The sequence below is a fragment of the Schistocerca americana genome, chromosome 5, assembly GCF_021461395.2.
Source record: "Schistocerca americana isolate TAMUIC-IGC-003095 chromosome 5, iqSchAmer2.1, whole genome shotgun sequence".
In the NCBI taxonomy this organism is placed as follows: Eukaryota; Metazoa; Arthropoda; class Insecta; order Orthoptera; family Acrididae; genus Schistocerca; species Schistocerca americana.
The window spans coordinates 428,806,440-428,950,618 of NC_060123.1; the positions used below are offsets into that span (position 1 = coordinate 428,806,440).

At 42.0% G+C, this 144,179-nt stretch overlaps 1 protein-coding gene across 1 annotated transcript; it reads right to left on the reverse strand.

Moving 5' to 3' along the window:
• Positions 1–20,918: 20,918 nt before the first annotated feature.
• LOC124615946 (ejaculatory bulb-specific protein 3-like) lies at positions 20,919–69,951 on the reverse strand. The gene is made up of 2 exons (XM_047144146.1): positions 69,747–69,951; positions 20,919–21,748 (listed from the first exon to the last, which is right to left on the reverse strand). Exons 1-2 carry the CDS (start codon positions 69,937–69,939, stop codon positions 21,528–21,530), a joined length of 414 nt encoding a protein of 137 aa, XP_047000102.1. The 5' UTR covers positions 69,940–69,951; the 3' UTR covers positions 20,919–21,527.
• Positions 69,952–144,179: the final 74,228 nt, after the last annotated feature.

The window sequence follows — 144,179 nt, forward strand, 5'->3', positions numbered from 1 at the left end:
TAGTGTGTAAACTTAGGGACTGATGACCTTAGCAGTTAAGTCCCGTAAGATTTCATACACATTTGAACAATTGTTTCGTGACAACACAAATTATCTAAAGTATGTTAATGACTCAAACTGCTGCTACGTTGCACAGTACAGCTGCTAAAACTACACTGTCTCTGGCAAACCTCAAAGTTTTTATTTCTTCTCTCTAAACTATAATTTCCTTTCCAAATTTCCACTTGGTTTCTTTTATTGCTAGTCAAATGTATAGATCGAATGACATCGGGGATGGGCTACAACCCTGTCTCACTCTTTTCTCGACCATTGCTTCCTTTTCTTATCCTTCGATTCTTATAACTGCACTCTGGTTTTTCTACTATTTGTAAATAATCTGTGATCCCCTATATTTTACCCCCGCCACCTCCAGAATTTCAAAGAGGGTATTCTAGTCAACACTGTCAAAAGCTTTCTCTATATCTACAAATGCTATATACGCAGTTTTACCCTTACTTAGTTTGTCTTCTAAGATAAATCGTAGGTTCAGTATGATCTCACATGTTCCTTCACGTTTGCGGAACCCACACCGATCTTTCCCAGTGTCAACCTCTACCAGTTTTTCCATTCGTCGGAAATAATTCGTATCAGTATTTTTCAGACATAACCTTTTATACTGATGGTTCGATAGCATTCACATCTATAAGCACCTTACTTCATTTGAACTTGAATTGTTACATTTTTCTTGAAGTCTAAGGGTATTTTGCCTGTTTCAATATCATTCATTGAATATTTCGTCGGCACTTGGAGATACACAAAGCAGTGCTTGCTTTACAAAATTTTTGGTGCTGGAACGCACCTCTTCAACCATACAATCCCACCCCCCTCCCCTCCTCAGCCATAAAAATCATGAGTTTCGATTCCTCCAAACTTGTGATAAAACTTACAATGAGAAATCATTTTTTAGAAGATACTGCTCTCTAAAAAGGGTTCAAATTGTAAGAGGTCCATGATTAAAAAATTTGTTGCTAGCGCACTCGAGCAGATGTAATTTCGATGGATTGCTCACGCGCTGCTTGCGATATGTAAGATATAAGAGAATCTGAGACCAAAGAGCAGTGTTGTATGCAGTAGGAACTGTGTGTTAGTAGCAGTAAGTTGTTGCTAGCGAGCAGTCCAGTCTGGTGTATGGTGTTGGCTGGGCCGGTCGCGGTGTGCGATGGCGGAGCCTGAGCGTTATAGTGTGAGGTAAAAGCAGCCTCGCGCATATGTAGTATTGTTATATCAAGTCCCATGTAAATGTTTTAAAAATCTCTTAATAATAATCTTTCTCATAAAAAATAACTTTTGACAATCATTCATTTCAATTTAAAGAATTTACTAATTTCTCCAATCCATGATCATCCCGGTTATTGCAAAGAAAAATCAGTTCTTCCTTTTTTATACATGACAAATCTATAGGCCAGCATTGCACTCGGCTGTGCCAGAATAATTTCTTATAGGAGCAGATATATATGCGTTATCCGGCGACTAGACTGAGGTGAGAATTTTCAATTTATTCAGTATGATCTTTCAGGGCCATGACGCAGCACTGCTGACGTCCAAAATTTACCAGGTTAAATTGACAGTCAATTATTGAAAGGTTATAAGTGAGCGGCAATTTAATTGAGAGGTTAGTCTCATTGTATTATTACCAGGCTCCGGAAATTATTTTGTTGGAACGTTACACTGAATGTGAACGACGTAATTATATTTTTTATTTTTTTGTGGGGAGGTTACACTTGGCGACAACCGGCCAGGATCGTATTTTTGTGAATTTCTGAGAAGTAGTCAGTTATATATATGCTCTTATTTACTTAATTTTAGCTATAGTTTGCATCTGGCGCAACGCATTTACTAACTTGTTACTCTTTCTTTCACAGATCATCGGCAATTTATTGCTCTTTGTTGTAATTGTATTTTTTCCAATTTTGCTTTGTCTTTGTTTGATTTTGTGCTTAACTTTGGCTTGTGAAAATGCCGCGAAAAACCGCTAACAGTACATCGCGATGTACAATGAGTGAAAAAGCTGACTCGAATAATTTGACCGATCATACTAGCGACAGTCTGTGTAATAATGATAATCCTCCATTTACAGACAATCAGTGCGTACCGACCACTAGTAATGATTTTAATGTTAATGATGTCCTCTGTTAATTTAACGACAATTGATGACGCGGCACGTTCCGTTACAATGAACGCTGCCAGTTTAACACACTTGATTTGCAAAATTTACACAGTGAACAGATAAATGATTCTAACGAAGGTGAACAATATTCACAAAATACGTCAAATTTATTTGATTCCGATTTAGTGACCAATAGTGCACATCCGATTAGCAAACCTTTCAAGAATCAGAGGATGACCTAATGGTTACACAAAACGTGACAAATGCACATACACCATCACACAGCACAGAAAATACAGCAGCTAATTTTGGCATGGATCGAGTTATGACATTATTGATACAACTTAATGAAAATCTCAAACAACAACTTAATGAAAAACTAGACAACAATTCCAAACAGTCGAATGAAAAACAAGACAACAACTTCAAACAACTTCATGAAAATCTTAAAAACAGTTGAATGAAAAACACGACAACCTAAATGAACAGAACAAACAACTTAATGAAAAACAAGACAACAATTTCAAACAGCTTAGTGAACAGATTACAGCCGTTGCCATGCAATGTCACGATACTAAAGAACAATTACGTGAGGAAATTAAGGCTTGTGCTAGGAACAGTAGTGAAGAAGTTAGATCTGTTGCACAAGAATTAAGTAATACACATGCAGCCACAACGAAATTACTTAAGAGATGAAATTAGTGCAGTCGCTAAATAATGCTCCGAAAACGCAACACAGTTACGCGACGAGTTTAAATTAATGTCATCAGAACTTTCACGCACACTGGATGCGAAAGTAGATACGAAATTTGAACAACAAAACAGCCAAATTGACGAACGTTTTAATCACCACCTACAAAACAGTGAAACGCGTTACCGTAAATTTATACAGGAACAGAATAAAGTAAAGAAACAAGTCATGGAAACAATTGCTGCACAGAGACAGGAAGATAAGCGTAAATTGTTTACGAAAGCAAATACATACGTAGACAACAATATTGCTACAGTATCAGACGAAATCAAACAGTTGAACACCGAATTGCAGGATCTTAAAACAAAAACAGACACACACACAGTAGCCTTTCAGACAGTGACCAACAGACTTGAACAATTAGAATTAATACAGCACCCCAATGCCATCAAAGCAGACGTTAAGAAATTAAACAAAACCACACGTAAAATCAAAAAACCAATTAATGCTTGTGGCACTAAAAATGATGATCAGGTAAAAGCACTGACTGAAAATATGATGAATTGGCCAGTCGTAATGACGTTATCGAAAATAACAATGACACCAAACCAGACGATACGTCACCAATTTCGTTCAATCAAACACCCGAATTCCAAAACTTACAGCAGACAATCAGTGAGATAGGTTCATCCAATAATACATTACATAGAAAATTGTCAACTTTACAGCAAGAAGTGACATACATGAAAAATGTTTCAGCCTCTAACACGGCACAGCATACGCCACATTCCGATCATTTCTCACACTCACACAGCCAGTATAATTTAAGTAATTTGCAGAGGGTACGTGACTTAGATTCCGAACAGTCACAGACAAACAGATTATCATTCAATCCTGAACCTGTTCAGACATTTAGAGACGAAAATTTTGATTACAAGCACTTTCTATCCGTTAGGAAATTTAAGGTACTTAATAATGACAGAACACAGATTCACACTTTGGACTGGATACAACAATTTGTTTTTGAATTTTCACCGGCGTTGCCTGTAACACAGAAACTAAAATTTGTTTGCAGCGCGTAAGAGACCTCAGGGGATTCATTACACTTCGAGGAATATGTGCCGTAGCGTGCACAGGGCCCCGAGCCGTAGTAGTGCTATTTCATCTTTAGTTTTCTGCACTGCTGCCTTCTCTTTTACTATCCTTTATATCTATCAAAACAGCTCTTCAACTATCGATCTATCTAGAATTAGGAATGAGTAAAGAAAACCTGATATGACAAATTTTACCGAAAGTGACAGTTTTCTTTACACACTCCCGAAGCGACAAGAACTACCAGCATAATTTTAATAACAGACAAAATTTTAATCATCAGTATGTACAAAATTTTCAGCAACAGCAAACGTATTTTGGTAACAGTAGAGGCTTCTCCCCACAACAGCAACAAAACCAGCCGGTTAGCATACCTAACCAACAATGTAGTATGCAAGGTCAACCAAGCTTTAATGTTTCGCCGCCTACACGTATAGCGTCGGCTCCACCAAATAGTAACGGATAGCAACAAGGAAATCACTACGTACAGAAAACACACCATTTCAACTCATATCACAATGCGCCGTATAGCAACGATTATTATGACAGGCGTAAAAGTAATGAGCACAATTTTCAGCGTACATTTAATAACAGTAGGTCTTATCAGCAGCAGAATCATCCACAACGACAGATTATCATGAATGAACCAGACAGTAGATATCATCCCGAACCTAACACGTCAGGAAGAAATAACAGAACAGTACAAATAGTCGAAATGCCACAGCATCCTCCCGCAAATAACAGCACGTCAGAAAGAATTTGACTAGATACAGTACAGGTTGCATCTTCCAGCAACGCAAGCAATACTTTCGACACTTGTTCATGAAAATGTTATTACTTTTGACGACATCCGAGACACTCTTTTGCAGGAAAAACCAGTTATTCAAAAAACCATTTCCCACCCTGTCATTGAAGTAAAGATTGGATCATCCAAATTTTCAGCAATAATCGATTCTGGATCACCTATGTCAGTTATAAATGAAGAAACCTTCAACGAATGTAACAAAGAGAATATTTATCGTACGTTACCATTAGGCAAAACTAAAATAAAAGGAGCAGTATTTGGTAAAGGAGTAGATGTAAAATTACAGACACACTTATCATTTTGTATTGCAGGTCATACGTTTCACTCAAATTTTTGGATTGTTCCCTTATTGACAACAGACGTTATTTTAGGTACGAATTTTCTGGTACAACACGACGCAATTATTGACTTTCAAAATTCCTATTTAATGTTAAAGGATGAAAATGTACAACTGGCATTAGAATTTCAGCACTCTTTATCTGCAGAAGAACAAACAATTAATCGGACAGAGGTCATTTCTGCATCACGTAACATAAACTGTCATTCCACATTATTCACAGATACGTATGTTAACAATTATAATACACCAAACGAAGCCGACTATGACGTTATGCAAATGATTTCTGATAAAGTAAAACAAAGCAGTGCAAATACAGACGACGAACGTACTCAACTACGCAATATTCTTTTACAGCAAGCTCCAGTTTTTGACAACTTCCCTGGTACTATGTCCGGTTTTATGTATGAATTTCAAGTTACACAGCACGATACATTTAAAGCCAAACATTATCCCATTCCGTATATTCACAGAGAACAAGTTAAGAAAGAATTGCAAGCTATGCTTGATCAAGGAATTATTGAACCGGCAGTTAGTCCGTACATAAACCCGCTCCATATTGTTAAGAAAAAGGATGGTTCACTTCGACTCGTACTTGGTTCGCGTCATGTCAACGACATTATTATTAATGAAACAGATAGCCCACAGACACTAGAAGAACTTCTACAGAAATTTCATGGTACTGCTATTTATTCCACATTAGATTTGAAATCGGGATTTTGGCAAATCCAGCTCCATCCGAACTGCAGAAAGTACACAGCTTTTCCCTGTTCGAATCCTGCTTCGGGCATGGGTGTGTGTGCTGTCCTTAGGTTAGTTACGTTTAGGTAGTTATAAGTTCTAGGGGACTGATGACCTCAGCAGTTAAGTCCCGTGGTGCTCAGAGCCATTTGAACCATTTTTTTTCTCTGTTTTGGTGACTGTTACCAGTTTTGCAAATTACCGTTCGCTTTAACAATTTCTTCAGCAGCATTTATTCGCGGTTTAAATACTATACTTCCGACAGAACTTAAAGACAGAATCACAACATATGTAGACGACATCCTTATCGCAGAAGCTAACTGGTCTGAACACAATCTGATTCTTGAACAACTGTTGCAAACTTTTCGTACACAAGGACTCACAGTTAATCTTAGCAAATCACACTTTGGCAAAACTTCCATAAAATTTCTTGGACATGTAATTTCTGCAGAAGGTATTGCGCCTGACCCGGAAAAACTTCAAGCTTTACGTGACATTACTGTACCTACGACGAAGAAACAACTACGCAGCTTTTTGGGTTTAATTAACTTTTTCCGTAAATTTATTCATTACTCTGCTTTAGACACCCCTAGATTATGCCAATTGACGGGTAAAAACGCTATTTGGTCCTGGGATAGCCAAGCACAGTCTGAATTTGTCAATCTGAAACAAGCTTTGTTGAACGCACCTCTTTTATCACACCCAGATCTTACTAGAAATTTTTCCATTGCCACCGACAGTTCTGCCGGCCGGAGTGGCCGAGCGGTTCTAGGCACTACAGTCTGGAACCGCGCGACCGCTACGGTCGCAGGTTCGAATCCTGCCTCGGGCATGGATGTGTGTGATGTCCTTAGGTTAGTTAGGTTTAACTAGTTCTAAGTTCTAGGGGACTGATGACCTCAGAAGTTAAGTCCCATAGTGCTCAGAGCCATTTGAACCATTTGAACCGACAGTTCTAACACAGCTTTAGGCGTACATATTTTTCAGGAAATTGAAGAAGACGGTACTACAGTAATTAAAAACATCGCCTTTGCAAGTCGCATTCTGTCACCTGCTGAACGCAATTATTCTGTCACAGAACTTGAAACATTATGTGTTGTATGGGCATTTACCAGATTTAGGCATTTTATTTATGGAAGACATACCACCATTTACACAGATCATAGAGCTATACAGTTTTTTTACTTTCCGCAAAATTTACACGCGACAGGTTAAGCAGATGGAAACTTTATTTACAGGAATTTAATTTTACAATTGTTCACATTCCCGGTACACAAAATGTTGTAGCAGACGCACTATCCCGTTCTCTCAGCAACAATCAGCAAGACATCGCAACCAACTTCTGCCAAGCAAATTTTAGTGTCATGTATATTCAACAAGTTGCATTCGAAAATTTCATTTCATCGTCATTACGAGACATAGCACAAGAGCAGAGCAAAGACAACTTGTGGAAAGAAATTAAACACCTTTGGCAAGATAGGAATAATGTTACCATCAGAAACCATTACACTGTACACAATAAAATTCTTTTTCGCCGCTCGCACCCTGACAGCAACAATTGGTTATTATGCATTCCTGACGAGCTTGTTAACAAATTAATTTGGTATACTCATTTAAGTTACGCACATTATGGGGCAAGAAAATGTTTTCTTATACTGAGACAGACAGGTTACCTTATCAACAAGGTTGAGGTTACGGATATGAAAGTAGCTAGGATGATTGCAGGTACTAGTAGATGGGAACAATGGCAGGAGGGTGTCCACAATGAGGAAATCAAAGAAAAACTGGGAATGAACTCTATAGACGTAGCAGACAGGGCGAACAGGCTTAGATGGTGGGGTCATGTTACACGCATGGGAGAAGCAAGGTTACCCAAGAGACTCATGCGTTCAGCAGTAGAGGGTAGGAGGAGTCGGGGCAGACCAAGGAAAAGGTACCTGGATTCGGTTAAGAATGATTTTGAAGTAATAGGTTTAACATCAGAAGAGGCACCAATGTTAGCACTGAATAGGGGATCATGGAGGAATTTTATAAGGGGAGCTATGCTCCAGACTGAACGCTGAAAGGCACAATCAGTCTTAAATGATGATGATGATGATGATGATGAGACAGAACTGTTATTTTGCCAACATGGAGAAACGTATTCGACGAGTTTTAGCGTCATGTAAAATCTGCCAGAAAGCTAAATGAGACACGACTTCACATATTCCTCCGTTACATCCCATTGTACCCGTTAAATTGAGACACATGGCCGCTGTAGACATTTTTGGACTGATTCCCAGAACTAATAGAGGTTTTTGCTACATATTTGTCGCTGTTGAACTCACTTCGAAATTTGTAACCTTCACTCCGTTACGCAAAGCTACTGCTAAATCTATTTCGAATGCATTTGTAAAACATTTTTTATTCCAAGTAGGGCATGTATTGAAAGTAATTTCCGACAATGGACCACAGTTTCGATCTGCGTTATGGACACGTATATTACGAGCTAGAAACATTTCTCCGATCTATATATCCAGGTACCACGCTTCTTCGAATTCTTGTGAACGACTAATGAAAGAAATTGGTAAACTATTTAGAATATACTGCCATAAAAAATATATTGATTGGGATACAAACATACTCTCATTCCAGGATGTAATTAACTCCATACCAAATGAATCTACTATGCTATCTCCGACTATTATACTGAAAAATGTTGAACCAACAAACAAAATTAAAGAACTAGTATCTTTTCCTACATCTCGTCGACTACGCCACCATGAAATAATTGACATTGCGCTGAACAACATCAAACGTGCCGCAGAGCGCCGGATAAGACAGCAAAAACAGGTTTGTACACGCTGTGACTTTCACATAGGACAGAAGATATTAGTACACACACATTATTTATCCAACAGAGGAAAAAGTAGATGCAGTAAATTTGAGCTTCTATACGCAGGTCGATACAGAATTCGCAGCAATCCTCACCCCAATGTAGTACACGTCGAAACTTTGAGAACCAGAAAAAGCAAGGGAAATCACCATATTTCCAGTATTAAACCCTTTATTGAATGAACATACTTTACGATTTATCACACTGTAATGCCATTTGCTGATATTTATATGACCACTTATGCAATTATATTTATGTGACTACTTGTTGATAATGATCGTATTTTTCCTTGGCAAGTGCCCGGCAAGGTAAGGTTAGCAGGTCGCTTTTCTTGTATACATCTACATCTACATGACTACTCCGCAATTCACATTTAAGTGCTTGGCAGAGGGTTCATCGAACCACAATCATACTATCTCTCTACCATTCCACTCCCGAACAGCGCGCGGGAAAAACGAACACCTAAACCTTTCTGTTCGAGTTCTGATTTCTCTTATTTTATTTAGATGATAATTCCTACCTATGTAGGTTGGGCTCAATAAAATATTTTCGCATTCGGAAGAGAAAGTTGGTGACTGAAATTTCGTAAATAGATCTCGCCGCGACGAAAAACGTCTTTGCTGTAATGACTTCCATCCCAATTCGCGTATCATATCTGCCACACTCTCTCCCCTACTACGTGATAATACAAAACGAGCTGTTACACATCAGACCGTGCACATTTTTCCAGATAAACTTACATATTTTATGACCACTTATGCAATTGTATCTATCTGACTACTTACTGATGATTATCATATTTTTCCTGGCAAGTGCCCGGCAAGGTAAGGTTAGCAGGTCGCTTTTCTTGTCGTTATATATCAGACCGTGCACATTTTCCATTTTTTATGTATGTATGATTGTTTTCCTATCGAAAGCAGAATTTTTGTCTGTATGCACTATGTAATCTTTAAGATATGACAAACACCAGTTGACTTTGACATTTTGCCTTATGATATCTCAACATCGTGACTATTTTACATTTTTTTGGCTACTGCATTATGAGACTGTGTGTACATTTTTGCACATGAACACTCTCTATGTTTTGACATAATACGTTTCCGGTCATGCTATGCTGTATGCTTAGTTGTATCACTAGAAACAAGTTTTTATCTAATGGGTATATGATTTAAATGCAAGATATTAATCCTTATTCATCATTTTCAGAAAGCAATAACGTGTACAAGAAATAAATTAAACAAACCACAGTGGTTTACTCTGAAATGGAAATTTTACCATCGGAATGAACGAAAGAAAATACAATACCTTGTCATGAAGAGTAAATGGATCCGAATTAACAAGCATTAACCAGAATATACTATACACATCGTATGATACCAGTCTTGACTAATTATTTTTCTTTCAGAATACGAGGTGATTGAGCAAGCTGTCAGACAGAACTACACATCTTAGTTTTAGTGATGAAATATGCTAGAAATAAGAAACTCTATACTATGAATAGTTGTATGAAGTAAATGGTAATATGAATAATGAAGTGTCTATTTTTTTTTTTGCAGATGATAATAAATGATGATGAACAGTTATATGAAGAATACGCTAATATGAATAATGAAATTTTTCTTTGAAGATGATGATAATGATGAAGTTATTGTAATATGAATAATGAAGTTTTTCCTTGCAGCTGAGAATAATGATGAAGTTTATATATTTACTGTTAGTTAAGAGATGCTAGGTAGTTATTTAAGTATTTGTTGCAGTTCGCTTTGACAGTGTGTCTTATGTCGCATGGTATAATGACTGAATGTTTTGGAAAAGACAGCTAGAGTGCATACATATTAAGTACACGTTTCATTACTTGTTAATTCGAAGTTAACTACTTTTGAGTATAATATGCATTTCTTCTTTCGGCTCAATAATCCACTTTGTATTTTTTCCAGGAGAAGCTATTCATGAAATTAATGTGCTATAAGCAGTTAGTTATTAAACCTGTTCTAGTACTTGCATTTTTTTTACCCATCTGTGTGTATCATTCATGAATGTGATCACATATACTCTACTTGTTTCATAACCTTGCTACAGCTGACTCATGACGAATGACGTTATTAATCCTTATTTCCAGCAATAAGTCAAAGCAAATATTTTCATGCCCCAGCAATTAATTATCGATCCCAACGCAATGTATTGCTAGCCCCAACTATTACCAGTATACAGCCAAATAATGCTACCAGTTTAAGATATATTTCTAGTTCTAAACATAATACAAATTTCCTTGTTGTATTGAATCCATTATATCTATGTATTATTGGACTACAGACCTTGAGTAATAGTTACAGTGTGTTACATTTTAAATATGTCCTATGTCACTTGAATGATGAGTTCTGAGTAATACTGAATGATGACTTATGCATTAATGCTATTCCAATAATTAACTCTTGTTTTGAATGATGACTTCTGAATAATACTGAATAATGTTTTGTAAAACTATATGAATACTTTGTAACTGGCCAATGAGTGCCAATAATTACCGCAATCAGATGAGTTATGAATAGTGTTTTGTAATATTCAATACTTGCTACATGTTTAGTAACTGGCCAATGAATGCCAATGATATAATTAGATGAATTATGTATAAATGCTATGCCAATAATTAACTCATTTTGAATTATGACTTCTGAATAATGCATAAAACAATGCTTTGTAACTGGCCAATGAGTGCCAATAATTACTATATTGAGATGACTTATGAATAAAGTTCTGTAATACTCCATACATACTACTTAAATGCTGTCTAAATAGCCAATGAATGCCAATAATTATTCAAATCGGTTGATACACTAGTGTAATTCTATGATGACTAGCACAAGACGTAATGTCCTTCACCTTCTGACCTAATTATCAGAAATTACTGCAATATCCGTTTGTCCTGTCCATCCTCATGATCATGGACCACTATATTTGGGTTTTGCACTAATTCCCTGTTGATGTGAGAGTATGGATTCTACAAGAATGTGGTGACATATCAAGCTGTCCACCACCTTGAACGATGGAGATGTTATTATGGTCCTACTGTTTGGCGTACCTAATGTACTACCAAAATGATAACATTGAATATTAATACAACATTTCAGTGTCTTGGCTACACTGATTAATACTTCAGGGAAGAGAACTTCAAATTGTCTCACTTGGTGTTGTGCTTCTGTAGAAAGATATGGACTTTCAGTGCAGCTACGTGCAACCTACTGTGCTACAACCATGATGCAATCCTTCCCATTCCTTTCCTAGTTCTTGTAAAATGGTAAAGACATATACAGTGCGTTTAAATTCTTGTAAAATGATAAAGACATATACAGTGCGTGTGCACTTTATTTCATTTGTTAATATGATCAGTTGTCCTAAATATGCTAAAGACTTTTACAGTGCGTGTGCACTTTCTTTCATTTGTTAATATGATCAGTTGTCCTAAATATTCTAGAGACTTTTACAGTGTGTGTGCACTTTATTTCATTTGTTAATATGATCAGTTGTCCTAAGTATGCTAAAGACATATACAGTGCATGTGCACTTTATGTCATTTGTTAATATGTTTTGTACTCATTGCGTATACATTTTGTCATTTCTTGATATGTTCTGTACTCAGTGCATGTGCACTCTATTTCATTTCATGTTCTGCACTTATATATATGTTTATACTCTGTGACTGTAGACTTAGTTAATTAATTAGATTATAGAAAAATTTGTTGCTCATGGCAAGTCCAATTGACTCACCATCGCTGCCAAATTTTTGCCCCCCCAGTGGAGGGTTATGTAAGAGGCCCATGATTAAAGAATTTGTTGCTAGCGCACTCGAGCAGATGTAATTTCGATGGATTGCTCACGTGCTGCCTGCGATATGTAAGATATAAGAGAATCTGAGACCAAAGAGCAGTGTTGTATGCAGTAAGTTGTTGCTAGCGAGCAGTCCAGTCTGGTGTATCGTGTTGGCTGGGCCGGTCGTGGGGAGCGATGGCGGAGCCTGAGCGTTATAGTGTGAGGTAAAAGCAGCCTCGCGCATATGTAGTATTGTTATATCAAGTCCCATGTAAATGTTTTAAAAATCTCTTAATAATAATCTTTCTCATAAAAAGTAACTTTTAACAACCATTCATTTCAATTTAAAGAATTTACTAATTTCTCCAATCCATGATCATCCCGATTATTGTAAAGAAAAATCAGTTGTTTCCTTTTATATAAGACAAATCTATCGGCCAGCACTGTATTGAGCTGCGGCAGAAAATTTTCTTATAGGAGCAGATATATACCCGTTTCCAGCGACCTAATTGAGGTAAGATTTTTCAATTTATTCAGAATGAAGTTTCAGGGGCATAACGCAGCACTGCTGACGTTCTAAATTTACCAGTTTAAATTCACAGTCCATTATTGAAAGGTTATAAGTGAGCGACGATAATTTAATTGAGATGTTACTCACATTGTATTATTACCAGGTTACTGAATTTATTTTTTGGGAGAATACACTAAACGAGGATATTACTCATAATAATATTATTTTATTTTGTGGGGAGGTTACAAAATGACTCTGAGCACTATGCAACTTAGCTTCTGAGGTGATCAGTCGCCTAGAACTTAGAACTAATTAAACCTAACTAACTTAAGGACATCACAGACATCCATGCCCGAGGCAGGATTCGAACCTGCAACCGTAGCGTACTGTTCTGAAATTCAGGTTTTTAAGACAAAATTTCTTATGATTTGAACAAATAAAACCATAAGATTAATTACGAGTATTAACAATTGGTGCTACCTCCATTACTTTGCTCCCAAGCTCTGCTCAATATATACAGCCCAAGTCATGTGTTCAACTGCAAGAGCCACAAAATTCAAACAGTTGCACTGTACCTTCTCTGTGAACGTGTGTCCAGTATTAATTAATAAAGCATTTAGTGATGAATGACGATGAAGACATTCCTGGCCCAGGGGGGTTACCATAAAATTCCTACTTCCCGAAGAGTTAAGGAAAACAAAGACGCGGTGTGACATGAGACACGGAGTTAGATGTTTAGTAAATGCTTTAAATGACATTTGTCTGCTACCCACTGAGTTTTTAAAATTGGATTGATTTAAGCAACAAATAAGAAACACATCTGAAAAGGAACATTTCTAATAAGTCTTCACTAAATGTTAATTCCACGTGCCATTCGCAGCTGACTGGTGCGTGACGCCTATTTCAAATCATCGGCGCCAACTCGTTCCAGTGAACTTAAAGAATCCCTGTGAGGTGCCAGAACGCCGTTCCGACCGAAATCAGGTCCTTACATAGATATATTAAAATATTAAATGCCCTTATTGATGTTCCACAATAATATACCACCAGACAATTAAACAACATTTTCCAAGATATAAATTTATACCGCAGTAATGTTGAGTTTACGATGGAGTTGGGAGGGGAGTTAGTCAACTTCTTGGAGCAAGCAGAAGTATTTCTTTAAGATATACAGGTAAGCAACTTCTACAGACACGGCAATGCCTGCCAATTCCCTGCATCCCATTACGCACAAACGTGCAAATTCCCAGTTCATGACGCACCACCAATTACCTGTTCTACATCCAAATTAGATTTAAAAATAAATATAAAAATAGCACACAGTAACGGTTATAGTCCTATCGGAACTGATAACATACTTTGTAGAAAGAAGAGACTGAGGATAGCAGCAAATCTGTCTAATTACCAATAGGCACTAAATCACACTGATAACAAATGCCTCCTCCCAAGTACTTGCCAGCAAAACAACCTCGAGGAAATATAAACTAGCGTTTTATACCAGAAATGCTTTTGCGCAAATTATGTTCGACAGTAAAGACAGGATTCCGCCTTCAGAAAAGAGTGGAGTTCATAGGATTTACTGCAATTAGCGTGGCAAATTTTGGGTGGGTCAATCAGGTAGGCCTATGTCTACTAGACTGACTGACCATGAAAGGACTTGGAGACTGAAAAAGAAAGATTTCACTTTTGCTGAACTTTTGCTCTGAAAGAATATCATTGTTACATTATTAAACGTGATATTTCCATGGAGGAACTGAAGGCAGAAAAGTAATTTTGCTCGAAATTCTGGCTATCAATAAAAAAAAAAACGAATCCAGACTTAGTCCTTAATAGTCCAAAACTTCCATTATTCACCCTAACTAAAGCTGCAGCAGCCAGTCAATATTTTTCTCGTCGTAAGATAATACACCTGTTCAACTAGTATAATTGTTCCTCACATTCAGTTGACTCCTCCTCCTCCTCCTCCTCCCCTCTGCTCCTCTTTTCTGACACGTTCATCACATTCACCGGTTATTCGTCCATATATCACAGTAGTTGTGCCAGTATTCACTTTTGCGCTGTCTTTAGCCTCTACATAATCTTTGGGTATAAAGTAAAAACTGAATAAGAATTATTTATTCATAGCTTTTTTGTGAAGTTTATTATGTTGTGTTTTTGTATAGATATACATTTATAAAAGGTCGTATACTATTTTTGGAGAGACAATCTTTGTACCGCTGTAAACAGATATTCACTACTGGCCATTAAAATTGCTACACCAAGAAGAAATGTAGATGATTAACGGGTATTCATTGGATAAATATATTGTACTAGAACTGACATGTGATTACACTTTCACGCAATTTATGTGCATATAACCTGAGAAATCAGTACCCAGAACAACCACCTCTGGCCGTAATAACGGCCTTCATACGCCCAGGCATTGAGTCAAACAGGGCTTGGATGACGTGTACAGGTACAGCTGCCCATGCAGCTTCAACACAATACCACGGTTCATCAAGAGTAGTGACAGGCGTATTGTGACAAGCCAGTTGCTCGGCCACCATTGACCAAGCGTTTTCAGTTGGAGAGAGATCTGGAGAATGTGCTGGCCAGGGGAGCAGTCCGACATTTTCTGTATCCAGAAAGGCCCGTACAGGACCTGCAACATGCGGTCGTGCATTATCCTGCCGAAATGTACAGTTTCACAGGGAACGAATGAAAGGTAGAGCCATGGGTCGTAACACATCTGAAATGTAACGTCCACTGTTCGAAGTGCCGTCAATGTGAACAAGAGGTGACCGAGACGTGTAACCAATGGCACCCCATACCATCACGCCGGGTGATACGCCAGTATGGCGATGACGAATACACGCTTCCAATGTCCGTTCACCGCGATGTAACCAAACACGGATGCGACCATCATGATGCTGTAAACAGAACCTGTATTCATCCAAAAAAGTGACGTTTTGCCATTCGTGCACCCAGGTTCGTCGTTGAGTACGCCATCGCAGGCGCTCCTGTCTGTAATGCAGCGTCAAGGGTAACCGCAGCCATGGTCTCCGAGCTGATAGTCCATGCTTCTGCAAACGTCGTCGACCTGTTCGTGCAGATGTTTGTTGTCTTGCAAACGTCCCCCTCTGTTGACTCATGGATCGAGACGTGGCTGCACGATCCGAACAGCCACGCGTATAAGATGCCTGTCATCTCGACTGCTAGTGATACGAGGGCGTTGGGATCCTGCACGGCGTTCCGTATTACCCTCCAAAACCCACCGATTCCATATTCTGCTAATAGTCATTGGATTTCGACCAACGCGAGCAGCAATGTCACGATACGATAAACCGCAATCGCGGTAGGCTGCAATCCGGCCTTTATCAAAGTCGGAAACGTGATGGTATGCATTTCTCCTCCTTACACGAGGCATCACAACAACGTTTCACCAGGCAACGCCGGTCAACTGCTGTTTGTGTATGAGAAATCGGTTGGAAACTTTCCTCATGTTAGCACGTTGTAGGTGCCGCCACCAGCGCCAACCTTTTGTGAATACTCTGAAAAGCTAATCATTTGCATATCACAGCATCTTCATCCTGTCGGTTAAATTTCACGTCTGTAGCACGTCATCCTCGTGGTGTAGCAACTTTAATGGCCAGTAGGGTATTAGGATGGCCTAGAAAGCCGAAAGACGATTCATAACGAACTACAAAATGAATATTATTGTGCATCATCAGTATTGTGTATTAGATTTTTAACATTTATTTTGCACTCCAGATGGATTATTTTTCATGACTGGCTTCATCAACGAATCCCGCAACTCTTATGCAATGCCATTACTCCAGGGATCTTCTGTAGACTTATGAGTAGATCTTTCAGTGCTCTGTCAAATTCTTCTTGCATTATCACACCGCTCATCTTCATCCACTACCTCTTCCCTCTCTATAGTGTAGTATAGTGTAAGTTGCAGCATTAGAAAATTGTAGCGAAATGCAGGAAGATCTGCAGCGGATAGGCACTTGGTGCGGGGAGTGGCAACTGACCCTTAACATAGACAAATGTAATGTATTGCGAATACATAGAAAGAAAGATCCTTTATTGTATGATTATATGATAGCGGAACAAACACTAGTAGCAGTTACGCCTGTAAAATATCTGGGAGTATGCGTGCGGAACGATTTGAGGTGGAATGATCATATAAAATTAATTGTTGGTAAGGCGAGTACCAGGCTGAGATTCATTGGGAGTGTCCTTAGAAAATGTAGTTCAACAAAGGAGGTGGCTTACAAAACACTCGTTCGACCTATACTTGAGAATTGCTCATCAGTGTGGGATCCGTACCAGATCGGGTTGACGGAGGAGATAGAGAAGATCCAAAGAAGAGCGGCGCGTTTCGTCACAGGGTTATTTGGAAAGCGTGATAGGTTACGGAGATGTTTAGCAAACTCAAGTGGCAGACTCTGCAAGAGAGGCGCTCTGCAACGCGGTGTAACTTGCTGTCCAGGTTTCGAGAGGGTGCGTTTCTGAATGAGGTATCGAATATATTGCTTCCCCTACTTATACCTCCCGAGGAGATCACGAATGTAAAATTAGAGAGATTCGAGCGCGCACGGAGGCTTTCCGGCAGTTGTTCTTCCCGCGAACCATACGCGACTGGAACAGAAAACGGAGGTAATGACAGTGGCACGTAAAGTGCCCTCCGCCACACCACGTTGGGTGGCTTGCGGAGTATAAATGTAGATGTAGATGATAGTATTACCTCCATTTCCCTTGTAAAACTCTTCTATACACTCCTTCCACCTTTCAGCGTTCCCTTATTTGCTTAGTATTGGTTTGCGATCTGAGATCTTGATATTCGTAAATCAGCGTTTCTTTTCACGAAAGGTCTATCTAATTTTCCTGTAGGCGGCATCTATCTTTCCATTCAGATTCAATATCTCATGCGTTAGCAAAGGATTTCTACTGGACTTCGCCTTTTCCCTATTTGATCCTCTGCCCCCTTCACGTTTTATCTCTTTAGGCTACACTTTTGTGTTCTGTTCTTTGCCTTAACCCTGTTTCAGTCAATCGAGGCCTAATGCTTCCTTTCAAACTGTTAATCATGTTTCTTTTAACTTATCTATATCTCATATCCTACACTTCTGGAATTCCTTCATTTTTAATCTGCAGTTCCCAGCCTATAAATTAGAGTTCACATCTGTCCCTGAAAAAGAAAACCTTGCAGTAGAAAATTAGGTTTCTAAATCTCCGTCTTACATTAAGCAGACTCTATTTGAAACATTTTTGTGTCTCCAGGTCACTTCCACGTATGCAGCTTTCTTCCACAAGTTTTAAACCGAACGCTAGCGATGATTCAGTTATTTTCTGTGCAAAATTCTGCCAAGCATCTTCCCCTCTCATTCCTTTCCGCTCAGTTCATTCTCCTTTTCTTCCTTTTCCTGCTATCGAATTCCAGTCACCTACCACATTTAAATATTCTAACTTAAAAATCTGAATAATTTCTTTTATCTCATCAAACATTCTTTCAGGCTCTTGATCACCTGCGGAGCTAGTTGGTGTCTAACGTGTGTCTTGGATACGATAACGCATTCACTGCGCTGTCCATGGTAGACTACATGCATACATATTTTTTTATTCATTATTAGGCCTACCGTTGCAATATTCCTATTTTATGTTTATAAACCTCCACTCACCTGAACTGTTCTCTCTGTCACCATATTAATTCCCATTATATCTAACCTCAACTTACCTATTTGCCTTAAAAATTACCTAACCTACCCAACCAACTAAGGGATCTAACATTCCGCGCTCCGACCCGCAGAATGCCACTTTTGTTTTTCCTGATAACGACATCGTCTTGAATACCCCCACCCTCCTGTTCCCGAGATACGAATGAGGAGCTATGGAACTATTGTACATACGGAATATTACACCGAGGAGGATGCCATCATAGTTTAACCATCCAGTAGAGCTGCATGCCCACAGGAAAAATGACGGCTGTAGTTTTCCCTTGTTCTCAACCTGTCGCAATGCCAGCACAGCAAAGCCATGATGGCTAATGTTAGGACAGATCAGACGTCGAAATTAGGTCGCGTAACTTCCAAAGTGAAACAGACCAATTTAGATTCTTTCTTTATTTCTTTTACTTGTGCCTTCGTCCCGCAATGACGCAGGGTCGGCATAGTTAATCGTATTTGGCAAGGTTAATTTAAGGGGTGGCCGGATGCCCTTCCTGCCACCACCCCGTACCCCCGGGACGGAAATAGTGCACCCCAACTGTCTGTGTCTAGTGGAATCCAAGGAATAGCGTGAATGTGTTCAGATGTCTGCGAGCCGTGTAACTGAGGCGGGACGTGGGGACCAGCCCGGTATTCACCTAGTGGGATGTGGAAAACCGCCTAAAAACCACATCCAGGTTGGCCGGCACACCGGCCTCCGTCGTTAAGCCGCCGGGCGGAAACAGATCAATTTAGATACACGTTCATACTGTAAGGTAGCAGATTTTGCACCTTACATGATCCTAAATCAGTGCTAATACACCGAATAATAATTGATAATTGGCCCACCGATAAGAGAGAATGGACACAGAAAAGGAAGTTGTGTGTGTCATGTCAAACTAACGGGATGGCCGCGGCCGCACCCCTTTGTCGGCTGACACTTCAGACCACCAAAGACGTTCGGAGCGGCTGGGCCATCACAACAAGAAGCGAGAAGGAGCTATATGCGAAAGAGAGAAAGATGATTTCGCGCCACATTGGAAAATTTGCGGAAGACTGTGACGGGATTGGCGCAGAGCGCGTAGAGATACATGTTAAAAGTTTGGCGGCAACAGTAACCGCGGGAGAATTCTGTGTCGTGGTTGGGTACAAACGCGCACGGATACATGGTAGTCAGTGTCGTGATTGGCTACCAACGCGCACGGATCCATGCGACGAAGAACGGCCAGGTTTGCAAAAACTCTGAAGGAACTCAGGGGTCGGTAGTGGACTAGAGCAGTCGCGGTGTCTGGCTGCCCTGCTTGGAGAGCGTGGAGAGAAGTAGGTTGGAGAAGTTACCGGCATTGAGTCCAGTGGTTACTCTCCAAGTCTGAATAGTGTAGAGCATACGACTCCACACACGTAGCATTATCTGTTCCTCTGAGGAGAGAAACAGATTTGTACTAACTTGTGGTGTTCATATGCAATCTGAAGTGTACCTTTACTGCCGCGCACTTTAGTCGACCAACTACTCTTGGCATATGTACAAGTAGCTTGAGTATTGACTAGTGACGGACTCCGCAACTGGACACTTACGTACAGGAGTTTACGGGCGCAATCCACGTCCACGTTGGAGATTAAAGCCAAGCTCGCTCACGGGAAAGACGGCATTACGACGTTGGGTGGGCCAACCGTCGTAATCATCACGGAGAATTATGGTGATATTAGCAATCATCAGCCAAAGTAGGGCACTGTAGTTCTAAATGAGTTCGTATTCCGCTAGGTCTTTCACTGGCAGCTCTCTGAGTCTGTGTCCGTTCAGGCAGAACTGCAATAGAGTCACTTGCGGGTTCAGTGTTGACTTAAGTAGTTAGGAAAAGAGGATACATTGTGCCAATGATAGGCTAGTTAGGTTAGCGAGTGTATTGTATTGTCATGATATGCTAGAAATATTGCTCATCCCGTTCTGAATAAATCTTAATTTGGTATCATATGCTAATCACCGCATTATTGATATCGTAACTAGCAATCACCTTATTTTTGTTTAATAATTAGAGTGTAATGATAATTTAGATGCAAATGATACTGGGGGCATAACCGCGCGTTTAAACGGAGCCAGCTTAAGTCAGATAGCAACTCATGGTCGATTAAGACTACCAATAGATATTTTTCAGTATATTGATAATTGTGCAATAAACCCCCGTACGTTGCAATAAATAAGATGGTAAAAAGATAAAAAGGAAATGTGCTGGGCAGTTTTTATAATTTACATGTATTTAAAACAAATTTACAAAAGACAGAAAAATTTACATAACATTGTATTGAAAATATAAATTTAGTAAAGAAGAATGTCAATCAGTGTCTCGAAACTTGCCGTTGTTTTATTTGCAGTGGTACGCGTAGTCACTCTGACAGCCGATGGATGCTCATGTTATTAATATACTAAATAAGCGATCTCACTGACAACCGTTTGATGAACGGAAATCGGCGAGTCCAGGTAGGTACAGCACAAGTTAACAATCGCTTCTTGCATGTGGAGTTCTAAAGGCTGACACTGGCGAACACAATCGCGTCCAGGCTAGCCAGCCCGTATATTTGTCCAGTAGCTGTACTGAACACGTCGGGTAGGCTGGCTAAGGCAGCACCCACTTGACATGTAAGTGGTGTGATGTGGAAGGAAGTACACTCCAATATAGTATGTAAACAGCGTCCGACGATTCGATGTGTTGGTCGCGCGGCACTGAAACTTCTTTTCGCTGGTGGAATTTGTGTCACGCACCGGGTCCACACTATGCCGTCTGCACGTGGGTCGTCCAGAACATGCGAGGGCTGCGGACTCCAGCAGGTGTCTGCTCACTGCCGCTGCTGCTGCTGGCGCTGCTGCTGCAGCTGCTGCTCCCTCAGCTTGGCCTCGATGCGCTTCTGGTGCAGCCCCTCCGGGTCGTACTTACGCGACAGGCGCGCCCAGTCGGCCGCCCGCTGCTTCATCATGAAGTCCACCACCTTGCGCACGTTCTCCTTCTGCTTCGCGGAGCACTTGGAGCAGTCCGACTTCAGCGCGTCCGGGAGCATCTCTGCGGGCAAGAGTGAGAACACAGTCAGCAAAGAGAGCAAACAAATTCCTGACACCGCATTAGTCATCTACCATAGCACCCACTGAGAGCGGGCTCTCAATTCTGGGAAAAAGCTGAAAAAAATCGTCAAATATTTTGTGAAATTAAAAGAAATAAAATACAAGGGTGGTATGGTAAGTCCGGTACATTTATATGGAAGAATGGAACATTTTTGTTGCGTCTTCATGGTTGGTAAGCTTCATTAACCAAGCAGACCAGACCTCATCGACGGTGTCAGTGTTGAGACAGGGATTAGTGATCATGATGTTGTCATTTCGATTATGGTTACGAAAGTTAAAAAGTCGGTCAAGAAGGCTAGGAGAGTATTCTTACTAGAAAGAGCAGATAAGCAGTTGTTAGCATCCAACTTAGTAAGTGAATCGGCTTCATTTACTTCCGGTACGATGGACGTGGAAGAATTATGGACAAATTTTAAACACATTGTAAATCACGCATTGGACAAGTATGTGCCGAAAAAGTGGGTTACGGACGGAAAAGACCCACCGTGGTTTAACAGCGCAATTCGGAGAATGCTCAGGAAGCAAAGGCAGTTGCACTCGCGGTACAAGAAAGATCGGGAGAATGAGGACAGGCAAAAGTTAGTAGAGATTCGTGCTGCTGTAAAAAGAGCGATGGGCGAAGCATTCAATCACTACCACCATCACACCTTAGCAAAAGATCTTGCTGAAAACCCAAGGTCTTACGTAAAATAGGTAAGCGGGTCGAAGGCTTCCATCCAGCCACTCACTGATCAGTCTGGCCTGGCAACGGAAGGCAGCAAAACGAAAGCTGAAATTTTAAATTTAGCATTTGAGAAATCTCTCACGCAGGAGGATCGTACAAACATACCGCCGTTTGAGTCTCGTACAGATTCCCGTATGTAGGACATAGTGATAGACATCCCTGGGGTTGCGAAGCAGCTGAATTGGTTGAAAATAAATAAATCGCCAGGTCCTGATGGGATTCCAACTCGGTTTTACAGAGAGTACTCTACTGCATTGGCTCTTTACTTAGCTTGCATTTATCGCGAATCTCTTGCCCAACGTAAAGTCCCGAGCGACTGGAAAAAAGCGCAGGTGACGCCTGTATATAAGAAGGGTAGAAGGACGGATCCTCAAAATTACAGACCAATATCCTTAACATCGGTTTGTTGCAGGATTCTCGAACATATTCTCAGTTCGCATATAATGAATTTCCTTGAGACAGAGAAGTTGCTGTCCATGCATCAGCACGGCTTTAGAAAGCATCGCTCCTGCGAAACGCAACTCGCCCTTTTTTCACATTATATCTTGCGAACCATGGATGAAGGGTATCAGATGGATGCCATATTCCTTGACTTCCGGAAAGCGTTTGACTCGGTGCCCCACTGCAGACTCCCAACTAAGGTACGAGCATACGGGATTGGTTCCCAAGTATGTGAGTGGCTCGAAGACTTCTTAAGTAACGGAACCCAGTACGTTGTCCTCGATGGTGAGTGTTCATCGGAGTTGAGGGTATTATCTGGAGTGCCCCAGGGAAGTGTGGTAGGTCCGCTGTTGTTTTCTATCTACATGAATGATCTTTTGGATAGGGTGATGTGCGGCTGTTTGCTGATGATGCTGTGGTGTACGGGAAGGTGTCGTCGTTGAGTGACTGTAGGAGGATACAAGATGACTTGGACAGGATTTGTGATTGGTGTAAAGAATGGCAGCTAAATCTAAATATAGATAAATGTAAATTAATGCAGATGAATAGGAAAAAGAATCCTGTAATGTTTGAATACTCCTTTAGTAGTGTAGCGCTTGACACAGTCACGTCGATTAAATATTTGGGCGTAACATTGCAGAGCGATATGAAGTAGGACAAGCATGTAATGGCAGTTGTGGGGAAGGCGGATAGTCGTCTTCGGTTCATTGGTACAATTTTGGGAAGATGTGGTTTATCTGTAAAGGAGACCGCTTATAAAACACTAATACGACCTATTCTTGAGTGCTGCTCGAGCGTTTGGGATCCCTATCAGATCGGATTGAGGGAGGACATAGAAGCAATTCAGAGGCGAGCTGCTAGATTTGTTACTAGTAGGTTTGATCGTCACGCGAGTGTTACGGAAATGCTTCAGGAACTCGGGTGGGAGTCTCTAGAGGAAAGGAGACGTTCTTTTCGTGAATCGCTACTGACGAAATTGAGAGAACCAGCGTTTGAGGCTGACTGCAGTACAATTTTATTGCCGCCAACTTACATTTCGTGGAAAGACCACAAAGATAAGATTAGGGCTCGTACAGAGGCATATAGGCAGTCGTTTTTCCCTCGTTCTGTTTGGGAGTGGAACAGGGAGAGAAGATGTTAGTTGTGGTACGAGGTACCCTCCGCCAAGTACCGTATGGTGGATTGAGGAGTATGTATGTAGATGTAGATGTCTACCATAGCGCCGACTAAGAGCGAGCTCCCTATTCTGGAAAAAAAACCTGCAAAAATGATCAAATATTTTGTGAAATTTAAAGAAATAAAATACGAGGTTGGTTTGGCAAGTCCGGTAGATTTCATGAAAGAATGGAACATTTTTGTTGCATCCTCATGGTAGGTAAGCTTCATTAACCAAGTATCCTATAAAGAATTTCAACAATGTACAGTGTGCAGTTCATTGTTGACAGTCGTCTGAAATGATCAGTGTGTCGACTGCGATTGAAAATGGAGAAAACCGAGTTCCGTGTTGTTATTAAATGCCGGTCGGTTATGATTGAACTTTCCCTATTTAACACGTTATAATACAGAAACTAATTACCGTACGAGTACCAAACTTGGTAGCATTAAAGCCAAGGACATGGGGTAGAGAAATAATGCAGAATCAATTCAACTGAAACACTTTTAATGTGCCGCTACGGCACATCATACCATTTCTGCCACAAAAAGGGCTCAATATGTCCATCAGCGTCCAGAAGTATCTGAAAGCGCAGGTTTGCATTCTGCGCAGCAGAACGAAGCATTTCTGTAGGTACGCTGGCTGCCTCTCTTGATCATAATACGTGTGAATGATCTGGTAAACCGTCCGCCCCCGGTAGCTGAGTGGTCAGCTTGACAGAATGTCAATCCTAAGGGCCCGGGTTCGATTCCTGGCTGGGTCGGAGATTTTCTCCGCTCAGGGACTGGGTGTTGTGTTGTCCTAATCATCATCATTTCATCCCCATCGACACGCAGGTCGCCGAAGTGGCGTCAACTCGAAAGACCTGCACCAGGCGAACGGTCTACCCGACGGGAGGCCCTAGCCACACGACACTTCACTTCTTCTGGTAAACCATATTTTCAGGTACCCCCTTAACCAGATATCACAGGGAGTGAGATCAGGTGATCGTGTCGGCCAAGAATTTGGAAACAATCGGCTGATAATTCGATCGTTTCCAAATGTGTTTCAGAGAACTTCACAAGCGATGTGCGGTGCGACCCTACCTTACACTAAAGCTGCGAAGCATATCACAGTAACGCTGGCCAGTCACATTGCGCGTCTTTGGTCCTTGAGCGCCAACCCTGTCAGAAAAGAATGGGCCTATGGTGAACGTAATCGTGAAGCCACACCATACGATGACACGTTCAGCATGCAGAGAAACTTCATGTAAAGTGACTCCACACTCGGCAATTCTGTGTGTTCACCTCATGCGTCAGAGAAAAATGAGTTTCGTCTGTTCATAGGATGGTACAGGGCCAGCCTTCGTCATCGTCAATCCATGCGAGAAAGTGGAGAGCAAGGTCAACACGTCGCTGAGTGTCCTGTGATACAAGCTGCTGTACGATTTTGATCTTGTACGGATACCATTTGAGAATGGTTCGAATCACCTTTCATACAGTGGACCATGGGACGTTCAACTGTAGTGACACAGTAAGCACATTGCCTGACGATCGAGAATTGCACGCAGCGTTGTCTACTATAACAACAGCGATTTCATCAACCACCTGTGGTGCAACCGGTCATCGGCCTCTTTCCGGATCGACTCCCAGTTTTTCAAAAAAAAATGGCTCTGAGTACTATGCGACTTAAATTCTGAGGTCATCAGTCCCCTAGAACTTAGAACTAATTAAACCTAAGGACATCACACACATCCATGCCCGAGGAAGGATTCGAACCTGCGACCGTAGCGGTCGCTCGGCTCCAGACTGTAGCGCCTAGAACCGCACGGCCACTCCGGCCGGCCCCCAGTTTTTCAGTTGATTCGAACTACTTCATCATGGTCCGCACGGCAGGTGGAGAAATCCTTTCAGCCGCGATATTCTCGAAGTGCAGCTGCAGTATTACGGTTGTTTTGATAGTAGAGCTTCACCATAATGCCCCACTTCTTTTGTCCAAGCTCATGCTGACACTTCAGCAAGTGCACTGCGACTGGTCAGGTGTGTGAGGCTATGAATCTCAATGACTGACCACGGTACCTGGTGGCCTTAGCTGGAACTGGAAGGTGGAGCTATGACGCATGGAAAACATGCACCCCATACTCTGGACAATAACGCTACCAAGTTTGGTACTCGTACAGTAATTAGTTTCCGTGTTATAATGTTTTAAATAGGGAAAGTTGAATTATAACACCTGGTATTTTCACTTGAAGGGTTGGATGAAGTTCACGCGCGGACTCCACCTTCACCGAAGACCATTTATTTTGGAATAATTAATTTAAAAGTGGTCGGACCAGCATCCAACTGAAGTCACCACAAAGGAATCCATTGACAAAATGCAAGACCGACAAACGAAAATTCGTGGCTTTCCCGAGACTGTAGGCATCTCAACAGTTCGAGTGCGTAACATCCTCCACGGAGAACTGGCCATGAAGAAACCACAGCAGACCAAAAGCGCATCCTGCACAACGTTTCAGTTGAGTGTTTGGCGATGTTTAATCACAATGTGCAAGACTTTATGCGTCGATTTGTGACTGTTGACGAAACCTGGATCCATCATTACACACCAGAGTCAAAATGATCGTCAACACAATGGACGAAGGTTGGTTAAAGTGCACCAAAGAAGGATAATGCACGATCCCACACATCAGCGATAACAGTGGAGAAAGCGCATGAACTGGGTTTTCAATAAGTTCCTCGTCTGGTAAGCTGATGGCCACTGTTTTTTGGGATTCCCGAGGAATAATACTCATAGATTACTTGGAAAAAAGGCAGAACCATAACTGGATCGTATTACTGAATCGTTTGAAACTTGTGTCGGCAGAAAAAAGACCAAGGTGGCACACAGAAAAGTGCTCTTTCACAAGGATAATGCAAGATCCCACACATCGGCGATAATAGTGGAGAAAGTGCATGAACTGGGGTTTCAATAGGTTCCTCGTCCGCCCTATTCAGCAGAGTTTGTCCCAAGTAACTTCTTCCTGTTCTCTAACATGCTTGCTGGGAAGTCCATTTCATGACAGAAGGAAATAGTAGTTGTAGCCAGAGACTATTTTGCTGAGTTTGACGAAACCCTTTTCTCCGACGGCATGAAAAAGCAGGAGGATCGCAAGGAGACTATGTAGAGAAGTAAGATGAATTGTTTACTAAATAAACATTTTTTCTTGATTTTTTTTACAAAACTTACCACACCACCCTCGCAGATTACAACAACATTTGATGCGGCTTTGATTGATGCTCGAAATCACATACAGCAGTTGAGATGCATATACGTTAGACACTGAAGAAGACCATTAAGTGAAACTGCATCATAAAAATATATTCTAGTACTCTTCGAGTTTTAAACTCCCAGTCACCACCTCATTTGCTGTACATGAGTTCCAGCATCACCCAAAGGCGGGTCAATGTTCCTGTAATATCTTTTATAAGGGTAGTCTGAAAAATTTCCGACCTCAACATGAAGATAAAAACACTTGTCAACAAAAGTTGGGGAATTTGTCTGCGCATTTGTATTACGAAACAAAAATGTCAACCAATTCTCGTTTCAGTGAGTCGATGCGAGTGTTTTTGTGAAAATGGACAAAATCGACAGTCGAGCTGTCATTAGATATTTGTTTTGGAAAGTCAATACGCCTACGCAAATCAAACGCATGTTGCCTGCTGTGTGCGGGGATTCTGCAGTATCATTTACCACAGTGAAATTTTGGGCAGCTGAGTTTAAACATGACCGTACCTGCCTGAGTGACGATGAACGTTCGGGACGGCCTAAAACTGCAACCACTGACCACAACATTGCTCAAGCTCACCAAATGGTGAGTTAATTGACTAGATGAACGTGGAAATCGAGAAAGAACGGTCACGTTTGCAGAAGAAAAACAACTTTTGTTTCACAAGGACAAAGTGCCGTCTTTCCTCAGCGTTTGCCATGGCGAAAATCCATGAATTGTGGTTTCAGCTACTTGACCACCGTCCTTACTCGTCAGCTCTAGCCCCAAGCGACTTTTTCTTTTATTTCCTCGGCTAAAAGTAGAGTTTGATGGATAGATATTTTTATCGAATTAAGAGGCCAACACCTTAGTAAAAAAACTATTTTGCAGAGACACTGACTATTACTTAGACACGTTAAGGAGACGGAAGCATCGCTGAGAGAAGCGCACAGACTTACTAAGAGATGATGTTGAAAAATGAAAATGAGTTTGAAGAAAATATGTCTTATTTCTCTGTTAGGTCAGAAACTTTTCAGATGACCATCGTATTTCTTACTTTTAGATAAATAATTTCATATGATGTTTGACTGTCAGTTTTCATTTTTTCTATTTTCAAATGTTGTTTAAAAATGTTTCTAGATCAAGAGAAACTAGCGAAATTTAAATTTATGCTGTTATTTGATATCTTTTGCTAGCAGCAGCTGTTCGTGAAATACTTCAATTTTCCCTCAGATTAGTAATTAAGTTCGTCTTAATTTCCCTGTCTATTTTCAGCTAATTAATTTCTTTTTTTGCAAAAGTATATCTCATTCAAGTCGATTTGCTACCTCATTTGTTCATTTTGAACTCTTCGTTTGGCTATCAGAAATTCCCCTCAATTCTTAGTTGCCTCAATTGGTTTAAGCAATTAAACATTTTCTTTTTAGTAAAACTATATCTCACGCTTGTCAATTTGATATCCCATTTGTCCATTTCTCGCTCTACATTTGGCTACGAAAATTCGGAGAAAAAAATATGCTGTATAATTTCCAGGGAATCTTTCATTCGGCTCAAACATTTGACCAAAATAAAGATTTACATTTTATTGAAGTGGAACACGAGGCCAACGAGGAAATTTCCCAGCCTGGCAGTCGAATACTTTTTTCAAAAGTTCATTCTCTATGGAGGTAGCCTCCCGTAAGACACTGTATCGTTGCTAATGCTTTACCAGAGAGCAGATTCCACAAGGAAGTGCTGTTCTAGAATGTCCGCAGAAAAGTCGTCTACAATAGCAATAACCTCTTAACTCGAGTCTTCCCAGCTACAAATTTCTATAAATGTGAGAACACTAAGATTTCAAAGAGCTCAAGATCTATGATTTAGGGTGAAGTTTCTACATTTCATACATAAAAAAGTCATTGCTAATAAAGTAATTGTTTGTTGTGATTTGATCTTCATGTGTCATAAAAATATGAACATTCTGTAACTCAACATTCATAATGCGGCGTCAAATAGAGTAAAAGCCATCATGCATCACGCCACCGATAGTAAAATGCATTACACAGTCAAGTCATACACCGATACAGAATTTCAATTCTGCTACAATATTGTTATCACGGCCTGTGCCGTGCACTCTACATACAGTGTATGCGTACACAAAACGCTTCGTCTAAATAACGCTATGGTACCTGAAGTTGATGAGACGATCAAAGCTGCAGCAAATAAAGAAATATTTCATCACCAACTCTTATATGACTTTTCAGCGTTTGGGCATCACCTGCACAAAATACGTACTTCACTATCACATGTTTTCTCAAAAAGTAAATCGGGAAGGCGCACATGGAATTCGCCAGCTGTTGTTTTACCCTTTGTAAAATAATCAATTAGAAGATCCCTTTAGCATTCCAGGAACACTAGAGGTAACCTTTTTGGCAGATGGAATTGATTTGGCTATTTTTTGGGGGGTATTTGAGTCAGCCTCTGCTTTGGTGACTGTTCCATTACTGACACTAAGTGGAGTACACAAGCGTCATTCCCAGCACTATTTCGGCACACATACTTAGTTGAATTCTCTTTAAAACGATGGAAATATTGCTGTAAAGATGGGTGAATGGCTTTGGGGAATACTCTATAAATGCAGGGTACGCAAATGCGTTTTTTATAAATTTCTCGTAGCAAATTTGCCTGTAAAATGCATCGTGCTCTTCCTTTTAGAGAGTTTATATCGGAAAACTTTAATCATATTGTCATCCGATACCTTATTGTGCGTTTTCGCTGTGATACAATCTGTGGTTGCACAGTCGTGGCATCCTACATGTCGATCATTTTCGAGATAAGTATGGTGATGTTGGAACTCCTCCGTATTTAATGTCCACATTTAAGTTACATTATCGATTTATCAGCCACATAACTCCATCCTCAGATGCCACGAAATGTCCAAATATCGCAAAAAAGGATTTTAAACTCGTCTCACTGCTTGAATTACATACACATGTACACAACATATGTAGTCCTAAAACCAAAATTCTAATAAAACCAAGACGAGGACGGCGTGAAGGAGAAAGTTTCAGGTATCCTGGAAGATGAGTGATTTGTGGACTAGGTGCACCTGTATGGGTACTGCTTTCATATCTAATAATATGAAGAAGCCTGGTTACACTGCTACAACTTATAGATCCGATGATACGATGAAGTATGGACATTATGCATTAGATTGTCAAATAGAGGCACTGTCTTCAGAAATATGGCCGGCCAGTGTGGCCGAGCGGTTCTAGGCGCTACAGTCTGGAACCGCGTTACCGCTACGTTCGCAGGTTCTAATCCTGCGTCGGGCATGGATGTGTGTGATGTCCTTAGGTTAGTTAGGTTTAAGTAGTTCTAAGTTCTAGGGGACTGATGACCTCAGAAGTTAAGTCCCGCAGTGTTCAGAGCCATTTGAACCATTTTTTCAAAAATATGGAACAAAACCACCCACGGCCAAACCCTTTTTTTTTTACCCGTAGGTACTCATGATTCTTCCTTGGTGCACTACAGTGATTGTGCGGTGGTAGCTGTTGTCGTTGTAGAGATATCTGAGTATCGAAGTGGTCAACATGACACCATGGTGGTCATCAGGACGGCTTCTGTCTCTTTCCCACAAATGTATTTTTCAAAGGAAAATGATAAAAATAATTTTCTCGAACCTTTGCGAATCTTCTCAAAGGCTAGCAGAACAATCGTCGTGTTAACCGATGAACTGTGCAGAGAAGTAAAACAAAAAAAGAAAAAGAACCTCATCATCGAAAGAGCGTATCCACATTCACAGAGGAACTACGTAAACGAAAAATGCTTGTGTTAGACAACAATTTAGGAAACAAAAATGATGTTGTTCACTAAAGAAACCAGCGAATACAGAATATGATACCAAGGAAACTAAAATTATTTCAATCCATTGATACAGGGAGATGAAACATAGCTGCCGGTACGCTTTCGCAAAAAACCTCTAAACAACATCACAGAAGCGGAAATATTAAATCGAAAAGAAACAGGCAAGTCAGTATTAGTACCATTAATTCCATGCATTTCAACCAGCTTACCATTCAACTTTAAAAGACTCCAATTTCCAATGAAATTAGCGTATCAGTAAACCACAGGGCAGACGTTCCAGTGTTGTGCAGTAAATTTAGAAAAATCGTGTTTCTCTTACAGGCAACCACACATAGCCTGTTCACGTGTTTGGATAAGCATTAAACGTAGCTTTTAAGAATATACTTAGAGTAAGTTTAATGCTATACAACTGAGATGATTAATTGTACATTTTTTTCCAATTCAGAAAACAAATGTATGAAAAAGAGCGGACATAGCGGACGCTTTTTAGTTAATAAGGTGTAAAAAAGGTAGCTGCATAGAAATCAAGGGTAATGGAAGAATAAATAAAAGCACATTCAAGACAAGAATGGAATACAACAATATAAGGCACTTTGAAATACGAAGGGTATGTCAAACTGGCTTAAGAGTAATGGTGGTAGGGAAAAGAAACCTCAAAGGAAACGATCGTCAGAAGAACAGATTCAGCATGCAGAAAGGTAAAATAACTTTCAGAATAGAGGGTACTCCACTGTTAAAAGGAATGGAGGTAGTGAATAGTAAGAATACGCTGGGTGTCTACGACGGCGGAGGAAATGTGTGTCAACGTGATAGAAACAATGGATGTCGATTTGGATTGTTAAGAATTTAACAGAGGTATTTATGGAGCTTACTTCCTGACAATTGTAAAGTACTCACGTCTCTTTTTTTTCATTTCGTACTATAACATATTTGGAAGCGTAGTGAGTCTCCAGTATGTTGTTGGTTGTTATATTGATCTATTATCACTTCAAAAGGATATACATTGTATTGAGTTCGCGCGTAAGTTCGTAGCGGTTTTCAATAAGTTTAATAAACACAACACATCCACATAACTTCAGTCTCTGATAATCTACGGGGTGTTCAAAAAGTCTCTCCGCAGTGCCGTACGATTGTTAGCCGTGCGTACCGTATGCTTCAGTGAATATACCGAAGTGAAACTCACTGCAGTATCGTAGTGCGTTTGTTGTTTCGTCGAAAAATATGGGACCCAAGAAATTGCAGTTCAAACTCCTATTTTCACAGAATGAAGTGGTTCCTCATGAATACAAAATGGATTTGCTGTTCTCCACATACGAGAATTTTACAAGTTCATGTACCTGGATAAATGAAACCACGCCTCATCAGTGAAAAACGTTTCGTTAACAGTAGCCCTTCCATTTTGTTGAACGAAATTTTTGAACCATTGACAATAATGCAGTTTCTTTCCATGATCAGTATTTCTCAGTTCTTGCACGACTGTCACTTTGTATGGGAAAAGTTCTAATTCTTTCCTTACAGCTGTGTGGGCCGTTCAGACACTAACATCGATTTGCTGGGCGAGTTTTCTTACTGACTTGTTCGGACTCATGAACATTTTATCGGAAATATCGAGTAGCTCAGATTCTCAGGCAAAACGCTTCTCGGTGCATCTGTCACTGAACCCGTACGTCGAAATTTGTTAATCAAATATCGCACAGTATCGCGATTTGGGAGTGTTGTCTCCGTGAAAACTGAATTAAATGTTTGACGAGCTGAAACTGTGTATTTACCGCCAGCTTCGAACACTTGTTCGACTAAAGACACACGTTCTTCAATGTTTGGCATTTTAACACTGACAAAAATGAAACAAATGAACAAAGGAACTAAAACGTTCACATCAACACGTAACGACACACACCAACGATACTACTGCGCTGGCTGAGATAACGAAACAGTGGAATGTTGGGAGAGCCCACTTGAAGGAAAGTAACCCAGGCAGGCGAACAATCATACGGCACACGGGGCTAACAATGACACGACACTGCGGAGAGTTTTTTTGAACACCCCGTATTCTCCTTCGTTTACTGATACTGTCTGCCAACGCTGGGGTAGTTTTTCGATTCCGCGACTGTAGAAATCACGTGGTTTTGAGGAGACGAACTTGTCGAGCCTTGTTCGGAACACATTTTCATCCCGAAAGGAAGTTACTTGAAGGTTGTTGGATATAAAACGGAAAAGGTAAAATTCTGAGAACGCAAAATCAGGTGAATAAAGTGGGTGCGGAATGACTACCCAACCTGACTCGCTTGTAGTGTTTCTGTCAGTTTAGCACAGTACGGGCGTGCGTTGTCATGGAGTAGTATTACATCACGCAGTTTTCCTGGTCGTTGTTCTTGAACTGTGTATGCAAGACGTCTCGGTTGTTGACAATAAATTTTAACTCGGAGAAGAAATGCGTAATACACCAGATGCATAACGTTATCTTTTGTGGATGCGCCTAGGGCTTTGTACAGGGAGTTGCTGCTTTGTTTGGGCTGTCACACCTTTCTTTTCCTTAGTTTAGCGTAAGGAGAACAGGTTTCGTCACCAATAACTATACAGCAAGCAGAGATGGGCATACGGCCACCAACTGGTTTTTGTGATTCTGACTTAGAGCTACGGTACATATAGGCCCGAATCAAATGGCCCCAAGCACTATGGGACTTAACATGTGAGTTCATCAGTACCCTAGACTTAGAACTACTTAAACCTAACTAACCTAAGGACATCAAACACATCCATGCCCGAGTCAGGATTCGAACCTGCGACCATAGCAGCAGCGCGGATCCGGACTGAAGCACTTAGAAGTGCTCGGCCACAGCGGCCGGCCATACGCCTGATTTTTTGAATCTTCCCCATTTGCATGCAAATGTCGCACGATGGTGGAATAATCATAGTTCATCACATTTGCAAGTTCTGGAGTACAATGATGTGGATCATTGTGGATTAATGCTTTTAAACTATCTACATCAAACCTCTTCTGAAAGTGGAGAGTAACTAACGCCAAAACGATGCCCCTTAAAACGGAAAAACATTTTTCTGCTGTACTCTGTGCAATGTCATTAACCCTAGACACTGCCCAAATGTTTCTGGCTGCCTCCGTTGTTGTCAGCGCTCTAATGAACTCAAACGGAAGAATGTGTGGAAAATCTTCCGATATCTTCACTTGGCACTCAATATTCTAGCATCCACAGCTCCGATCACTATCTCCGAATAACAAAATGACAGTGTGTGAACTCAAACAGCAACAGTGAACCAAAAAAAAAAATGACAATCGATAAATAACTGAGGACGTCGGGCGCAAGTGCTGCTCTGAGATGAAGAAGTCGTGCAGAGAGGCCCCTCAAACTAGTCAGAAAAAAATCGTACGAATCTAGATGTGAAGTCGAGAAAGCACACTATTGTTGGGAGCGAGCCATGGAGAATGCAGTAGAATATGACAGCGATAAATTTCTGCCCACTATTTACAACAAGCAAAGTACACTACTGGCCATTAAAATTGCTACACCAAGAAGAACGTAGATGGCCGTAATAACGGCCTTGATACGCCTGGGCATTGAGTCAAACAGAGCTTGGATGGCGTGTATAGGTACAGCTGCCCATGCAGCTTCAACACGATACCACAGTTCATCAAGAGTAGTGACTAGCGTATTGTGACAAGCCAGTTGCTCGGCCACTATTGACCAAACGTTTTCAATTGGTGAGAGATGTGGAGAATGTGCTGGCCAGGGCAGCAGTCGAACATTTTCTGTATCCAGAAAGGCCCGTACAGGACCTGCAACATGCGGTCGTGCATTATCCTGCTGAAATGCAGGGTTTCGCAGGGATCGAATGAAGGGTAGAGCCATGGGTCGTAACACATCTGGAATGTAACTTCCACTGTTCAAAGTGCCGAGAATGCGAACAAGAGGTGACCGAGACGTGTAACCAATGGCACCCCATACCATCACGCCGGGTGATACGCCAGTATGGCGATGACGAATACGCGCTTCCAATGTGCGTTCACCGCGATGTCGTCAAACACGGATGCGACCATCATGATGCTGTAAACAGAACCTTGATTCATCCGAAAAAATGACGTTTTGCCATTCGTGCACCCAGGTTCGTCGTTGAGTACACCATCGCAGGCGCTCCTGTCTGTGACGCAGCGTCAAGGGTAACCACAGCCACGGTCTCCGAGCTGATAGTCCATGCTGCTGCAAACGTCGTCGAACTGTTCGTGCAGATGTTTGTTGTCCTGCAAACTTCCCCATCTGTTTACTCAGGGATCGAGACGTGACTGCACGATCCGTTACAGCCATGCGGATAAGATGCCTGTCATCTCGACTGCTAGTGAAACAAGGCCGTTGGGATCCAGCACGGCGCTCCATATTATCCTCCTGAACCCACCGATTCCATACTCTGCTAACAGTCATTGGATCTCTACCAACGCGAGCAGCAATGTCGCGATACGATAAACCGCAATCGCGGTAGTCTTCAATCCGACCTTTATCAAAGTCGGAAACGTGATGGTACGCATTTCTCCTCCTTACACGAGGCATCACGACGACGTTTCACCAGGCAACGTCGGTCAACTGCTGTTTGTGTACGAGAAATCGGTTGGAAACTTTCCTCATGTCAACACGTTGTAGGTGTCGCCACCGGCGCCAACCTTGTGTGAAAGCTCTGAAAAGCTAATCATTTGCATATCACAGCATCTTCTTCCTGTCGGTTAAATTTAGCGTCTGTAGAACGTCATCCTCGTGGTGTAGCAATTTTAAAGGCCAGTAGTGTAATTTTATCACTACCGTTTCGCTTGAAGGCAGCATATAAGGCAGCGTACGAGACTGAGTGGGCTGTGACAATAGACGGCTTCGTTTGGAGCGTGGCTGTCAGGAAGCAGAGTGGTCGATGTGTGGGGACGGCCCACGGCCCACGTGGAGAGCGGCTAACAGGCCGCTTCCTCTCTGGTTGCGGGATCACATCTGGGACAGCAAACAAGCAGCGGGAGGCGCGCCGCCCAATTCTCCGGCGTGGCCGCTCCGCGCACTGAGAAAGTCACAAAACATTTCTGCCCCTAAACATAATTTTAGCTGACTGTAATGCGGTTCCTTCCTTACTATCTGCATACTCTGCACCTACAGCTCTGCTCTGCAATCCACTATAAAGTGGCGGCAGAAGTTACTTTTCATTGTAACATTCGTGGCTGCAAAGTGCGTTTACGCACAACCCTATTAGCATGTAATTATATTCACTGTGTTTACGAGATCGAGCCGTATGGGTCTCAAGAAGATTCATCGTTGCCCAGACACATGTAAGTGTCAGTCCAAAATCTTTCGATGCTGGATTACACTGAGATGGCAAAAGTCGTGGGATACCCCCTAATATCGCGGCGGAACTCACTTTGCCCTGTGTAGTGCAGCAACTGGACGTGGCATGGACTGAAAAAGTCATTGGAAGTCCCCTGCAGAAATACTGAGCCGTGCTCACTCTATAGCCGTCCATAACTGTGAAGGTGTTGCCGGTGTAGGATTTTGTGCACGAACTGTCCTCTCTAATACATCCCATAAATGTTCGATGGGATTCATGACGGACGATATGGGTGGCCAAATCATTTGCTCGAACAGTGCAGAAACCAGTCGCGTACGATTGTGGCCCGGTGATGTGACATCACTGTTTGAAAACATGATGTCCCTGAATGGCTGCAAATGGTCTGCAAGTAGCTGAACGTAATAATTTTCAGACAATAATCTATTCAGTTGGACCAGCGGACCCATTCTATTCAATTTAAACACAGCCCACATCATTATGGAGCCACCACCAGCTTGCATAGTGACTTCTTGACACCTTGGGGTCTGCGTCACACTCTAACCCTACCAAAAGCTCTTACCAACTGACGTCGCGAGTCATCTAACCCGGCCACGGTTTTCCAGTCGTCTAGGATCCAACCGATACAGTCACGAGGTCAGGAGAGTAGTCAGTCATCTGCTGACATAGCCCATTAAGGCCAAATTTCGCCACACTCTCCTAAATGATACGTTCGTCCTGCATCCCATATTGATCCAGAATTAGATTTTCACTTTGCAGCGGAGTGTGCGCTGATATGAAACTTCCTGGCAGATGAAAACTGTGTGCCAGACCGAGGCTCGAAGTCGGCACCTTTACCTTTCGCGGGCAAGTGCTCTACCAACTGAGCTACCCAAGCACGACTCTCGCCCCGTCCTCACAGCTTTACTTCTGCCAGTACCTCGTCTCCTACCTTCTAAACTTTACAGAAGCTCTCCTGCGATCCCTGCAAAACTAGCACTCCTGAAAGAAAGGATACTGCGGATACATGACTTGGCCACAGCCTGGGGGATGTTTCCAGGATGAGATTTTCACTCTGCAGCGGAGTGTGCGCTGATATGAAACTTACTGTCCGCGAAAGGCAAAGGTCCCGAGTTCGAGTCTCGGTCCGGTACACAGCTTTAATCTGCCAGGAAGTTCCATATCAACGCACACTCCGCTGGAGAGTGAAAATCTCACTCTGGAAACATCCCCCAGGCTGTAACTAAGCTACGTCTCCGCAATATCCTTTCTTTCAGGAGTGCTAGTTCTACAGGGTTTGCAGGAGAGCTTCTGTAATGTTTGGAAGGTAGGAGACGAGGTACTGGCAGAAGTAAAGCTGTGAGGACGGGTCGTGAGTCGTGCTTGGGTAGCTCAGTTGGTAGTGCACGTGCCCGCGAAAGGCAATGGTCCCAAGTTCGAGTCTCGGTCTGGCACACAGTTTTAATCTATCAGGAAATTTAATCCCATATTGATCTCTACAGTTATTTCTCACAGTGTTGCTTGTCTGTTAGCACTGACATCTCTACGCAAACGCCGATGCTCTCGGTCGTTAAGTGAAAGCCGTCGGCCACTGTGTTGTCCGGGGTGAGAGGTAGTGCCTGAAATTTGGTATTCTCGGCATACTCTTGACACTGGATGTCGGAATACTTAATTCCTTAACGATTTCCGAAATGAAATGTCCCATGTGTCTAGCTCCAACTACCGTTCCGCGTTAAAGGTCTGTTAATTCCGGTCTTGCGGCCGTAATGACGTCGGAAACTTATTCACGTGATTCACTTGAGTATAAATGACAGCCCCACCAATGCAGTACCCTTAGTTACCTTATGTATGCGATACTTCCGCCGTCTGCATATGTGCATCCCGCTGTCTCATGACTTTTGTACTTCAGTGTCACAAAAAAAAAAACAGAAGGAAGTTAAAATGTGGTTATTAATGGATCAGGCGTTCAACATAGTCGTTGCTCCATTGCGATTTACGACATAACAATCTTACACACTATGACCGCACGTCAACTTCTTAGCATTGCCTCTGACATCTAACTCGTTGAACCCTCCACACACACATAACCAAAAAATGTCTTCACGTCCGTGACGAAACAGCATGGCGACCATGAAAATTGGGGATACGGCCAACACCACACACATCGTATGTGTGTGTTTGTGTGTGTGTATGTGTGTGTGCGCGTGTTGGGCGGTTTGAAGAGGGGTGAAAGGGGGGGGGGGCGGATGGGACGACAGCACACGACGTGGAAGTGAGAGGGATGGAGGAAACGAAGCACAATGTCCCACTAAATAAAATACAAAGCTATTGAAAGACTGTTTATCAATCTCCAAAGAATCTAGCTAATGTAATAGGTCCTATACATACACTCCTGGAAATTGAAATAAGAACACGATGAATTCATTGTCCCAGGAAGGGGAAACTTTATTGACACATTCCTGGGGTCAGATACATCACATGATCACACTGACAGAACCACAGGCACATAGACACAGGCAACAGAGCATGCACAATGTCGGCACTAGTACAGTGTATATCCACCTTTCGCAGCAATGCAGGCTGCTATTCTCCCATGGAGACGATCGTAGAGATGCTGGATGTAGTCCTGTGGAACGGCTTGCCATGCCATTTCCACCTGGCGCCTCAGTTGGACCAGCGTTCGTGCTGGACGTGCAGACCGCGTGAGACGACGCTTCATCCAGTCCCAAACATGCTCAATGGGGGACAGATCCGGAGATCTTGCTGGCCAGGGTAGTTGACTTACACTTTCTAGAGCACGTTGGGTGGCACGGGATATATGCGGACGTGCATTGTCCTGTTGGAACAGCAAGTTCCCTTTCCGGTCTAGGAATGGTAGAACGATGGGTTCGATGACGGTTTGGATGTACCGTGCACTATTCAGTGTCCCCTCGACGATCACCAGTGGTGTACGGCCAGTGTAGGAGATCGCTCCCCACACCATGATGCCGGGTGTTGGCCCTGTGTGCCTCGGTCGTATGCAGTCCTGATTGTGGCGCTCACCTGCACGGCGCCAAACACGCATACGACCATCATTGGCACCAAGGCAGAAGCGACTCTCATCGCTGAAGACGACACGTCTCCATTCGTCCCTCCATTCACGCCTGTCGCGACACCACTGGAGGCGGGCTGCACGATGTTGGGGCGTGAGCGGAAGACGGCCTAACGGTGTGCGGGACCGTAGCCCAGCTTCATGGAGACGGTTGCGAATGGTCCTCGCCGATACCCCAGGAGCAACAGTGTCCCTAATTTGCTGGGAAGTGGCGGTGCGGTCCCCTACGGCACTGCGCAGGATCCTACGGTCTTGGCGTGCATCCGTGCGTCGCTGCGGTCCGGTCCCAGGTCGACGGGCACGTGCACCTTCCGCCGACCACTGGCGACAACATCGATGTACTGTGGAGACCCCACGCCCCACGTGTTGAGCAATTCGGCGGTACGTCCACCCGGCCTCCCGCATGCCCACTATACACCCTCGCTCAAAGTCCGTCAACTGCACATACGGTTCACGTCCACGCTGTCGCGGCATGCTACCAGTGTTAAAGACTGCGATGGAGCTCCGTATGCCACGGCAAACTGGCTGACACTGACGGCGGCGGTGCACAAATGCTGCGCAGCTAGCGCCATTCGACGGCCGACACCGCGGTTCCTGGTGTGTCCGCTGTGCCGTGCGTGTGATCATTGCTTGTACAGCCCTCTCGCAGTGTCCGGAGCAAGTATGGTGGGTCTGACACACCGGTGTCAATGTGTTCTTTTTTCCATTTCCAGGAGTGTACATACTAGTTGCTGAGAAACTGCAGTTTGTCAGACTTTTACGTATTATTTCGCTGTTAGGAAAGTGGAGTTGAGAAACATGCAAATACTTTCGGTATTAAAATTTAAGTAATTTAAACATTCAATGGCAAAAGAATCTTGAATTGAAAGTACAACGCTTTTGGAAGCTTTTACACGCCACAACGGTCTGGCATTTCCAGTTGTAAAAGGATAGCACTTATGGCGGAAGAGTTCAGAAATTTCACGAGTGGCTACAGGTGCACCCATACAGCAGAGTGGTTCTCTACAGCTACTGCAGCCCCTGATAGTAGGCAATCCGTTTGACATCCGTTAGGTTCTGCATGCCTGCAAGCAGGCCGTAGAGCAGCGTTGGAGCGCAACTCACCGGGATGGTACACTTTTAAAGCGTTCGACAAAGTGTGCGGACGTCACCAAGAGTGCTCGCAACTTGGAGGTTCTTAGAGGGACCCTTTGTCGTTTTATTCGTGCGTGTAAAAATGTAGCGTACCCCCATGATCAAGCTACAGGAGGACGCAAAGAAGAAGGGCTACGTATTACGTTCAAATTCCGTCGAACGGCTTTGAAAAGTCCCTGCTCGTCCCACCCTGTATACCGGAGCAAAAACTGCGGTCGTGCTGGACTCCAAAAGTATCAATCACGTTCAGTGGGATTGCAGCCCAACGATGTCCTTAGAGAAGTGCTGAAACATCCGGAGGAGTGTCAGCTGTGTCAAGAATGTCATTCTGTTGCTCTCACACTGCACCCATTGTCGTTTTCGAAAGTGAAATGTATGGCAATCAAAGCCTCAACGCCCCAAGGGAAGGGGTGGTTCCATTGACGGCACCACTTGAGGCCTTTTCGTGACGATTCCGAGTGTTGGTGTGTCTAAAAGTTTTTCCTCTATCACTTATAAGAAAAGAGCGCGACTTCGACGCTGGACATAGTGGTTCTGACCTACATCGCAGAGGCGTCAAAAGAAGGGCAAATATGTGGAAAAGATGTGTGACACGTTCACGGTGACGTTGGGCAGAATTGCGGTGAAATTTGGTGAACGTGTGACATCATTAACCCACATTATGTCTTACATGGGCTTCTGATATCCATCCGTTTTTTCGCATGTGTCAACTTGCTGCTGTTTGAAGTGTCCCCGAGTCCGAATGTGACTTCGCAAGGCGCCACGCTTTGGCACAATTACAGAGGTAACTTTGAACCAAATTTTAAACTTCTTTGCAATGGGACACAAAAACGACCTTCCATAGAAATGAGGCTTTTATTGTGTTGTATAGTGTATACAGAAAATAAGAGCTTCCTTGGGGGACAACTGACGTTACTTTTGTGGCAGAGTAACACTCGGCCATCCAGGATAACATAATGGGCTCTAGCACTTAAAAAGTACCTGACTGACAACCTATTCCGTTTGTTCGCACCTTCTTCAACTGTCTGCCGTGGGGCACTGTATCAAGCGCTTTCCAGAAATCTAAGATCATGGAATCAACCTGTCGCCCTTCATTCGTGCTTTCCAGGCCATCGTGCGAGGAAAGGGCAAACCGTATTTCGCACGAACGTTGCTTTGTAAGTGTGTGCTGATTTAGGGACTGAAGCTTTTCTATCTTCAGAAAATTTATCATAGTCGAACTAATGATATGCTCAAGAATCCCGCAGCGAACTGGTGTTAAGGATGTTGCTCTACAACTTCGGGTCCTTTCTTTTACTCTTGTTATGTACTGGAGTCACCACTTTTTTCCAGTCGTTTGGTACTTTGAGTTAGTCTAGAGGTTCGCTGTAATTGCAAGTTAAGTATGGGGCCAATGGCGAAAGGTACTCTATGTAAAACTGAATTTGCATTCCCTTCACCTGGCATCTCATTTAATTTCAATTTTTCAATTCATTTTCAAGGCCAGCGATGCTCATCCGTAATATGACGAGTCCCGTGTTTGAAGGATTAGCGAAATAACTGCAGATATCACAAAGAACGACCCACACATTTTATGCAGACACCGGACTACTGCTCTTAACCTTTGATTAGACTGTCAGGCTCCTTAAAGGGGCAAACCGGGTTGATGCTCGATTTTGGAACCGATATTCATGATCTTTTTCAGTAAAATAACAGAATAATTGCAAAACGGATTTTAGGTTTTTGTTGTTAATCCTTAACATTGTATTACTTATTTTGTAAAGTAAAAAACTTGTACCCAGAGGACACTGCACTCCATCGACGAAAGGGCTACGCGAAATGTGAGCTCTGAACGCCAGAATGTTCATCCTAAAACAAAATTTTAAAAAGTGCTTTGAAATTGATGAAGTTACCTGACGTAGTACGTAGGGATATTTAAGAAATGGTTTTAAACAAAATGGCGGCACTCTGAAATAAATGTCAATTTTTTGGCAAAAAGTCGGTATAAAATCGTGTACAAAAATTCGAAATTAAAACGTATCGTAAAAACCCTACCTGTTACAGTAGAAAAAACGCCGACTCATAACTTACAAAAAGGTATGATGAAATTGCGTGTATATTTCAAGAGTTATAGCTCTCGCCAACTTCAAAAATGTTATTTTCAAAAAACAAGTGTTTAAAGTTTCAATTTATGTTTTTAATACAGGCAGTGCCAGCGCCGTACATTTGGACTTTTTTTCGTCGATGTCGAAACACTCTCATTTTGAAGAAATTATATCGATTAAGTGGCTTCCGTTTACCAATCGATCGCTTTTTTTGCACAATTGTGATCACTTTTCGAACCTTTCCTGTCTGTACAAATACTTTTTGTCATTTTCAAGAACGTTTTAGTTCGTATAAAAGACAAGCTAAATTATAAGTTAAGCAGGCGCGAGACAAGCACGTGCTTTCAGACTGTTTTCCATAAACGAATCATGTTACGAAGAGAAATCTTGTTGAGAATAGTATCTTAGTTGACACTAATGCCTTCTGTGATATTATCTGAAACTAATAGGATCGATGTTCCTTGGTACATATTATAGTGTCACACCGGTTGCATTCGAGTGCTCGAATGCGCCCGACCCCCATGCCGTACGAGTCTTATAAAAAGACTCTCTAAGAAACTGTTTAAACCAATAAAAATTAGGTTAAAAAAATTTCTTCCCAGGTCTGCCCCCTTAAATGTCACGAGAGTTTTGTTCGCACAGTTTCCATCGGAACAGTAGTCGCAGATTCGCTTCCAGGAGTGCACCCTCTCAGTTTAAATTTCATAGAGTGGCGAACACACGACTTTCAGCGCTCCTTGCGGCGGCCAACGCTAACTCGGAAGCCATTTTCACGGCTGTCAAAACACTGAGCGGAGCCAGTCTATCGTTTTCTGCGTGGAAAGTTAAGTTCTTTGCCTGGCGAATCATTTAATTGTTCTTTACTATTTGGTTAACGAAATATAAATGAAACATAGCGGTATGTAAAGAGTGTTCAGCGTTCAGTTGCACGAATCGAAGTGACAAAACAACAGATATTTCGTATCACAAATAAGTATATTATAGTTAAACTAAGATGTAAGAATGAGTCTTTAGGTATGCAAGACTGTCTCTAAATTTTAACTACTCTTGAAATAAATGCCGAAATGTAATTAGTTTTACAATAATTATTACCATAGTTACCGGTTTCCTTTGAAATATAAGGAACTAACGAAGAGATGGGTAGGAAATATGAAAAGAGACGAACGGTTTTCATCTACAACCAGTTACAAATGCTCAAATCATTTTTAAGAAACGTATATGTGCGACACAAACGAGCAGACGCTCTTTTTGTCCAGGCAGTCCTCAACACTTAGGAAAATAAGATGACATCCTATGATCAGCGCCGAGAAAGCGAACTTTCGACAATTTGGACGATAATGAGTCATCAGTAGCACGTAGTAACATTGTAATTTAAATTAGTAACTCAGTGCTTTCATATGTTTTCGTATATTTTAATACTCTATGATACCAGTATCTTAAAAATGGTTCAAATGGCTCTGAGCACTATGGGACTTCACATCTAAGGTCATCAGTCCCCTAGAAATTAGAACTACTTAAACCTAACGAACCTAAGGACATTACACACATCCATGCCCGAGGCAGGATTCCAACCTGCGACCGCAGCGGTCTTGCGGTTCCAAACTGAAGCGCCTAGAACCGCTCGGCCACTCCGACCGGCACCAGTATCTCAATCTTACAAGTTATAGTAAAATCTTCCAAAGTTGATCATAGGTTACCCGTACATTCTAGAATTCGTAATCTAGGAGACTTGTGATATTTTTTTACTTTGAAACTATTATAGTCATATGGTGAATATTATTCTTTTTTCAGTGTCTAGATCGTCTGTTTATGCTGGTGTTTGAGGCTGTGGCTATGCTTGAAATAAAAACAAAAAAGCCGGCCGCTGTGACCGAGCGGTTCTAGGCACTTCAGTCCGGAACCGCGCGACCGCTGCGGTCGCAGGTTCGAATCCTGCCTCGGACATGGATGTGTGTGATGTCCTTAGGTTAGTTAGGTTTAAGTAGTTCTAACTTCTAGAAGACTGATGACCTCAGATGTTAAGTCCCATAGTGCTTAGAGCCATTTGAGCCACTTGAACAAACAAAAATACAGAATTTCTGCGTCAGTCAGCGTTTCTATTAGATAACTCCGACGCTGTTCAAAGTTTACTTCATAATCTTCAGATGATACCTGCTCAAACTGCATCGATTTACGTTCAGTTTACGAGAAAGAATAAGTTGTCATAGCTGGAATAAAATGTTTTGAGTCGGCTAGCAACGTTATATACGTCGAAAAATTTAGCCATATTCCGACTGCAACTCTACTTATTACTGCCAGTGTACGCAGAAATCATATCTGTTGACCGTTTTTTGAGAAAAAATAAAGCTAACATTAGTTATTTGAAACTAGTCAAAGGGGCGTTACACAGGAGACTATGCCCTTGACAAATGACAAAACGGCGGACAGGAATTAAATTTTCTTTAAACATGGACGTACAGCCAGTCTTTGAAATTTAGCTCGCTGAACGCACCTCTCAGCGCACACGGAAGCGGCGCCATGCAACCGGCACCGAGTTAGCGATCGCAGGTGAAGTGGAGCGTGTCTGGAGGAAAGTGTAGACACCGCCCCCGTAATGCTCGGCCCCGCCCGCATTGTGGCGGGGAGAAAGTGTGGCTGCTCGCCTCAGGGAAAGCCGGAAGCGAAAGTGAGACGGGTTGGGTTGGCTTGGGTTGCGACGAGACGTACCGGCAGCCGGCGACCAGCAGACAGCCGCGCGGCCCTGACTCATCTCGCCGGCTAGCCGAGTTTCAGCGGTCGTTCACCCCAAACTGTCCGCATCCTGTTCGGTTACGTATTTTTCTTTAACACGAAATCTCTCCCAGTGGGCCGAGTGTGGAGTGTGGTAGTACCGCCTCCGCCCCCCCCCCCCTCCTTCCCCCTGAGATTAATTAATAGTCCAAGGCTGAATGAGTACTTCGACCGTACGGCTAGCTGAAATACAAGGGGTAGCCATATAGTTTTAATTGTCGTCTGAAAAAAAGTTACGTAATTAACGTTCTGTTTGTTTGCAGAAACTCGTCTGCACTCCAGATACGCAGTCAAATTCCGACGCCATAGTGCCGTGGAAAAGGTAGCTGAGGATGTATTAGATGACGATCAGTTTGTCTTTAGGAAAGGTGAGGCACAAGAGAGGCAAGTCTCATGTTGCCGTTAATAATGGAATCAAGACTATAGAAAAATCAAGACACGCTCATGTGATTTGTCGACCTCGAAAAGCGTTCCACAATGTCAGATGTTCGAAATTCTTAGGAAAATAGGGTGTAATGAATGGGGAAAGCCGGGTAATATATAATATGTAAAACAGACAAGAGAGAAAAATACGAGTGGAAGACCAAGAACGAAGTGCTCGGATTACAAAGGGTGTAAGACAAGGATATAGTTTTTCGTCCCTACTGTGCATCGAAGAAGCAATGATGGAAATAAATGAAAGATTTAGAAGTGGAATTAAAATTCAAGGTGAAAGGCTATCAATGATACCATTCGCCGATGACATTGCTATCCTCAATGAAAGTGGTGAAGTACATATCTGCTGAATGGAATGAACTGTCTAATAAGTACAGAGTATGGATTGAGAGTGTACCGATAAAGGACGAAAGTAATGAGAAGTATCAGAAATGAGAACAGCGAAAAAATTAACATGAGGATTGATAGTTACGAAGCAGAGGAAGTGAAGGAGTTCCACTAACTAGGCAGCAAAATAACCAAAGGCGGACGGAGAAACGAGGAAAACAAAAGCAGACAAGCACTGGCAAAAAGTCATTTCTGGACCAAATAAATCTGCTAGTATCAAACAAAGGTCTTAATTTGAGGAAAACATTTCTGAAATTGTACGTTCGGAGCACAGGTTGTATGGCAGTGAAATATGGACTGCGGAAAAACCGGCACCGAAGAGAATCGAAGCATTTGAGATGTGCTACAGACGAATGTTGAAAATTGGGTAGACTCATACGGTAAGGAATGAGGTGGTTCTGAGCAGAATGGGAGAGGAAAGGAATATGTGGAAAACTTTGACAAGATGAAGGGACAGAATGATAAGACATCTGTTAAGATAACTGCACAACCTAGGTTTCGGTCTATAAGCCCATTTTTAAGTACATTACTGATTCCAAAGATGATACAGCAAAGATAAACATGGTTATTAGGCAAAGATAAATATCTCAACTTCTTAATGATAGATCCTTGGCTTAGCGTAAAATTATTTCAGTGACCATTTTTTGACAAATTACACACGGAATTACACAATCAAACAATTACGCTAACATGACTAAACACAGGATTAAAGTTATGCGTCAACCTAGAACTTTTTATCGGCTCATGGACTGAGCCCCGAAGTTTCGCTTCTATCTAGGAGTTGTGATACCACCTAAAAGAGGCGAATAATTGAAATGAATTTTCTAATGATTTTTAATTTCTAGAATTTATAATTGGCTGAGTTTTGACCCTTTTTCTCTGTCTGTAAGACTTCTGCATCCATTAAATATTTGTGGTTTTTGTTGATAGTTACTTGTTCGATGCAAAAGACAAACAACAAGCCATCACAAAAAGTGGGGTTTGTAAGGTCATATGCCGGGAGTGTCGATTTTGCTACATTGGACAGACTGGGAGGTCAATCTGCACCAGGTTACAAGAACATCATAGAAGCCGGAGATTGAAGTTCCTGATTGGGTCTTTGCGGAACATTGCCTTAAGCCAAGGATCGGTCATTATGAAGTTGTGATATTTATATTTTCCTAATCATGATGTTTATCTTTGCTTTATCATCTTTGGAATCAGTAATGTACTTGAAAATGGGCTTATAACCCGAAACCTAGGATGTGCAATAAGCGTAATAAAGTACGTGAAACACCGCAAAAAGAGAAGTTGTTCAGTTAATTTACAGTGTTTCAACAAGAACCCACAGTTGATTCAGTTAAAATGAATATGGTGTGTGTGTGGTGCTCTACACCACGTAGGTATTTATATATAATAAAAACGTGTTGTTTATATGTTTTTACTATATAAGGAATACAAGCAGTCAACAGCGAAGCATAGTGACGCAGGAATTCCGATGTAAGTAACCAATAACTAACTCAGTTCTACCTTAGAGATTTGTTTATATTGTTTTCGTTCGTTATTAGGTACAATTACAGTAAAATAGCCCGTTCCTTTCTTAGTTTTATGCTGTAGGGCACCAGTACCCCAAAGACCTTTTGTCGCAAGGGGGAAACAACCGACAAGTAATGTAAACAACATAAAATGTGATCTAAACGTGAGCGGCTGCCTGAAGAAAAATCCATCGGTTTGAAACCAGTAACGGCTCTAGCGTTATTAACAGTGTTTCGTTACTATTTTCTTCTTTGTAAGACTCAGCTTGTAAGTAAAATTTATTATTACCACTCAAACGAATGAATGGCGGTTGCTAAATTAATGTCACTCGACGATTTCTCCGAAAAAGTGATCGCTCGCCTTAATCGGGGTAGTTTGACTGAGACCCTTGTGTGACCCATGACAAACCAATTCTTCATACGCAAGACAATGAACAGGCGAAGCAACTCTAGCCTTGAAGACGAATGTAAAAGTTCCAATTTAAAAGGAGGTAAGTGCTGACATGTCGAATATTACCGAACAAAAAGTGTAACAAGTCATGACTGAAAGATACTAACACTAATTCTGTTTACATAAGAATGGAAAGACTAATAGAAACCGACGTCGGAGAAGATCAGTTTGGGTTCTGAATAAATGAAGTAACAAGCAAGGCAAACTTTTTAGAAGGAATTGTTCGTGTCTACAAAAGATAAATATCAACAAAAGTAAAACAAGTGTGATGGAGTGTAGTGATTTAAATTGTACAATACTAAGCACATTACGTTAGAAATTGAGACGATGAGAGTGGTAGATGAATTTCTGTATTTTGGGGACCAAAATAGCTGACGATGACAGAAGTAGAGGAGAGTATTGCCAATAGCAAGAAAAGCGTTTCTGAAAAAAGAAGTAATTTGTTAACGTGGAGTATAAATAAATATATTAGGAAGTATTTTCTGAAGCATCCTCTTGGAATGTAGCATTGTACAGAAATGACACATCGACGATAAACAGTTTAGACAAGAAGAGAAGGTGCAACAAATCTACTGAAGACACTGCCTACGCTACGCTTGTCTAGAGTATTGCTGCCTGATAAGGGATCTTTTCCAGATAGGAGTACCAGAGATATCGAAGAAATTCAAGAAAGTATAGCTCATTTTGTATTATCGCAAAATGGGGGAGAGAGTGTCACGAATATGAAGTTAGTTGAGGTGATAATCATTAAAAGAAGAGCGCTTTTCAATGTGGCAGGATCTTCTCGCGAAATATCCGTCACTAAATTTCTCCTCCGAAAACCAAAATAATTTATTATCTCTCATCTACATAGAGAGAAATGATTATCTTAATAAAATAACAAAAATTAGAGCTCGCAAAGAGAACTGTATTTCATTGTTCCCCAAGTGCTACTCGAGAGCAGAATGGTCGAGAAGTAGTGGGGAAGTTGTTCAACAAATCCTCTACCAAACACTTAAGTATGAATTGCAGCAGTCGACGTAGATGTAGACTAGAAGGTTCTGAAATATGGAGCTACAGAAGAGGGGGTAATAATAAATAGACAGAAAAGATAACTAATCAGGAGGTATTGAATCGAAGTGGGGAGAAAATTTTTTGGTGCAACTTGACTAAAATAAGGGATCGGTTGATAGGAGACATTCTGAGGCATCAAAAAATTGTCTATTTGGTAATGGACGGAAGTGTGCGAAGTAAAGATTGTAGAGGGAGACCAAAGTTTAATTACAGTAAGTAGGTTCAAATGGATGTAGGGTGCAGTAGTTACGTAAAGAGGAAGAGACTTGCACTTGATTGAGTAACATGGAGAGCTGCATCAAACCGGTCTTCTGACGGAAGACCTCAGCAACGGCATTTGACAGTAACTGGTTGGACTGCTCCCACTAGCAACACAGCAATGGGAGCGTGGTACAGCCTGTTCCCTTTGTGTTTCCTTCCGCTGCGCCAATCATTGTGTCTGCCGGACGTGAGATTTCGGCATATATCAAGGGATTCGGTTCTAATTAACATTAAGTGAAGATTTTTGACTGGCTTATAGAACAAAGAAAAATAGTGGCGCAATACTAAGCTACGACAAATAGTTCCTTGATAATGCGAGAGTCAGATTACTCGCTTCAATCTCGTTCAAACCAAGTTAGTGCTTCGACTCTGCTCGCCTGAATGTTAAGTGGGAGGAGAAAGGAATTTTCGTGGCTTCGGCTGCAGGTTATCGACACCGTCCCCAGGTCCAGAAGCGTGGCTACGCCAGCAGCCTCTCCTTAGCTGGACAGCCGCCACACGTGTATGTGTGACTCGCATTCAGAGTTCTCGTCAGCTGCCTGCACGTGCAGCCACGGGTTCCAACGTAACCGCACTGTTCGAAGTCCTAAAGCGTTTGAAATTGCGCCAGCGTGATTAAAAGCCTTTCCGTTTGCGTTCCATGTCGCGCAATGGCAAGCAACAACAGTGAAATGGACGAACCCGCAAAGTCAAGAGAGCACGAAGAACCACATCTTTCTTAGAATAAAGCGAACATTTTCATACTAGCCGCCTGCTTTGATCAGCGACGTACTGGACATACAACAAACGTGACGAACAACATGGTGATCACGACGTCATATTATTGGCGTTATTTTGAAAGGTAAAAAGTATACGATGAAGAGAATTTAAGACATTAATAGAAACGGTTCGAATTACGCGTATTATGGCCAAAAACATACACTACAGTTTGTGGAAATTGCAACACCAAGAAGGAAAAGCATGAATTCAGTTAATTTAATACAGCAGGTTAGGAACATGACAAGTAACAAATAATCACCTTTTCAAATCTGTACATGTCCTTTGAGCCCTACTATTCAGTATGTTGTGTGGCCATCATTCGCTACAATTAGAGCTGCTACACGCCGTGGCATTGAATCAGTAAGGTTCTGAATACGTTCCTGAGGGATTTCCCTCCACGCAGTTTTATCCGATCCCATAAATCCGTGACAGCAGTTACTGGAGGACCGTGACGCACCAGGTGCCGACCAACCATATCCCAGACATGTTCGATGGGCGACATGTCTGGCGAACGTGCCGGACAGTAAAGCAATGGTACCCGTCACTCTTCGAAGAAGGCCTGTACATTCCTCGCAATATGTGGCTGTTGAAATGTGGCCTGTGGAGATGCCTGAAGCAGGAGGAGTTCCTCAGGCTCCACAACCTCCGGTAGGTACCGGTTGCTGTTCAATACTTACGAGGCGATATCGGTTGTTGTAACCAACGGCGCCCCAAACCGTCACACCTGGTGTTTGTCCGTTATGCCGCTCCACAATGCAGCCCTCCAGGTTGCGCTCACCACGGTACCGCCGGACACGTATGCGGCCATCACTATAGGACACGTTGAAGCGACACTCATCCAAAAAGATTACACGTTGCCACCCAGCACCCCAGTGACAGTGTTCACGTGCCCATTGCAGTCGGAGGAGCTTGTGGTTTCTGGACAATGGAAGCCGACGTAATGGTATGCGTGCAACCAGTCCAACTTGCAGCAGACGGCGACGAACCGTCGATGCAAAGTTCACACTTGTTGCAGTGATCCAGCGATGAGCCAACACTGTGGATGACGCTGTACGATTCGTAATGGCCTTGCGGACAAGATGACGGTCATCCCGTGTTGTGGTCATGTCCCGTGGTCGAGTTCCCACTCGTCGCTGCGTACGAACTTCCTCTATCCACTGCTTCCACAAACGCATCACTGTGCTGGCCGAAATTTCACGGTATGACAACCCCGTTTCCCGGACCCCGATCATTCTGCGCCGTTCTAACTCGCTCACATGCCGATATGGCTCCCTCTGTCGTCGACGAGGCATACGGGCACTCACTATGTTGTTTCCACCTTGTGCGACAGCTCTGCACCGACTACACTAGGCGCCACACCGACCCTGTCGGACCGACACGAGAGGGCTTTGCTCGGCCTACGTGTAGCCCACCTCGCTACAAAACGTATCACGTGTAGTTTGCACACCCATCGCCACTTCCACCAAGTGTGGCACTGTTCGAGTAATTCCTTCTCGGTGTTGCACTTTTCACAAAAGGCAGTGTATAAATAGGAAAGAAAATCAGTTCAGTATCGTGAAAACAAGCCGTACAGCTGTTATGGGCCTCACGACACATAGTACGATCTAAATAAGTATTTTGGGCTATTATAAATAAGTTTTTGCTAGTATCGGGAAAAATGGTTCAAATGGCTCTGAGCACTATGGGACTCAACTGCTGAGGTCATTAGTCCCCTAGAACTTAGAACTAGTTAAACCTAACTAACCTAAGGACATCACAAACATCCATGCCCGAGGTAGGATTCGAACCTGCGACCGTAGCGGTCTTGCGGTTCCAGACTGCACCGCCTTTAACCGCACGGCCACTTCGGCCGGCCTAGTATCGGGAAATATACACTCATTAAATATGATTGCAGACTGTGGTGCCACACAACGTGGCACTACACAAAATTGGCGCTAATAGCATAGGCACATAGGGAACACACACGTCACAGATCTGTAAGTCCACAAGTCCACAGTGTTGGTGATAAGTGGAGAAAACCGTCCCGAAACACATGTGCTACAAAACGACACTGTTTCCGGCGCATGTAACCCGACATCGTTATGGGATATGATCACCACGCTCACGTACACAGGCCGCACAACGGGTTGGCAAACTCTGGATCACGTGGTTGAGCAGCTGCTGGGGTATAGCCTCCCATTCTTGCACCAGCGGCCTGTCGGAGCTCCTGAAGTGTCGTAAGGGTTTGAAGACGTGCAGCGACACGTCGACAGAGAGCATCCCATACGTGCTCGATGGGGTTTAGGTCTGGAGAACAGGCAGGCCACTCCATTCGCCTGATATCTTCTATTTCAAGCTACTCCTCCACGATGGCCGCTCGGTGGGGCTGTACGTCATCATCCACCAGGAGGAAAGTGGGACCCACTGCACCCCTGAAAAATCGGATATCCTGGTGCAAAATGACGTCCCGATACACCTGACCTGTTACAGTTACTCTGTCAAAGACATGCAGGGGTGTACGTGCACCAATCATAATCCCACCCCAAACCATCAAACCACGGCCTCCATCCAGGTCCCTTTCAAGGACATTAAGGGGTTGGTATCTGCTTCCTGGTACACGATGAAAACCCGGCGAGAATCACTGTTCAGAGTATACCTGAACTCGTCCGTGAACATAACCTGGGACCACTGTTCCAATGATCATGTACTATGCCCTAGGGTCAGTGGAATGCACCTTGGAGGTCTCCGGGCGAATAAACCATGTCTTTTCAGTCGTCTGTAGACTGTGTGTCTGGAGACAACTGTTCCAGTGGCTGCGGTAAGGTCACGAACAAGGATACCTGCAGTACTCCGTGGCCGTCTGCGGGCACTGATGGTAAGATATCGGTCTTGTTGTGGTGTTGTACACTGTGGACGTCCCGTACCGTAGCGCCTGGACATGTTTCCTGTCTGCTGGAATCGTTGCCATAATCTTGAGATCACACTTTGTGGCACACGGATGGCCCGTGCTACGAACTGCTGTGTTTGACCAGCCTCCAGTCGCCCTAGTATTCTACGCCTCATAACGTCATCAATGTATGTTCTTTGAGCCATTTTCAACACACAGTCACCATTAGCACGTCTGAAAACGTCTGTACACTTACTCGCTGCACCCTACTCTGACATGCACCAACACACCTCTGCATATGTGGACTGCTGCCAGCGCCACCGTGCGACGACCACATGTCAAATGCACCGCATGGTCACACCCCGAGGTGATTTAAACCCGCTAACCGCCCACCAGAGCGTTATCTTCTAAATCGACTCCTGTTTCTTTTTCTATCACATCACGCAAATCCTCCCCCTCATAGAGGCTTTCAACGTATTCTTTCCACCTCTCCTCTTTCTCGTCTGCATTTAACAGTGGAATTCCCGTTGCACTCTTAATGTTATCGCCCTTGCTTTTAATGTCACCGAAGGCTGTTTTGACTTTCCTGTATGGTGAGTCAGTCCTTCCGACAATCATTTCTTTTTCGATGTCTTCACATTTTTCCTGCAGCCATTTCGTCTTAGCTTCCTTGCACTTTCTATTTATTTCATTCTTCAGCGACTTGTATTACTGTATTCCTGTGTGTCCCGGAACATTTTTTTACTTCCTCCTTTCATCGATCAACTGCAGTCACGCAGAAATGCTGCTGTACTGAGTTCCAGAGATGGACCAACATGCTATTAAGCATCTCGTCATACTGTTTTAGCTAATCAGCGTAGGAGGGACGTTCAATAAGTAATGCAAAACTTTTTTTTCCTTATCCAATTTCGGTTGAAAAAATGCGTAATTTGTGGTGAGAAATTGTGGAATTTTCCCACTTCAATCCCTGTAGTTTCATGAAGTTGCGACGGGGGCGACGCTATACGTACCATCAAAATGGCATCTGTGAAGGAGACGCGATCCAAGCAGAGAATTGTCATTGAGTTTCTTTTAGAGAAAAACAAGAGCGTCGCAGATATTGGGAGGCGCTTACAGAATGTCTATGGAGACTTGGCACTGATCAAAAGCACGATGAGTCGTTGGGCGAGACGCCTGTCATCATCGCAATAAGGTTGCGCAAATCTGTCCGGTCTGCCGCATGCCGGCTGGCCGCACACAGCTGTGACTCCTGCAATGCTGGAACGTGCGGACACTCTCATTCAAGGTGAGCGAGGGATGCAGACTAAATTCTCCTTCTCTATGGCAGTGCAAGGCCTCACATAAGTCTACGCATCCGAGAGGAGCTCGCAAAACTTCAGTGGACTGTTCTTTCTCATCCTGGATCTCACAGCTTCCGATTTCCATGTGTTTGGCTAAATGAAGGATACACACCACAAGAAGCATTACGCGGTTGATGGGGAGGTCACTGATGCAACAAGACGTCGACAGCAGAGCGATACCATGCGTGCATACAGGCCCTGCCAGTAAGGTGGCGTAAAACCGTCGCATTGAACAGAGATTGTGTTGAAAAACACGGTTTTCTGGCCAAAAGAGTGGTGAATAATGTGGCATAGCGGAATCCTGAATAAAACCAACTTGTTTTCAGAAAAAAAGTGTTGTATTACGTATTGAACGCCCCTGGTAGTAACGTGATACTACACTATTGCCCATGCTACATCAAGAAGAAATGGAGATGATAAACGGGTATTCATTGGACAAATATATTATACTACAACTGACATGTGATTACATTTTCACGCAATTTTGGGTGCATAGATCCTGAGCAATCAGTACCCAGAACAACCACTTCTGGCCGTAATAACGGTCTTGATACGCCTGGGCATTGAGTCAAACAGAGCTTGGATGGCGTGTAGAGGTACAGCTGTCCATGCAGCTTCAACATGATACCACAGTTCATCAAGAGTAGTGACTGGCGTATTGTGACAAGCCAGTTACTCGGCCACCATTGACTAGACGTTTTTAATTGGTGAGAGATCTGGAGAATGTCCTGGCCAGGGCAGCAGTCGAACATTTTCTGTATCCAGAAAGGCCCGTACAGGACCTGCAACATGCGGTCGTGCATTATCCTGCTGAAATGTAGGATTTCACAGGGACCGAATGAAGGGTAGAGACACGGGTCGTAGCCGGCCGCGGTGGTCTAGCGGTTCCAGGCGCTCAGTCCGGAACCGCGCGACTGCTACGGTCGCAGGTTCGAATCCTGCCTCGGGCATGGATGTGTGTGATGTCCTTAGGTTAGTTAGGTTTAAGTAGTTCTAAGTTCTAGGGGACTGACCACAGATGTTAAGTCCCATAGTGCTCAGAACCATATGAACCATTTGAACACGGGTCGTAACACATCTGAAATGTAACGTCCACTGTTCAAAGTGCCGTCAATGCGAGCAAGAGGTGACTGAGAGGTGTAACCAATGGCACCCCATACCGTCACACCGGGTGATACGCCAGTATGGCGATGACGAATACGCGCTTCCAATGTGCGTTCACCGCGATGTCGCAAAACACGGATGCGACCATCATGATGCTGTAAACAGAACCTGGATTCATCCGAAAAAATGACGTTTTGCCATTCGTTCACCCAGGTTCGTCCTTGAGTACACTATCGCAGGCGCTCCTGTCTGTGATGCAGCGTCGAGGGTAACCGCAGCCATGGTCTCCGAGCTGATAGTCCACGCTGCTGCAAACGTCGTTGAACTGTTCGTGCGTATGGTTGTTGTCTTGCCAACGTCCTCATCTGTTGACTCAGGGATCGAGACGTGGCTGCACGACCCGTTACAGCCATGCGGATAAGATGCCTGTCATCTCGACTGCTGGTGATACGAGGCCGTTGGGATCCATCACGGCGTTCCGTATTACCCTCCTCAACGCACCGATTCCATAGTCTGCTAACAGTCACTGGATCTCGAACAACGCGAGCAGTAATGTCGCTATACGATAAACCGCAATCGCGGTAGTCTTCAATCCGACCTTTATCAAAGTCGGAAACGTGATGGTACGCATTTCTCCTCCGTACACGAGGCATCACAACAACGTTTCACCAGGCAACGCCGGTCAACTGCTGTTTGTGTATGAGAAATCGGTTGGAAACTTTCCTCATGTCAGCACGTTGTAGGTGTCGCCACCGGCGCCAACCTTGTGTGAATGCTGTGAAAAGCTAATCATTTGCATATCACAGCATATTCTACCTGTCGGTTAAATTTTTTGTCTGTAGCACAACTTCGTAGTGTAGCAATTTTAATGGCCAGTAGTGTATTACATACTGAACGCCCCTGATAGTAACGTGATACTAATAGCATATCATCAATTTGCTGAGACTTTATACAGCGTTCTGTTAATTTGTAGTTACTCTGTCTCCAAGTTATTACTAAAGGCGAGGACGAAATGTTGGTCAGTAACACCGCCGGCGAGACACAACGCAGTGAGAGTCATTGCACTTACGAAACGAACGGGTCTGTGTACGTCTGCTCAGGCGGTGACGCAACCATGTCGTCTGGTGCAACTTGGGACGCCCCCTGACCGGAACCGCAGGCTTTCACTTTCGTTGCGGGGGATTCATTCCGTATTCCGGCCGCAGCGGGCGTTCGCTGTTGCGTCTGGGAAACCCTAGCCACCCGTAACGCGTGACGCAGCCTGTCGGCCTCTTATGGAGTCCGACCACCTACAGTCAGTTGTCCTATACCTGTTTTCTTCGATATCTCTCATCAAGGGAATAAATAACTCGTCTGTAACGAAATTAGTGACAATCATCAGATATCTTATTCCATCTACATACAGACTGTAGCAAACCTTTAACATCAGTATGGTAGAGGATGATAAACTGAACATATTCGAATGAAGGACGAATAATTGGAACAATGTTCAGTTTTTTTTTTCTTTTAAATTCGGAGAAATGTCTTACACGTTATAGGCAATAGCTGAAATCAACAGAAACTGTTCAAGATCTATCTGCAAGCATGGAAGCGTCACAAACATTTTGCCACGCCGTCATGGATATCCCCGTTGTTTGTTGTGTAACTGGACAGACAACTAGGATTTAACTAGAGTTTTTTTCACTCTGTAAGATATTTCATACAACAACGAATGTTTGAAACTGTGTAGGAACAATTCTTCGTCTATTGTGTTTGAAGTTATCCTCACTAACGTGGGAACAGAAACACAAGCAGTTCACAAACTTGTGTTGCACGTGAATTCAATTCTCAGTACCTCAAAATTGTTGAAATATTATTTTTCGACTGTTGGATACTTATCTCAAAGTATTCAGTTTAGGATGCTCTACAGTTTGTTTAAGTTTGGTCCTAAGCGTTTAGGACACACTCTTTACAGACCTTGTGAGAAGAAAGATGAAAGCTCCGCGAACATAGCTAAGATTATATCAGAAAAGTATATGAGATAATGCTCCATGATACAGAGTTTAAAGCAAAGTAAAAAGAGAAGAAATAAGGCATTAGGTAATAAAGTGGAAAGAACGTTTAAATAGAATACCAACAATGGAATCCTAGAAATGGTATGAGAGTGGGTGGGGTTGTGAAGGGACGAAAGAGCAGGGAAAGGACCACATCAAATGTCTCTGGCACTTCGGAATAAAACGAAGATGAAAAGTAAATAGACGGAGTAATGACATACTTAAGTCTAAAGGAAAACAGAGGGTTATAAGCCTAGCCCATCTTGCAGTAAGTTTAGCGAACAAAACGTTACGGGCGACCAAAAATCAATGCGAAGATGTGGCACGAGCAGAACTATCAACAAGATTTTAATCATTGATATTCAAAATATGTAAAAGACGTCTTCCTTCTATTTAAATCCACTTATTTCTTCATAACTTACCTTGTACGTTGCTACAGAGAACGAACAACTACAATCTTCACATTTGATATAACGTTCGCATTTAGCAATATGTTTAATAGTTTAGTCCATCATATCCATGTTTTCACCAGTTACTGCAACACGATTCGGCATTCCAGATGTTTTCCTTATTAAAAATTTCATAGTTTCTACTCTCATTTCTTACTGTAAAATTTCTTAACATATTTGAGTCACTGGATGACATAAAAGAACTCACAATACCAAGGACTGTTGCCGCTCTGAATCGACTGTCAAGAACTAAATGATTACGATGTGTTCAGTAGACCAGTAGAAGTGTACCGACACATAGTCATTATAAATACAAACGAAGAGTAGCTAAGTAAATATTACAAAAAGTTTGATATTTCCAGTAATTAAATAAATAACGAACGAGCGAGTAAAAGTATCTGAAAAGGACACCGTTAACAAAGAAAACTCAAGTGGGCGATAAAAACCAAAAATAATTTCTACTACTGAAATGAAGTAAGTAGTTCCAAATCAGTTAATTAACACCTTCCAAAAATTTGATATTTGCACCAGTAGTTTGCATAACAAGCAATCAAAGCGATTCCTGATGCCATTTAGCTACTATGCACTGTAACAAGATGACTCAGCTCGTTGTGATGCGTACGGTAAGTTGGAGTAAACAGAGTCAGTGACAATGGAAAGCATGTGGGGCGTCGGGTCGACAACAAGTGCAGCGCGTCAGGACACGTGTAGACTACGTGAGGGCACGTGAAACGCGTTAAAGGTGACATTGGTGCCACGTGCGCAGCCGCGCCCAAGCCGTTGACCCACTCTTAGTCGACTGCAGCGACGGGAGGCCGCCGGTTGACAGTCTTCAGGCTTGTTTATGGAAAGAAAACAGTTTCTGTCTTACACAAACGCAGCGTATACATAAATTTCCTAAGAAAAGTAATGCATAGAAAAGTCTCGGGGAAATATTTCTATAGCATTAGGCTGCTATTGATGACGATGATGAGAGTGGCGAAGACTAGCGCCGAGCTTGTCGATTAGAAATGGTAAGCTGCCACCTGTCTTCCCTATTGCGGCCAAATTCTAGTGCTGAAAATTTCTCTCACTATAGGAGTGGCTATCTCAAAGCCGAGATGGTTTAGTGAGTATGACAACGGAATCGATTTATAAAACTGTGTAAGTGTTGAATTTCAGCTGTCTGGGAACAAAACAACAGAATTAGTTGCAGAAGTATATAGCCTCTATCTTAAATCGAAGAGATCCCGCCAACAGGCTTCAATTCTTCAAAAAGTGAATGGATCGCGGTAAGATATACCTCACACTCCCCACAATAAACTCTGAGTGGTTTAGAATTCAATTCAAGATACTGACGTTCAGGTTGGGGAATCTATCACCATTTTCTGTTTAGAGCTGCATTATTTACACGCAAGGGATTTGAATTAGTTTGCCTCCCAATAAGACGTTGTTCTTTAGCTGTGATCTATTTAGCGTCCTTGACGGCGAAGGTACATAATCGATCAATAGACAACGCAAAGCTGAGGGCTTGTACTTAGATTGTAGAAATACGTGGAACGATAGTATTTCTATAATCCAGTTCCTGGGCCTTATCGAAGCGTCTCACCTTTAAACATTTTGTATCGGAGCTCGGATTAAAAAGGGTATGAGGCAGGTATGTAATCTTTCTCCCTTTGTATTCAATCTGTACATCGAAGAAGCAATGACGGAAATAAAAGAGTGGGATTAAAATTCAGGCTGAAAGGACATCAATGATAAGATTCTCCAATGACGTTGCTATCCTGAGAGAAAGAGAAGAAGAATTACAGGATGTCTGAATGGAATGAACAGTCTAATGAATATAAAATACGGACTGAGAGTAAATCGAGGAATGACGAAAGTAATGAGAAGTAGCAGAAATGAGAACAGCGAGAAAGTTAACATCAGAATTGGGGATCACGATGCAGACGGAGTTATGGAATTATGCTATCTAGGCAGCAAAATAACCAATGACAGACGGAGCAAGGAGACCATCAAACGCAGACTACCAATGGCAAAAACGGGCATTCCTGGCCAAGAGAAGTCTACTAGTATCAAACATAGGTCTTAATTTGAGGAAGAAATTTCTGAGAATGTTTGTTTGGGGCACAACACTGTATGGTAGTGAATCATGGAGTGGAACAGAAGAGAATCGAAGCACTTGAGATGCGGTGCTACAGAAGAATGTTGAAAGTTAGGTGAACTGATAAGATAAGGAATGAGGAGAACCAGCGAGGAAGCAAATGTATAGAAAACGCTGATAGCAAGAAGGACGGGATGGTAGGTCATCGGTTTGAGACATCACATAATAATTTCCACGGTAGTACATGGAGCTGCAGAGGGTAGAAACTGTACAGGAAGACAGAGATTGGAAAACGTCCAACAAATAATTGAGGACATAGGTTGCAAGTGGTACTCTAAGATGAAAAGGTTGGCACAGGACAGGAATTCGTGGCGGGTCGCATCAAATCAGAGGACTGATAACATAAAAAATAAAAACAGTTGGTGAATATTTGAGAGACTTATCGTAGAGTCTCCCCTTTAAACATTTGTATCGATACGTATTTGAGTGGTGTAAGTCCTATGGATAAAAGAACTTACTGGCAATGAAAGAGAGGTCTGATGAAATGAGAAATAAGTTGAAGACTTCTATACCTCTACGTATGCCTGAGATATCTTGTGAACTGGGACAGGAACTCGAAGTTAACAGAGGAGATTCACTGATCAGGCATTGATGGCATTTTCCTCACCTATCCACCATATGCTTCTCTGTGCAAATTAATACAATATCTTAATTTACGACTCAATATTCCATTTATCCTCCTCAGACTTATTTCACGTAGTTGTCTACCGTATCGTGAATTCATTACACCAGAAATGAATTTGTTAATGTAGGATTGCACCGAAATTTATTGTGCAAAATATGGAAGATGCACTTAAGAAGTTTTTAGTTATACTGAGTAATCTCAAAATTCCTGGTAGTAGTGCAGTAGTCATAACATACTTAATGCTGGTAAGAGTCGAATCGAGGGAGGATGAACCATATAGTCTTACTCTTATCTATAAAGAAACTGTGCTGAACACTAGACCAGTTGGACTAGATTGGGCTAGTAGGAGACGTTCGTCTAAAGTAATTTAAGGGTGCCCTGGAAATTCTAGCACAATATGGTCCAATTGACAAATACGGAAGGAGGGAAGGGACATGCCGTCGACGTGCTGTGGCGGACTACAAGATCGGAATTCAGAAGAATGAGAAAGAAATAGGCTACATTCCTTCAAGCGAACCACTCGGAAGCGATTTGGAGAAACCAAGGGAAGTTAATCTGGATGTCTCGAGGATCTTAGCCTAATTATGGTTTATGGTGTAAGTAGGCTGTTTAGGTTTTTATGTTGGTAACGCCACTTAGCGCTCTGTATGAAAATCCCTGGCTGTGCTGTGTGCAGTCTGTGCTTGGTTGGCATTGTTGAAATATTCTCTATTGTAGTGTTGGGCAGTTGGGTGTTAACAGCGTGTAGCGTTGCGCAGTTAGGGGTGAGCCGCCAGCAGTGTTGGATATGAGGAGAGAGATGGCGGAGTTTTGAGAGCGGATGATCTGGACGCGTGTCCATCAGGGACAGTAAACTTGTAAGACTGAATGTCATGAACTGATATATATATATATATATATATATATATATATATATATATATATATATATATATATATATATATATAAAATCTTTTATTTAGCTGGCAGTATTGGCGCTCGCTGTATTGCAGTAGTTCAAGTAACAAGATTTTTCTGAGGTAAGAATTCATGAAAGGTATAGGTTATTGTTAGTCAGGGCCATTCTTTTGTAGGGATTGTTGAAAGTCAGATTGCGTTGCGCTAAAACTATTGTATGTCAGTTTAGTGTTGATCAGAATAGGTAAAGAGCGAAAAGTCTGCATATGTTCAGTTTTGCTCAGCTGTTTGAAAATCAAATAACATAAGATATTTATCAGCACAGTAATTCATTACAATGGTATGGATATGCATATGCAATTCGCACCAGTATTTACACAATAAAGTACAAAACAAATATGCAAGAACTCTGGTCTCAATTGACCTTTGCACAAAAATGGTTCAAATGGCTCTAAGCACTGTGGGACTTAACATCTGAGGTCCTCAGTCCCCTAGACTTAGAACTACTTAAACCTAACTAACCTAAGGACATCACACACCTCCATGCCCGAGGCAGGATTCGAACCCGCGACAGTAGCAGCATCGCGGTTCCGGACTGAAGCGCCTAGAACCACTCGGCCACAGCGGCCGGTAACCTTTCACAGTGATAAGAGTCTGTCCATTCCATTGATGACATCCTTCCAGTTTCCACTGAAACATCTCTTGCGTCCATTCTTCTACAGTGTGGTCAGTGATCCCATTAACTTCAATGCCTAAACCACTGAGCCATTTCGTTCACTACAACTGTGAATGGATCACCACTGATATAAAGCAAGACGTTGGATATTAAAACAACAATATGCTTTTGATGCATTTCGATTTTAATGAAATTCTCTTATTGAAGGTTGGGACCGAAATTTCGGATGTCCTCCACGCGAGGGAACAGCTGAGATGGGACGACGGCCAAGTGTGTGGTTGCAGTGTGGTCGTTTGGCTGCGACCTAACCTTGGCACCATTGGCTTATGGCAAGGGCCAGGACCCAGGGCGGTGTCCTTTGAGGAAGCGATGCGACACAGAACAATGGAGACGTGGGCCAAGGGCATGTGCAGATACGTGACAAGTTGCGACAAGGCGCGTGCGCTTAAGGACGAGATGGAAGGAGTGGCAATATCGATGAAAGAAAAGAGCAATTAAGTCGGCAGTTCATTGCCATCGGGATATTGTTAGAAATTAAGCCTGGTTTCATCAACCTTGGGATAATTTGCAAATTTCTCCTCAGATGTTCCCAGTGATCACTTGATAATGGGCATAGAGTCCGAAATCAGTCGTGATAGACTTGGAGACTTTTGTGTAACAATTATATCAAAATGAAGGAAAAATGCCATATTAATAAGAGAGCTATTCGGGAAGTAAGGTCCGATTGGTCACGAAATGGAAACCACAGTGAAAATCAAAAATGTTTTATTTGCAAAAAATGGTTCAAATCGATCTGAGCACTATGCGACTTAACTTCTGAGGTCATCAGTCGCCTAGAACTTAGAACTAATTAAACCTAACTAACCTAAGGACATCACACAAATCCATGCCCGAGGCAGGATTCGAACCTGCGACCGTAGCGGTCGCTCGGTTCCAGACTGTAGCGCCTAGAACCGCACAGCCACTCCGGCTGCCTTTTATTTGCACCTGTTAGCTTCTCTACATAGTTGCCAACTACTTCTCTACATAGTTTGCCGGCCGCTGTGGCCGAGCGGTTCTAGGCGCTTCAGTCCGGAACCACGCGGCTGCTACGGTCGCAGTTTCGAATCCTGCCTCGGGTATGGATGTGTGTGATGTCCTTAGGTTAGTTAGGTTTAAATAGTTCTAAGTCTAGGGGACTGATGACCTCAGATGTTAAGTCCCATAGTGCTTAGAGCCATTTGAACCTCTACATAGTTGCCCCTCCGAATGAGACATTTCTCGTAGCATTGTACAAACTTTCGGATATCTTCGTCGTAGAAGGCAGCCATCTGCGCTGCCTGCCAATTCTCTACACTGATCTGCAGCTTGTTGTCTGTGGCAAAATGTTGTCTTCATGGGCAGTGGTTCCCGTGAGCGGAGATGAAAATTGGAGGGAGCCAAGTCGGGCTGTATGGTGGGTGATCAAACGTTTCCTATCAAAAATGCTGCCGGTGCGTCCTCATTGCCCTTGCAGTGTGCACAATTGTCATGAAGAAGAAGGAAATGCATAACAAAAAAAAAAAAAAAAAAATGGCTCTGAGCACTATGGGACTCAACTGCTGAGGTCATTAGTCCCCTAGAACTTAGAACTAGTTAAACCTAACTAACCTAAGGACATCACAAACATCCATGCCCGAGGCAGGATTCGAACCTGCGACCGTAGCGGTCTTGCGGTTCCAGACTGCAGCGCCTTTAACCGCACGGCCACTTCGTCCGGATGAAATGCATAACAGTTATGTTGTGTGGGGTTCACGCAATCAGGCGTCATTTCTCACAGGCATTCAAATTTGGTGGGAGCCACTACTGTCTAGGCATTTTGATGTGCTCACTGTACGCTCAGAACTGAAAAGAGCGACTCGACGCAAGCGATGGGTATACCAGAAACACTGCCCCACACAACTGTGCAAAGCTTCATTGGATTTTCACTGTTTTCCATTTCGTACCTTACCGGACCGTACTTCCCGAATAGCACTCGTAATTTTATACAGGTTGTGTAGCCCAGTCTGCAGAAAGTTGTCATTTTTGGGAATACAAGAGCGTCATTCTCCCTGATTTTCTGGAACGTGACCATGCCATCAACAGAGAGTGGTAGTTTGAGACACTCCGGGTGATAGAAGTCAGTCATAGACATGGCCAACATAAGAGTCAGCAAGCGATCGAACTTCATCAGGACTGTCCAGGACGACAGCGAAATAAAACTTGTAAATCGAAAACCAAATTGTACTCATATTTGTTCATAAACTGAATTAATATATATTAATAAAACAAGATTTATTACCAAATTAATTTGGAATTGCAATTATAATTTAAAATTATTGTCATTATTCGTATTTTTATGATTTATTCTGAAAATATTTGAAAAGAAGTAGTAAATTGTATAAGACTCTTTGGATGTAAAAGATCGATGTATTTTATGATCGCTGAACTGTTGATTTGTGTTTAACAAGTAGTAAGGAGTCTGTCTGTCAGGAAGTAGAGAGTTGGAAATTGGCTTGAGCTGCTGGATTGTAAATTAGTTTGGTCAACGATTTTATTACAATGGAAGTTTCATATGTGGGATACTATGGAAATATAAGTGATACGAAGAAAATAAAACAGCTGATGAAGAAACAGATCAAACCAGTGTCAGAATTGTATTACTGAACTCAATCTCACTCTGCAGAAAGAAGCACTGTTCTTTACAGTAAGTCACAATACTTTACGAGCAAGAAATTCATCAAGGACAAGCAAGAAACAGGTACTAAGCGCGTATCCTACTCCCCTAATAATTATCCGCTTATACGTAGGGATGTAAGCTAAAAAACTGCGCTTGGTTTGACCTTTATTTTTGTTGGTCATTTATTTAAACATTAGAGAGGAGAGTGTCTCAACCCTGACCAAGAGTACAGCCTGGATCATCGAATGTTCAAGGTCTCCATGTTTAGTCTAGTGAGGCACAATCTTAGATAAAACGATTTGATGATACTAACGAGCTGAATGTGAAAAGTGATCGTATGTCACGGTTGGGAGACCTTGTCTGGGAATCTTCGACACCACGGTGCAAATATTTCTATTCGACGCCACTTCGGCCACTTACGAGTCGATGAAGTGAGATGAAATGATTAAGGCAACGCAAACACCCAGCCCCGAGCGAAGAAAATCTCAGACCCTGTCGGGAATCGAACTTGGGACTTCGCGATTTAGCGGGAGCTACGCTTACTGCTCTTTTTCAGTCTGTCTACCTGTTCCTTCGTAATTTATCGTCAGCAGTTCTGCAGGGGTGTTGCCAGACGATCTCACATTCTATCCGTGAAAATTTGACTCAGATTTTTTTGATGGTGCCCAGTACCTACCGTGTCGATAACCACGAGACCATGAGCTGTGGACGAGGTGTAGGTGGTTGTGGTGCAGTGGATACGACGGTGTGCACCCGACGTGTTTTACGGGTGACTCGAGAGCTGGGCTCAGTAATAGAACAAATACATGTTTATGGAGGGCAATGGTAATCGAAGGCAGAGAGAAGAAAATACATTCACTGTATTTGTGAACTTAGAGGAAGTGTTCATCAATATAAGGTGGAGTAAAATCTTAACAGTGCTCAAAAGGCTGGGGATACAGAACGAATAGAGACGATGTCTTCAAATTCCAAGTGCAAGTGATAGTAACGGAATGTCAAACAAGACCTGTTTTGGTTAAAAAGGACGGAACGCAAGATGACGGATTCTCACCCCCGTAGCTGCAGCGGAGAAGAGGAAACCTATTACAGCATGGCAGAGACTATCTAGGCCACATTCATTTCATCCAAATCAAGGCATCTGGGATTTGCACTCGAACCTGGGAAAAACCGTTTTCATGTAACTGTATTTGCTAATGAGATATTGGTAGGAGAAACGCACAAGATGTACTAAGATCCACAGCGTTTACTGACACGACGCTGTCATAGTAAGGTCAAGTGACCATCGTAAGCGTTTTAAAAACTTAACTCTATCTTCGCTCAGCACTTAATGTAATATTTTAAGACAAATTGAATACGAACGCGTTGTAAGTATCGTCGTTAGTATCGAGTGTAGACGCAAACCAATTAGCAAATAAGTTTAAGCGAAACTGTCATTTTAAGGGTGATTATCTACAACATTATTGTTTTTGAAATAAATATAAGTAACATTCAGTCGGTTGTTGCATTTCTTTTCTTATCTTACATTTGATTAATAAACGTGTTTGCTTACAGTTACAGTAGCTTATTTTCAAAACTGAAATGCTAGTTTTTGCGTGGCACGAATTTCAACTTTTTGTTCTGTTTTACCAACGTTGTGAGGGCATGGGAAAAAAGGATTATAAAACTTCCAACGAAGAAATTTTATCAGAACTCTTATATTTGCTGACGACCAGTTTCTAGATGAGGATAACGAAAATAACTTACAGAGAGTACTATATGAATTGTATAAAATAGCAAAGCAACATTATTTACGCATATCTCAAATAAAACCAAGATCATGGCATTCCAAGGCTCACAAACTTTGAGATGTAAATTTGTATTAGAAAACAAAACTTTTGAACTAGTTAATAAGTTCTGATTCTTGGGCTGTGACAAAATGTGTGTTCACATAATTAATATTGAAAAGATTGAAAGGTTCAATATAATGTGTAGCGTCATAAAAAGAATGCTGGGGGGGGGGGGGGGGGAAGTGAGAAAGGAAACAATTCTAAAATTTTGTAAGGCTATAGCCGCTTCCTGTGGACTATAAGTAGTGAAAACTAGATTATGAACTCTTGAACAAGTAGCAGATTGCAAGCAACCGAGATGAGGTTTTTGAGAAAGTTCATGAGACCATCTGGAAGAATGTAAGAATATACAACTGAAATGAAAATATTAAGGAATACGGAGAGGAGCGGAAAGAACATAGAGAAATAATGAGTGATGAACACATCCCAAAGTATCTGTTACACTACATCCGTAAAGGAACAAGAAATGGTAGACCCAAAAGGAGGAAGATGGATCGAGAAGTCTCAACAGACCAACTGGTTTAACGCTGGATGGAGAAGGAGAAGAATTATTTTATACAATTAATTAATAAAAGTTAAATTCTGCGCTATAGAACGGTATTAAAACAGTGTAGAGTCTCTTTAAAAATAAATTAACAAATAAACAAAAGAATTAGGGGGAACTTTGAGTGAGCGAAGAGTCATTCCAATTACATAATAGGGAACTGAAACGGTTATATACTTAAAAAGTGGAACGTAGCCCAAATATGAAAGCAACTCGACATGAATAGCAGAACGAGAGACGTACTACTCCTCTAAATACATGTTATAAATTCTGTGCTAGACTTATTGCAGTACGACCGCCGCCAATCGCTTAAGGTATATTATCAGATGCCCAACATGATTTTCGCGAAGGAAGATCATATTCAGACCGTCTCTTCATTGTGACACAACTAACAGAAAAAACACACTGTGAATTCAATTTACCAACTTGTCTTACCTTCATTGACTACGAAATGGTGTGTGGTAAAGTAAATCGATACAAGGTGTGGGGAATTTTAAGAAAGAGAGGCATCCCATATCATAAGAGCTGTACAGGGTTTGTGTATGAAAAACAAAATGCAAATAAAATAACGGACAGCAGACGTAACGTGGCTGAAATAATCTAAAGAGCTAGTCAAGGCTGCTAATAATATGGATGTCAGTAGAATGCTTTTTTCTGATGACCAAGTAATTTTCAGAATGGAATAACAAACAGGAAGCTGTTTTTAATTTAAGTAAAGCAGCAAGAGAATACAGTAGAACATATCCATAACAAAGGCAAAATCAATGGCGTTTTTATGACATCAGCCCACGCGAGTAATTATCTGACTTGCGAAGCAAATAGTAGAGCAAGCTGTTAATATTTAGCCCGCATCTCGTGGTCGTGCGGTAGCGTTCTCGCTTCCCACGCCCGGGTTCCCGGGTTCGATTCCCGGCGGGGTCAGGGATTTTCTCTGCCTCGTGATGGCTGGGTGTTGTGTGCTGTCCTTAGGTTAGTTAGGTTTAAGTAGTTCTAAGTTCTAGGGGACTTATGACCACAGCAGTTGAGTCCCATAGTGCTCAGAGCCATTTGAACCATTTTTGTTAATATTTAGGGTGCAATATTACATGTGATGGAAACAATGACATACAAAACTAGCGCCGGCCGCGTTGGACGAGCTGTTCAAGGCGCTTCAGTCTGTAGCCGCTCGTCCGCTACGGTCGCAGGTTCGAATCCTGCCTCGGGCACGGATGTGTTGTTTGCTGTCCTTAGGTTAGTTAGGTTTAAGTAGTTCTAAGCCTATGGGACTGATGACCTCAGATGTTAAGTCCCATAGTGCTCAGAGCTATTTGAACCATTTGAACAAAACCAGCTATATTTGTTATCTATTTCAGTAGAACTATATGCAGAACATTGGGAAAGAAAGTTCTCAGAGATTACTGATGTTCTACGAGGTTATGGGTATGCCAAGACTGCTCCCCGTATGCATACAAAAACTGGAGCCTCAAGAAGTGAGAAGAAAAGAGAATAAATGCTTGAGAAATGAACTTCCTTAGAAACGTTACTGGGCATTGATGGCTAAAAAGAGAAATGATGACATTCGAGCTGAACTGAATACGCAAAACACAACCGAAATTTGGAAATTTGTGGTAAGGACTATGGGACGAAACTGCTGAGGTCATCGGTCCCTATGTTCATACACACTACTTAAACTATCTTAAACTAACTTACACTAAGGACAACAAACACACACCCATGCCCGAAGGGGGACTCGAACCTCGGCCGGGGAGAACCGCGCGAACCATGACAAGGCGCCCTAGGCCGCACGGCAAACCACAACTGACACAAATAAAATATCGGATAAGATGTAAAAAACACATGAATTGCATGCCAGAAGCAAGAATGACTAAGACGATACAACAGTACAAACCAAGAGGAAAAAGATCTATGGGAAGAGCAATGAAGAGATGGATTGACCAATTTTGAAGAAGATGGAATGGATCAACGGGTTCAATCAGCGATGTAGAGGAAGCTGACGAATGGGAACGGTCTACACAGTTTGAAAAAAAGCCTACTTAGTTTGTTACTGTCGGTTTACACCTCTTATCTAACGTGAGAGGTAACAATACAGTAATGTGGACAGTGGGAGACACGAGTGCTGCGGCCACTCACTTTTGAGGTCCCTGATCTCAGGCGTGCAGGGCCCCTCCTCCAGCAGGCACTTGATGGCGGCGTTGACGAAGCGCTGGTTGCGCAGCATGCGCTCCACGTCCACGTGGTCGTACTTGGCGTAGCGGTCGTCGGCGGCTGCCGCGGCGGCGAGCGCCGCCGTCACGATCAACAGGGCGAGCGTCGGTGTCTGCATGTTGTCGCTTCCTGTAGCCGAATGCGTGCCGGGCGCCGGCGCGCTGCCCTCTTATAGGCGTCAGTCGACGGGAGGGAGGGATTCCCCCTCCCCTCCATTCTGCGCCGCGGGAGGGGGTAGCAGCGCCGCGGCGCGGGCGCCACCCGGAAGCTGCGCCCGGGACCCGCCTGCAGCCGGATGTCCGCGAGGCCCCATCCCCGTCGCGGAACTGCCCCGTTCCGAAATCAGGCGACGCCGCTTGGGTCACCTCCGCTCTAGGAGTCCCTTTCGCCGTCGAGTGGGTGCTTCTCTGAAGTTTCAGGATGCGGCTACGGAAAACCCAAGGCGGAAGACGCCGGTACCACCTACTGCTGATGAAAAGAAAACAATCATCTGCGGTAGCAAGTTGCTCAAGAAATCGCAGGATCGTGTAGTTAGGGGAAACTCGTGTAGTTTCAGTCTTATTTGTGTCCTGCAGCCCGGAATGTCGTTTTATACGAGGACCGTTCAGTAAATAACGCTCCACAATTTTTTTTCTTGCAACATGTTTATTCTTAAGAATTAGAATTTGGTGATATATTAGTCAAATTACAGGTTTGCCGATGACACTGTAATTCTGTCACAGACAGCAAAGGACTTGGAAGAGCAGTTGAACGGAATGGACAGCATCTTGAAAGGATATAAGATGAACATCAACAAAAGCAAAAAGAAGATAATGGAATTTGGTCGAATTAAATCGGGTGATGCTGAGGGAATTAGGTTAGGAAATGAGTCACTTAAAGTAGTAAAGGAGTTTTGCTATTTGGGGAACAAAATAACTGATGATCGTCGAACTAGAGAGGATATAAAATTTAGACTGGCAATGGCAAGGAAAGCGTTTCTGAAGATGAGAAATTTGTTAACATCGAGTATAGATTTAACTGTCTGGAAGTCGTTTGTGAAATTATTTGTATGGAGTGTAGCCATGTATGGAAGTGAAACATGGACGATAAATATTTTGGACAAGAAGAGAATAGAAGCTTTCGAAATGTGGTGCTATAGAAGAATGCTGAAGATTAGATGGGTAGATCACATAACTAAAGAGGAGGTATTGAATAGAATTGGAGAGAAGAGGAGTTTGTGGCAGAACTTGACTAGAAGAAGGGATCGGTTGGTAGAACATATTCTGAGGCATCAAGGGATCACCAATTTAGTATTGGAGGGCAGCGTGGAGGGTAAAAATCGCAGAGGGAGACCAAGAGATGAATACACTAAGCAGATTCAGAAGGATGTAGGTTGCAGTAGGTACTGGGAGATGAAGAAGCTTGCACAGGATAGAGTAGCATGGAGAGCTGCATCAAACCAGTCTCAGGACTGAAGACCACAACAACAACAACAACATTAGTCAACATTTCTTTTAAATGTTCTGTTTTTCTACATAGTCTTCATCAAGTTCTATGGCCTTGTTGTGTGAGAGGATGAATTCCCTGTTGTAGAAGCTATTGTCCTGTGTCTGTTGCCACGTTTTTAATGCATGAATTCTGCTCTCCTGATCTTAGAAGCGTGACCCACTGTGGCGACTGGTCTCTAATTGATGCATGATGTGAATGAAACTGTGGGAATCAATCCAATTCACATTTTGCCTACCAGATTGTAAGTAGCATACACCTCCTAATCTTCTGTCCCTGGATCGTGAAGAAATCGGGCTTTTTTACTTGTCGGGTGTTTCATACCTAACTCACAGTTTAACATTTAAAAAAAAAGGGATAGTGCAAAAGCTACAAAACGATGATAGCCAATAAATGCGATAAAACTTCAATATACCGAATGGGTATAATTACATTTTCCCTATTTAACATGTTAAAACACGGAAACTAATTACCGTGTCAAGGACATGGGGAACAGAAATAATGCAGAATCAGTTCAATTGAAACATTACTACGGTACGTAATAGCATTACATACCGGTACCATTTCTGCCACAAAAGGGGCTCAATATGGCGCCAATCAATGTCAAGAAGAATCTGAAAGCGCAGGATTTGCTTTCTGCGCAGTAGAACCAGACATACCCTTAGGTGTGCCAGCTACCTCTCTTGTTATGCTGCGCTTCAGATCAGCACATGTGTGAATGTTCCCGTGGTAAACACTGTCGTCCAGGTAGCCCACAACCAGAAATCACAGGGAGTGAGGTCAGGCAATCGTGCCGGCCAAGCATTTGGAAACGATCGGTTGATAATTCGATCGTTTCCAAATGTGTTTCGGGGAAGCAAGAGAATTTCACGAGCGATGTGCGATGGGGCCCATCTTGAGTGAAAAATGTTGAGTTCAATGCGTCTTTCTCCTGTAGGGTGGATATGACATACTGGCGAAGCATATCGCAGTAACGCATCATGCTCCTCACAGCAGGTGGAGAAAGAGGACCCTTCCAAAATCCTTGAAGCCGGAAATATTCTCGAAGTGCATCTGCAGCATTACTGTTGTTTTGATAACAGAGCTTCACCAATGATGCTCTGCATCTTTTGTTCAAGCTCTTGTTGATAGGTCAACAAGTGCACTACGACTGGTGAGGTGTGTGAGGCTATGAATCCCGATGGCTGATCACGGCAGCTGGTGGCCATAGTTAGAACTTGACGGTGGCGCTGTGGGAAATAGTGCACCCCATTCTCTGGACGTTAATGCTACCAAGTTTGGTACTCGTACGGTAATTAGTTTCCGTGTTACAACGTGTTAATGCGAGGTAGCCTGGCACACTGTTTTACAGAAAGCATCCACGATAATTTTGAATGAATTTGAGACATGCTGCCTTGCTGTAGGACAAGGAATGAAACTACATAAAAAACTCGTCAAACACAATGAGAAATCTACATGACAATAGGCTGAGTCCATAGAGGGGGAGGGGGGAGAACGAGATATGTTTGACTGAAATGAAACGAGAAACTTTGAGTTGCTAGCCATGAGTTCTGTATTACGCACACAGTGGCAGTAGACCACATTATGATCAGGAGTGGTGATGCGAGATTTTCGCGGTGGAAAAGAGCGTGATCGTAACAAAGCAAGCACGTGAAACATGCTGCCCAGATGGGGCGATCACCAAGCGAGGTGGCGCAGTGGTTAGTACGCTGGACTCGCATTCGGAAGGGTGGCAGTTCAAACCCGCTTATGGCCATCCTGATTTAGGTTTTTCATTATTTCCCTAAATCTCTTCAGGCAAATATCGGGATGGTTCCTTTGGAAGGCCACGGTCGACTTTCTTCTCGATCCTTTGCTAAACCGATAGGGTCCATTACATCGCTATTTGGTCTCCTTCCCCAAATTAACGAACCAATGTGGCGATATTAACGCAAGGCTAATCACTAGGTGATGGAGGGTCACAGTTGGGTACCGAAATGGCTGTAACTGCCGCACTCCTATCTGCGATGTGTACTACATCCAAGATCAGCAACCAAATGGAACTGCGGATTGCCTCTCCATCCTATTTGTAAATTCGGAAGCCACACCGTATCGTGCGTTTACAGTTAACAAATATGTTCCCGCAACAAACGTGACAGAGGGAGGAAATCGAACCACTGGTGCAGCCTCATTGAGGCGGGTGGCACGGTCTCTTAGTCTCTCAAGTTGGGACACCTGTTTGGCCACCATGACCCTGAACGAGGGAGGAACTGGCGTGCTTTCACCACCGCGTGACTTCAACTTAAACTCAAATGTAGTGCCTAGCAGCCTTTAAAGAATTTCGCCATCTTGAGTATTTTTTACACTAAACAAATGATCAATGTGGAAATTACTTCGCCTCTTCCATTAGATTATTCTCCATGTATGCAGTCTATCGGTTGTATTCGTGGGCTAGGAAAAATGCATCTAATTCCACAATTTTGAGTTTTATGACTATTTTATTATTATCTGTCTGGTATGAGATTATTATTAATAAGCTCGGAATTTTTGCTGGTATCCCAAATCTGTCGTTGTAATTACAACATTAATTTTATTTGACCCTGTTTTTTTGTGACAGGTACCGTCGTGGACAGCCACTGTGGCTGCACCAAGCGTACTGTATGGCTTCAAAAAGTCCCCACGTCACACACGTAGAGAATCTTTAAGTGTGAAAGGGGACTGTCTTATTTGCCAAGACGATTTTCAAGAAGTTTTGACCATAAATGTTAAGAAAGTTGCGAATTTGATAAATGTATTCAACCTCTGTAGTACTGATATAACCATATTTTTTAAGTCTTTTCCCGAGACCACAGATGCTGGTCGGAAAATGGACTTTTTTTCTTGAAGAGAGAGGCAGCCAGTGCGTGTTACTCTGGAAATGTACTTGGTTTGAAGGATGGATGCTGGTCTACCATGAAGTGGAGGTAGGAAGCAGTATTTAGAAAGGATTTTGCAATAATATGTTTTGATGAAAAGTACGGATTAAGTGGGATTGTATTAGTGGAGGACTTATGTAAGCCAAAGTGTAAGGTAATCCAGTTTTTTATATTTGCAATTGTGTAGTTTCTTATTGTGAGTACATTGCGTATGATTGAAATTTCATGTAGAAATTTTATAATGCAATACATAGATTTGTCTTGTAATTGAAACAACAGTCAACGAAAGCAATTGAGCACAGGAAAATCATTAAGAAATATTTTGCTAATGTGTCTAGCTGAGAGAACTTAGTGAAGGGATGTGCTGTTGTAATGACTTAATGAAGCATAGGTATACTTGTAGTCTTTGTTTTCATTTATCAGCCGCTAAGTTTACTTCCTCATTTCTCATTCAAAATGGCTCTGAGAACTATGGGACTTTATATCTGAGGTCATCAGTCCCCTAGAACTTAGAACTACTTAAACCTAACTAACCTAAGGACATCACACACATCCATGCCCGAGGCAGGATTCGAACCTGCGACCATAGCGGTCACGCGGTTCCAGACTGTTGCGCCTAGAACCGCTCGGACACTTCGGCCGGCTCGTTTTTCATTCTTTACCTTTATGCATGTGTTTGCATACTCGCATTGCACATAGCGAGTTGTGTGCTGCAGAAGAATTTTTATGAAAAGTGATAAGACACCGTCTTGCATTGCTCATTGCAAGTACGGCAAATGAAATTTGACTTTGACAGTTCCATCGTTATCTTAATATTATCAGGTTGTAGAACAGACGAGCGTTCCCAGGTAGGCCAATAAATTTAATTATCATCAAAATTCATGTCCACTGTAACGACAGTGATTGGCGGAAATTGTGTGTAAAAATATCGCATAAATCAGTTAAGGATTCCCGATAAGTGCATGCTGTGAGTTTTCAAGCAGTTTTATCAGTAAGTTAAATGCATTAAATTTTATGTTCATTCGCTGTATAATGAACTTAACAGTTCTCGTACAGTTATTGTTTGCAAGACCTAAGATAAAGATATTCAATATTCAGGGCCAACATTTTAATCTAAATCAGTTTTCTTTGCAGTCTGATGGAATACGTAAATTCCATGGAAAACGATTACTTTCTCGCAGACGAATTGTTCAATGTACCGACTAGTCTGAATCGTGTAGCGGGTGCTTCACATACTTCAGTTCAAGATTTAATTATAACACAGTCCTGTTGCCCTGAACTGAGATTTATGTATTTAAATATCAAAATAAGTTTTACCGATTTCACAGATACCAAGCAGATGCTTGGAAACAAGAGTTTAGAAGTTTCAACATTATTCTTTCAAGTGGTCCAAACCGAAGTCCGAGGGGATATGGCCTGGGCTATAGGGCGGATGAGGCAAGATATGTCCAACACAATTCCCTGCTTACGGGACTTTCGTGTGACAATGCATTGTCGTGTGCAGCTACATCTACATCTACACTTATACTCCGCAAGCCACCCAACGGTGTGTGGCGGAGGGCACTTTACGTGCCACTGTCATTACCTCCCTTTCCTGTTCCAGTCGCGTATGGTTCGCGGGAAGAACGACTGTCTGAAAGCCTCCGTGCGCGCTCTAATCTCTCTAATTTTACATTCGTGATCTCCTCGGGAGGTATAAGTAGGGGGAAGCAATATATTCGATGCCTCATTCAGAAACGCACCCTCTCGAAACCTGGCGAGCAAGCTACACCGCGATGCAGAGCGCCTATCTTGCAGAGTCTGCCATTTGAGTTTGTTAAACATCTCCGTAACGCTATCACGGTTACCAAATAACCCTGTGACGAAACGCGCCGCTCTTGTTTGGATCTTCTCTATCTCCTCCGTCAACCCGATCTGGTACGGACCCTACACTGATGAGCAACACTCAAGTATAGATCGAACGAGTGTTTTGTAAGCCACCTCCTTTGTTGATGGACTACATTTTCTAAGGACTCTCCCAATGAATCTCAACCTGGTACCCGCCTTACCAACAATTAATTTTATATGATCATTCCACTTCAAATCGTTCCGCACGTATACTCCCAAACTGCTACCAGTGTTTGTTCCGCTATCATATAATCATACAATAAAGGATTCTTCTTTCTATGTATTCGCAATACATTACATTTGTCTATGTTAAGGGTCAGTTGCCACTCCCTGCACCAAGTGCCTATCCGCTGCAGATTTTCCTGCATTTCGCTACAGTTTTCTAATGCTGCAACTTCTCTGTATACTACAGCATCATCCGCGAAAAGCCGCATGGAACTTCCGACACTATCTACTAGGTCATTTATATATATTGTGAAAAGCAATGGTCCCTAACACTCCCCTGTGGCACGCCAGAGGTTACTTTAACGTCTGTAGACGTCTCTCCATTGATAACAACATGCTGTGTTCTGTTTGCTAAAAACTCTTCAATCCAGCTGGTCTGATATTCCGTAGGCTCTTACTTTGTTTATCAGGTGACAGTGCGGAACTGTATCGAACGCCTTCCGGAAGTCAAGAAAAATAGCATCTACCTGGGAGCCTGTATCTAATATTTTCTGGGCCTCACGAACAAATAAAGCGAGTTGGGTCTCACACGATCGCTGTTTCCGGAATCCATGTTGATTCCTACATAGTAGATTCTGGGTTTCCAAAAACGACATGATACTCGAGCAAAAAACATGTTCTAAAATTCTACAACAGACGGACGTCAGAGATATAGGTCTATAGTTTTGCGCATCTGCTCGACGACCCTTCTTGAAGACTGGGACTACCTGTGCTCTTTTCCACTCATTTGGAACCTTCCGTTCCTCTAGAGACTTGCGGTACACGGCTGTTAGAAGGGGGGCAAGTTCTTTCGCGTACTCTGTGTAGAATCGAATTGGTATCCCGTCAGGTCCAGTGGACTTACCTGTGTTGAGTGATTCCAGTTGCTTTTCTATTCCTTGGACACTTATTTCGATGTCAGCCATCTTTTCGTTTGTGCGAGGATTTAGAGAAGGAACTGCAGTGCGGTCTTCCCCTGTGAAACAGATTTGGAAAAAGGTGTTTAGTATTTCAGCTTTACGCGTGTCATCCTCTGTTTCAATGCCATCATCATCCCGGAGTGTCTGGATATGCTGTTTCGAGCCACTTACTGATTTAACGTAAGACCAGAACTTCCGAGGATTTTCTGTCAAGTCGGTACATAGAATTTTACTTTCGAATTCACTGAACGCTTCACGCATAGCCCTCCTTACGCTAACTTTGACATCGTTTAGCTTCTGTTTGTCTGAGAGGTTTTGGCTGCGTTTAAACTTGGAGTGAAGCTCTCTTTGCTTTCGCAGTAGTTTCCTAACTTTGTTGTTGTACCACGGTGGGTTTTTCCCGTCCCTCACAGTTTTACTCGGCACGTACCTGTCTAAAACGCATTTTACGATTGCCTTGAACTTTTTCCATAAACACTCAACATTGTCAGTGTCGGAACAGAAATTTTCGTTTTGATCTGTTAGGTAGTCTGAAATCTGCCTTCTATTACTCTTGCTAAACAGATAAACCTTCCTCCCTTTTTTTATATTCCTTTTAACTTCCATAGTCAGGGATGCTGCAGCGGCCTTATGATCACTGATTCCCTGTTCTGTACATACAGAGTCGAAAAGTTCGGGTCTGTTTGTTATCAGTAGGTCCAAGATGTTATCTCCACGTGTCGGTTCTCTGTTTAATTGCTCGAGGTAATTTTCGGATAGTGCACTCAGTATAATGTCACTCGATGCTCTGTCCCTACCACCCGTCCTAAACATCTGAGTGTCCCAGTCTATATCTGGTAAATTGAAATCTCCACCTAAGACTATAACATGCTGAGAAAATTTATGTGAAATGTATTCCAAATTTTCTCTCAGTTGTTCTGCCACTAATGCTGCTGAGTCGGGAGGTCGGTAAAAGGAGCCAATTATTGACCTTGCTCGGTTGTTGAGTGTAACCTCCACCCATAATAATTCACAGGAACTATCAACTTCTACTTCACTACAGGATAAACTACTACTACAGCTATGTTTCTTCAGGGTTCTTGTCACACTGGACATGTCGGAAATGGTTCTTGACTTTGCTGGAAGTCTGGAACATGTGTGTCTAAATTAATGGTTAAACCTTTCCGCAACACATCCACGAGAATTATACTATCACTATTCCATAAGACTGACATCATCACCTTACCAGTGAAGGGAGCTGATCTGAATTTAGTATTTCTTACTGACTGCTGGCAGTGCCTGCCATTGACAGTGACAATCATTGTGTTTCCAATTCGAAGGAGTTCACCCAGGTTTCGTCAGTTACAACGATTCAAGATAGAAGGAGTTCTACATAGACCTCTAACTACAATAAAATTTCAAATGCAATGGTTTTCTTTGAATCTTGTTGTCTGTTGTGAGCACTCATGGAAGGTTTGAACATCCGAGATTCCATCACCGGACAAGCACTACCAATGCTCACCTATAGCTGCATATCCAAATGTCGAATTGTGAAGCACTAGTCTTGATGAATAATGGCATCCGTGATGTTCACCATGTCGGGATCAATGGGTGGCCGATTATAGAGCTCAATTTCTGTATTTCCTGAAACTTTAATTCTCTTTACTCGTTGCCCAACAGTACTATCAACTGCCGGCCGGTGTGGCCGTGCGGTTCTAGGCGCTTCAGTCTGGAACCGCGTGACCGCTACGGTCGCAGGTTCGAATCCTGCCTCTGGCATGGATGTGTGTGATGTCCTTAGGTTAGTTAGGTTTAAGTAGTTCTAAGTTCTAGGGGACTGATGACCACAGATGTTAAGTCCCACAGTGCTCAGAGCCATCTGAACCATTTACTATCAACTACATCATTACCACATACTCCACACAACAAATGTTTCCGAATGTTCCCCACGGTTTCTTTTTCCACAACTAAAAATTCGATTGCATTTTGTCGCTTGTAACGAGCGTCTTGCGTAGATGCCATTTTTGATGATTCACTTCATCTCTGCTATCTGTTGAAATGGCTCGAAGCATAGTACACAAGCAGAAGAAACATCAAATTTCAAGCACCTAAAAGGACATTCTCCTATATATCTAAAGAAAAAAAGGGGCATTAACTTGTAATTATAGATTGCAGCGATCAGTCGTCCTTTTTAAATTTTTTATTAGCAGATCTAGATTTCAGCTAGAAGCTAGCCATTCTCAATGCACTATTATTTTCGCTCAATGCATGTAATGTCTGTTGGTCGGACTTCATCTACAGTTCATTAAATACTACTGTTCAAAACAGCTAGCTTCTAGCTGAAACCTAGATCTGCCAATAAAAAATTTAAAAAGGACGACTGATCGCTGCAATCTAGAATTTACAAGTCAATATAACAGTCGCTGAGTGCAACAGTTTCCTGAATGGAATGTAACCTGAAAACAGATTCATTGGGATCTGACCGAGACAATGTTAGACGCCGTGCTCCACGGTTTCATATTCCCGAACTGTCAAGATGAAAGTTGCCGTCCAAGCAAATGAGGCAAGGGCCCGCTGTGCGAAAGAAAAATCGACCATAGTCACCCATAATTTCACTTAATACTATTCGAATGGGACCCAACTTGCAATGTTGTTCTTGTATTGATCGTGATACTCGTCCAGATCATGTCTTTATGCCTACAATTTCCACGTTCGAGTATGTTTTGTGCGTTTCAACACAATCCTTCTTCATTCTCCAGGAGAGGTCCATTTTCGTTCCTTATGATAAATTAGCACCATTATTATTAATATAAATGAACGATTGAACCAACCAATATGCGAGGGTTGGAACTTAAATAGTGGCAACTATTTCTTCACAACCGATACAAAAGACTTACATGTTTGCACCTATTACTGTCCTTCAAAGTAATCACTAGCGTTGTGTAGAATCCATTGCCAGCGATGTGGAAGGCGTAGTATACCGTTAGCAGAGGCTGTTCTGTTGATGGTGCGAATGGAGTGGTCTACTGCCTGTAGAATCTCTGGAACAGTTCTGAAGCGAAAGCCATGAAGTGGTTCCTTCATCTTCGGAATCAAATCAGTCTCAAGGACTTAGTCCCGGGAGTATGGTGGATGGTGCAGTACTTCCCAATCCCTTCGACCGAACAGAGCAGCCACAGCTTGCGCTGTATGCGGCCGCGCATTGTCGTGCAAAATGATGGGTGGGTTGCGCAGGAAGTGTCGCCGCTTCTTTCGCAAAGCTGGTCGCAGGTGATGCTCCAAAACCAAGTTTTTTCAAAAGGGATTGGGAAGTACTGTGCCATCCAGCTTACTCCCCGGACATAAGTCCTTGTGACTTTGATTTGATTCCGAAGATGAAGGAACCCACTTCGTGGCATTCACTTCAGATCTGTTCCAGAGATTCGACAGGCAGTAGACCGCTCCATTGGCACCATCAACAGAACAGGCTCTGCTAACGGTATTCTACGCCTTCCACATCGCTGGCAATGGGTTCTGCACAACGCTGGTGACTACTCTGAAGGACAGTAACAGCTGCAAATATGTAACTCTTTTGTATCGGTTGTGAAGAAATAGTTGCCACTATTTAGGTTCCAACCCTCTTACGTAACGGTACTGTTATGTCTGAAACAGATCATTCACTTGAAGACTTACTTTACTTACTAAGTAATTCTCTTGGGTTATCAGCTAACTGGCAAAGAAGTTCGTCTGTCTCCACATACACTAGCTGATCAAAAGTATCCAGACACGTATTAGTGTCGCTTAATATGCGATTGGTCACTCTTGGCCTTTACGTTAGCTTGACCTTTCTCGGGACACTTTCAACAAGGTGTCTAAATCTTTGTGGAGGAATGGCAGACCATTCTTGCTCAAGAGCCGAAACAAGGAAGGTAGTGATGTTGGACGCTAGGGTCTGGAGCAAAGTTATTGCTCTAACTCATACAGAAGGTGTTCCACTGAGTTCACGTCGGGACTCTGGGCAAGCCAGTCCATTTCAGGAATGCCTGCAGATGCCTTACCGATGCTGTGATGTGACGGGGGCACTGGCATGCTGGAACAAACCATCTACGAACTGTTCTTCTACTGTAGGCAGCAGGCAATACCGTAAAATGTGTTTTTATCCTTCCACTTAAACATAGAAAGGAGACCATACCTCAAATACGAAAAACACCCCCGTACCGTTACCACGACCTCCTTTGTGCTGCGCAGCTGGCGCTACACGTGATGGCAGATAATGTTCTCCAGGCATTCGCCAAATCCAAACTCTTCCATCAGACTGCCGTAGAGAATAGGGTGGTTCATCACTACAAATGATTTCAGAGCGTCGCTCTTTACTTTATTTCAAGCACCGCTTTTCACTGACTACAGAAATGTGTAGGTCGTGAGGAACTGCTCGATTCTTTTTAATGCCCTACTCACAGCCATTGTGCTACCTGGAGTGTTGGAAGTGCGTTTGAACTGACGAGTGATTCCTTCCTCTGGGATAGAAGAAACTTTGTGTCTTGTCATGGGGGAAGCCTCGTCATAGAGGTCTACCGCATGAGCGTCTATGGAAATGATTCCAGTGGTGGTTTCCCGTTGCCTTCCACTGATGAGGATGAAATGATAAAGAGGACAACACAACACACAGTGTCTCTGAGCGGAGAAAGTCTCCGACCCAGCAGGCAAGCGAACGCCGGCCCCTTGGCGTGACAGACCGCCGCCCTCTCAGTTATAGGGGTGGACCCTTTGGGATAGAGACTAGGGCTTACTATCCATGGACTTCAGACTATTTGGCACTCAGGGCAATGTAGATATTGTTAAGTATAGTATTTCTTCCCACTCACCTATCAATTATCGAAAGTCAACTTTTAACATAGCAAAGGCAGATTTCGGAATGCTGAACAACGTTGAAAATTGTACGTTATTTGTACGTCGATTTTTATACCTCTGAAAATAACGTAACAGTACACAACGCTGACAACACCTACACACCGCATACAATCTTATGATACATTGCAGTTGCAACTAATTGAAATATTGGCAACAGATTTAAGCCCTTCCCATCTGTGCTCCCTGCCACCGTTGGATAAGCAGCTGCAGCAGCAAGTCGTATACTCCTAGCTCACTCATTTGTTACATAGTTTAATTCTTAATTTCTTTGCGTGTTTTTGGTACTTGCATTGTCTAATTCATACATTTCTGGCGTATTATAGTATTTGAGAGTTGTAGCATCGCGTTTTAGTACCTGAATAATGTAAAATCGCGTAGTCTCCTTCCGCCGCCGAGCAGTGTGTCAGCAGTGCGCAAGTAGCAGCATTACTGCATTTACTAGGCAATCTTGTACTTTAATAACCGTTTAAATTTTGTGTCGATTTGTTAGCGCTCTCTGTAGATTAATTCAGACGTTCTTTGCACAACAGTTTTTAGCATGGATAGGGACTGCAACTGCTGTGTTAGGATGCAGGCTGAGTTGGCATCCCTTCGCTCCCAGCTTCAGGCAGTGTTGGCTTCGGTCACACAGCTTGAGGCTGTTGCCAATGGGCATCGCTGTGGGGTTCCGGATGGGGGTTTGTCGGGGACGGCCAGCTCGTCCCACGCATCCCCCTATCGGACTACGACTGTGGTTGCCCGGGCTGATCCCTCACCTGTGGTAGAGTGGGAGGTCGTCTCAAGGTGTGGCAGGGGGCGAAAGACATTCCGGAGGGCTGAACGGAAGGCCTCTCCAGTTTGTCTGACGAACCGGTTTCAGGCTCTGTCTCAGGCTGATACTGATCTTCGGCCTGACATGGCTGCTTGTCCTGTTCCAGAGGTTGCCCCTCAGTCTGCAAGATCCGGGCGGTCGCAGAGGGTGGGCTTACTGGTAGTTGGGAGCTCCAACGTCAGGCGCGTTATGGGGCCCCTTAGGGACATGGCAGCAAGAGAGGGGAAGAAAACCAATGTGCACTCCGTGTGCATACCGGGGGGAGTCATTCCAGATGTGGAAAGGGTCCTTCCGGATGCCATGAAGGGTACAGGGTGCACCCATCTGCAGGTGGTCGCTCATGTCGGCACCAATGATGTGTGTCGCTATGGATCCGAGGAAATCCTCTCTGGCTTCCGGCGGCTATCTGATTTGGTGAAGGCTGCGAGTCTCGCTAGCGGGATGAAAGCAGAGCTCACCATCTGCAGCATCGTCGACAGGACTGACTGCGGACCTTTGGTACAGAGCCGAGTGGAGAGTCTGAATCAGAGGCTGAGACGGTTCTGCGACCGTGTGGGCTGCAGATTTCCCGACTTGCGCCATAGGGTGGTGGGGTTTCGGGTTCCGCTGGATAGGTCAGGAGTCCACTACACGCAGCAAGCGACTACACGGGTAGCAGGGGTTGTGTGGCGTGGACTGGGCCGTTTTTTAGGTTAGATGGCCTCGGGTAAGTACAGAAAGGGCAACAAAAGGGTTCGGGGCAAAGACAGGACATGCGGGGACCAAGCAGCAATCGGTACTGTAATTGTAAACTGTCGAAGCTGCATTGGTAAAGTACCGGAACTTCAAGCGCTGATAGAAAGCACCGAAGCTTAAATCGTTATAGGTACAGAAAGCTGGCTGAAGCCAGAGATAAATTCTGCCGAAATTTTTACAAAGGCACAGACGGTGTTTAGAAAGGATAGATTGCATGCAACCCGTGGTGGCGTGTTTGTCGCTGTTAGTAGTAGTTTATCCTGTAGTGAAATAGAAGTGGATAGCTCCTGTGAATTATTATGGGTGGAGGTTACACTCAACAACCGAGCAAGGTCAATAATTGGCTCCTTTTACCGACCTCCCGACTCAGCAGCATTAGTGGCAGAACAACTGAGAGAAAATTTGGAATACATTTCACATAAATTTTCTCAGCATGTTATAATCTTAGGTGGAGATTTCAATTTACCAGATATAGACTGGGACACTCAGATGTTTAGGACGGGTGGTAGGGACAGAGCATCGAGTGACATTATACTGAGTGCACTATCCGAAAATTACCTCGAGCAATTAAACAGAGAACCGACTCGTGGAGATAACATCTTGGACCAACTGATAACAAACAGATCCGAACTTTTCGACTCTGTATGTACAGAACAGGGAATCAGTGATCATAAGGCCGTTGCAGCATCCCTGACTATGGAAGTTAAAAGGAATATAAAAAAAGGGAGGAAGGTTTATCTGTTTAGCAAGAGTAATAGAAGGCAGATTTCAGACTACCTAACAGATCAAAACGAAAATTTCTGTTCCGACACTGACAATGTTGAGTGTTTATGGAAAAAGTTCAAGGCAATCGTAAAATGCGTTTTAGACAGGTACGTGCCGAGTAAAACTGTGAGGGACGGGAAAAACCCACCGTGGTACAACAACAAAGTTAGGAAACTACTGCGAAAGCAAAGAGAGCTTCACTCTAAGTTTAAACGCAGCCAAAACCTCTCAGACAAACAGAAGCTAAATGATGTCAAAGTTAGCGTAAGGAGGGCTATGCGTGAAGCGTTCAGTGAATTCGAAAGTAAAATTCTATGTACCAACTTGACAGAAAATCCTCGGAAGTTCTGGTCTTACGTTAAATCAGTAAGTGGCTCGAAACAGCATATCCAGACACTCCGGGATGATAATGGCATTGAAACAGAGGATGACACGCTTAAAGCTGAAATACTAAACACCTTTTTCCAAATCTGTTTCACAGAGGAAGACCGCACTGCAGTTCCTTCTCTAAATCCTCGCACAAACGAAAAGATGGCTGACATCGAAATAAGTGTCCAAGGAATAGAAAAGCAACTGGAATCACTTAACAGAGGAAAGTCCACTGCACCTGACGGGATACCAATTCGATTCTACACAGAGTACGCGAAAGACCTTGCCCCCCTTCTAACAGCCGTGTACCGCAAGTCTCTAGAGGAACGGAAGGTTCCAAATGAGTGGAAAAGAGCACAGGTAGTCCCAGTCTTCAAGACGGGTCGTCGAGCAGATGTGCAAAACTATAGACCTATATCTCTGACATCGATCTGTTGTAGAATTTTAGAACATGTTTTTTGCTCGAGTATCATGTCGTTTTTGGAAACCCAGAATCTACTATGTAGGAATCAACATGGATTCCGGAAACAGCGATCGTGTGAGACCCAACTCGCTTTATTTGTTCATGAGACCCAGAAAATATTAGATACAGGCTCCCAGGTAGATGCTATTTTTCTTGACTTCCGGAAGGCGTTCGATACAGTTCCGCACTGTCACCTGATAAACAAAGTAAGAGCCTACGGAATATCAGACCAGCTGTGTGGCTGGATTGAAGAGTTTTTAGCAAACAGAACACAGCATGTTGTTATCAACGGAAAGACGTCTATAGACGTTAAAGTAACTTCTGGCGTGCCACAGGGGAGTGTTATGGGACCATTGCTTTTCACAATATATATAAATGACGTAGTAGATAGTGTCGGAAGTTCCATGCGGCTTTTCGCGGATGATGCTGTAGTATACAGAGAAGTTGCAGCATTAGAAAATTGTAGCGAAGTGCAGGAAGATCTGCAGCGGATAGGCACTTGGTGCAGGGAGTGGCAACTGACCCTTAACACAGACAGATGTAATGTATTGGGAATACATAGAAAGAAGAATCCTTTATTGTATGATTATATGATAGCGCAACAAACACTGGTAGCAGTTTCTTCTGTAAAATATCTGGGAGTATGCGTGCGGAACGATTTGAAGTGGAATGATCATATAAAATTAATTGTTGGTAAGGCGGGTACCAGGTTGAGATTCATTGTGAGAGTCCTTAGAAAATGTAGTCCATCAACAAAGGAGGTGGCTTACAAAACACTCGTTCGACCTATACTTGAGTATTGCTCATCAGTGTGGGATCCGTACCAGATCGGGTTGACGGAGGAGATAGAGAAGATCCAAACAAGAGCGGCGCGTTTCGTCACAGGGTTATTTGGTAACCGTGATAGCGTTACGGAGATGTTTAACAAACTCAAGTGGCAGACTCTGCAAGATAGGCGCTCTGCATCGCGGTGTAGCTTGCTCGCCAGGTTTCGAGAGGGTGCGTTTCTGAATGAGGTATCGAATATATTGCTTCCCCCTACTTATACCTCCCGAGGAGATCACGAATGTAAAATTAGAGAGATTAGAGCGCGCACGGAGGCTTTCAGACAGTCGTTCTTCCCGCGAATCATACGCGACTGGAACAGGAAAGGGAGGTAATGACAGTGGCACGTAAAGTGCCCTCCGCCACACACCGTTGGGTGGCTTGCGGAGTATAAATGTAGATGTATAAATGTAGATGTAGATGATATCTGAGAATTAGACCCAATTCAGGAATGTGTTGCCTGTTGCACTGCGGTCCTTAGACTTTATTGTCTGCCCTTGGAATTTGCGGAGTCTTAGAAAGAAAGATAAAATGTCTGGAAATCGGGGCTGAAATCTAATAGATCTATTGGAGTAAGTCACCAATTCTACCTGTTGCAAGGCCTGCTAACATTGTAAAAATATTCATTTGAACCTGACTTAAATTTGACAAGTGTATCCACTGATACCTCATGCAAGGTCAGGCGGTGTTCTGCGTATCTTCTGTCACGCAACTTGTTTGTTATTGCCTAGGTGGAAGTCCCCAGGAAGTGGAAGAGGCTTTTCCACCTTGTTGGGTGACGCCGAGGAAAGTTGCATGACTTACTCAGCACATGTACACATCGATTCTGGGGGAAGAAATGAGCAATTGTAATAGAACTAGAGACATTGCAAAATACATTTTAATGAAATTGAAACTTCCCCTTTGAACAATTCTACACGACTGTCCTTAACCTGACACACCATATTTTTAGCGCAACGCAATCTGACTTTCAAAATTCCCTACTAAAGAATGGCCCTGACAAACATTAAACTATACCTTTCACAAATCACTTACCTCACAAAAATCTTCGCTGCTCAAGCTACTGCAGTACAGCGAGCGCCACTACTGCCAGCTAAATAGAAGATTCAAACTACTGAAGGCACTAACTACTGATAGGGATAGTTAGCAAATGAAAGATATTAATAGAGAGCAAACAATGTATTTACCTTAATATCATCACAAGTCATAATATATATATCAGTTCATGACAAATTAGAAACCTCCGCCATCTCTCTCCCCACATCCACCACTGCTGGCGGCTCACCTCCAACTGTGCAACGCTACGCGCTGTTCACATCCAGCTGCCGCTGCCCAACACTACAATGGCAGACAACAATGCAAACTAGCCACAGACTGCACACAGCACAGCCAGTGATATTCATATTGAGCGCTATGTAACGTTGCCAATAAGAAAATATAAACAGCCTACTTACATAGCCCCCATGCTCCCCACAAAAAATTTTACAAATTGTTTTGGGCACTGGCCAATACAGATTTGAAAAAAATTTTCATAATTGCAGTAAGAAAGATATCAAATGCTCACACTTATTAATACAATGTTGGTCAAAAGATCAAAATTTCTCACAGTCCATAAAGACAGTCCACATTGTTCATCACAGTAAAAATGCAGAGCTTTTCTCAAAGTCCAAGCAGTAAAAGAAAATGCACATAGAAGTAGTGGATTTCCATGCAGTCTTGAAGAAGTAGTGTTGACCTTCCAACGGAAAGACAGTGCTGACTCTCGACATGCTGACAGGTAATGGGCCACAACAGAGCAAACCCACAGCAGAGTCATTCGAAGTTTGGAAGAATATTGGTAGGTAGGTCATCACAGAGCAGACCCACTGGAGTCCTGGTAGAGATTACGGTATTGGTGGGCCACCAGAGGTGCAGACCCACTGCAGTCCTTGTAGAAATAATGGTATTGGTGAGTCAGCAAAGGTGTAGACCCACTGTGGTCCTTGTAGAAATAATGGTATTGGTGGGCCACCAGAGGTGCAGACCCACTGGAGTCCTTGTAGAGACGGCCAGCAGCCATCCGTTGCGACTGTGCAGGTGCACAATCACCATTGAAGATTCTTGCGGAGAATATAGCAAGTCCATAACCACCACTTGTGCACTCACAAAGTTTTTGGAATATTCTCACATATTGTCCATATACTATGACCAACAGAAAAGTGTGCAGTGAAATGTAACTTACAAGTTAATAATATGATGAATGGTGACAATTACAATTTTATAACACAAGAATACAATTACAAAGATGCAGAAAACATCATTAAAAACATAACAATACAGATAACATTTGTAGTAATACAGGCTTTACAACAGAATAGAAATAAACGTATACATCAGTGGAATTATGACATGAGTACATACATAAAAGATCACAATAACTTTTGCAACATCAACTTCACACATGAGCATTAAACAGAACAGAATTAATGTCTAACATCTTTACAAAGTAAATAACATATTATTAATGCCAATTATATTCGAGGATAACAGTATTCCTCATCATAGTGAATGTAGCTTAATATTAAAAGAAGAAAAAATTCTATGAAACTACACAGAGACAGGAAGAAAACAAATACACAAGGGTACACACACACATAGTGGGATAACACCAATAGGAAAGGACAGGGTTCGTTTTCAGTGTAACATTTGGTACTGCAGTCCAACCCAAAACTTCATTCCATAGATCTTTCGTCTTATTTCAAAATTTGTTTCCACCAAAAAAATCCTATCAAAGCATGCTTTCTGTATTTTGTTCACATCCTCTTTCAAAAATAGTTTTTCTCCACTGTACACTACTTTTTTGGCCAAACCATTTTCTTATAGCTTCTCAATGCATTTCTTCCAATCCATCATAGCTAGTTTCTTATATAGTCTACCCCCTCTTAAGCTAACTTAAATCTACTGAGCTCAGATGCTAAACTAAGGGACAAGGCAATGCAGCAGCACAAAACAATTAACACAAACAGCAATGACAAAATATTCAAATGGCAAATCAAGCTACAGTAAATGTAAATTACCAAGCAATGCAACATTACCACTAATATGAGCCAATGTGCAGCAACAAGAAAAATAAATCAGTAGTAAAACTAGCTTAACAGAGTAATACAAAGTGACATTCAGTAGCACTATGCATGGCAAACAGCAGCAGCAAATGCTATAACTAATACCTAAGCATGGCAAAGATCAAGCAGAAAAAATATTACACTAAAGACAACAATGCAGATATGGGAAATGTCTATTCACATCTTAATATCTATGTCATTAAAGTGGTGCACCACAAAAACTAATTCTACAAAAAATTACCAAGTACTTGAAAAGAAAATTGTATATGCAGTTACTGTTATTAGTCCCTTCTTATTGTTCTTTCCATTCCAAGAGCTCCTTTTTGAAGAATGTGGAACCATAAAGTAATTATTTAATAGATCTGTTGACAGAAAGTGTTCACATTAGCAAATGCATTTAATTTTATTTTATAAAACCAATGCTGCAACACAGCTAGAAAACAGATACCAAATGAAATAAGCAATTACGCAAACCAAAGCGTAAGAACATCGTTCAATAGTCATGTGGCATTTCATAAGTAGTAAAAAAATCTCTCATCTAGAAAGACAGTAGTCATAGTCAGGTGTGTAGACAAACTATTTCTTGTCATTTCATTAGGCATTTCTGTAAACATCAGAAAGTACAATATGTTTCCAAGTAATTAGCGTGTCGGATTTGCGATGCTTTCTCTAAAGGAATGACAATGGAAAGGATAATGGCCTCCCTTTTTTTTTTTCTTCCTGTGCTCTGAAAGGCACGCGCCAATCGCCCTCTCTCCAGGCGTCCGACACAGCTGGGTGCCCACGACGCATTACGTGCAGGTGGTCACTTAACTTTCTTACGGAAATATTTACGACAGCAGTTTCCGCTACAGTGACAGTCTCACATAAAAATATTTCACAGGTCAAGAATTAGCGTTGCAAATCTGTAGAAAGAAAATCCTATAAATATAAGTGTCCAAATAAAATATTCGTCAGCACTGTGATACAGTCACGCATTTACGCACATTTCATAACTCTTAAAGTACGATTCTTGGTTTCCAACATACTTCTTATTCCTCATATACGGTAGCAACATCTTATTGATCATAAACATATCTCAACAGCATAGTACACATCGTCGTCGTAATAATAATATCATAACACCTCAGTCAAATCTCAAAATCGTCGTAGCTTCCTCCAATAATTTCTAAACCAAAAAAAAATTCTCTGCTCATTTCAATAGTGTCATCTACCTCAAACGTACTTTAAAATCATGCTCCCTTACCAAATACATCATTCAAAGTTCTCATAGTACCACAATGATTCCGAAAAAATATGAACAGTTTACAAAGTACAGACAAAATACAGTTTCATAAGTATGAAGTTACCCAACTGTGTATTACGTAAACATGTGTCACTGATGTAGTAAAAAAATGTTTATCTCTCAGTTAAATGATCAGATAGCTGTGTAATTTGTGTGTTAGAGAAATATGGTACCGATGTGTAAAGTTGTATAAGCAAATACCATATTAGCTAGGGTTCCTTGTGCTTGCCAAACACATGGTACACAAAGTAGGCGTGTACCCCCCTGAGGATTAATGTAATTATACCCTCAGGTGTTACAGATTACAGCAATTGTAAGTAGGCTGTTTATATTTTCTTATTGGCAACGTTACATAGCGCTCAATATGAATATCACTGGCTGTGCTGTGTGCAGTCTGTGGCTAGTTTGCATTGTTGTCTGCCATTGTAGTGTTGGGCAGCGGCAGCTGGATGTGAACAGCGCGTAGCGTTGCACAGTTGGAGGTGAGCCGCCAGCAGTGGTGGATGTGGGGAGAGAGATGGCGGAGGTTTCTAATTTGTCATGAACTGATATATATATTATGACTTGTGATGATATTAAGGTAAATACATTGTTTGCTCTCTATTAATATCTTTCATTTGCTAACTATCCCTATCAGTAGTTAGTGCCTTCAGTAGTTTGAATCTTCTATTTAGCTGGCAGTAGTGGCGCTCGCTGTACTGCAGTAGCTTGAGCAGCGAAGATTTTTGTGAGGTAAGTGATTTGTGAAAGGTATAGTTTAATGTTTGTCAGGGCCATTCTTTAGTAGGGAATTTTGAAAGGAAAACAATGAGAGAATTGATGGAGCCATGCTTGTGGATGAATGTCGTTGGCAGAATTCTTAAACGTTTTGAATTTACGTGTAGTAATGAACAGCTTATAGTCAAAATCATCATGTCGGCGAGTCGCATGTCGGTCATTGTTACGTCGCTTCGGCGGTTCCATCTCAAAATTCGGTGCACATTCCCAATTTCTTTCATTACTTCCGAAATGCCCTGTGTTATTATTTTGCAGCTTTTCCGTGTTTCTAAGTCCCTCTTCCCGTGTTGGAGCGCCTTGTACTTCCCGGATTTCTCTTTGGTGTTGCGTATCAATTTGATTCAGATTTTGTTTCAGTTTCCTAATTTGTTCGCTCTCTTCTGTGTTATTAAAGACTACCGGTTTTGTGTCATTCTGATTATCATCTACCTTCGTAGATAAATTATTTAGCTGATCCGAAAGTTCAACTACTTTCTCTGATAATGAACTAATTTCCCCCATGTGTCTTTCTACTGTGTCCTTTAAGTTTTCCTGAGTTTTTGCAAGTTGCGTAACCGAATCGGTAGATGCAACTGAGTCAATTTTAGCTTGCAAGGTCTCATGATTTTCATGAACAATAATTTGCAGTTCTTTTATGGCTGCTTCGTGATTCTGTAATGCATTTTCATGCCGCGAAAAAATAGGTTGAAAATGCTCACAAATTTGTGTTTTTACGTCGTTACAGACTTTTTGACATTTCGATTCGATTTTATGCAACTCAGTAGTTAAATCTTCACGTGTTTGTTCAAGTGTGGTGTCTAACTTTTGAAGATTTTGTTCCATTGTGTCTAACTGTTGCTGTGTTTGTCTCTGGTGTTGTTCCATTGTGTCTAACTTTTTAAGATTCTGCTGTGTTTGTCTCTGATTTTGTTCCATTGTGTGTAACTGTTGCTGTGTTTGTTTCTGATTTTGTTCAAGCGTTGTGTCTAACTTTTGTAGCCTTTGTCTCATTTGTTGCATTAACTGTAATAACAATGCACTGGTGTCTGAAACATGTTCCTCAGTGCTTTTCGGCAGTGAATTTGCACCGGCAACATTCACATTTTGACAAGCGGAAAACGTGTCTTGACTCATTTGAGAAAACGGTGAGGACGCAAAACCTGAATCTACAGTGTTTGCAAAATTGTGTCCTATCATTTCGGATTCCTGAGGCGAGCTGTTGCCGACCGATCGATCGATAATGCTTCCCTCTTCACTAATTGTTTCACTGTCCACGCCATTGTTTGCCGCCCGCTCCATTTCCCTATGCACAATTATCAAATTACTACTTTGAACATCAGTTAATTCATTACTCGGTGGCGCTAACACACTGCTTTCATTTTCACTGTCATTTCTCAGTTTACTTTGGAGCCTAGTATTACGTTTTTCACACGCCATTATTGTCACAGTATTTCACACGACAACACAGAAAGACACAATTTGAAGAGCAAAAATAAGAGAACACATTAACATAACACTGAAAATAATATCTAGTTAATTACAGCTGCGAAATACTTGGTGCAAATCTATATGCATGCCACAACTGTTTTACTGTACAACAATGAAAGGCTACACTAAATACACAAACTACAAGAAAAATCAGAAGATTCCAGTGAGGTATCCTAGGCTAAGGGTCGACATATGAAACTTCCCCTTTGAACATTTCTACACGACTGTCCTTAACCTGACACACCATATTTTTAGCGCAACGCAATCTGACTTTCAAAATTCCCTACTAAAGAATGGCCCTGACAAACATTAAACTATACCTTTCACAAATCACTTACCTCACAAAAATCTTCGCTGCTCAAGCTACTGCAGTACAGCGAGCGCCACTACTGCCAGCTAAATAGAAGATTCAAACTACTGAAGGCACTAACTACTGATAGGGATAGTTAGCAAATGAAAGATATTAATAGAGAGCAAACAATGTATTTACCTTAATATCATCACAAGTCATAATATATATATCAGTTCATGACAAATTAGAAACCTCCGCCATCTCTCTCCCCACATCCACCACTGCTGGCGGCTCACCTCCAACTGTGCAACGCTACGCGCTGTTCACATCCAGCTGCCGCTGCCCAACACTACAATGGCAGACAACAATGCAAACTAGCCACAGACTGCACACAGCACAGCCAGTGATATTCATATTGAGCGCTATGTAACGTTGCCAATAAGAAAATATAAACAGCCTACTTACAAAATTATTGACTGGATTTCCACAAATAGCCCTTACCTTGGTTTGAAAAAGCAGCTTATTCAGTTATGCTCGTCAAGTGGTACATCACTAGAGAAAAATTGAGAATGTTCGCAAGAGTTAATACCTAAGGTAGACTTTTCAAAAATTTTCGTTGTCCATTTTGATAGACACAGTTAAGAATTGATTAAAACACTCAGTTCAATCACTTTTGGTCCTTACAATCGATGCAACCACGCAGAGAAAAAGTTCCTACTTTTCTTTTATGTCTACAAAGTCGTTCGCAAAACAGTCCTACGATAAAAATTTCTCAGTTGATGTGCCTCATCAGAATCGGATAAAATTCAGAGCTTTCGATGATTGCTTCTATCATCGTCGTTAGGTGTTAAGTCTGGAGGTACTATATCACATTCTGGAATATAATGACGCAAATACTATGTAATTCTTTTCTGCATCACTCAAAGCTCCAGAGGATAATTCCTGCATTATTAGCATAGCTCAGAATAGGTGGAACAGTCCTAATTAATGTACAAAGTGGTTACAATTAAACTTCTGCTAGTCGGGCCAACGTAGACCGAAAACTGTTTACCATATGGATGCCTACATTTATAGGAGTGATGTTCAGTTTGTGCTCTGCATGATTGGCATTGTTACTAGTGTTAGTGTCATGACTTGCCGATAGGCGCCGGTACTGATACGCCGACGTAGGGCATCAGTGAGGATTACAGCTGCAGACAGTCAACATGGGTCTGCACAAGGTGAGCAGGGCTTTAACTGTAAAGCTGTTTTATCAAAATAACAGCCATAGTGCTGCTGCTCATGGTGAGTATCGACGCATTAAAGGAATACGGAGAGGTCCTCCTTCCCCATTGGGGTGAAGAACATGATGTGTAAGTTCAAATTTAATGTCGGTTAAATAATTGCTCCTCGGAGAGGCCGACGGCCCATTGCGCCATAAACTGTTGAAAAAGTCACTGTTGCCATGGCTGAAAATGCTGGACGCAATGTGCGATCTTCAAACAGTGCACGAGCTGTGCCACGACAGCTGAACATCCCATGCTCCACCGATCGAGAAGTGCTGCGAACAATTGTGAAATGGTATCTGTAGTGCGGTTCCATACTGTGACGGTTACAGATCGTCGTCACATTAAGCAACGTTTGTAACCTGGAACGTAAACATAGTACACAGTTAACAAATGTTACCCTCTCATGCGCAAATTAAAAACTGTTTCTCTCAAAGGTTTATTCGTTATTTTTCTTCCGCAGATCCTTATAAATGTTCGCACTTTATTGCCCGACGATCACTACGATCACTTTATTACATGAAGGTCCTCTCAAGTAGAGAAAGTTTAATTATAACCACCCTGTATCCTAATACGGGTTATGATGACCGCGAATAGCGAAAAAGGCATCGAAAGCGCGCTGGATGGATAGATTTATGGTAGCGTGATCTCCTGATGTTCGTTTCTCCTCTACTCAAAACGAGCAATCTTTTAACACTAGAACAGCAGCTACATTACATGTTGCAGGCAAACTCCAAATAAGTTGATTGGGGTTCGTGTTCGTGAACCAGTCTGAGCGTGGTACTCGAATAATACCCTCTCACTGTATCATGTTCCACATTAGCTCTGTGGAAGCAGAAGAAGGAAGACACGAAGATGTGGGCTGAATATTCTGTCGGTAACATGAACATCACTGACAGGTTTTATTTTTATTTCTTTATTTTTGTTTTGTTTGATGCGGCTCGCCACGACCTGCTCTTCTGCAATAACCGCTTTATCTTAGAGTAGCACTTGCGCCCTACGTCCTCATTTGTTGATATACTCCATTTGTCTCCCACCACTATTTTTACACCCTACAATTTCTTGTAATAACATGGAATTTATTCCTTGATGTCTTAACATATTCTCGAAGATTCCGCAATGTCAAAAACATATAGTCTGTAGTGTCAAATCGTTCCTCCTTTCAGGTTATCAGGTTGCTACCTCGGATTCAGTCCTGCACCTGTACCTAAAAGAGGTGGTGACAATTTTTTATAAAAATACACACGTTGTAATAAACTCAAGTAGGAATAAATTAGAAGAAATCTTTATTAACCAAGGTGTAAGACAGGGGTGTGGACTATCATGTACCTTTTTTAAAATTATATTGGCTTCATTCTTCGCAAGTGGAAAACTAAAGTAAACAAAAGAATTAAGATCGAGAATGACGAGTATCAGATTATGCTTCTGTTTGCAGATGACATTGTTATTATTCGAAGGAATGAAGGTGACTTCCAAAGATCAGTATACCAGCTAATATACAAGGAATGAAATTCAAATGTTTCTAGCAAGAAAGTGAAAATTTAGCATTCCGATAACAATATCCAGTCAGACCAAGAATTGTTTTAGATAATCCAGCCTTAGAATAAATCTCTCCCTGCGCCAAGAGTACGTCGCCACGCTTCGTGTATGCATGTGCCCTTTTAAATGACAACATGTTCGCCATGACACAGTTTACAAAACGACTGCACTTTCGACCACAGGTCGTTTTCAAGTTATGGAAACACAGGAGTTGTCAACATCAATTGAAAGCATAAGACTGATGTGAGGCACTACGGCTCTTGTCAGCATTCGTCACGTGCACCTTCAGTACGTAACAGATGGGATCAAAACACTTGAAACTAGATTTGTGCTTGCTGAACATGTCAGTTATGGATACCGTAATGGTAAAAAAGAAAAAAGTGTGATTGTGCGCACTATCATGCACAGTGCAAAGAAATTACGTATCTGACCTTCTGGAAAGTTTTTTGGATGAATAAGTAAATAAATAAATACTGAATTTCGATAGAATTACGCAGCGACGTAGAAAGGTATCTTTCAATTCAATGGTCAATGTTCTCTGGCGCATTCACGAGTGCCTGTCGTTGCTGCGACCGCGTCTTCACTCGATTTCGCGGAGACTCTGAAGCATGGACGAAAGAAAAGTTTCATGTGGAAGAAATCGTTATTAACCAAGGTATAAGACAAGGGTGTGGGCTATCATGTACCTTTTTTAAAATTATATTTTTACAAGTGATCTAGACACAAAAATTTTTTGCACTCAATATTATCTCCTTTCTGTCAGTTTATATACTTCTTTAGAAATCGACTTGTTTGTACCATTGTACATAATGATCAACAGATGGATTAATATTATTGTTGTTGCTTTTGTTGCACTAATTTACAGCGTAGGATTCAATGACTTTTTAAACTTGCAGCGTTCTTTAATGTGTGTGAATGCAGATCTTGAAGTAACTGCGAAGTGGAATGAAATTGCCACAAGTAGAAACAGTGGTCTTTTCTTTCCGTTCTTTCATAACAGCTTCATGGAGCAATGCTGTTATTACAGTTCACCCTTGCAAAACAATCTGCTCACCCACATGTCGAAGGTCGCTACAGATCTTAGCTTCTGTCACGTTCCTACATCTATTGGACTATTACCTTTCAGCTGACTTCCTTTCGTTTGTACCGGATGATGAAACAAGAATAGAACAAGAAAACACACGTACAGGCCAAGACTCACAAGAAACTTCCTTTCTGTAGCATTTTCTGGGAAACAATTTCGCGGTGGGAACGAAAGGTACACCTTTCTATTTCGAAAGTAATTGTTTGTGATGTGAATTTTTGCAGCAGAAACGTGGAAGCACGACTGCTCGTTCCATTATACGTATTGTGAGTATTAACCTATATAACTTTGTCAGATGGTATTCGTACTGCATCATTTCTGAGCTGACGGATTTCAATAAATCTAAAAGTGACAATCCTGGGTGACCTGTAAGTCGGACGAAGTGAAGGGCAGAAGAGGAGTCATTGTCAACTTTCGCACCCGATGTCAGACATATTTCATGTGTCAGTACATCACTCTATTATGATAAATATATCACCTCAATATGTATATTGAGCAAGCAGTAAAGGAAACAAAAGAAAAATTCGGAGTAGGAATTAAAATCTATGGAGAAGAAATAAAAACTTTGAGGTTCCCCGGTGACATTGTAATTCTGTCAGAGACAGCAAAGGACCTGGAAGAGCAGCTGAATGGAATGGACACTGTCATGAAAGGAGGATATAAGATGAACATCAACAATAGCAAAACGAGGATAATGGATTGTAGTAGCATTAAATCGGATGATGCTGAGGGTATTAGATTAGGAAATGAGACGCTTAAAGTAGTAAATGAGTTTTGCTATCTGGGGAGCAAAATAAATGATGATAGTCGAAGTAGAGAGGATATAAAATGTAGACTGGCAATGGCAAGGAAAGCGTTTCTGAAGAAGAGAAATTTGCTAACATCGAGTATAGATTTAAGTGTGAGGAAGTCGTTTCTAAAAGTATTTGTATGGAGTGTAGCCATGTACGGAAGTGAAACGTGGACGATAAATGGTTTAGACAAGAAGAGAATAGAAGCTTTCGAAATGTGGTGCTACAGAAGAATGCTGAAGATTAGATGGGTAGATCACATAACTAATGAGGAGGTATTGAATAGAATTGAGGAGAAGAGAAATTTGTGGCACAACTTGACTAGAAGAAGGGATCGGTTGGCAGAACATATTCTGAGGCATCAAGGGATCACCAATTTAGTATTGGAGGGCAGCGTGGAGGGTAAAAATCGTAGAGGGAGACCAAGAGATGAATACTCTAAGCAGATTCAGAAGGATGTAGGCTGCAGTAGGTACTGGGAGATGAAGAAGCTTGCACAGGATAGAGTAGCATTGAGGGCTGCATCAAACCAGTCTCAGGACTGAAGACCACAACAACAACATCACCTCAGGTGAGCAGCACTGATTGTTGTAGATGTATGTAACATCGTGGATATCAATGAGCATATTCCTAGTGCAAAATATTTGATAGCATTTCGTACACTATAAGACATTAAACTGTTTTGTACGTCATTCTGTTTCTATGACACGACTAGAGCTTGCATGACCATCAACACGTTGTTTACGCTGCAATAATGAGCTTACTGCGGCTTGAAAGCCAGTTAGTCATTCGGAAGCAGCTACAGTGTAGCAGATAAATATGTTCTACCTACTTGGTCAAATACGCGTAAAGCTAAGCTCCTGTTCTTCTGTATTATCAAGTTGCGTTACTTTAATCGTTTTCTGGACACGATGGTAAAATTAAAGAAGACTAATGGACAATGTCAACGGACGCGACTGCTTGAAGAGAACACTGCGCTTTCTGGGATTGTTCCTTAGGTAAGACTTCCTTAGCCTTGTCCCGTAGCCGACCGGTGTGGCCGTGCTGTTTTAGGTGCTTCAGTCTGGAACCGCGCGACCACTACGGTCGCAAGTTCGAATCCTGCCTCGGGCTTGGATGTGTGTGATGTCCTTAGGTTAGTTAGGTTTAAGTAGTTGTAAGTTCTAGGGGACTGATGACCTCAGATGTTAAGTCCCATAGTGCTCAGAGCCATTTGAGCCCTTGTTCCGTATCTAGCGAGATTAGGCTCTCCAGGAAATCAGTGTGGGACATGGTGGATGAATTTATAACCCGCAGTGCTATAGATTATTTAATAGAGAGTACTGGGATAATTGACACAGATTTGTCAATCAGGTGCGATTGAGTTTACGTGCACTTAAAATATTGTCACAGCCGCAACCTATTTCTCATTACTGAAGATGAAGGGAACTAAACATTTAAGGTGAAGTGAAAGAGGAGATTTCATTGTTCTGGACTGTTTCTACTTTAGAGTAACTGGAGATACTGTTATGGAACCGACTTGTGCACAAGAAGACCATATATACAGGGTATTCGGAAATTCCCGTTACAGACTTCTAGAACTCGCAGAGGAGAGTGAATAGGAACCCATATCCGTTCTGCGGTGGTTTCAGTTCGGATGTTTAACTCATCCATTTCTGCTTGACGAATTGAACTAGGCGTGCAGCAGTACAATTATTAGGTAAAAATTCGAAAGGAAATATAACGAACGACTCATTAATCACTTAAGCTCATATTTTTGTATAAACATTTAAACATTATGTGCTTACATTATTCCAACACAAAAAGGAACCGAGCGTACTGTACGTACAGAACAATACTGATGCAGGGCAGGCGTTACATGGCATCAGGTGACCGTCTGACTTAGCACACGTTACCCTGTCTACCCTACTGCAAACCAGGACTTTTCTCTTTCCCGCAGCAGACTTGGACACGTTACACATCTGAACTGGAACCGTCGTAGAACGGAAACGGTGCGTTTGGGACGTGGGTTCCTATCCAAAATATTATGTACTCATTCCCCTCTACAAGTCCTAGAAGTTGGTTACGGGAATTTCTGAACACTCTGTATACACTGAGGTGATACCCCCTAATATCGTGGTGTCGGACCTCATTTGGCCGGCGTAGTGCAGCAACTCGACTTGGTTTGGACTCAACAAGTCGTCGGAAGTCCCCCGTAGAAATGTCCGCCCCGATAGCTGTGTGGTCAGCGTGACGGATTGCCGTCCTGCGGGCCCGGATTCGATTCCCGGCTGGGTCGGGCATTTTCTCCGCTCAAGGAACTGGGTGTTGTGCTGTCTTCATCATCATTTCAACCCCATCCGGCGCGAAGGTCGCCCAATGTGGCGTCGAATGTAATAAGACCTGCACCAAGGCTGCCGGACCTGCCCTGCAAGGGGCCTCCCGGCCAATTACGCCAAACGCTCATTTCCATTTCCCTGTAGAAATATTGAGCAACGTTGCCTCTATAGTCCACAATTGCGAAAGTGTTGCCGGTGCAGGATTTTTGGCATGAACTGACATCTCGATTATGTCCCGTAAACGACCAATGTGATGCATGTCGAATGATCTGGGTGGCTAAATTATTCGCTCGAATTGTCCAGAATTGGGAACATGAAGTCTATGAAATGCTGCAAATGGTGTCCAAGTAGCCGTACATAACCATTTATGGTCAGTGATTGATTCGAAGACCCAATCTGTTCCACACCATTATGGAGCCACCACCAGCTCGCACAATGCCGTGTTGACAACTTGGATCCATGGCTTCGTGGGATCTACGCCACACTCGAACCCTACCATCAGCTCTTACTAACAGAAATCGGGACTCATCTGACCAGGTGGCGCTTTTCCATTCGTCTGGGGCCAGCCAATAGGGCCACGAGCCCAGGAGAGGCGCTGCACGCCATGTCATGCTTTGGCAAAGGCATTCTCGTCGGTCGTCTGCTGCCATAGCCTATTAACGCCACGTTTCGCCGCACTGTCCTAAAACGAATACGTTCGTCGCACGTCCCACACTGACTTCTGCGGTTATTTCACGCCGTGTCGCTTGTCTGTTAACACTGAAAACTCTACGCAAACGCAGCTGCTCTCGGTCGTTAAGTGAAGGCCGTCGGTCACAGCGCCGAAAGTGGTGAGAGTTAATGCCTGAAATTTGGTATTCTGGGTACACTCTAGACACTATGGATCTCGGAATATTGAATTGCCTAACGATTTCTCATGCGTCTGGCTCCAACTACCCTTCCGCTTCCACAGTCTGTTAATTCCCGTCGTGCGGCTATAATTACGTCGGACACCTTTTCACATGGGTCACCTGAGTACAAATGATGGCTCCGCTAACGTACTGTCTTTTTAAACCTTGTGTACGCCATACTACCGCCATCTCCGAATGTGCGTGTCTCCATCTCATGACTTTTGTCACCTGGTATATCTACGTACATACTCTGCAAACCACTGAGAAACGGATGGTACAAGCAACTTCCCCTGTACCAGTTATTAGGGCTTCTTCCCATTCCATTCTTATATGGAAAGCGGGAATAATGATTGCTTAAATGCCTCTGTGGTCGCTATTTGATTAATCGAATTTTGTCTTCTCGCTCCCTAGGGAAGCAATACTGAGGGGGTTGCAGTGTATTTTTCACTTAATATTGGTTCTTAAAACTTTCTAAGTAGGCTTTCTTGGGATAGTTCGTGTCTATCATCAAGTTTTGTCAATTCAGATTTACCAGTGTTTTCGTGACGCTCTCTCTTGAGTCAAACAAACCTGTGACCATTCACGCTGCTCTTCTTTGTATATGTTCGATATTCAATGTTAGTCCTAGTTCGTATGGGCCTCACACAGTTCGCCAATATTCTAAGATGGGAAACAAGCGTTTTGTAAGTAGATAGTCTCCTTTGCACATTGACTGTATTTTTCTAGTAAAGTGCCAATCACTGCCACAAGCTTTACTTACGACTGAACCTTTGTGATCATTCCGTTCCACATCCCCATAAATTTCATGAGTCAACCGATTCAAACAGCATTGAAATCATAAGACTTTTTTCGGATTTTTTTGTGAACCGAGGAGTTTTACACTTATTTATATTGAAAACAAGTTTACGGTCCCTACACCACTTTGAAATCTTATCCGGATCCGATTAGATATTTGTGTAACTTTTTTCAAATAGTATTTTATTTTCAATAACTGTACCATGTACAAAACTCTGAGATCATCACCAGTGTTAATCCATTAGATTTCCGGCGTACAATAGCTGAAAATCTGTTTCTTAACCTGATATTTCGGCCGTATAATTTTCGACCATCTTCCCAGTGAGTCCATAGATTGAAGCTAGAGTTTTTTTTCTCTTTATTGTTGTTTCAACTCACCACGAAGGGGTGGGCTGGCAGCCGACAAAAACCGCTTTCCAGGTGGAGGTTTTATATATATTTAAAAGAAAATGTATTGAAACATGTATAAAAAACACATCGATGAGCAATTTTTATGATATAGAAAATTTTAGTTGCTTTTAAACTACAGTTAAAACACGATCCCTGATGGTAATGTTATTATTGCTATCGTATAATGGTGATGCTCGAGGTGCATGAAAATGTTCATTTAGTTATGGAGGAGGTATGATGAATATTACGAGGCATATTCTGGAAGTAAGGACCGATTAGGCGCGAAACGGAAACCACTGTGAAAATCCGATGAAACTTTTCACAGAGGTGTTGGCCAGTGTCTTTATTGTACTTTCCGAATACGTCTCGTAAATCTGTGGTTGGCTGGCCAGTCACTACTGGGATATCGATGTATCATTAGGTGTTGCGCTGTAGCGACGTCTTTGGGAGTTTACTAAACAGAGTGCCGGATTCGACGCCGTGTCCAGGCGTAAACCGCTATAACTCTTACTTAATTTTTTTTCCAAACGAAGTTCTGCTACTTCTATTACCATTGGACACCAAAAAGATAAAGTCGACGCTAGAATTTCGACATTGCCGTATCGCACAGAATGACCGCGCTGATGCAGTACACCACCACAGCTGATTCATTGGGCTGTAAGAGACTGGTGACCTTTAGTGTGAAGTGGTTTTTCATGGACCGTGAAATGTTACTTTTTCCTCCTAGATCTACTGTTTTGATATTAGTTTAATTTTGAAATGAAACGTTATGAGGTTTGGCAGCAGTCGTGTAGTCTGCCTGCGGCTCTCACAATTCAGAAAAAAAGGTTCCCAGCGATTTCACGATTTCAGAATAATTAATGAGGCCTCTACTTGTTGAGTAATCATTCATACAGAATATAACAATCAAATATGTCCACTGAAAAGTCATCATATGATCTCAGTGGGGATACCTGTATTACAAGGGATCGCCAGTACAATGAAAGCACAGTTTCAAATAAACAAATTTGACTGAACATATTTATAAAATTTTCAGTAATGAGGGGTCGCTTATTCAAAGTCGTGAAGTTGAGCTAACTAAGTTAAATGGATCACTTTAAATTAATCTAGTTTTTTTCGTTGATGTAGAACAGCGTGTCCAATCTTTTAGCTTACCTGGGCCACATTGAAAGGGTTCAAATGGCAGGGTTCAAATGGTTCTGAGCATTATGGGACTTAACATCTGAGGTCATCAGTCCCCTAGAACTTAGAACTACTTAAACCTCACTAACCTAAGGATATCACATACATCCATGCCCGAGGCAGGATTCGAACCTACGACCGTAGCAGTCGCGCGGTTCCGGACTGAAGAGCCTAGAAACGCTCGGCCACCGCGGCCGGCTTTGGGCAGGGCATCATATACATAACACACTTAACACTAAGAGGAAAGCACGCAGTGGACCAGTGAGAGAACAGCATAGTGTGGCGAGAGATTCGTATTGAAAATATTCAGTTTATCGTATTTTTACATATATGTCCTTTCTAAAACAACACCCTCCACTCCAGATGACCACGTTATCGAGGGAAGAGTCTATCACGATTACCTCCTGACAGCCCAGGATATATCTTTCCAAAACAAATCGCAGGGAAGAAACTGCTAATACTTCTTGCATAGCGCCCAGTGTGGGTGGTTTTTTTAGGTATCTGAATGTTGGCAGGCCGACTCTAGCTGGCCTCTCATTGCGTAAACCAAAACCAGAGGTAGGTGGCTGCTGGAGCTCCCAGTATATGTAAACTTCTCACACTGTGGGAGCACAATATGGGGGAGTCGCGTACTTTAGCGCCCTGTACTGAGAGCGAAGTCGTCACTCTTGCGGATACTGCAGGGGCTCAACGGAACTTCCAGACTTCAAAGGGCGCGCACTCTGTCCTGACAACAAACAAGAGCGGTCACAGGCATCGTGCGATTTCTTGGAGTTTCGCCGCCCTTGTGAAGCTGGGGGAAACAGCTCTGCTTTCCGAAGCGACTAGTCTTCCCGAGCACGATGCTGACTCGCACAAGACAAAATATTATAACTTGATCAATAGTCGACACATGTTACGTTCCCCCAGCACAGCTATGAGAAAACAGATATTTTCAGATGGAATAAAGATCGCTGAGGGACTTGTAACAACCAGTAATGTTACAGTCGTATGTACTGCTAACCGATGTATGACGGATCGCACTCACAGGGGATCTTGCAAATCGCAGCCTTACGGAGTATCAAGCCATCTTTGATGGGAACCAAAATGGCTGATTTCTTCCGTGGAGGTCGAAAAATCACATTCACTTTGTCCTTGGTGATATTCGGACCTATTTTTGATGATAGCCTTCACACATACGCAAGAAAGCCGTGGCTCTGAACCTCTCTGTCGTCTTCCTCATTCGTTGAGGCCCCTTCGGTTTTATCGGTAGTGCCTTACATAACTGTCGTGGAGAGTATGCACTTACATTATAAATTCCTCTGATGTGTAGCAGCTCATCCTGCAGATCGCTCTCATTGGTAACGTTACGTGACCTGTGAACCAAAGTTCCGAGAACACCTATCATCTATATCATCTAGGGAGGGTGGTGTAAGCTATTTGCATTGGCTCTCCAAATTAAGACGCTGCCCAACACTTAGTGTGGGAAAATGTGCCCATCATATGTACAACTCTTCTAACTTTATTGGCAAACTGAAATCTCTCCGACTGAACGGTACTGATTTATTTGTCAGTTGGATATAGTTGTCTTATTCACGAAGGTTCCGTCTTTCAGAATCTTTATCGCTTACTGACAAAAGATTTGATAAGGAGGTTACAGCTTTTTTCAAACATGTTTTGACCTCAGCTTATTTTTTAGTTGGTAATGAATTTTTCGAACAGACTGACGATGTCGCCATGGGCAGTCTCTTGTCGCCCTAGCTGGCCAGTTTGTTTATGGAGGACTTAGAATGATGAGGAAGTTTTGGAACACGAAGTTTATGGGAAACCGACCCATACGGACTTGTATTCAGGTGCACTACCGCTCCCACGCAATGGATGAACTTTGATTCATAGAGCGCATAGTATCACTGAAGGTAGAAACTCACAGGACGAGCTTCTCCACTAGAGAGAGTTTTTGAAGTATGTGAGTACTCTCCACAACAGATACATAAAGCGCTACAGATAAAACCGAAGGCAGACTCAAGGAGTGATGAAAATGACCTAGAGAGATTCAGATCCATAACATTCCTGCCGTATGTGGAACGACTGCCATGAAAAATAGGTCGGAACCTAATTAAGCACAAAGTGAGAGCGAATTATTGCCATCCACCGAAGACAGCTGCACTTTTAGGTTCCGTTAAAGAGGTTCCGTTGAAGGTGATGCTCCGCAAGGCTGACATTTACAAGACCTCCTACGAGTGTGGCCTGTCATACATGGCATCGGGAAGACCACACGTACGTTCCACGAAAAGAGAGATGCCCCTCCACGCCCGCACCAACGTGGTGACCAAACCAAAAGTTCTGCTGTCACCTCCATCAACATGTTAGTTATCTAATAGGTGGATCACAGGATGCTGGGCTGTGATGTTATCCGTGCGTCTGGGTAAGACTACGCATTAACAAGGTCCATCAGGTGATAGATAGTGGACGAAACGCGAATGAGGGTAGCAATTTGAAGAGCGGAGGGAAAAAAGGTGCCAAGGCTCCTGCCGTGGGAAAAAAACCTCTGCGACCGTGGGATGGGTATTAAGAGCAGTAGTGGCTTACTAGCTGCGATAGTTCATGCAAGGTTGGGATTGTTAGTATGGGTACCAAGCATCATTACCGTGGCAAGCGATGGCGATGTATCCGAGTTTGCTGCAGCCGCTGCATTCGTGGAACAGTCAGGATCGTTAAATATTAGTGGGAGATCGGCCATAGATCATCTCACTGTGTGAGTGTGTGTGTGGGGGGGGGGGGGGGGGTGGAGCTTGTTTGCATGTAGTGTACGGTACGGCTTCCCTGCGTGGTGCCAGTTATTCGGCAAGTGTGTTCCAACTGGATATCCAGTAATGGTGTCTGATTAACAGGGTCTCACCTGCCCGTAGTGTTTGCGTATGCTTGGCCATAGATGTTAGGTCCTTACAAGTATGTCTTTTGGTCTTTTATGTTTCCATCTATGGTTGTGGCCGTAGTTCCCCAGATTCAGAATAAACGGGTTCTGTGAATGTCTGGAGTTTCTGTATAGTCTTGTGGTGAGTTTGTGGATTACCTCGGTGAGAGTCTCAAGTCGTTATTCCCGGTGAAGGCCCACGATTCGTGTGTATCGTGGAGCATTGCTTATGATTTTGAGTACTTTGTTTTGTATGAGCTGCAGACGGCGCAGGTGTGTGGGCGCAGCGTATCCCCACACAGGGGCTGCGTACGTCACCAGGGGTCGATTAAGTGTCATGTACATGGACCTCGACACCCTTCTGTTCAGTGTGCTACTCCTGTTGAGCATAGGGTAGAGCTGTTTGAGGCTCGCGCTAGCTCGGTTGGTCATGTGTTGTATGTGGTCCCCCCAGAGTAATTTCCAGTCCAGCCAGACACCAAGGTATTTGACTTTCTCCCGGAAACGTATTGGGCGTGCATATAGAGTTATTGGTGTGCAGTATCGGTGTTTGCGCAGTTGCTTCGGTCTTCTAGTGAACAGAACGGCTTCGCACTTGTCGACCTTTACTCTAACACGCCAAGGCTCAGCCACTCTGAGTGCGGTGTGTAAGCGTGACGTAATGTTTGATGGTTTCCAATCTTGCGCGAGGATGGCTGTGTCATCCGCGTAGATTGCCATCTTTGTGTTGTGTGTGGTTGGGAGATCGTTTATGTAGAGGTTAAACAGTAGGGGCCCTAGGATGCTTCCCTGGAGTCCTGGAGTACTCCAGCGTGTATAGCGTGTCGTGTTGATTGTTTTCCCTGCACGTCAGTGTTGAAACTTCTGTCTGTGAGGTACGAGTGTATGAGACGCACCAGCCCGTCGGGGAACCCCGCGTCGCTGAGTTTGCGAATGAGGCCATTGTGCCATAGGCGGTCGAAAGCCCTTTCGATGCGCAGGAACACCGCCCCTATTGCTTTTTTTGTGTTGAAGCCATGTGTTATATGTTCAACGACCCGTAAGAGTTGTTGCGTTGTGGAGTGGTGATTTCTGAAGCCGAATTGCTCCGATCTCAGGATGTCATTTGTCATGCAGTGCCTAGTGATGCGTTTGAGAATCACCTTCTCAACAATCTTGCTGAGAGAGCTCAGAAGACTTTTTGTGACTCGGTGGGGAAACAGGCGGTGGATATTCGTTTGTTAACTCACGGAGATAGCGATTTCAGCACAGATTAAACATGGAATTGGTGCTCTCTTTAGTAAAGTCTCGAAGACGTCGCTACAGTGAAGCAACTAATGAAACATCGACCAGCTAACCAAGGATTCAGTTTATACATAGCTTCCTGCAGCTGAAAAACGTCGCTGGCGCTTGTGTATCTGTGACCGCACGAGCAGTGGCGCGATCCGCGTTCTTAAAAGGCCGGGCGAGCACTGTAGCTTCAGTATTACTAGAGTTACCCAGCACAAGGAAGGCCCGCTCGCTCACGGGTCCACAGATGACCGTACAGATGAGCCGGCTCGGCCGAAGGTCTCACCTGATGCTCACCCAACGATAACACAGTGATGATAGGGACTGCGATGCGGAAAACATAAACGTTCGTATGGCGGGTGAAATTTCGGTTTAGTACGCACAAAACGTGCAAACATAGCTCAAAAGGGAGTGCTACCACATTATCTCGCCGTCTTAGGAGGACAACACGCCAATGGTGCTGTCGGCTTCACTCTGGCCACCAACACGGCATTAGCCGACAAACTTGACCGTACACTACCGTTACCAAAAACATTAAAGCCTCTCGGCAGCGTCGAAGACGGACCTTCGACAACCCCCAGCGCCCCAAGGGGATGAGGCAATGCACAACCTTCAATCGTTGAAAACCGCGGCGAGTACGCGCAGCTGTATCATCTAACCAAACAGAAGATAGACAACAACCTATTCACGTCAAAAAAAGGAGGAGAGACGTAACGACCCTCTAGGCTGAAAATCATAGAAGTAGATTGTTTCCAGGTTTTTGTAGCCAACATTCTGGAAACGTTGAAGTTTAGGCTTTTTGATTAGCTCCAAGATTCACGTGCCGAATAGTCGCCTTCATTTTTTCCCCCCTGAATATTTGAGTGAAGACACTGAAGAATAATGTGAACGCTTTCATCGAGACATAAAACTGATCTAAGGAGAGAGTCAGGGCTACTACAATAACAATACGTTGGGAGACAACTGTTAGTTTTCAAATTTGAAACGAAATCACCTTGTGACAAAACTGTAAGTGATAGAAAAAGAAGTGAGGCCAGATTTGGATTCGATGCTTGGATTAAGCTAGTCCTTAACAAAAAGTGTTCAAAAAATACCGGGTGGTCATAGTTACATTTTCCCTATTTAACACGTTATAACACGGAAACTAATTACAGTACAAGTACCAACCTTGGTAGCATTAATGTTCAGAGTATGGGGTGCATGATTTCCATGCCTCACAGCGCCACCAGTTCCAGCTAAAGCCACCAGGTGCCGTCATCAGTCATCGTGATTCATAATCTCACACTACTGACCAGTCTCAGTGACGTGTCAACATGAGCTTGGACAAAAGGAGCAGGGAATTATTGGTGAAGCTCTGTTATCAAAACAACAGTAGTACTACAGCTGTACTTCGCGAAAATCGCCGGCTGAAAGGATTACGGAAGGATCCTCTTTCTTCACCTCCTGTGCGGAGCATGATGAAGAAGTTCGAATCAACTGCAAAACTGGGCGTCGCTCCGGGAAAAGGCCGACGACCGGTTGCACCACAGGTGGTTGATGAAATCGCTGTTGCTATGACAGACAACGCTGCACGCAGTTCCTGATCGTCAGGCAGGGCGCGTGCTGTGTCAAGACAGTTGAACATCCCATGGTTCACTGTACGGAAGGTGCCTCGATCCATTCTCAAATGGTTTCAGTACAAGATCTATATCGTACAGCAGCTTGCACCACAGGACGCACAACGACGTCTTGACTTCGCTCTCCACTTTCTCGCAAGGATTGAAGTTGATGAGGGCTGGCCCTGGACCATCGTATGGACAGACGAACCTCGTTTTTCTCTGACGGGTGAGGTGGACACATAGAATTTCCGAGATCTTCACCTCCAGTCACTGTGCATGAAGTTCCTTTGCATGGTGTACGTGTCACCGTATGGTGTGGCTTCACGACTAAGACGTGCAGTGTGACTGACCAGTGTTACTGCGAGATGCTTCGCCACCATGTCATACCCACCCTACAGGAGAGAGACGCATTGAACTCAATAGCTTTCATGCAAGATGGGACCCCACCGGACGTCGCTCGTGAAGTTCACCTGCTTCTCCGAAATACATTTGGAAATTATCGAATTATCAGCCGCCAACCGCTGTTGTGGAGCGGTTCTAGGCGCTTCAGTCTGGAACCACGCTGCTGCTACGGTCGCAGGTTCGAATCTTGCCTCGGGCATGGATTTGTGTGATGTCCTTAGGTTAGTTAGGTTTAAGTAGTTCTAAGTCTAGGAGACTGATGACCTCAAATGTTAAGTCCCATAGTGCTTAGAGCCATTTGAACCTTTCGAATTATCAGCCGACCGTTTCCAAATGCTTGGCCGGCACAATAACCTGATATAACTCCCTGTTATTCTGTTTGTGGAGCTACCTGAAGGACACGGTTTACCAGGGGAACATTCACACATGTGCTGATCTGAAGCGCAGTATATCAAGAGAGGTAGCCGGCATACTGACATGCTTCGTTGTGCTGTGCAGAATGCAGTCCTGCGCTTTCAGACTCTTCTGGACACTGATGGGTGCCATATTGAGTCCCTTTTGAAGCAGTGCTGGTACCGGTATGTAATGATATGAGCCGGCCGCGGTGACCGTGCGGTTCTAGGCGCTGCAGTCCGGCACCGCGCAGCTGCTACGGTCGCAGGTTCGAATTCTGCCTCGGGCATGGATGTGTGTGAAGTCCTTAGGTTAGTTAGGTTTAAGTAGTTCTAAGTTCTAGGGGACTGATGACCCAAGATGTTAAGTCACATAGTGCTCAGAGCCATTTGAACCATTTGTAATGGTATGATGTACCGTAGCAGCACGTTAAAAGCGTTTCAGTTGAATTAATTCTGCATTATTTCTCTTCCCCATGTCCTTGACATTAATGCTACCAAGTTTGATCCTCGTACGGTGAAAGGTGGCTACACTGAGCCACAGCGCCAGAGATTGTGCCAAAGAGTATTATTCAGCCGCCTCCACTGGCAGTGCTTGGGGAGAACTCGTAGTGGGCAGTGCTTGTTGAGAACTCGTAGGAGAGAGTGCTTGTTGAGATGTGCTAGTGAAAAGTGCTTGCTGAGATGTCGTAGTGAAGAGTGCTTGCTGAGATGTGGCACTGAAAAGTTCTTGTTGAGATGTAGTAGTAGCGACTCGGTATGGTGATATATTGTAATGATTAGAGTGCTTTTCATCAATATAAATGAAGGCAAAAAAAAATTTCTTTTCTCTCTCATTATTTCGGTGTCCTAAATAATGCGTCATTACAGGTTCAGTCAACAAAGCATCTGGCTCGTGTTCTTGTATTAGAGTGTAATTCTGGTTTTCTTGCGTGATTATAGGATTTCTATTTTCTTTAATTACTTCAGTATAAATGATATTTAAAATTTCTTGTCTTATTGAAGGAGAACCGTGCCAGATGTGTACGTTGAGTTATACTTCCACACACAGAACAGTTATACTTGTGCTTTGGCTTCGTAGGTTTTATAGTTGCTGGGGACTTAATTAATTAATAGTGTTAACGAAAATTACCATTTCATTCTTGTTGTTGTTCTATGCAGTCAGATTGCGTAATAATACTAGTCAGGGCCAACCGTTTACGAAACAGCGTAGTCGGACATACAGCCACCATAATTAAAAATTATTTGCATTTTATTTAATTAAGCCCCCATGCACGTGGCGACCGCTGCTTCGGATCGTCCCTTGGAATCTTCTGATTGTAAAAATAGTAGACAGTAGTATTGTTGTAGTAATTTGTAGTTTAGTAATTGTAGTCTATATTGCATGTGTAGATTTGGTAATTGGCATTCTTCTAATGGTACTTTTCAAAAATTAATTTTTGATGTCTTGTATATACGCGTTTGACAATTTAGTGCAATTATTTCAATTGTTCGTTAATCGTGTTTGAGGGAAACATTTCGTGTGAATGGTATTGTTGGAGATATAGTGTCATTGTGTGCAATTTTCATATAGTGACGAGTTTTGTATGTTTTGTAAATGATTACGCGATCAATGAAAAAGGCAAAAATGATGAATAGTGAGAATGACGAAATTGTTGACATGGCGAACTCGCCAACACAGGACAACAGTATGATGAATAATGGAGTTGAAAACAATTTAATAAGTCGGGAAGACAGTCTGGAACCATTTCAAAATTTTTCTCAATCAGAAAATTCACAGAATACGAGATTAACGATAGAAGATTCTGAAATAGTATCGAACACAGATAGCCTTACAGCTATGACGAAGGAAGTTGGTTTTGTGGGAAATGTTAGGGGCGAAAAGAATTTCGAACAAGTTAGTACGGAGCAGTTGATGGGTGCAATATTAAATTTGGGATCTCGGTTAGACTTACAAATGGGAACAATGGAGCAGTTACGATCTGAATTAAAAACAGATAGGGGAACAATGGAGCAGTTTCGATCTGAATTTAAAACAGAGATAGGAACAATTAAAACAGAGATGGGAACTTTACGATCTGAATTAAAAACTGATATGGGAACAATGGAAACACGGTTTGGATCTGAATTAAAAACAGAGATGGGAACTTTGGAAACACGGTTAGATTCACGAATAGGGACGTGTTTCAAAAATATGAAAGATGAATTAAAGAAAGAAATCAGAGAAGAAGTACAACCGATTTTGAATGCTCACAATAATAGATTAGTTGCAGTAGAGATTAGACAAAGGGAACAGGATAGAGAACAGGAAGAAAGAGATCGCGTGATAGTACAGAAATTTTCAGAGTTAAATTCACAACGTGCAAAAGATAAGGAAGAAATATTTGAGAGAATCGAGGAATCCGTAGCAAATGACAGATTAAATAACCTAACACAACAATGTGAACAGTTAACTACTAAATGTGACAATACTGAAACCCGAGTCGCGACACCTACAGAAGACGTAAATAAACAGAAAGAACAATTAAGTGACTCATCGGAAAAAGTTGAGGAGATCTCAGATAAATTGACAAGTGTTAGTTTAGCAGAAGGGTTTGAAGAAAATAATTTGTTTCATTTACGGGATGCAACAAGAGAGCGCCAGGCGCGCGAACTTGACAATAATCAACATTGGGACTGGGACAGTCGCGGTAGGTCTTTGTCGCCACGAGGCGAAAACATTGACTATAAACACTTCTTAACTGTTCGGAAGATTAAGATATTTCGCAATTCTAAGAATGACATACATCCATGTGCATGGTTAGATCAATTTATGTACGCACTCCCGCCAAATTTGCCACTAAGTCATAAACTGGAAATTACGTGCGGCTATTAATGTCCTCAGGGGATTCACTACTCTAAGTGAATATGTGCCGTAGCGTGCATAGGGCCCCGAGCTGTAGTGGTGCTATTTCCCTTTTAGTTTTCTGCACCGCTGCCTACTCTTTTACTATTCTTTGCATCTGTCAAAACAGCTCTTCGACTATCAATCTATCTAGAGAGTAAGTAAACAATAACCGGATATGACTATTTACCTAAAAGTGTTTTCGGAAATTACCATGTAGACTTACTGTACCTTCAGCAGCATTCATTCGTAGTTTAAACGAAATTTTACCTGTTTATCTTCGTAACAATATTACTTCATATGTTGACGATATTCTTATTGCTAAACGTTCTTGGAGTGAGCACAACAAAATTTTGGATTCATTATTACGTATTTTTGCAAGAGTTGGCATTACAGTGAACTTAGAAAAATCTGAATTTGGTCGTTCTCAGGTGAAATTTCTCGGTCACATTATTTCTACAGAAGGTATTCTTCCTGATCCAGAGAAATTAGACGCTATTCGTAATTATGCTGTTCCTACCACAAAACGTGATGTTCGTAGTTTCCTTGGTGTCTGTAATTTTCTTAGACGCTTTGTTAGATTGGACGATTTGGCCACACCTCGTTTTTGCGATCTATCTGGAAAGTTCTTTTTAAACGAAAATCGGTCGACAACTCTGTTTGGTTAGTTTGTATTCCTGATGAGTGGGTTAATAAGCCGATTTGGTATACGCATTTCAGTTATGCACACTTTGGTCCCAGAAAATGCTTTCATAAATTACGGGACAATTGCTACCAGCTACATGTAAACATGCAGAGAATACAAGGATACCGCGCTGTGTTTTGGCGGCTGCACATACCCAAAGCAACAGTCAAGTCTGCGCGCCGCACAAGGCAGTCGTTGACCGCAAACAATTACTTCCTACGTCACGCGCCTACAGCTGATCGAGCGCTCAGTGCGAATGCACTGACAGCCGTAAACAAATACACAGTCTAATTTCTCCGACTAAATACAGTATAAAGCTACAGTGACTTGATGAATTATGTTATTAACATTCAGTATTTTTCAGGATACGGTTCTGTAAAATATTTAAGAACTTCAGGTAAATTCTGTGCGTGTCCGACGTTAAGACGACTTGCTATCGAGAAATTTTCAGGAAGAATGTAATTTCGAAGAAGAAACTAATAAACTGAAAAAGGTAACTATTAATTGAGTTCATTTTTCAGGTAACATATTTCCACTTAGGTACGTACTTTAGACGTAATTTGCTGCTCGCAATTACGTGATTCATACTTTGTGCTAATTTCATGTTCTATGAATTTACTTGTGAAGCGACGTGCTTGCGTACATTTGCTGATTTTTGTCAATGTTTTATTAGTGAACAGGGGTGTTATTTGTGTATATTATGCATCGCTTGGCTGCACTGCTTTTTCACTGATGTCATATTTTTTTATTATGTGCTTGCTGTGCTTATTTATTTAAATTATAATTGTCACCTGATTAGTTGTGCTGATATGTATGTAAGTTATACTTTGTGATTTATCTGCTTGCGCCTTCATGTTTACTTATTAAGAAGACATATGAACATTTATTTGCTTATGCTGATATGATGCTAATGACCTGTTTATTATGTTAGATAACATATTTGCTGCTATACGTATGGATTCCATATTTATACATTTCTGTTTGTTATCATAACTACTCTTTAATTTGGTATATAGAAATACTGATATACTGTGTACAAACATAGAGTTTAGGTCACACTATTGTATTAATTATAGATTGTTCGCTTGGCAGAGCCTCGTTGTCAGAATTGTGCTGCATCCACTTGTTGACATTCTGTTCTCTACTGGTATATTTACTCGCTATTGCATGTTTTGCTTACGCTCAGTGCCTTACATTTTTAAGATAGGAAAATGAACTGCTATAATTCGACATGAACGACATTAGTACAAGAAACTTCATAGAAGTCACATGAGCTGGAGGTTTTATGGAAGCTGTATAAATTTATGCTAATAGGAAGGAAGCTAACGACATGACATACCAAAACTAGGTTTAGACCATTAACAATTATTATACTGCATTCTTCGTGAGCAATTGAAATAGGAAGTGACACTTGACACAAGAAATACTCCACATGTTTGCTTCTGTTTGCCATAATTCTTGAAGTGGTGTACACACTGTGGAATATTATGATCATTCACACTCCGTAATCGTACTTAATTACTGAGAGTTATTCGAACTAAGTCTGTTAGAGGTCATGTATGCATTTCTTTGTTTATAATTCATAATGAGTAGAAGATTTGGCTCAGATGGATTACACAGAGGTTGTGTGTTGACAGTGTGTCTTCGGGTTGTATGGGATGATGAGGTTTGCATTAGGATTTTATCTGTACTTGTTCGAGGAGACTGACTAGAGGAAAGAGTTGTTATGGAAGTGAAATGATATTGGCGATAAGGTTTATATGTGTCGACATATTGAAGAGATATTATTGAGGTATTGAGATTATATGAAGTTGATGATTATTGGAGTTTTTGTGGACAAGAGGTAAGGTAAATGATATTGATGATAAGATTTATATGTATCGACGTAAGAGGTATTATTCAAGTATTGAGATTATGTGATGCTGATGATTATTGGAGTTTTGGTGGATAAGAGGTAAAGTAAGTGAGGTGCATTTTTTTTTTGTTGGTCTATATGGAACAAGGAGGGTGAAGATAGCAGACTAGAACACTCAAGTAGAAGGGAGATAGTCTATACACACACTTTGTTAAATCACTAAGCAGTATATACTTTTTTTTGGAGAGAGGAAGTAATTGCATATCTTGGCTCACTGACAGTTGTTCAGCAACCGTACATTTTGATCTGGCTTGGCAAACATTGGTCTTGACATGATGACTATGACGTTGACTTAACTATTATTGACTGTTATACATTGCTGCCACTACTACTTGATACACATGATGAACATCAAATTTTGACAGAATTGCATTTACACAGTTAACACTATTCAATTACACAGTAGTACTCAATGTGGATGAAAGATGAGTGAGTGTGTTTTGTGTGTTTTCCTTTCCTAATCCCAAATAATTAGTCCCAACCTATCTCCTAAATATTATTTTACTTGTTTGCTGTGGCTTGCACTGACACTCATAAATGTTATAGGTTTACTGATATTTGAGTATTTGTAATAGTTCATATGACAATTATCTGATATCATTTGTGTGTTTATTAGAATTTATATGTTTAGTGTGTAAAAGCATTGTATATGGATTCAAACTATTGTTCATGCCTGAACTGTCTGATTAGTGATGGTGAATATTATGAACTGTTACCTGCACTTGTTCAACATTGATGTGTGACACTTAGAAATGTTTAATTTCTGCTGATGATCTGTGTGATTAGGATAGTGATTATTATGGACTGTTACTTGTACTTTTTCTACATGAGTGGTGCCACTAGGACATGTTTAATTTCTGCTTATAAACTCTGATGAACAGTGTGATCAGTGATAGTGAATATTATGGACTGCTCTCTGGACCTGCTCATCATTGCTAGGTGCAACTGATGGGCTGCTTCTACTGAAATAATGTCACTTGTTGGTGTCTGCACCTACTCAACATTGCTCGGTGCCACTGATGGACTGCTTCTACTGACGTAATGTCACTTGTCGGTGTCTGCACCTGAAATGATGTCACTTGTTGCTGTCTGCACCTGTTCAACAATGCTGGGTGCCACTGATGGACTGCTTCTACTGAAAAGATGTCACCTGTTGGTGTCTGTACTTGCTCAACATTACTGGGTGCCACTGATGGACTGCTTCTACTGAGATAATGTCACTTGTTGGTGTCTGCACCTGTTCAACATTGCTGGGTGCAACTGATGGAACTGCTTCTACTGGAATAACGTCACTTGTTGGTGTTTGCACTTGTTCAACACTACTGGGTGCCACTGTTAGAACTGTTTCTACTGAAATAATGTGACCTGTTGCTGTGTGCACCTGTTCAACATTGCTGGGTGTCACTGATGGACTGCTTCTACTGAAATAATGTCACTTGTTGGGGTCTGCACCTGTTCAACATTGCTGGATGCCACTAATGGAACTGCTTCTGCTGAGAAATGTGACTTGTTGCTGTGTGTACCTGCTCAACATTACTGGGTGCCACTGATGAACTGCTTCTACTGAAATGATGTCACTTGTTGGTGTCTGCACCTGTTCAACATTGCTGGGTGCCACTGACGGACTGCTTCTACTGACATAATGTCACTTGTTGGTGTCTGCACCTGTTCAACATTGCTGGGTGCCACAGATGGAACTGCTTCTACTGAAATAATGTCACTTGTTGCTGTCTGCACCTGCTCAACATTGCTGGGTGCTACTGCTGGAACTAATCATTGAAAGCATTTTATGTGAACATTTGTATAAACTGATTTTTTGTGTATTGTGTGAACTATTATGTAAAGTCACATGTATAAAAATATGTTGTATTGCTTACTGTATTTTATATATTAGGTTATTGAAAGGTCAGTGCAAAGCCAAAATTTTAACTAATTATGTGATATTTAGGTATTAATATTATCTTTTATTTTTGTCTGTATTTTTGTGGACGAATTTGGTGGTATTTTCACCACCAATGCTCCCAAAAATACCATCAAATTCTGGGCCGTGGAGGAAGGGCATATGAAAGGTGGCTACACTGAGCCACAGCGCCAGAGATTGTGCCAAAGAGTATTATTCAGCCGCCTCCACTGGCAGTGCTTGGGGAGAACTCGTAGTGGGCAGTGCTTGTTGAGAACTCGTAGGAGAGGGTGCTTGTTGAGATGTGCTAGTGAAAAGTGCTTGCTGAGATGTCGTAGTGAAGAGTGCTTGCTGAGATGTGGCACTGAAAAGTTCTTGTTGAGATGTAGTAGTAGCGACTCGGTATGGTGATATATTGTAATGATTAGAGTGCTTTTCATCAATATAAATGAAGGCAAAAAAAATTTTCTTTTCTCTCTCATTATTTCAGTGTCCTAAATAATGCGTCATTACAGGTTCAGTCAACAAAGCGTCTGGCTCGTGTTCTTGTATTAGAGTGTAATTCTGGTTTTCTTGCGTGATTATAGGATTTCTATTTTCTTTAATTACTTCAGTATAAATGATATTTAAAATTTCTTGTCTTATTGAAGGAGAACCGTGCCAGATGTGTACGTTGAGTTATACTTCCACACACAGAACAGTTATACTTGTGCTTTGGCTTCGTAGGTTTTATAGTTGCTGGGGACTTAATTAATTAATAGTGTTAACGAAAATTTCCATTTCGTTCTTGTTGTTGTTCTATGCAGTCAGATTGCGTAATAATACTAGTCAGGGCCAACCGTTTACGAAACAGCGTAATCGGACATACAGCCACCAAAATTAAAAATTATTTGCATTTTATTTAATTAAGCCCCCATGCAACGGTAATTAATTTCCGTGTTATAACGTGTTAAATAGGGAAAGTTTAAACATAAGCATCCCGTATATTGCCGTTGGAGTTCATAAAAAAGTTCTCGGTGTTGCAGACGTACACTTTAGTTCATACTGTATCCTTTCCTAGAGGGTACGGGAAGAAACGGCTGTTCTGTCTAGGACTTTCCTAATTCATTTTTTCCTTCAACTGTACACGAATGATATTCGTAAGAAGTGCACGTGTCCAATAGCCGTGCAGCCAATGTCGCATGCGAGACGGCGTTTGTGGAGCTGAGCTAATCGCCGCGGGGAAGACCGTCGCGCCATTGACAAAGCCGTCACGGCCTCGATCGTGCGGTCGACGTGCCGCCCGAGCGGCGTTACACACTTCCTGTGACCCAACGCCGCTGCCTTACTTCCGTCTTTTCACTTACCATCGACTGTAATAACATCTCCAGTGGCTTTTGATCCACGCAGCAGGAAGACTATTTTTACAAAAGCCGGAGAGAGATTTTGCCTTATGTAAGTCACCGTTTGATTAGTGTTAATTTAGCCAGACACGTTTCAGCAATTTCTGTCTTGCCTTAAGTGGGTTTTATTTATTTTCTTTCTGAAAATTATTTTTATAAGCTAACGTCTTATGGACATTATACGGGGTGTTCAAAAAGTCTCTGCGCAGTGCCGTATGATTGTTAGCCGCGCGTGCCGTATGCTGCAGTGAATATGCCGAAATGAAACTCACTGCAGTATCGTTGTGCGTTTATTGTTTCGTTGAAAAATACGGGACCCACAATCCGACATCTAGAAATTCCATTCCAAACTCTTGTTTTCACAGAATGAAGTGGTTTCTCATGAATACACAATGGATTTGCAGTGCTCACATACGAGAAGTTTGCGAGTTCATGTACCCGGATAAATGAAACCACGCCTCATCAGTGAAAAACGTTTCATTAAGAATATCCCTTACATTTTGTTGAACGATATTTTTGAACCATTGACAATAATGCAGTTTCTTGCCGTGATCAGTATTTTTCAGTTTTTGCACGACTGTCACTTTGTATGAGAAAAGTTCTAATTTTTTCCTTACAGCTGTGTGGGCCGTTCCGACACTCCTGGGCGAGTTTTCTTACTGGCTTGTCCGGACTCGTGGACATATCGAGTAGTTTATCATCAGACAAAACGCTACTAGGACGACCACTCCTCAGTGCATCTGTCACTGAACCCGTACTTCGAAATTTGTTAATCAAATCTCGCACAGTATCGCGATGTGGGAGTGTTGTCTCCGGGAACTTAAACTGTATTTACCGCCAGCTTTGAACACCTGTTCGACTAAAAACACACGTTCTTCAATGGATAGCATTTTAACACTGACAAAATCGAAACAAATGAGCAAAGGGACTAAAACGTTCACATCAACACGTAACGACACACACCAACGATACTACTGACGCTGGCTGAGATAAACGAAACAGTGGAATGTGAGAGTCCACTTGAAGGGAAGTAACCCAGGCAGGCGAACAATCATACGGCACGCGCGGGTAACAATCATACGGCACTGCAGAGAGACTTCTTGAACACCCCGTATGAATGCTATTTACATGTACAAAGCGGTAAACTGGCGTCAAATTTTGCGTTACTTTACATTTACAGCTAACGAGACATATGACAATCTTGAAGCACTGAATGTTGTAAGCTTGTGATAAGCTGAAAATTAGGCCTATGATACTAATTTGGAAATAAGCTATACAGCTGTTCACATTCCTCTTAGGACGTTTTCAGGAATGTGCATACGTTTATATCTACCATGTATTCTACACATTGTTATATGCAAACAACGAAACTTCTGTTTTCTGGTTCGCCCTTCATTTCAGAATGAAAATCGCAAGTGCTCCCATCTGAGTTCTCGAAACACGTCCGTTAACATTTACGTGTTGTTCTAACCTACCGATAACAAATCTAGCAGCCCGCCTCTGAATTGCTTCGATGACTTCCTTTAATCCGACCTGCTACGGATCCCAAAAACTCGAGCAGTACTCAAGAATAGATCGCACCAGCGTCCTATATTGGTCTCCTTTACAGGTGAACCACTCTTCCCTAAAATTCTCCCAATAAACTGAAGTCGACCTTTCGCCTTCCCTACCACAGTTCTCACCCTCTCGTTTCACCTCACATCGTTTTACAACCTTACGCCCAGATATTTAAACAACGTCAGTGTGTCAAAGCGGGACACTAGTAATACCGTATCCCAGCATTACGGGTTTGCTCCTCCTACTCATCCGCATTAACTTACATTTTTCTACATTTAGGGCTCGCTGTCATTCATCACACCAACTATAAATTTTGTCTAACTCATCTTGTGTCCTACAGTCACTCAAGTAGGACACCTTACCGTACACCACAGCATCGTCAGCAAATAATCGCACATTGCTCTCTACCCTGTCCGCCAAGTGATGTGTATATAGAGAACAACAGTGGTCCTATCACACTTCGCTGTGGCACTCCTGACGATACCCTTGTCTCTGATGAACACTCGCCGTCGACGACAACATACTGGGTTCTATAAGTTAAAAATTCTTCGAAGCACTCACATAGCTGCGAACTTATGAGCTCGTACCTTCGTTAAGCCTGCACTGGGGCACAGTGTCAAATGCTTTCCGGAAATCTAGACATATGGGATCTATCTGTCGGCCTTCACCCATAGTTCACAGTGTATCGTATGAGAAAAGGGAAAGCCGAGTTCACACGAGCGACGCTTTCTAAAATCATGCTGATTCGTGTACATAAGCTTCTCTGCCTCAAGAAAATTTAGTGTATTCGAACTAAGAATATGTTAAAAGCCTCTGCAGCAAAGCGAAGTTAGAGATATGGGTCTGTAATTATGCGGGTCCGTTACATTTTACCCTTCTTAAATACAGGAGTCCCCTGCGTTTTTATCCAGTAGCTCGGGACTTTGCGCTGAGAGAGAGATTCGCGATAAATGTAGGCTAGGTAAGTGGCCAGTGCCGTAGAGTACTGTTTGTAAACCGAACTGGGATTCCATCCGGACCTGGTGACTTATTTTCTTTCGAGTGTTGTAGTTGTTTCTCTACGTCAGCGATGCTTATTACTGTGTCGTCCATACCGGAGTCTGTCCGATGGTAAAATTACGGAATGTTTGTAAGATTCTCTCGCATGAACGATTTCTTGAACGTGAAATTTAAAACTTCGGCTTTCGTTTTGCTATCTTCAACTGCCACAACAGACTGGTCAACAAAGGACTGGATGGTAGCCTTAGATCCGCTTAGCGAGTTTACATAGGACCAGAATTTCCTCGGGTTCTTTGCTAGATCTTCTACTAAGATATGACATTGGTTGTTACATGTTTCGCGTTTATATCGTATCACAGACCTACGAATCTCTACTAACCTCTGCTTGTCATCATTTGTGTTTTCTTTTTTAAACCGAGAGTTCAATAGCCTCTGCTTCCTCAGCATTTTCCGAATTTCATTATTAAACCAAGGTGGGTCTTTTCCATCTTTAATCCACTTACTAAGCACGTAACTCTCCAGACCACGATTTACAGTCTGCTTAAATTTTGTCCGTAATTGCTCTAAGTCAGTCTTACGGGAACTAAGAGATGTCAGTTCACCATCTGAGACGCTAACAACTGTATATCTGCTCTTTCTAGCAGAAACAGTCTTCTGTTTTTCTTGATTGATTTATTGTTAACTTTCGTAACCATAGTTGCTATAATGACATCATAATCACTAATTCCCGATTATATACTGACATTGTTGTAGAATCTTCCCAGTCACTGCAGCAGTACCCCTGCAATAAAAGAGGATTGTGGTCACTAGGACTGGAAAAATTGGAAATTTGTGGTACGTTCCTATGGGACCAAACCGCTGAGGTCATCGGTCCCTAGGCTTACACTCTACTTAATCTAACTTGAGCGAACTTACGATAAGCACAACACACACACACACACACACACACACACACACATGCCCGAGAGAGGACTAGACCGCGGCTACCCCGCGCGGCCCTAGGATTGGACATATTTTTAGCAAACTGTTCGAATAACCACAATTAAAGTGAATACGTGTTCACACTTTAATGGTTGAGTAATTGTGATCCATCGTTATTATGAGCCAGTCCGCAAAAAACACTTTGCTGCTTTGTCGACATTTTGTGTAATTAACTAAAGTTAATTGCCAACGCCCTTGCCGCAGAGGTAACACCGGTTCCTGTCAGATCACCGAAGTTAAGCACTGTCGGGCTTGGCTAGCGCTTTGATGGATGACCGTCCGGTCTGCTGAGCGCTGTTGGCGAGCAGGGTTCACTCAGCCCTTGTGAGGCAAACTGAGGAGCTACCTGACGGAGAAGTAGCGGCTCTGGTCGTGAAAACTGACAACGGCTGGAAGAGTGGTGTGATGCCCTTCCGCCCCTCCATATCTGCATCCTGCGACACCTACAGGGTGAGGATGGCACGGTGGTCGGTCAGTACCGCAGGGTATTTCGAGACCTGTTCGGACGGAGTTTAGTTTTTAGTGTTAACTAAAGTCAATTAAATAGTCGCCACGAACCTACTATGCTGTCATAGTAGGAGGAGAGGTGATACTCCTACGTGGCGCGCCCCAGGTGGTGGATAGGGAAGTCCTCACCGGTTTACCGGCGGACTTGAGTGAAATAAAATAGCTCTCGCGGACCAAACACACCCCCTTCGGTTAACAACAGTAGTTGTAAATCGGAGCTTGCTCCAACTAAGGTTGACAACCTTCGAAAGTCAAAAATGGAAAGGTCTTTTAGGAAAAAAATTCCACCATCCTGCTCAAAAAGGCAGGAAAAGGCTACATCGGATTCGATGGGTAATCAACTAGAAGACAGCAACGAATCGGAGCGTTTGCAACCATCCAAATGCACACTAAAACACAAAACTCACTACTTCAGACGGGAAAATTCAAGGAGCTCACAGATGAACTAAATAAACAAAAAATTTTAATAACAGGGATCCAAGAAATGAGAAACACCACAGAGGACCCATTCGAATCACAAGGATACAGAATTTATAATGGGAAACCAGGACCGAGGGCAATGAAACAATGTCCCCAGTTTGGAACAGGGTTTTTAGTAAACATAAAAATAATAGATTCAGTAACGGATTTCCAAGCAGTATCACCAAGAACTGCGACTCTAAGCTTTAAAACAATGAATAAAACCTATACAATAACAAATGAAAAAAATTGTCTAACAAAAACAAAGAAAGAGGTAGATAAATTTTGGGAACTTCTAGAACAAACTGTGAACAGAGTAAATAACAAGAATGTAAAAATCTTATTGGGAGATTTCAATGCTCAGTTGGGAAAAGAAAGGAAATATAAAGATATAATTGGAAAATGGAGTCCACATAAATTTACGAACAAAAACGGTCAAAGACTTGTAGAACTCTGCAGAGAACACAACCATATATCTAAATCAACATACTTTAAGAGGAAGCCAAGTAAACTTAAAACATGGAAACATCCAGACTGGAGGAAGGGCGAGTGGCAGCTAGACCATGTCTGTATGGACAAAAATTATCATAAGCAGATCCACAATGTTAAAGTACCACAATGTTAAAGTACTGAGAGGAGTAGACACAGGCTCAGACCATTATATGGTTAAAATTAAAATCAAATTCACTCCGTTGAAGAAGAGGGCCGGAAAAACTAATAAAATTAAAAGGAGGTTTGACCCACATCAGCTAATTAAAAATAATAAGTACCAACAAATAACACAAACCATCAAATTAACAGATGATCTAGAACAACTAGGGCCTAATCTCAAAAAAGAAGCAGAGAATCTAGCTCCCTTGAACCCACGAAGGAAACATGCATGGTGGACATCAGAATGTGACAAATTCCATGAAGATAGACACCAAGCATGGTGAAAGTTTCAAACACATAACACTGAAGAAAATGCCATCAACCTAAAAAACGAAAGAAAAAAATTCACACAAAATATTAGAAGAATCAAGAGAGGAATTCATAAAGATATTATAAACTCTATAGAAGGTAATTATCATAAAACCAACTCCAGGAACTACTACAAAATCTTTGGGAAACAACTACAACAATATGAGGCCCCTACATTAATACTGAATGATGAAGATGGAAGAATGACACGCAGTAACAAGGAAAATGCAGAAATCATGGCAAAAGCATTTAACAAACTTCTGAATTGCGAGGAACCCAAAGAAACCTTACAAATCAACTTAAATACCCCAATAAAAACCAAACCTAACAAACTAGACCCTCCAACTTTCCAAGAAGTAGAAAAAATTCTTAAAGAACAAAAAAATTATAAGGCATGTGGAGAAGATCAGGTTTTTGTTGAAATGTGGAAATATGCAAGTGACACAGTCAAGACCTCCTTACACATGGCTCTAACAAAAATTTTGGTAACAGAACGATTTCCCGAACATTGGACCACAGCTATCATCCACCCACTACACAAAAAGGGAGATAAGAGCAACCCAGACAACTACAGAGCAATCTCTCTCCTAGATTGCACATACAAAATTCTATCCAAGATCCTATATGAAAGAATCAAGGAGCAATTAGAACAGGAGTTAGGGGAATATCAGGGAGGTTTCAGACCATGGAGAAGCTGTGCAGAGCAGATAATTAGTTTAAGGGGCTCCGGAACGCCCTATACTTGCAATGTTAAAATAACGCTTATAAATTACATCTTTCCTCACAAAGTATTTGAGGTAGGAAGTTGAACTTTTTACAGATTATTTATTGGAATATGGGCTACAACTTAACACAGGGATTTTACAAAATTTTAGTTCAGTTATTAAAGATGATTTTTTTTTCAATTGTAATGAAAATTCACAACATTTTTTGCAATTTTTTATTTATATATTCAAAAATATACAGTTTTTTGGAAAAAGGCTGTGTTAAATTATGCAGAAGGTACTGTGTAACATTTACTGAAAGTTTGAAACAAATATGTTTGGAAGATCCTTAGAAAACATGTAATTAGTATGAGAAAATAAAAGTTTTGGGAATCGAGCGACAAAGATTGGATTAACTTTTTAGTGCATTCCAGGTCCATAGGATGGATTATCTTCATCCTCTGCAAACTCCTCCTCCAGCTTCCTCTTGTTCCTCCTCCTGTTTACTCTTGCTTGTGTTTCTAGACTCTTTACAGCCCTGTCTGCAGCCCGAAGGCGTTCCTTGTCTAAAGCAAGCATCGCTCGTTGTTGTGTTCGTAGATTTTGCTACCATTTTCTTCAGTTGCAGTTACTGCAACACTGTTCCAAAAGGTGGTCATGTATGAACACTTATCACATTTCAGTTGTATTTCACTAGCAAGTCCTACGTGCTTTATTATAGAGAGTTCCAGACCAACTTCACTACAATGAATACATCTTACACAGTTTGAAAAAATTCCTTTGAGAACCGACATATCAAATATTTCATTCACATCCGATTCGCCCATAAAACATTCATAGTTTTCACTCATTGAACCAAGCTTCTTCTGTGAAGTATTTTCTTTCCCACTTTGACTGCTATGGGCAGGTGTACTTGAGAGGTTAGGTTCACTCACTTGGTTATCGTCTTTATTGTTTACAGTAATAACACATACCTTTGGCTTTCCAACATTTCTCCTTTTCTTAAAAGCCTTCAGAGGATTTCTAATAACTTTACTTTTACTCATTATTATACTTCAACAAAACAGAGACTCAAGAAACAGAATTAATTACGAATATTTTCGAGATAACGACAGAGTAAATAAACATGAAACAATCTACAATCACACCAGCGATATATATTGAACCATCACAGGGTAGCCACAACACATACTTTATCTAACATCACCAAAATGTACCTGATGAACACGGACGTTAATAATAACACCATTTGACAGCAGTTTAACAGCGCCACAGTGGGTCACACCCACGTAGAACACATTTCAAAAAAAATTTAAAAATAGTTGTAGTCTTCGGAATTGAATAAATTATATATCTATTAAAAGGTAATAGTCTGCAGATTCAGAAAACGCAAAAAAGTAAAAATTGAACTTTTCATGATTTTGAGCCCCTTAAAATTGATTATGGCATACTACAAGAAACGGAACAAACCTCTGGCAATAACATTTGTAGACTTTAAGAAGGCATATGACTGTCTTCACAGACCTTCAGTATTAAAAATTTTAAGAAATCTAGGACACCATCCAAAACTAATTAAAATAATACGACTCACTCTAACCAACACCAAATCAAAAGTGAAGTTTAGAGGAGAAATTTAGGAACCATTCATCACAAAAACAGGCTTAAGACAAGGTGACTGCCTACCGCCATTACTGTTCAACTGTGCACTGGAATACATAATGAGAGAATGGTACAAGGACAATCCAAAGATGATAAGAATTGGAAGTGCAAAAGATGATATTAACTTAAACTACTTGGGATTCGCTGATGATCTTGCTCTCCTAGCCAACACCGTTCAAGAAGCCAGGCAACAAGTGAAATCACTGCAAGAAATAGCAGAGAAAGTAGGCCTTAGAATATCATTTGAAAAAACGGAGATTATGCTAACTGATCCACCACTTGCAAAAAAAATTGCAATAGGAGAACAGGAAATCCAAATTGTTGATAAATTTAAATATTTAGGCGAAATAATAACATACAATCTAAATGAGAAGCCATCATGGCAGAATAGAATAAAAAAACTGAACTACGCAAATTACATTACCAAAGCTACATACAACAAAAAAAGCCTATCTATAGATGCAAAATTAAAACACTGTAAAACGCAAAATTAAGACACTGTAAAATGCAAAATTAAAACACTGTAAAACAGTTACACAACCAGAAATAATGTATGCAGTTGAAACTATCTTCAAAACAACTAATATAGCAGAAATCGACAGAATACTAAAAATAGAAAGAAGAATAATTAGGACATGTATAAATAAACAGTATAAAATAAATGGACATTGGAGAATAGCATCAAATGAAACAGTATATAAGAAAATATATACTGACATTTGATGAGAACTCCAGGAAACAGAATTAGTAAAAAAAATAATACAAAAATTGTGGAATAGCAAGAGCGACATTAAATGGATCACAGAAATTAAGGAAGATATAAAAGAACTTCAAATTACACTAGATGACCTAAAAAACAAGACAGAGAAAACCAGAATAATGCAGACCCGCAAACAAGACTACAAATGAAAATCAATAAATGGAGTACAGGAAGAGTGGTCTCAGATGAAGAAAGGAAGAAAATATCTGAAAGAATGAAGAAATATTGGGCAGACAGAAGAGCAAAACACCTTTCATATAAAAATAGACTCTAATAATAATATTACCTAAATATCATATTAAGTTATTGTTGAACCAAATTGTATCCCTGTGTAACAACTTGTTTACGACTTTGTATTTTTGACTAGAGTGGTCCAATGAAGGCCATAAAATAAATAATAATAAATAAATAGTCGCTGAACACGATTAGATTAACTACACTGGACCGTAGCCGAGGTCTGTAACGCATACATATACCGTGGCACTCGTCTCGGAGGTAAGCAGGTTTGAAATATTCAATGCCAGTATTTGTCTGTCAAGGAGAGAAGAGGTTGAAAGAGCTATGTTTTGAAACTCTTCGATTACTGCTAAGTGTGACTTTCGCCTTAGCAGGCTGGCTTTGTGTTTTTTCGAGTCGGTACACTGCCAGTCCCACACAGCGCCTCTGGAGGAGAATGAGTGCCTCTCTACACTTTTGTTAGTATTCTGTCTTTGCACAGACCCTCTTCCTTTCATCCATCCTGTATGAATGAGAAAAAAGCAAAAGAGAGCAGTTCAAAACTCGATTCATCGCAGAGTGTTTGGTAATCTTATGCGCTTTGCCGTAGTATTGCCAGCTCAAACTACTGGGTAGACGAAGCTGGGTCCAAAGGGTTTAACCTTATGGTGTCATGGAACCACCGGTTTTGCATGCATTGTGGAGGGTGGAGGGCAGTTGGTACCTGTTTCCTCCACTCAGAGTCTGGTCCGAACGTTAACACAGAGAGAGGTGCGTGGGACATTCTCTGAATTTTTTCGGCCGAAAGTCCATTGCCGTGAGATAGTCTTTTTTTCAGTTTCAAATTACGAATTGAGAACTGAGTTAGGGTTCATGTTAGCTTTTCGAAGACCGAGTAGGTTATATTTCATATAGAAATGTGTTTGAAATCTCGTAATTTTAAGTAGTCTCTTTAGTGATCCACGTCTTTCCTGTTATGGCCTTCAGCCAACCATGTGGTCGTTACTTTGTCTCCTACCATTGTTGAACATTTTTCAAATGATCTGCGTCTACGTCTACATGGTTACTCTGCAATTTACACTTAAGTGCCTGGCAGAGGGTTCATCGAACCATTTTCGTACTAATTCTCTACCATTCCACTTTCGAATGGCGCGTGGGAAAAAGGAACACCTAAATATTTCCGTTCGAGCTCTGATTTATTTTATTATGATGATCATTTCTCCTTACGTAGGTGGGTGTCAACAAAATATTTTCGCATTCGGAAGAGAAATTTCGTAAACACATCTCGCCGCAAAGAAAATCGCCTTTGTTTCAGTGACTGCGACCCCAACTCGCGTATCATATCAGTGACACTCTCACCCCTATTGCGCAATAACACGAAACGAGCTGCCCTTCTCTGCACTTTTTCGATGTCCTCCGTCAATCCCACCTGGCAAGGATCCCACACCGCGCAGCAGTATTCCAGCAGAGGACGGACAAGTGTAAGTAGGCTGTCTCTTTAGTGGGATTGTCGCATCTTCTAAGCGTACTGCCAACAAAGCGCCGTCTTTGTTTCACCTTCCCCACAATATTATCTATGTGGTCTTTCCAATTTAAGTTGCTCGTAGTTGTAATTCCTAGGTATTTAGTCGAATTGACAGCCCTTAGATTTGTACGATTTATCGTATACTCAAAATTTCTTTTAGTACCCATGTGGATGACCTCACACTTTTCTTTGTTTAGTGCCAGTTGCCACTTTTCGCACCAAACAGAAATTGTCTCCAGATCATTTTGTAATTGAAATTGATCGTCTGATGATTTTAGTAGACGGTAAATTACAGCGTCATCTGCAAGAAATCTAAGCGGGCTGCTCAGATTATCACCTAGGTCATTTATGTAAATCAGGAACAGCAGGGGACCTATGACACTACCTTGCGGAACGCCAAATATCACTTGTGTTCTGCTCGATGATTTACTGTCTATCACTACGAACTGTGACCTCCCTGAGAGGAAATCACGAATCCAGTCACACAGCTGAGACGATACTCCATATGCACGCAATATGATTAATAGTCGATTGTGAGGTACGGTATCAAAAGCCTTCTGGAAATCGAGGAACGTGGAATGGATCTGAGCTCCCTTGTCGACAGCACTCATTACTTCATGGGGATAAAGAGCCAGCTGTGTTGCACAAGGACGATATTTTCTGAATCCGTGTTGGTTATGTATCAATAAGTCGTTTTCTTCAAGGTGATTCATAATGTTCGAGTACAGTATGTGCTCCAAAATCCTACTGCAAATTGAGATCAGTGATATGGTTCTGTAATTCAATGGGTTACTGCTATTTCTTTCTTGAATATTGGTGTGACCTGTGCTACTTTCCAGTCTTTAGGAACAGACCTTTCGTCAAGTGAGCGGTTGTATATGATTGCTAAGGAAGGCGCTATTGTGTCTGCATACTCTGAAAGGAACCTGATTGGTATACCATCTGGACCGGAAGACTTGCCTTTCTTAAGTGATTTGAGTTGTTTCGCAACACATAAGATATCTACTTTTATGTCACTCATTCTAACAGCTGTTCTGGTTTCGAATTCTGGAATATTTACTTCGTCTTCTTTCGTGAAGGAATTACGGAAAGCTGTATTTAGTAACTCCGCTATAGTGGCACCATCATCGGTAACACTTTCATCATGCCGGCCGCGGTGGTCTCGCGGTTCTAGGCGCGCAGTCCGGAACCGTGCGACTGGTACGGTCGCAGGTTCGAATCCTGCCTCGGGCATGGATGTGTGTGATGTCCTTAGGTTAGTTAGGTTTAAGTAGTTCTAAGTTCTAGGGGACTAATGACCGAGCAGCAGTTGAGTCCCATAGTGCTCAGAGCCATTTGAACCATTTAACACTTTCATCGCTATCGCGCAGTGACGGTATTGACTGTTTGTTGCCACTGGTGTACTTTACATACGACCAGAATCTCTATGGGTTTTCTACCATATTTTGAGACAATGTTTCATTGTGGAAACTATTAAAAGCATCTCGCATTGACGTCCGCACTACATTTCGAGCTGCCGTGAAACTTAGCCAGTCTTGTGAACTTTGCTTTCTTATGAATTTGCATATTTTTTTCGTTGCTGCTGCAACATTGTTCTGACGTGTTTTATGTACCATGGTGGATCAGTCCCGTCTCATATTAACTTATGCGGTATCAATCTGTCTATTGTTATCGATACTGTATCTTTGAATTTGGGCCATATCTGGTAATTAGCTTGGAAGGAATGGAGACTCTCTTAGGAAGGCATCAAGCAAATTTTTATCTGCTGTTTTATTTACATATATTTTGCGTTTATTTTTAGTGGTATAATAAGCCTGATATAAAATTTTCGTGTGAAATATTGTAACTTTAACTATTTTCTTTGTGAACTGCATCTTTGCTATTGCGGCTTTCAGACAACCACGTGGTCGTTACTCTGTCTCTTACCACTGTAGAACTATCATAAAATGATCGTACGTATTATATTAACCATAGTAATTTACAGTTTCCGTGCGAAATCATGTAATTTTAACTAGTTTCCTTTGTGAAGTATGTCTTTGCTATTGTCTTCAGCCAGGAAAGTGGTTGTTTGCTCTATCTCTCAACAATTCTGAAATGACTGCGTGTACCGTAATAAGCGTAGCGTTATGCAGTTGGCGTGTGAAGCATTGCGCTTTTGATAGTTTTCTTTCTGAACGATACTTTAACTTTGGCCACTGATCCAACCACATACTGTTTACTTCGTAGTTCTTTGTTTTGGAGCTTGAGCAGATAATTGCTACGATTTCGTTTCACCAGTACATCAGTTCTTTTTTAGTAACCGCTTTATTCATATTTTCTTTTCTACACTCGGTATCAAGCTTATGTTTACAAAAGCTATCAGCTTTTGTTGAATGGTTCAAATTACTCTGAGCACTATTGGACTTAACATCTAAGGTCATCAGTCCCCCAGAACTTAGAACTACTTAAACCTAACTAACCTAAGGACAGCACACACATCCATGCCCGAGGCAGGATTCGAACCTGCGACCGTAGCAGTCGCGCGGTTCCAGACGGCCGCTCAGGTTTTGTGTCCCAGCGTCTGGTGCATGGTTAAGTTCGGTAACTTAGTGGGATCCTGCAAGCGGATGTTTGAGAAAATGAATGTTTCCTGTTTTTATGAACCCATGTACAATTATCGCTTCCTCACCCTGACCAGCAGTGAGGAAGGTTAAATAAATGAAGTTTGAGTGTTTAAATTCATCTTAAGGGATCGGTTTTGTAACGAATAATTAATTAAGAGAACGTAAGCTCGTGGCAAGTCAAGTTTGATCTTTCTTAGAATAATATAACAGTGGAAATTAAATGAAACTCTTCTTTCCCCATCATGTGGTCCTTGCAAGCAACTTCAGTGCACTGTTTGTTATGACAAAAGTGTACAGTAGTAGAGATGATAGAAAGGACTGATTACCTGTATTTAGAAGACAGTGATGCTTGCATGTCTATGACGTCACTTCCGCCAACCCTTACACACTTGTAATTATTCATGCAGATTAACACCCGAGTTATCCGCTACACAATTAAATAACTTATTAATGGCCTCTTCACGTATTTTTCGGGGCAAACCTTAGGTTTCTGAGCTAAAATCTCTGCAGGGTACGTCTGGAAAGTCAATTTGGCGTACACAGAATCAAAGCGACCGATCTCAGACGGTCCTGGCAACAAATACAGTAAATATCACAGATTTCAGAGTGCAGTTTAATCCCAAGGCAGGTACAGCAATCTTTCGAGTAGGTGGCGTAAAGTTCCTGATCACCAGTCATTGAGCCGGAGTTCTGGATGAAATTCAAGGCTTCTCCGCAACGCAGTGCCTCATGAAATGAGGACATGTGGCACTGTTGGTGGTGATCTGTACGTCAGCATGGCGGCCCCCTTGGAGCTATTCGAGAGGAGTAGACAATTTGCAAAAAATTGGAAATTTGTGGTAAGCTCCTATTGGATCAAACTGCTAAGGTCATCGGTCCCTAGGCTTACACACTACTGAATCTAACTTAAACTAACTTACGCTAAAGACAACACACACCCACGCTCGAGGGAGGACTCGAACCTCCGACGGGTATAACCTCGTGAACCGTGGCAAGGCGCCTGAGACCGCACGGCTACCACGTGCGGTCAAACAATGTGCCCACACCAGCTTTCACCCTCTCCCTAATTTCACCATCGTTATACAACAGAGACGTAACACCACACAATACGTCCACCCATTACACTTATCTACACACCACGAAAACACATACGACACAACTCTCAAATGGACGCAAGGAAAAGGAGCAATGAACGTGGCTGAGCCCAACTCATGGGATATCCCAGCCAAGAATGCCATACGACATTTAATTCAATTAAAGTCGCTTCTCTGTAAATTTATAGTTTATTCCCGTATTAATTCTGTTATTTCGGTTAATATTCACGGTGATGTTGATAATCACTGTTCGTTAGGTACATAGTGTTTCTTTCGCACTAAATTTGGCCGTTTCACAATAGCTGCATGGCACCCCACATGTGCAAACAGAAAAAAGGACACTAATTCTTGTTTCCACGCATCACTTGCAAAACAGACTTAATCACCGAACGAACACGCGTTTTACCACGATCAGTGATACAAATGGTCACTGCATAGTTGTTTTGTTGCGATCTAACCTCACAAGCCCGACAGTTTAAAAAGCTGCTTGCATTGCGAGCTGCCGACACGCATTAGAGGGGATTCTTACAAGCAGATCAAAATAAACTCATTTGGCTATGAAAGCACGGATCGGAAAGCCTGGATTGTTTCCGTAATACCCCTAGTCGACCTAAGATAATATCAGCTGCTGGTAGAGATGCTAGAGCATATCCAGCTTCGTAACTATGGAGCCCTCTGGTTATGGCCACAGTAACGTCTGGGTCACCCGTACCACTGATAAAATGTGGGACCTCTTGCAACGTTCTTTTAAATTATGCGACGTTGTTTAAAATTATTGTAATACTTAAATGAATGCATCAACTGGGAATGCATACAAAACCCGAGTTACCGCTTAGCCTGTTGTAACTGTAAGTGGTGTGCTTATTCTGTGTTATTGTTAGCAAAACTTTACACGAACTGGTTGGGCAATGCAACTGCTAATACCAATAAATAAATACAGTCACTGCAAAATACCCTCAGCCCCTTAGATACTGAATCCTCTGGCCCTGTTCATAACTGATAACTTCGGTCCATGTGAATATAAGAAATAAATAAAATTGTCTTACCTGTAAAGCAGCAATTGTGGAGGCGTTATATTCTGCTCTCTCATGAAGAAGAATAAAATATACTAGCTACAGGCTCAGCGGTGTGCAATGCTGGCAGTAATACTTTGAAATACACATGAAATTATTTTGGCTGATAAATGAAAACATGTAAGATAAACTGAATATCTTTAAAAAAAAAACATATGACCGGGACTGGGAAGCGGTACTGATCTGGGTGAATTACTAACACTATCTTGTTAATAGTGATGTTGTACTCGAAGTTAAGTTTGGCTTTTCAACATCTGACAACTGAAATTAAATTACTCAGAAAGATTACATCGTTTTTACTAAATGAAAACCTTTCTTCCTGACGTAGTCACAAACAATCAGATTTTTACAGCATGTATTATCTAACATCACTAAAAAGCATAAAGACGAATCATCAAATTAGGTATACCTGCGTTAACAAATCTTAGAAACATTACAAAATGGAAGTATCTAACTAGCCTATACACAAAATCTGTTTACGTACATTCTGGGGTTACCCAAAATAGAACTTACTGTTAAAATTATCAGTCAATTCATTTACACTAATGCGCTAGCAAAAGGAAAGTAATAAAAAATTAACTTCTTTACCTTCACTGCGAGAACACTTCTGCTTCCACATTTATATTTTCAATAATACATATACTCGTAAAACTTCTTTGTAATATCAATTCAGTAATCCTTCCTTGTCACAGTTATATTTATATTTCATCATTTCACTTTACATCCGATTATAAAATCAATCATCATTTTAACTGTCTATTTTAAGTGCGTTGTAACACAAAATATTGGTATGAGAAAATTCCTACAGTATAACCGAACATTTGGTGGCTTTACAGTGCACACCACAAAAACTGCCTACTGCATTCTCTATCGTTAATCGACTGATACACACCCACCACTGTGCGCCAAGCGCTCTCTTACTCCAGCACTGCAATCTAATACCAGGAGCATGTTTAAATTTAAGTGAACTGGTAAGATGAGGAATGAGGAGGTTCTCCACAGAATCGGTGAAGGAAGGAAAATAAGGAAAACATTAAAAAGAAAAAGGGACAGTACATCTCATAAGACATCTGGGGATAACCTTCATGACACTAAAGGGAGCAGAAGGGGAAAAAAACAGGAGACACTGTTGGTTTTGAGTCTTTGCATGCGGTGAATCTAGGGTTTCAGTCTGACACGAGGGTCATTCACCAAGGAGTATCTACTGTGTGACAGTTGTGGCAGTCATCACGGAACTTAATGGTGAACAGCGATTCTATAAGTGCTTGACTGAACAATTATATGTGCTCAAGTGTCCCTTATGTGAATTATTGTGTTAAATAAACGTGCGAAAATTTTGTTGGTGAGAGTCGGCTAACTCTCAACAATTTCTTCAATTTTTTATAGTCGCTCAAATTACCGCAGGTAATAGTGATACCTACCTGCTGTGTCAGACCCTGATTCGCTGAGAAATTATACACATCATGTTATAAAGTAAATGCGTTGTATTGTAAACTTGTAAACATATCTTCAGAACAAAATTTCACGACACACGAGAGAAAAATAGCACACTGTTTTCCGGAAAGCCTGACCTATGTTGTACTTAGTAATGGAAGATGGAAAACTAACTCTGCAACATTTGGCGGGAAAGGATGAGCACACTGGTGGAAATGAATAGGTTAAACATTAAAACAGGCACGAAAAATTAACAGAAATTGGTTGAAACACGTCAGAAAACCCTACTGTAAAGGTAAACTGGTTAACAAAAAATTAAAAAAAAAAGAACGTAGACAAGGTTCAAAAACAGCACTAAGTGATCTACATTTTCACCAACTTTAATTCAAAGGAACTTTGACTGACCTTTAAGTTAGCTTGGCGCGAAGGCCGCAACGTTATGACGATATGATCAACGGCATGTTGCTCCACCATTCGACGCAATAGAGTAGTGATTCGGCGTGTCATGGATTAGACAAGTCTATGCTATGTTTCCAGAAGTATGTGGCGTGAGATTACGTCCAAGTTCATGGAATTCCTGTTTATACAGACTTGTACGCAAATGGCACTCGATAGCGTCTAAGATGCGTTCCGTCAGGTTTGCATCAGGCGGATATTGTGGTCAACGAGAGCTCACTATCAGGCTCCACAGCCGTTCGCCTCGATGGTTGCGTATCTAGACACGACCGCACGTTGCAGACAGTGATCTTGTTAATCATCTTTACGTTTTGGAAGCCATCAGTAAACCTTACACCATTCGCTATTAAAGCTGGTATTCAAATTCACTTTTTGCTTCTTTTTTGGCAATGGTAAATCATTAGTTTCGCTGAGGATCATCCAATTGTAAAAGTGCTTCACCATCAGTAACAATAACAAACTGTTTCGATCGATATTTCTGACTCACTACTGAATTCTATGGAAGTTAGCCGACTGCAAGTCATACCCTCCCATTCAAGGCCACCGAGCGGACTGAACAACCCACAGCTACTTCTGCAATCAGAGATAAAAATCGATTAAATGGTGTTCGCTATCGAAACTGAAATCTTCATATGTACTGATCTTTTTAATAAAGATAATAACTGCAAACAATTACGTATACCTATCACAAGGAAGAAACACTAGAAACAGAGTGAAGTACAACACACAGTAACATAGGAAACAACAGTGGCCACCTCACACACTACTCTGTCAGCTATGTATGAGGGTCACTCCAAAAGATATGCACACTATTTTTTTTAAATTCATCTTTTATTCTACATGTTTGAAAGTTTTACAGTGTGTAGATACATCCTTTAGGAACTATATTTTCATTTCTCCACGTAATGTCCATCCTTCTGAACTGCCTTACGCCATCTTGGAAACAGTGCCTATATACCCGCACGGTAAAACTCTGGACTAACCTGTTGCAACCACTGTTTGGCAGCGTGCACAAGGGAGTCATCATCTTCAAACCTCGTTCCACAAAGAGAGTGTGTCAGTTTCCCAAAGAGATGTAGTGACATGGAGCCAGGTCAGGACTGTAAGGCGGGTTGTCCATCCGAATTTTGTGATCGCTTCCATGGGTTTTTGACTGACATGTGGCCGTGCATTGTCGTGTAACAGCAAAACATCCTGCTTTTGCCGATGTAGTCGAACACGACTCAGTAGAGCTTGAAGTTTCTTCAGTGTCGTCACATATGCACCGGAAATTATGGTGGTTCCACTTGGCACGATGTCCACAAGCAAGAGTCCTTCGGAATCGAGAAACACCGTAGCCATAACTTTTCCAGCACAAGGTGTAGTTTTGAATTTTTTTTCTTGGGTGGATTTGCATGGTGCCACTCCTTTGATTGCCTCTTCGTCTCTGGTGAAAAATGATGGAGCCATGTCTTATCACCTGTCACAATTCTTCCAAGAAATTCATCTCCACCGTTCTCTTACTGTTCCAAAAGTTCGCTGCATACCGTTTTTCTTGTTTCTTTGTGAGCCACTATCAACATACTGGGAACCCACCTGACACAAACCTTTTTTGACACCAACACTTTCAGTATTCTGCAAACACTTCCTTCCCCTGTCCCAACGTAGAGTGACAATTCGTTCACTGTGATGCGTCTGTCAGCAGTCACGAATTCGTTAACTCTCTGCACATTGTCTGCAGTACGAGGCCTGCCGCTGAGAGGACAATCCTCAATATTGCCGTTCCCGCTTTCATCAAGTAACCTGCTTGCCCACCGACTAACTGTACTGCTATCGACAGCAGTATCTCCACACAACTTTTTCAACCTCTTGTGGATGTTTCCCACTGTCTCGTTTTCACAACACAGGAATTCTATGACAGCACGTTGCTTTTAACGAACGTCAAGTGTAGCAGCCATCTTGGAGACATGCTGTGACGGCGCCACTACGGGAACAGGTTGAACTAAGTTTGAAAACAAGCGGAAAGGATGTATCTACACACTGTAAAACTTTCACACATGCAGAATGAAAACTGTATTTTTACAAAAATAGTGTGCATTTCTTTTGGAGCGACACTTGTACGTAACGTTGGCTGCAGCCAGAAACAAATTACTGTCGACCAAAAGCCTTTTAACTTCTTCCGATTGAGGACTTTTTTGTCCTAAATTGGTGTTTAGTCATCGTCATACAGCGATTGAGGCCTAGGGAGCTGATCAGACAACTTGAGTTGGCACTCAGAACAGTTGTTGAGCTCTAGTCTTTTAGGACTACGAGCTGTATTTTGAAGTTCAGTTACAACTTGCAAGAGTGCCTCTTAACTCGTATAGTGAACAGACTATATTGTGTAAAATATTATCCGTTCCGATCTGACCGGGGTTTTTATGTATCCCGACAAGGTTTAATCGGGAGTCTGGTTTTCAACAGAAAAATCGAGACAATCCCGCCCAAATCGGGGTAGCTGGCAGCCCTGGGTGGCCTATCTGTCAAAAACCACTGTTGTGGGATGATGCGACAAGATCCGTACTGGCAGAGTTAATGCACGTCCTAACATCACAAATGTAACACCGTAGTTACGCCACCTCAAATGGGAGACACTCGAACACCCTCCCTATAGTCCTGACCTCTCCCCTTGCGTTTATCACGACTTTTGTCCCTTAAAAAAGGCTTTGAACGTTGACGATTCCTGTCACACGAGGATGCGCAGCAGGCAGTTACGGACTTCTTCATGCAGTACGAGACGGTGTTCTAGATCTACCTGGTGCGTCGAAGGCATAATTGCCTCAACGCTCACGGCGATTTTGCCTGGTTTTCGGCTTTTTTTAAGACCGAAGATTCACATCACCCTACTCGCTGTAGGCCACTGAAGCAGAGAAAGATCTCTGATTTCTTTACAAAATAAAATTGAACTGTTCTTGTGTTTTCTTTAGGAAGTTTGTAGGCGATTTTCGCTTGAAATGCAAAAATAAATAACAATTAATGAGACTGGTACAAAAGATCAAATTCTTTTTAAGGTATAGTTTTTACTTTCTGCTTCTCTTTGTACAGAAATACAAATGTTATTGAAACTGCAGTAATACTACTTTATTGTTGTAAGGGATGCCCTTACTTCGACTTTCTCTTGATTCCACTTCAAGAAATCAAACTTTGGTAAAACTGAATTCTTAGTTATTTGAAATTTTTTTGTTGCTCTACCGTAAGCTACGGAGAAAGTTCTTTGTAGGATTCCGTACCTCAGACGGTAAAAACGGAACACTTATGATCACTCCATCCGTCTATCTGTCTCTCTGTCCGTCGACTTGTTAAAAATCCTCTTCCTCAGGAAAATATCATATTGGAATTTGTCACATACTACGTATGATCCCTTGGCGCCGTAAGGATTTTGCGCTTCTAAGTCCATCTAATCAAAATATACGGCCATTTACGTCACATATTTTGATCCTTGCAAGCTCACTCATCAAGAGCTATAGGGTACTTCTTGTTGACCTAGAACCATGAAATTTGGCAGGAAGCAAGGTTTCACTGTACAAGTAAAGGAAAAATCCGAAAAGTGCTCATTTTTAATTATGTCACATGAAAAAATATTTTTAATCGTTTGTTGTCTGACTGCCTGTCCATCTACTAAGGCCCCTTTTTCTCTGGAATAGTGACAAAGTTTCTAAGTTATGTCACATGCTAAGGTCTATGGTCCCTTAGTGGTGTAGTAAAAGTATGCTAAGTCAATGTAAACAAAACATAAGCCCATTTATGGCACATATTTTGATACACGCATAGTCACTATAGTGTGCTTCCCTCTGACTAGAATCGTAAAATTTGGCACTACATAAGATTTCAAGGTACAAGTACAGGAAAAAAATCAGAAAATTATTAATTTGTGATCATATCACGCAAAAATTTTTCTTTTAATTTGTTATACAACAGCAAACTTGAAATTAAAACATTCTCGAATGACTTCGAATTTCCGGGACTGATATCCTGTCAGTATCAATGTCAATGACACATAAAATTCGTCGAGATTTTCTCTTCCCGGAATGGATGAATTGTCTATGTACATCCTTTAAGTATGTACGGAAACCCCAGAGCGCGTGTCCTACTTGCACGTAGCCATTTATTTTCTACTTCTCACCCTACTTTAATCAAACTTTAGCAACAGATCAGCCATATTGTATCAGTTCGCTGTGTATCAAGTTCTGTTTGATAACTTTATTTGTTAATTTGAAGATAATTTCTTTTTCGTATAAAAAGCAATCCATTTCCGCAATGAGTTTAATCATTCATTTGGCTGCATAATTAACTGTCGCCGAAGTATTCGTATTAAAATGGTCTTTTTATTAATCTCCGTTAAATAAGTATTACTTTAAACAGAAAAGAAAGATATAATATGATACCGCTTTAAAGCTACTTTCTTACGCAAATGGGCGACATTTCCTTGATAGATAAGAAGAAACCGGGGAGAAGGAAGCAGTGGGGCGTTTGAAAAGAAGGTGCTCAGATGGTTGATGGAAATGCAGTCCAGTATTTTTGGGGGCGTAGCTCGGACGCTAATTGTTGAATATTTAATGTTGCTAAATGTAATCTGTCACAGGCATTAGATTTTCTGAAAATCTTAATATTCTTTAGAACAATAGTTAGAAATGATATACCCTCAGCTGTTGTCAGAGCAGTTAAGGCACTGGACTCACATTCAGGAGCCGGATTCGAATCACTATCTGGTCGCCCACATTTAGGTTTACTATGGTTTGTAGGAAGTTTGAGATTTATGCCGAGAGGCTTACATTTAATTTCCTTCAACATATTTGTCCAGTCTGAGCTTGTACCTACTGACCTTGCTATTGAAGAAACTTTAAACCTTACTGTTTCTTTATTCAGGTACTGGGTTCAGGAGGAAGGAGTTTTTAAACTGGTAGGGCGGAAGTGTTGATTGAATAGTAGTGTTATGTTCAGTACACAAGTGGTCGCATAGTTTACATCGGAGCAGTATATCTCATGGACCTGACTGAATTTGTTTATGTTTATTTGCTTTACTTTTTATTAACTTTACATGTGTGTCAGTTATGGAAGAAGTAATTACGTTTTGGAAGAAAAGGATGATAAATGTAAACGTTTGAAATACGAAGATTTAGAATGGAAATGATAACCAGTAATTAAATAACCTTGCTTTCAGAGATAATCTTATAATTCAACAACCCATAGACAGACTGAACTCGTAAAACAAATCGCAGAAAAAATAGGTCTGTAGATTTCAGTCGAAATAAGTTTCAACAAGAAATCATAAAGATACACAGAAACATATTGGCCGAAATCAGGTGAGTTCAACGCTTTAAGTACGCCGATGCGATAATTAAGGAATATCGGATTGTAAATGACGTTAATGAAGTTAGTTGGTCGAAAAAAAAGATAGTATGGTGCCGTTGGCGAGCAGTTCCCACGTGGGGGAGTTCGGCCGCCGAGTCTTTTCAGTTGACGCCACACTGGGCAACTTGCGTGTCGACGCTGATGAAATGACGATGAGGACAACACCCAGTAGCTGAACGGAGAAAACCTCCGACCTCGCCGGGAATCGAACTCTGGTCCGCTGCATGGCAATCAGACGCCTGACCACCCAAAATTCTACAACAAAAAGTGCATCTCCAAACGCACCAACCTAAAACACAATTCCATCACTGAACCACACTGTCTCCTTGCACCAGTCATACTAATTTTGGCCAGGAATGCTGATATCGAAAGCAGTGGAAAATAGTACAAAAATCTCTGAGAAAGATCCTTGAGCCCAAATGCATTAGCAGTCAGTTCAGACTATCTGCAAGAAGCACTGAAGAGATCAAATGATACACAAAAATTTATTGGGGCATTAGAATATGCAGATTCAAGTTTTTTGGCCATATTAAGAGTACCACCCCAGACAGATTAATAAGATAAATAGCTGACATGAAAATAGGCGTACAGCGAAAACAGACCATGAAATGATTTGGGAGGATAAAAAAGGATGTAAAATTTTCGGCACTTAATCAATAAGATACCCAGAGTACAGGAAAATTTTTCGGTCTTATTTTCAACAATAGCCAGTTGACTAGGATGAGAAACTGAAGAAGAATGGAGAAACTGGATCTGAAGCAAGGAAAGGCGACGACTGTAATTTAATGAAAGAAATATGGTTACAGAGGAAAGACAACCAATGTTTCTAACAAATTTGCGCAGACCTAAGTGTGCTCATTCGCATAAATAATAATGATTATTCAGCACAAGATTTACGTCATTTTACAAATGTTAGTCGTAGAGATGGATAGAGGAAGACGTCGGCTATGGCGAGCTGGTAAGAAAGACCTGGTTGTTCGCGTGAGGAGGTATGAGGAAACCATGGAAACCTGAACTAGGCTCTGGGTCAAGTATACAATCCTGAATCAAGCAGCCCCAAGGAAAGTATGAATCCCCCATCAAAATTTCGCAATTTCTTAAGGGATATTTTCTGATTTGATGAATGAGATTGTTTGTATAAAACAGATACAGAATCTGATGCAGACGAATGGAAGACAGTTAATGTACACAAGTTTGATTGAGACAACGTTTTGACATCAGAAAGGTCGTCTGCCCACATGAACAAGAACCATATCCACTATAAGTGAAGTAGTGGCAAGTAGGAAAACAAAGTGAATTGTTGTATTTGCAGAGGAAAAATTCGGAGAAAGCTCGTAAGTCGATAGACTGTGGGTGAACCCTTGCATGCAGAGTGGCAGGGAGACGAAAAAGCCCCCAAGCTGCGACTGTTGTCGAGTTCTTAGTAAAGGTAACGTACTCGAGAGGACAAAGGCTGAAGCACTTTCTCTGGCGCGCGAGCTTGTCGGTCGGTCGGTCGGTCTACTCCTTGCGAAACCTGTAGAGCGACTTATGGAAGCGGAGCAACGCTGTGTGGGATCGCCTGTGATTCCAGGACCGCTACGTCACACCACGGTATTTTGGTGACACTCGCATGTAGGAGGAATTCCCAGTGTGGTTCCTGGATAGAAAAAAAAGGATTTGTTTACAGCTTCATGCACGTTTGTATCCTCAGACAACCTTTCGCTGTGTGTGTGTCCGTGTGCGTGCGTATGGGGAGAAGAGATGGGGGAGCGGGGGAGGAGAGAGAAAACTGTCACGGAGAGTACTTCGGATACCACAATCATTTCCCTTATTTCCTGCTCCATTCGCGAACTATGAGTGTGAAGAGTGTCAGTAAGCCGCCATAGGAGCTCAAATTTCTATAATTTTTCCGTGGTGGTCATTTCATGGGATGTTCTCGTGCGTGGGAGGAAGTGATTTGTTGCCTGGCTCTTCTTGGAATGTATGCTCTGGGGATTTTAACTGTAAACCTTACAGAGATGCTCATCGCCTCTCCTATAAAGTCTACCACTACATTTGTACAGGGTAGCGCAATATAGCTGTTAGAAAGTATTTGTATTCTGTGGTTTTTTTGTACGCTGTAAATGATTCTCCTTGTTTACGTCTGACATTGCGTCAATTTGGGGCCATTTGAAAACTATATTGCTCTTGAAGAATCAAGTTAGCCAAAAATCGTTCAAATGACTCTAAGCACTACGGGACTTAACATCTGAGGTCATCAGTCTCCTAGACTTAGAGCAACTTAAACGTAACTAACCTAAGGACATCACACACATCCATGCCCGAGGCAGGATTCGAACCTGCGACCGTAGAAGCCGCGTGGTTCCGGACTGAAGCGCCTACAACCGCCCGGCCACAGCGGCCGGTCAAGTTAGCCAATGTCGCTAGTAATTATTTTAATTATTATGGTCGGTTTCGACCTACGATGTCATCATCGGATCTTGTAACATTATTAATTGTACGTGCTTCTTGCAGTATATTGGACGATGCACTTTGGCTACACTGACTAAAGGATTCTTCTACGAAATACCAAATTAAGATAACCTGAAGATGCCTAAATAAGGCGAAACGCGTCGTTGAAAAATAAAAAACTAAAATTGCAACCAATACTGTTTTTAGCCAATACTAGTACTGAAAGTCACATAGTGATGATCCGACATTGTCGTGTCAAGCGACTGGTGTATGGTGGGACAACATGTGTGTTTTAATTATGAGCTGTTTTATTTGTGCATTGTGATGTTCCCCGCCACGTTTTATCTGACGCAACATCGCTATGTGATTTTCAGTACTGTAACAAGTATGTACAGCTAATATTGTTACAAGATCCGATGACGACTGCGTGCACCTGTCGCAACCGGTCATAGTAATTAAAATAATTACTAGCGATCTTGTATAACTTGACTCCTCAAGAATAATATGATTCTCCTGGTAATGGCGTGGTGCTGCATCTCTCAAAATTTTATACCTCACTCACTGATGTCTCACTGCACATTTCGGAATGGAAGCTCTACCATTGGAATAGCGTTTTCTGGTTGAAAGACCTTTCAAGCAAATTCTGGACGTATCGTTGTAGCGGGACGCGCATTCAAAGCACGTTTGGTCCAAGAACAATACCGTCCAGAATGACCATTTATAAAGGTGGAGAGGGGGGGGGGGGGGGGAGAGAGGATGGAGGGGAAGGGGAGGAGGACGCTGCTGCAGAAGTACAGTTAAATCGTAATAATGAAATTCAAGAATCCGCTAATACAGGTTATTTG

Bases quoted from the DNA above. Each gene is read 5' to 3' on its own strand.
- LOC124615946 (XM_047144146.1), bottom strand. From the start codon at position 69,939: ATGCAGACACCGACGCTCGCCCTGTTGATCGTGACGGCGGCGCTCGCC. The intron at 21,749-69,746 runs GTGAGTGGCCGC...TCTTGCCCGCAG, and splicing joins TGAGATCAGGGACCTCAAAA to AGATGCTCCCGGACGCGCTG.